Consider the following 121896-nt stretch of genomic DNA (forward strand, 5'->3'; position numbering starts at 1 on the left):
TTTACAATTCGAGTACCTGAAATGGTCGTGAAAGCCTGTGTTAAACAGACTCTAGATTATCCGCGCTAATGATGGGGAGGACGTCTGCGGATAATTTAAAATCGCGGATGATCCAAAAATATCCATTGTATACAGATCTCTATGCCAAAAACCACGTATCTCCATATATATAAAAGGCGAATTTGCGATTGTGTGTCTGTTCAAAATGTTTAGCGTACTTCCCGACATGCAACAAACTTGAAATTCATGTGGGTACTTTCCAGACTGTACACCATGCAAACACTATAAAAATACACTTTTTGGGGGGAGGGGGGGAGCTCAATAATGCATATATTTTTTGCACGGCAAGTGAGCTGTGACGTCAAATCTGTCACGTGACCCGCGCATGTGGAAGCGTAACGCATTGTAGTGTAGAGGTTAGCGCGCTGCGCTACGAACCCGGCGACCCGAGTTCGATTCCCGCTCACGGCCACCACCGGTGACGATTATTTGAACTGGTTCTGGGCCTCCCCTAGGTCGACTCAGCCTCAAACGAGTAAGTGGTGTGGTGTGTGAACATCGCCACTGGGGAGACAAAGGCTGCTGGGCGTGGTGAATCCAAGTCCCGGGAGAAGCAGGGTAGTAAAGCTAGTATAGGTATAAATCAAGAACAAATACCAACCATTGATCGAGCGATGATGTTCGTGGTCAGTGATAATAACACTTCCCTGCCCGCGCTCAGGAGAAGACTCGGCTCGCTAAGTGGACAGCAGAGTCACGCTAATCAACATCAATCAAACTCCGCCCACTGTTGTAAATATATGCAGCTACTGTACTGTAGAGGCAATCATGTGCATTTTTGATTAATCGCGTAACATATTTTTTCGGTTTAAGCACGTGACTTGCAATTAACATTTCCAAGAATAAAAATGTATCACTGTTTTTAGATGATTAATTTGGGCTTAAGTGAAAATCAATGAGATATTAATTCATGCAAAAAACTCAGGTGCGCAGTTAGTCCGCAAATTTTATTTTTATTTTACCTGGTAAGGCCCAATGAGCTACGTAGCTCTTTTTCAGAAGTGACCGAGCTATCACAAATGATAGCTCAACTAAAGCGGCTGATATCATCGTTACGTGGACATTTAAAGCAGCAGCCAAATAATCTAAACGCGTGACGTCGATTCTACATGTGGAGGACCCTGATGAAAATCTAAGCGACCACCGCGGTGGGAGATAGACATGCAAACCCACAACCTCCTGCATATACCAGGCAAGGGAGTTAACATCTCCTAGCCCACCGTGGGCATACTCACCATGTTGAAGACGTCGATGGAGCCAAAATTTTTGACGGCGATTGTGATTTTCACGTCTGTTGCATCACCTGCGAATCGCCAGAACCACGCGCAAAAACAAACATCACACACGCGGACGGCTCGGTGGACCTTAGGGGATGACGCGGTGGCTAGGAAATGTCAACTACCTCACCTGGTATCCAGGAGGTCGTGGGCTTTATCCTGTCACCCTGACTATTATATATTTGGAGTCAGCGTGTTCCCTCTGTCTCTCACCATGACAGGATGGTGGCGAGATGCTAACTACCTCGCCTGGTATACAGGAGGTCGTGGATGTGATCCCCATCCTGACACCTGCTCTATATTTAGAGTTTGCATCTCTCCTCGTGGTCGTTGTCGATTTTACTCCATGCCCTTTCGTTTGTTCCCCTCGACATTTCGAATAAACATGCCTGTTAGAGTATTTGCGTGATAAGCCACTTCATTGGGCTATCATTTGTGGCCAACTCGCTTCTGAAAAAAAGCTACATAGCTCATTGGGCTTTACCTGGTGAAATAAATAAATGTTGAGTTTATAGAGACGAAAGAGAAATGACAACGCATTTGGTTTTTTTATGAAAAAGGTTTTAACCTTTCTGGCAATAATTAATCATCATCACGATCCATGCGCAGGTAGCCCCTCGGTGTCCACTGCACATTGCCTGGTGTCATATTCTTGGTTCTTTCGGTAAAGTCACGTAGAAGGGAAACAATAAAATAATAAAAATAGAAAACAATAAAATTATCACGACGGTTTGACTGCAACGCAAGCAATCATCATCAGGTGTGAATTTTATCGTTTTATATTTTTATTTTATTTTTTCCCTTCTACGTGACTTTACCGAAAGAACCAAGAATATGAATCCCTGCAGTCACGAAAGCTTTAAATAAATAAATAAATTCCCTGGTTTGTTTCCACTTTCCGCGATATCCAATTTGCGATCGAGCAAACGTAACTACATCGCAGTGCAAGTAGGAATAAGCGGTGGTCGAACGGCTGCCTTGGCGTCGTGTCATCATCATCATCATACAAGGAGTCATTGGAATGCTTCCGGATGCTTCTAATGCAGTGCTTCTTAAATTGGGGTGCACGCACGCCCTCTGGGTGCGAGATGTCCTTTTTGGGGGTGCGAGACATTTTCCATATTTTTGTAGGTAAATAATCGAAACACAAATTGAGCACGGGGCCACGTAAGTACAACTAGTTTTGATTTAAAGCTTTCGTGACTGCAGTAATTCATATTCTTAGTTTTTTCGGTAAAGTCACGTTGAAGAGAAACAACAAAATAATATAATAATATATTATATTATTTTGTTATATTATTTTGTTGTTTCTCTTCAACGTGACTTTACCGAAAAAACTAAGAATACAACTACTTTGTTTCATCGAACACTATGTATTGACATGGTAGATGTTTTAACGATTGAGGACCACAGGGGTGCAAGGGTGCAGTAAAGGTTAAGAACCACTGGTGTAGACGCTACCCAACCACGCACCTCACTCTTTGTTCAGGCCCTGTGTTACGCATCATCTCTCGCGTTATCGTGGAACTTTGTGCTGTACACCCATTACATGAAAATAGTCACTTTATTACTAAGCGATTTTTTTCCCCCCATCACGCGGTGTTGTTCAGGAACGAGACTTCCGCCACTTCCACGTTATTGGAGAACAAGGCCGGAGGGTGGGGGCTGTATTCTCATCATGCGACCCCTCCCCCACCATCCCTACCGACCTGTGGGGTTTGGCCGGATCATCTTGTCATAGTCGGGCGAGTTGCAAACGTAGTTGTGCAGTTCCTTAGACATGTTGCGCTTCCGTAAGTCGTACTCTTCGTTTCTGAGTTTCACGCGATAATCGCAGCTGTACCATAGCCCCTGGCTGGCAGATGGAAGGGGAGCGGGGGGAGACAAAGGTGGCCGAGCAGGCGTGCGTGGTACTGGCTACCCACCTCCACTCCACCTCGTGTGCCAGCCACAGAGGCGGCCTTCAACACACACATGCTGTTTGCTGCTACTCGCAAACAGCATGTGTGTGTGTGGGTATGTATGCACCTTACATAGCCAACCGTGCTTATCAGAGGTGCGGGGGGACGGACAAACTAAACATAAATAAGTTCTGAAGAAATTAATTTTCAATCTAGATGATGTCAAAGTGCATAGCTCTCAGTCGCTTCCACGCAGCCAAATAATCGACAATCTCAACGATCCAAACGTGTGATGTTGATTCTAAATGTGGAGGTAATAGATGTAGGACCCGGAGACAGAGAGAGATGCAGACAGAGAGAGATGCAGAGTCCAAACATACAGCAGCAGCAGGCATCGTCAGGATCCGGGCTCGAACCAGCGGGCTCTGGCATACCAGGGGAAGGAAAACAATATCTCCTGGAAAACATGGCGCCCATTAAGAGAATAATAGGAATATATATTGACTCCGAGGTCAAGCCTCTGTTCCTTCCGATATTAGGAAGCAACTGGAGCTATACATGCTGAGTGAGTGGGTGAGTGGTTTACCCTGTTGCTGAGTGAGAGGGTGGGCAAGTGATGTAAACTGGTGCTGACTGAGTGGTTTACCCTGGTGCTGAGTGACTGAGTGAGTGGATGAGTGGTTTACCTTGGTGCTGAGTGAGTGGGTGAGTGGTTTAGCCTAGTGTTGAGTGAGTGGATGAGTGTTTTACCCTGGTGCTGAGTGGATGAGTGGTTTACCCTGGTGGCTGAGTGAGTGAGTGGGAGAGTGATTTAACCTGGTGCTGAGTGAGTGAGTGGTTTACCGTGCTGAGTGAGTGAGTAGGTGAGTTGTTTACCCTGATGCTGAGTGAGTGGGTGAGTTGTTTACCCTGGTGCTGAGTGATTAAGTGGGTGAGTGGTTTACCCTGGTTCCGAGTGAGTGGGGGGAGTGGTTTACCATTGTGCTGAGTGAGTGTATGAGTGGTTTACCCTGGTGCTGAGTGAGTGGGTGAGTGCCTTACCCTGGTGCTGATTGAGTGGTTTACTCTGCTGCTGAGTGGGTGATTGCGGGAGTGTTTTACCTTGATGCTGAGTGAGTGGGTGAGTTGTTTACCCTGGTGCCTGAGTGAGTGAGTGGGTCGGTGAGTGGTTTACCCTGGTGCCGAATGAGTGGGGGAGTGGTTTACCCTGGTGCTGAGTGAATGAGTGAGTGATTAGTTTACCCTGGTGCTGAGTGAATGAGTGGGTGAGTGGTTTACCCTGTGCTGAGTGAATGATTGGGTGAGTGGTTTACCCTGGTGCTGAGTGAGTATATGAGTGGTTTACCCTGGTGCTGAGTGAGTGGTTTACCCTGGTGCCAAGTGAGTGGGTGAGTGGTTTAGCCTGGTGCTGAGTGAGTAGATGAGTGTTTTACCTTGGTGCTGATTGAGTCTATGAGTGGTTTACCCTGGTGCTGAGTGAGTGGGTGAGTGTCTTACCCTGGTGCTGAGTGAGTGATTTACTCTGCTGCTGAGTGGGTGATTGGGGGAGTTGTTTACCCTGGTGCTGAGTGAGTGGGTGAGTGGTTTACCCTGGTTCCGAGTGAGTGGGGGAGTGGTTTACCCTGGTGCTGAGTGAGTGGATGAGTAGTTTAACTTCGTGATGAGTGAGTGGGTGAGTGGTTTACCCTGGTTCCGAGTGAGTGGGGGAGTGGTTTACCCTGGTGCTGAGTGAGTGGATGAGTTGTTTACCCTGGTGCTGAGTGAGTGGGTGAGTGGTTTACCCTGGTTCCGAGTGAGTGGGTGAGTGGTTTACCCTGGTGCTGAGTGAGTGGATGAGTGGTTTTCCCCCGTGCTGAGTGAGTGGGTGAGTGGTTTACCCTGGTTCCGAGTGAGTGGGTGAGTGGTTTACCCTGGTGCCGAATGAGTGGGGGAGTGGTTTACCCTCGTGCTGAGTGAATGAGTGAGTGATTAGTTTACCCTGGTGCTGAGTGAGTGGGTGAGTGGTTTACCCTGGTGCCAAGTGAGTGGGTGAGTGGTTTAGCCTGGTGCTGAGTGAGTAGATGAGTGTTTTACCTTGGTGCTGAGTGGGTCTATGAGTGGTTTACCCTGGTGCTGAGTGAGTGGATGAGTGGTTTACCCTGATGCTGAGTGAGTGGGTGAGTGCCTTACCCTGGTGCTGAGTGAGTGATTTACTCTGCTGCTGAGTGGGTGATTGGGGGAGTGGTTTAACCTGGTGCTGAGTGAGTGGGTGAGTGGTTTACCCTGGTTCCGAGTGAGTGGGGGAGTGGTTTCCCCCCGTGCTGAGTGAGTGGGTGAGTGGTTTAGCCTGGTGCTGAGTGAGTAGATGAGTGTTTTACCCTGGTGCTGAGTGAGTGTATGAGTGGTTTACCCTGGTGCTGAGTGAGTGGTTGAGTGCCTTACCTTGGTGCTGATTGAGTGGTTTACTCTGCTGCTGAATGGGTGCCTGGAGAGTGTTTTACCCTGGTGCTGAGTGAGTGTATGAGTGGTTTACCCTGGTGCTGAGTGAATGAGTGAGTGATTATAATCTTAACTCTTTCGGTAAAGTCACGTTGAAGGGAAACAATAAAATAATAAAATATATATATAAAATATATTTTATTGTTTCCCTTCAACGTGACTTTACCGAAAGAGCTAAGAATATGAATTACTGCAGTCACGAAAGCTTTAAATCAAAATTTGAGTGAGTGATTTGTTTACCCTGGTGCTGAGTGAATGAGTGGGTGAGTGGTTTACCCTGTGCTGAGTGAATGAGTGGGTGAGTGGTTTACCCTGGTGCTGAGTGAATGAGTGGGTCAGTGGTTTATCCTGGTGCTGATTGAGTGGTTTACCCTGGTAATGAGTGAGTGGGCGAGTGAGTCGGTGATTGGTGTACCCTGGTGCTGAGTGAGTGGGTGGGTAAGTGGTTTACCCTGGTGCTGAGTGAATGAGTGGGTCAGTGGTTTATCCTGGTGCTGATTGAGTGGTTTACCCTGGTGATGAGTGAGTGGGCGAGTGAGTCGGTGATTGGTGTATCCTGGTGCTGAGTGAGTGGGTGGGTAAGTGGTTTACGCTGGAGCCTAGTGAGTGAGTGGGTGAGTGGTTTGAACTGGTGCTTACTGCGTGATTTACCCTGGTGTCGAGTGAGTGGGTGGCGATTGATTTACCCTGGTGCTGAGTGGATGAGTTGTTTACCATAGTGCTGAGTGAGTGGGTGGGTGAGTGATTTCACCTGGTGCTGAGTGAGTGATTTACCCTGGTATTGAGTGAGTGGGTGATGATTGATTTACGTTGGTGCTGAGTGAGTGGGTGAGTGGTTTACGCTGGTGCTGAGTGAATGAGTGGGTGAGTGGTTTACCCTGGTGCTGAGTGAATGAGTGGGTGAGTGGTGAACCCTTGTGCTGAGTAGGTGATAGAGTGGTTTACCCTGGTGCTGAGTGAGTGGGTGAATTGGTTACCATGGTGCTAAGTGCGTGGGTGGGTGAGCAATTTTAACTGGTGCTGAGTGAGTGGGTGAGTGGTTGACCCTGGTACTGAGTGAGTTGGTGAGTTGTTTACCTTGGTGCTGAGTGAGTTGGTGAGTGGTATACCCTGATGCTGAGTGACTGGGTGGGTGGTTTACCCTGGTGCTGAGTGAGTGAGTGGGTGAGTGGTTTACCCTGTTGCTGAGTGAGTGAGTGGGTGTTTTACTCTGGTGCCGATTGGGTGATTCAGAGGTTTACCCTGGTTATGAGTGAATGTTTTACCCTGGTTATGAGTAAGTGGTTGAGTGGTTTACCCTGGTGCTGAGTGAGTGGATGAATGGTTTACCCTGGTGCTGAGTGAGTGGATGAGTGGTTTAGTCTGGTGCTGAGTGAGTGGGTGAGTGGTTTAGCCTGGTGCTGAGTGAGTAGATGAGTGTTTTACCCTTTTGCTGAGTGAGTGTATGAGTGGTTTACCCTGGTGCTGAGTGAGTGGATGAGTGGTTTACCCTGGTGCTGAGTGAGTAGATGAGTGTTTTACCCTTTTGCTGAGTGAGTGTATGAGTGGTTTACCCTGGTGCTGAGTGATTGGATGAGTGGTTTACCCTGGTGCTGAGTGAGTGGGTGAGTGGTTTACCCTGGTGCTGAGTGAATGAGTGAGTGAGTGGTTTACCCTAGTGCTGAGTGAGTTGGTGATTGGTTTACCCTGGTGCTGAGTGAGTGGGTGAGTGGTTTACCCTGTTGCTGATTGAGTGAGTGGGTCTTTTACTCTGGTGCCGAGTGGGTGATTGAGAGGTTTACCCTGGTTATGAGTGAGTGGGTGAGTGTTTTACCCTGGTTATGAGTAAGTGGGTGAGTGGTTTACCCTGGTGCTGAGTGAGTGAGTAGGTGAGTTGTTTACCCTGGTGCTGAATGAGTGGGTGAGTGGTTTACCCTAGTGCTGAGTGAGTGGGTGAGTGGTTTACCCTGCTTCTGAGTGAAGGAGTGAGTGAGTAGTTTACCCTGGTGCTGAGTGAATGAGTGGGTGAGTGGTTTACCCTGGTGCTGAGTGAATGAGTGGGTCAGTGGTTTACCCTGGTGCTGATTGAGTGGTTTACCCTGGTAATGAGTGAGTGGGTGAGTGGTTTATCCTGGTGCCGAGTGAGTGGGCGAGTGAGTCGGTGATTGGTATACCCTAGTGCTGAGTGAGTGGGTGGGTAAGTGGTTTACCCTGGAGCCGAGTGAGTTAGTGGGTGAGTGGTTTAAACTGGTGCTTACTGCGTGATTTAGCCTGGTGTCGAGTGAGTGGGTGGCGATTGATTTATCCTGGTGCTGAGTGGATGAGTTGTTTACCATAGTGCTGAGTGAGTGGGTGGGTGAGTGATTTCACCTGGTGCTGAGTGAGTGATTTACCCTGGTGTTGAGTGAGTGGTTGATGATTGATTTACTTTGGTGCTGAGTGAGTTTGTGAGTGGTTTACCCTGGTGCTGAGTGAATGAGTGGGTGAGTGGTTTACCCTGGTGCTGAGTGAATGAGTAGGTGAGTGGTGTACCGTTGTGCTGAGTAGGTGAGTGGGTGAATGGTTTACCCTGGTGCCGAGTGAGTGTGGGAGTGGTTCACCCAGGTGCTGAGTGAATGAGTGGGTGAGTGATTTACTCTGATGCTGAGTGAATTAGTGAGTGAGTAGTTTACCCTGGTGCTGAGTGAATGAGTGGGTGAGTGGTTTACCCTGGTGCTGAGTGAGTGGTTTACCCTGTTGATGAGTGCGTGGGTGAGTGGTTTACCCTGGTGCTGAGTGAGTGGGTTAGTGGTTTAACCTGGTACCGAGTGAGTGGGTGAGTGGTTTACCCTGGTGCTGAGTGAGTTGGTGAGTGGTATACCCTGGTGCTGAGTGAGTGAGTGGGTGAGTGGTTTACCCTGTTGCTGAGTGGTGGGTGTTTTACTCTGGTACCGAGTGGGTGATTCAGTGTTTTACCCTGGTTATGAGTAAGTGGGTGAGTGGTTTATCCTGGTGCCGAGTGAGTGAGTGGGTGAGCGGTTTACCCTGGTTATGAGTAAGTGGGTGAGTGGTTTACCCTGGTGCTGAGTGAGTAGGTTAGTTGTTTACCCTGGTGCTTTGTGAGTCGGTGAGTTGTTTACCCTGGTGCTGAGTGAGTGGGTGAGTGGTTTACCCTGGTGCTGAGTGAGTGGATGAGTGGTTTACCCTGGTGCTGAGTGAGTGGGTGAGTGGTTTAGCCTGGTGCTGAGTGAGTAAATGAGTGTTTTACCCTGGTGCTGAGTGAGTGTATGAGTGGTTTACCCTGGTGCTGAGTGATTGGATGAGTGGTTTACCCTGGTGCTGAGTGAGTGGGTGAGTGCCTTACCCTGGTGCTGAGTGAGTGATTTACTCTGCTGCTGCGTGGGTGGGTGAGTGGTTTACCCTGGTTATGAGTAAGTGGGTGAGTGGTTTACCCTGGTGCTGAGTGAGTAGGTTAGTTGTTTACCCTGGTGCTTTGTGAGTCGGTGAGTTGTTTACCCTGGTGCTGAGTGAGTGGGTGAGTGGTTTACCCTGGTGCTGAGTGAGTGGATGAGTGGTTTACCCTGGTGCTGAGTGAGTGGGTGAGTGGTTTAGCCTGGTGCTGAGTGAGTAAATGAGTGTTTTACCCTGGTGCTGAGTGAGTGTATGAGTGGTTTACCCTGGTGCTGAGTGATTGGATGAGTGGTTTACCCTGGTGCTGAGTGAGTGGGTGAGTGCCTTACCCTGGTGCTGAGTGAGTGATTTACTCTGCTGCTGCGTGGGTGGGTGAGTGGTTTACCCTGGTGCTGAGTGAGTGGGTGCGTGGTTTAATCTGGTACCGAGTGAGTGGGTAAGTGGTTTACCCTGGTGCTGAGTGAATGAGTGAGTGAGTGGTTTACCCTAGTGCTGAGTGAGTTGATTGGTTTACCCTGGTGCTGAGTGAGTGGGTAAGTGGTTTACCCTGTTGCTGATTGAGTGAGTGGGTGTTTTACTCTGGTACCGAGTGGGTGATTGAGAGGTTTACCCTGGTTATGAGTGAGTGGGTGAGTGTTTTACCCTGGTTATGAGTAAGTGGGTGAGTGGTTTACCCTGGTGCTGAGTGAGTGAGTAGGTGAGTTGTTTACCCTGGTGCTGAGTGAGTGGGTGAGTGGTTTAGTCTGGTGCTGAGTGAGTAGATGCGTGTTTTACCCTGGTGCTGAGTGAGTGTATGAGTGGTTCACCCTGGTGCTGAGTGAGTGGGTGGGTGAGTGAGTGGTTTTATCCTGGTGCTAAATGAGTGGATGGTGGGTGAGCGATTGAACGGGCCTGCCAGTGGGTGAGAGAACACGTGAGTTGGTGGGTGAGTAGGTAAATTGGCCTTTATCCCCTATTTCTGTCCTTGTTACCCTGCAGGTTATGTTTATTTCCTGGCTTCCAATACATGGTGGCGTTTTGATGGCTTTTCCGGATGAAACGTGCCACTTTACAAATGTACATAATCATAATTGTTATTCTTCATAAACCAAAACTCGTTTAGCTAAATTCATACACCTGCCATAAGTCAGACGTCAATGTGCGTTTTATCACCTTATAGGCGGCAGCATCATTAGCAGCATCAGCAGCAGCATCGTCGTCGAGATGGGATCAAGCGAACCACGGCCACCCACGTTGTCAAGTCGCTCGCTCGCTCAGCTCAGCTGTATCACTTAAGTAACAAAGCATCCGGCGTACTTGTTTTACTTAGTTGTTTAAACGATAAGCAGTCTTGTCGCAAGGCACCCAGCGAACCATAAACCAGTGCCGACGCGATCCCAACAGAAACTTTATTCCGTCGGATGAGTGAGTGGATTGGTTGGGTGGGTGGGTGGGTGAGTGGGTGGCTTGTCAGGTGAGGAAGTGGACTTTGATTTTGGGGATGTGGAGGTTTTCGTGGTGGCAGGCGGTGTTATTACAAAACAAAGAAGGGGGACTGAAATAGATTAACAAAGCTGCACGTGTATCGGAATGTGTAGAGTTTTGAACTTTTTTGGCCACGTACATAGTCGACCATGCTGATCAGAGGTGCGGGGGAAAAACAAACTAGACAACACCCGCAGTTCTAAAGAGAATACGTTTTCCAATCGAGATTATTTAAACGTGCATAGCTCCCAGTGGCTTCCTAATATCGGAAGAGGATCCCAGATGGCCACGGAAGAGCATTCCAGATGGCCACGGAAGAGCATTCCAGATGGCCACGGAAGAGCATCCCAGATGGCCACAGAAGCGCATCTCAAAGCGCCGCGCGATAATGCGGTGACCACCGTCTTCGTTCGATGGTTAGAGAAAAGCCGCTGCTGCTGCGAAGATGAGCGGAGTTCGCGTGATGGTGATTTATACTACTTGATGAGACTGGTAAAGTATTGTGGTCCATCTGTGGCACGCGCTTTGTGTGTAATGAGTGGGTCAGTTTACCATTCCTGTATTTTGCACTCCTATCGTGTTTCTGTATTGTTTTTGGTGTTGTTTTTGTTGTAACGTTCTGACCCCTTGCCCCTGCTGGACATCTGTGAAAACGAGCTTTATAGCTCATCGGATTCCTCGTCCTGCAGTATATAACAAATATGCTTATTCTGATCATGCGTTTGTTCAGCAACCTGTAAGACAGCCAAACGCCGCTGCTGAGAGGATGGACTATACCTAATGCAGCCATCGTGCAAGAATGCAAAAAGTGGGTTCGCGATCGAATATCGCTGGAGACAAACGCCTTGAAGTCTCCTGCCATGGGAACGTTTCCGCGTACATTTCCCAAGATCAGTTGACGCGAAGTGTGGTTTCCGTTTTGGGGATTTTTTTTGGTGTGAAATGTGTTTCGAGAAAACTCAAGATGCAAAATATGACACTTCCTCCTCACTCTCCACACAGCCTAATATGACAATTCTCTCCCAGTAAAATATCACACGTGGCCGATTTATAACTGCTGGATGCCACGGTGGTTTAGGAGATGTTAACTACCTCGGCCGGTATACAGGAGTTCGTGGGTTCGAGTCTGGTGACTGCTGTATATTTGGAGTTTCCATGTCTCTATCTCTCCCCGTAGTCGTGTGTATTTTTTCTCCGGGTCCTCCGATTTTTTTCCTCCACATTTAGCATCAACATCACGCATTTAGACTATTTGGCTGCGATAAATGTCCACATGATCATAAGCCACTTAGTTGAGCTATCAGTTGTGGCTAGATCGCTTCTGAAAAAGAGCTGTATTGCTCAGTGGGTCTTACCTGGTAAAAGAAGAAAAGTTAAATTTTAACTACCTAGCCTGGGATACAGGAGGTCGTGTGTTCGATGGCTTGCCAAAAGCCGCCACTGCTGCGAGGATGACCTCCGGAGTTCGCGTGATGATGATTTCTGCTCCTTGACGAGATCAGCAGCGGGGTGATTGTGATTCAATTTGTGTCAAGAGGCAATTTGTGTGTGTATGTAATGAGGGCGACCTTATAATGAATTCGTTCAGCAACTGGACTCATTCATTGTTTTATTTGTTTGTTTATGAACTGTGTAAGACTCCGACAACTGAGTGCTTCAGTTGTAATAAATCCGTCAATTTTTTTTAATAATCACTCAATCCGCCTCTTCAGTAAACCCTAACAAATGAATCCTGTTCGTGCGAATTTAACACTTAACTAAATTCATAACGACTATCCGACTCTTTCCCTTTAGGCCTATCAATCGATCCTTTATTATGTACAATAACGTAACAATGTTAAAACAACAAACAGCAATCTACCTGCGTCACTAATAACCAACGATAATTTTGTCCCTAAATTAACTCATTAACGAGAATCACACGCGCATAGGCTTTCCACCTTCATGAACAACGCAATCATACTCATGTACATAATTGAGGGTGAACCTATTCACACCGATCGCTAAATATATTATTCCTAGTTATACTAACCTGCCAGTCATAGCCAAGCATCTATCAATCCGATTAAGAAGCCATTGGGTGCTTTGCAATTTTAAATCTAGAGTGAAAACTCATTTCTTTATTACTGATTTTTGTCTTTTGTTTGTAGTCCTTCCCCCGCATCCTCAATTAGCACAGTTGGCGACGTACGGTGCGAAAGAATTTCAAAATACATACTAAACTATTAAACGAAACAATTTTTTTTTATTTTACCAGGTAAGGCCCCACTAAGCTATGTGGCTCTTTTTCAGAAGTGACCTGGCCACAAATAATAGCCCAACGCAGTGGCTTATGATTACGTGGACATTTATAGCAGCCAAATACTCTAAACACATGTTTCTAAACGTGGAGGGAAAAACTGGAGGACCTGGAGAAGAATACACACGACCACGGGAAGAGGAGAGAGACACGCAAGACTCAAAATCTACAGGCGTCAGAGTCGGGATCACACCCACGACCTCTTGCATACCAGGCGAGGTAGCCAACATCTTGCCACCATGGCTTCTGTGTGCCTTTATATGGGGAGCGGTGGTGCAACGGTGGTGTGATGTTATCTTCCTTGCCTGGTATGCAGGAGATCAGGGGTTCGATCCCGACCCTGGCGATGCCTGCAGTATATTCGGGGTCTGGGTCCTCCGGTTTTTCACTCCCCATTCAGCAATATGCATTTAGATTATTTTGCAGATATACATTTCCATGTAATAAGCCACTTCGTTGAGTTATCATTTGTAGCCAGGTCGCTTCTGAAAAAGAAGCTAATGGCTCAGTGTGGTTTACCTGGTAAGATATAACATTTGTATATGTTTTAAGTGATTTGTTTACCTTTCCTATACTTTGCACTGCTGTCGAATTGTTCGTATTTTGTGCTTTTACACCGTTCTGACCCCGTGTTCCTACTGGACATCTGTGATAAAGAGTTTTATAGCTCATCGGATTCCTCCTCCAGTATTTTTTTTTCTAATTCTGATTCTGAATGGTTAGCACACTGCGTTTTGTAACTGCCGACCTGAGTTCGATTCCCGTTCACAGTCGCCACCACCACCGGTGACAATTATCTGAACTGTTCCTGGGCCTTCCCTTAGTTGACTTAGTTTCAAATGAGTACCTGGTGCGGTGCATAGTAAACATCGCCACTGGGGGATGCAAAGGCGGCTGGACGTGGTGCTGGCCACCCACCCCCCCATAAACCATCATTACACTAACCCCGATCATGCTATCAGCGGCATTTGGCTGGCTATTGAACAAAGACGGTCACCGCATCGTGCGCTTTCAAATGTGCTTCTGCGGCTGTCTGGAATGCTCTTCCAATATTAGGACGCCACTGGAGGTATGCACTGTGTGTGAGTCGATGGGTCTTCATGTGGTGAGTCTGTGGATATCTGTGTGGTGAGTGGATCTCTGGTGAGTCTACGGGTCTCTGTGTGGTCAGTCTATGGATCTCTGTTTGAGTCTATGGGTCTCTGTGTAGTGAGTCTATTGGTCTCTATTTCGATTTAAAGCTTTCGTAACTGCAAGGATTCATCTTCTTTGATGACATTGAGGTAATTTATATTTTAGTTTTTTATTGGTTTACTATATAGTATTCATTATATAGTGTAATGTATACCCAGTTACTGTTAATAGCTCAGCTTATTGAAGAATATATTGAGTACATTTATTATATTGATGTAATTTAGACTTAGGTTTTTTCACATCGGTTTACTATATGATAGTCGAGTTGTTGCAGCCCATTTGGCGTCCATGTACTAGGTGCCTCTGTAGATGTGTAGGCTTTGACTTTAACATTCCTATTTCTACGACCAGTCACAAGCTAATCCCTCAGTTACTTCAATGCTAAATTCTCCTGTTTGATTTGTACTAGGTGCCTCTGTGGATGTGTATGCTTTGACTTTAACATAGCCATTTCTGTGACCAGTCACAAGCTAATCACTCAGCTATTTCAATGCTAAATTCTATGCTAATTCCTTTGTCAAGGGGTGCCTCTGTGGATGTGTATGCTTTAACTTTAACATAGCCATTTCTTTGACCAGTCACAAGCTAATCACTCAGCCATTTCAATGCTAAATTCTATGCTAATTCCTTTGTCAAGGCGCTCTGTTTCTTCTCACACAGCTTAAAGGTCGTGGTCTGAGCTTGGCTGTGTTCGCTCCAGCGCTGTCCTCCAGACAGTCTCGTCCCTTCACCTGATGAAGGCCGCTTGTGTTGTGGCCGAAACGTCGTGACAATTTTATTGTGTTATTTTATTTTATCAATTTATTATTTTATTCTCATTCTACGTGACTTTACCGAAAGAACCAAAGAAGACTATTGGTCTCTGTTGGTGAGTCTATAGGTCTCCTCTACCCTTTCATAACCCATAAGTACCCTTTATCGTTTCTCACAATACCTTGCTGATCTCATCAAAGAGCATAGGCCAATAATCACGCAAACTCTCCGCTCATCTTAGTGGGTTAGCGGCTTTTGGCTCGCCATCGAACAAAACCAGTCACTGCATCGCGCACTTTCAGATGTGCTCCTGCGGCCATGTGCAACGCTCTTCCTTCTGATATTCGGAAGCCACTGAAGCTATGCACTTTTTTTTTTAGAACTGCTTGTAGTTTGTTATCCTTCCCCTACACACCTCCAATTAGTGTGGTTAGCTATGCACGGTGGTGCGAAAGACGTTCAACATACACACACATACAAACACACACACAAAGACAAAGAACCCCCGTATTGTTTTAACAGATTGATGGGACAAGTGCTGTTAGTGAGCACCTACGAAGGCCGGCACGGTACGCGAGGGGGTGGGTGGCCAGTGGTTGGGTGGGTAGCCAGTGGTTGGGTGGGTGGATGAGTGGGTGGGTGGGTGAGTGGGTGAGTCGGTCGGTGGGTGAGTGGGAGGGAGGGTGGGTGAGTGGGAGGGTGGGTGAGTGGGAGGGTGGGTGAGTGGGAGGGTGGGTGGGTGAGTAGGAGGTTGGGTGGGTGAGTGGGTGGGAGTGTGGGTGAGTGGGAGGGTGGGTGAGTGGCTGGGAGGGTGGGCGAGTGAGTGGGTGGGAGGGTGGGTGGGTGAGTGAGTGGGTGGGTGAGTGGGTGATTGGGTGGTGTTTCATTGGTGTATCTGAAATCCTCTGCGACTCCCCCGCCCCACCCCCGTGCACCCCCCGCCTCCCCCCGGTGCCCCCCCCCCGTGCCCCCCCTCGTGCCCCCCCCCGCGCGTCCACCGTGCCCCCTTCCCCCCGTGCATCATCGTCAGCAGCAACATCATCGTCATCACCATCCTCGTCACCATCATCAGCAGAATTGGTATCATAATGATCAGAATCGGCATCAGTAGCAGCAACATCATCAGCAGCAACAATCATCAGCAACAATCATCATCAACAACATCAGCAGCAACATCAGCAGCAGCCAACAGTTAAAGGCTACAAGGCGGATGGATCGCGGTCTGCAGTGACCAACGAGGTGAAGTATGGTCAAACAACCCCTCCCCCCCATAGTGCAATGCACTCCACTTCTGAATGAGGGCCTCCCTCCCCACACACCGTACAATCGAGTAGTGGGGGGGGGGGGCGACCTGACCATACTTCACCACGCTGGTCAGCGCGAGTTCAAGGCGGGAATTGTGGGGCCCATAGAAAGTTAATTCCAACATTGGATTTAGCTGCTATAGAGAGACGACTGACTGACGTTATATAACATTACTATGACATTTTTAAAGTTACATTTAAATGGTTATAATCACCAACTAATTAACTATCCACCAGTCAATCACCAACTAATTGACTATCCACCACTCAATCACCAAATAATTAACTATCACTAACTACCCCCCCCACTCAATCACCCAACTAATTATACATCCACCCCCCACTACTGAATCACCAACTAATTACCGATCGACCCCCACCACTCAAGCAACAACTAATTAGCTATCCACAGGATGGTACAAGAACTAAATTCAAGACGGTTGAAGATAAAACAAAGAGTATGATTGTTTAGAATTGAATAGGGCACATTCTGAAATGAAATTTACGTTATTTTAAGATTTTCTCAAATATATTGATGAGGGGGGAGAGGATTGAGATAGGGTGGTAATCTTTTGGGCCCTTTGCAGTTCTACCTTTAAAATGAAGGCGCCCAAAAGCAGGTTTCCATTTAAGAGAGATATATGCCTCGAGAATGGAAAAGTTGAATAAATTGGCTATCGAATTTGTAATGAAGTTCCCGACAAGGTGGAGGACAATGCCGGGCAGGCCATCGGCACCATAACCAGAGGAAGTTTTAGCATGGAGAGCAAGGTTAGGACTTGAATTTCGAGATTAATTTGACATTGAATTGTTACAGTACAATAATCACCCTATATCTATACTCTTTGGTTCTATTCGGTAAAGTTGTTTTATTATTTACCTACGTGACTTTACCGAATAGAACCAAAGAGTATGGATCCTTGCAGTCACGAAAGCTTTAAATCTAGAACACCCTATATCTGTTGAATGTTTATATAATGTGTTTGTGCAATGATCAGTTGAATAACATCTGCATGAGCCATATTACATAATATGGAGCTTATTATTTAACAATTATTTATATCTGCAATATTTTCGAATTTTGATGAGAGTTTTTGCTATTCTTTCTTTTTAGTTTATAGCTGCGATTTATTTTATTTGCTTTTGCTGTTGTCATTTGGTGACTCAGGTCACACTTGTAAATGAACAAATAAATGTGAAATTTTACATGTCTCTGTCTTTGTGTATACATACTTATATAAATTCCATTGTACGTATGTGCCACATTGAATAAACCTTAAATACAACCAATATTTTCAAGCCACGTGTGCAAATTTGGTACCAATCGAAATCCTATCATCAAAACTAATGAAAGGCATGCTTACGTGGAAGACAACACTTGACACTCTGTAATGCTAACGTGCTTATGTGCATTGCAAAATCAAATGTTTTGCTACCTTTTTTCCAGACCACAGCATGAGGTGCAAGTACAAATTTAAATGAGAGAAGAGAGTAAGAGGATGAAGTGAGTCAATAGGAGAAATTAGTCAATGCATGAGGGAGGAATTGGTAAAGAGAATGATGAAAAAATGCGTGAGAAAATGAGGGAGTAAATGTCACCACCAACTCCTCCCTCTTCCAGCGTCTGCACGAAACTGACACAATGAACTTTAATGCAGTACGCTTTAGGAAAATATCCCTTCGTCTTACGTCCCACACCGATCTTGCTTGTCTCACGATCTGACGTCTCACGCCTCTCACTGCTCATCATTATGACATGTTCTGTCATCTCAGAAAGATGGTGACTAAAAACTAACATTGGTCCACAAGAGGAATAATTTTGGCTGTCCTTGCTGCATGGCCGTGTACGAGATTTTTTTTTGGCATTTGTCACGATATTATCATCCATCGTGCTCATGGCGTTACGAGACAAATAATTCGTTCAAGGAGTGTTGGATCTATCATAAATAATTATTTGACAGCTATTTTTCAATAGTAATAATATCTCTTCATCTGTAATCAAATAAATTGGTCGCGATCATGCCTGAATAGGCCTCATATTGTAGCAAGTGCAAAACTGAGTGTGCATCTCTTCTTAAAACCAGATTTCATGGCATTAATAATGCATTCACGTAGTCTGTATCAAAAACAACATTGATTACTTACAAGTGTTGTGTCTTCAGGGCTGCATATAGGCTCGTCATGTGACCAGGGGCCCTCAATCTGGATGAAACCTAAAAATAACCTGTCCATCTATGTTTTGGGGGACATATGCAGCTACGTCCTCGTCGTGCCTTGTGCAAGTTCCCAGGGATGTTAACCATGTCTGGAGAAACCAAAGCTGCAGCTAGCTGGCAGAATCGTCATGATCGCGGCCGACACGTGACTATAGTCACACCAGTCACACCTCTCGCCCAGGCCTAAGGCTGCAAGGCTGTGGGGCCAGCACTCCGTGTTCTTCAGCTTAATGTGAAATGACTATCCGCGGCTAAACATGATGTGATTTATAAATAGCCACTTCTCACAATATCGACGTCGTCTGCTTATTGGAGACACATGTTTCTGACGACCAAGCAGGGTGTTTCCAGATAGCTGGATATGTATGACCTTGTCTGTTACTCACTCCACCCAAATATGGCGTGCAATGTATGTAAATTGTGAACCGGTTGAAGTCGAGCTGCTGCCACTCTATGTTGTCTGCAATGCTGTGAGCATTGGTGCTTATGCTGTCTGCAATGTATACAAACCAGCAAATGACTCATGGGATATACCAGTCAGTCTCACGAGAATTGGGAATCCTGCAATATACGTTGGAGATTTTAACAGCCACCATACAGATTTGGGATATGCATTGTCTAATGACAATGGCGAGGTGATTGCGGATTGGGCATCACAGTGCGATTTTCACTCTGTTCACGATGATAAACAGCGTGGTACCTTGCACTCAGCCAGGTGTAAGCAGGACTATTCACCGGACCTCTTCTGGGTTAGTGCAGCTCACGGCCATCAAATAACAACTTCCCCAGGAGTCAGCACCGCCCATCATTAATCCACATCGGACTTCAGCTACCAAGCATCAAGAGCACCTTAAAACCAGGCTGGAACTTCTGCAAGCCACAGTTGCGAGACTACATTGCAGCAGTTGATCGCAGCATCGTTTGCATCCCGAGCACCATCTCAATAGATTACGCATACTTGCGCTTCATGGGGGCACTGACATAGCAGCCACAAATACCATACCACATGGTGTTTTAAGCATCTATACCCCATGTCTTTGATACTGGGTGTGTTGTGTTATTTCGACAATATGAGTAGTTCAGCAACCTGGAGGTAGCGACTCATCTTATTGATAGCCTCGACATTGCGACATGTTGTATAGGTAGGTTATGAAAATTTGATGAAATAATGAAAATTAAATGAAATTTGAAATTTGCATAATTTATCCAAAATTATGTTAGTTTGTGTAATTATGCATATAAATTATGCTAATTCGAGAGATAATCGTATTAATGTATGCGAGTGTGTGTGATTATGATAATGCAGGTCGTTATGATAATCGGGCCCAGCGTCGGTGACGAAGGTTGGGTTATCAATTGGAACAATGCAATTAATCATATGCATATCCAGGTATTGTGAGCGTGAATGAGGGAGTCAACTCGGCTCCGTATTAACAATAAGGATACGATTATTCTCGATTTAATATTTATGGATTATGTGTGTTAGTGTGCTTATGATAGGTCTCCCAAGATTCAGATCTCAATCGCAGAACAATTCTTATGCAGAATCACGGAAAGAATCACACACAACCCTTATGCTTAAATCAATTTTATTTTCTAGCTAAACTTTAATTTTTGGATAATATGAGAACTCTCTATCTCGGAAATTCAACACAGCATTAACATGGTAACCATCACGATAGCGTTGTTTCACTTTGATAACGGCACCTGTGGTTAATTCCCGACGTGTAACGCGATATCGGTTGTTGAGAGAGAGATTAAAACAAGCATAAACGATTCTACCAAAACCTTAACTCTGTCAGATGCAAATTCGTATACTTGAATTGTTACACAACATGGCACTCGGTCATTGATCATATGCGACCCTTAATGCAAATTCTTATCACGTTGTTAACAAGTAGGACGATTGATTATTATGCAACGCTGTTCATATGAAAAGACACTCAAACCATTATTATTCCTAAAGGCACAAATATGAGTTCATGGATTCGTCATGTTCATTCATGGATACCAGCAAAATTATGCAATTAAAAACGAACGACTCAAATACTCGCAAGTGACCGTATTCACGTAACTCGATGGCAATGTTTTCCGTTATCAGCTAATATTTGACGCACTTATCATGAATCTTCTTGTATGTGTTAATGTGCGAGGGTTGTTGATCTTTTTGCGTTAAGCAAACGCCTAGGTTGGCATTCCTTATCAAAAACGTGTTTGTTCCTTGCGGAGCGGTGGGGTTGTGAGGGGGAGAGTGTGGGGGAGGGGGTGGGGCATACGAACAGGCTGCCGCAGTTTCTGTCCACCGCTGGCTGGAAGAGTCGGCGCGACGCTCGCCGTCGTCGCGCGATGATGAGTGTTGAGTGCGGGCCCACTGCCCTCTCCTGGTGCTGCTTGAATGCTCTCAGCGCTGGTGGCACGCGGTGGCGCGAAGTGGCGCTGGTGGTGCTGGTGGCGCGCTATAGCGCGCGCTGGCGCTGGTGACGCGCTCTGAAGTGGCACGCAGTGGTGGCGCTGATGGCGCGCGCTCCCTCTCCTTGAAGATGCGCGAACGCGCCCGTGTTGGTTCGCTGACAGCAGTTTCTTCACTGCTGGATGACTGCTGCACGCCCTTTGCTTGGCGTTACTGGCCACGCTCTTTCTCCTTGAAGATGCCACGTCGCACGCGCTCTCTCTATGGAGATGCTGACACTTTGTTGGCGGCTGGCCAAGCCTTTTCCGCTGCTGGATGGCTGGCACTTGATGTAGGAATAAAGTTTCGAGTGATACTTTGTTCCCTGCCCTGGACTCACTTTCGTTGATACATCGCGACTCAGCGATCCTCGCTACTCAGCGAGGGTCGCGCTCCTCGGAGCCAGCCGTTAGCTGCGACTGCTCGTGTCTGTCGAACTCCTTGATCTGTTGATCCGTCTTGACTAAACTTTTGAAAGATGCTCAGCCGTTCTATTCAAAAATAATTCTCCGCTCCGCGCAGTGAAGGGGGGGGGGGCGTGGTCTGTGTGTGTGTGTGTGCGTTCGTGTGTGTGTGTTCGTCTGTGTGTGTTCGTCAAGCCATCTGCGTTATATGATTCTGGGGGGAGGGGGGGGGCGACCCTCTTCCCTTGACTGGTTTTATGGTTGTTTATTACTCATCTCCTGGATTTTCTGGTTTAATGGCCCTGTTACGATGGGCATCTGGTTTCCCTGTGTGGCTGGCTTACGTGTTATATTAATTATTTTTTGTCACTTAAAAAATATATATAACGACAAATATTCTTCTTCTTTAGTTCTTTCGGTAAAGTCACATAGAATAATAATAAAATAATAAAATAAAACAATAAAATTCTCACGACGTTTCGGCCACAACACAAGTGGCCTTCTTCATGTGAAAGGAACAAACTTGTCGGGACGACAGAGCTACATTGTAGCGAAAGAACCAAAGAAGATTAATCCTTGCAGTCACGAAAGCTTTAAATCGAAATAAAAGCAAATATTCTTGTTAATATCAATTTTGGAAAAGCCTTATATATCCAACAGACATACTCGCTGGAATAATTGGTAACCAGTCCAGACTCCTCTAAGTAAAGCAGAATGGCCTGGACATTTGTCTGCAAGCTCGATGCTGCCCAGCAACCTCCTGCATGCAAGCACCAACTGGTTATACCTAATCAAGTTGCAAGCCACCTGGCGCAGGTCGTCGAGACCATTCGGGTCGTGGCGTATGAGCATCATCTACGCATTGAGTGGCGGTAAATACCTGCCAAGTGAAACAAAACACCAAGATCTTCACTACAGCCGAAAGGCATTCAGCACTTCAACAACTGGAACCTGGCAATGCTCCTGGTCTAAGACAACATATTCCCTGAACTACTGAGGACAGGCTAGAAGGTGTCATCACTCGAATCAGAACACCAGTTGGCCTAAATCTGGAGTTTGGCCAAAGCCATCGCACTCCCAAAGCCAGGGAATAATCCAAATATCCCTGCTAGCAATCGGCCAATCTCCCTTCTGAGTGTGTGCTTAAAGCTCTTGGAGTGGTTGGTGCTGGAACGCATCTCAACTGTTGTCAACAACATCATGAGCATATTCTAGATTTGAAAATTTCGTGACTGCAAGGGTTCATAATCTTTGGTTTTATTCGGTAAAGTCACGTAGGTAGAATACAATAAAAAGACGAACAAACAATTAAATCGCGACGTTTCGGCCACAACACAAGTTGCCTTCATCAAGTGAAGAGTCCGGACTGTCCGGAAGACAGCGCTTGAGTGAACATTGCTAAGCATGGACAGAGTCTTTTAAGCTGTGGGAGGAAGAGAGCACCTTGACAAAGGAGTTTACATATAACTTAGCATGTAACTGGGGGATTAACATGATGTCGGCGTGGGAACGGAGGAGGGGGGAGAATAGTTTGCATATAAAATTAGCATGTAAATGAGGGATTAGCGTGATGTTAGTGTGGGAACGGAAGAAGGAGGGAGGGATTAGCAGCAGTTTACATCTCAACATGTTAGTATGCGTGATTAACACCACGGGGATGTTGGCGTGGGAACGGAGGAGGGGGGAGAATAGTTTGCATGTAACTGGGGGGTAGCATGATGTTAGTGTGGGAACGGAAGAAGGAGGGAGAGGAGTTTACATATGTTTGAGGGATTAGCAGCAGTTTACATCTCAACATGTTAGTATAAGGGATTAACACCACGAGGAAACGTGAGTGGGTGTGAGTACATTCCATTTTTCGTCATCCCTTGTCGTAGGGGGTTCGGAGGGAGGGGGTGGTGTGCTGTACAACTGTTGTGGTGTAAATGACGACACGGAAGGCAGACGTTGTCGGGGCTGACGCCAACAATTTATTAAGGACTGTCGCCTAGCTTTTGGGGAGGGGCTAACACGGGACTTGGTGGTTAAGCTAAATCTCCCCAGGGGAAAGGTACTGGGAACCCCTACGCCCCCCCAGGCTAACGGGCTCTCCCCACAGCGCTGACCAACTCGGCCAGCCAGGTCAAGTAGCCCCCCTACCCTGGGTCCCCACTTCCCTACCGCTCACGACCCCGGCTCCTCGCGATGACCCCAAACACGTCACGGGTCCTCCCTCAAATACCCCGAAGGGACATGACGTCACTCCTCCCGAGGCGAGTGTGACATTCCATCACCCCTCTACTCCTCAACATCAACTCCCTCCCCCGTAAAAAAAAAAAAACCTCAGCCGACCCGGCTGCAACTACTCTGTGAGCGGTGCCCACCCCCCCCCCCCCCCCCTTTTCGGGAACCGACGATACACAACGAACGTAAGACAACGAATGCAACCCCCCCCGAACATGGAAGCTTGACCGGCTGCTAGAAACAGAACATTAGGGCACGCCAGTACAAGCCAAAGTCCGGGCATAGACGCCACCTGGAACGGCAAGTGGCGATAAGGGCGGGATGGAAGAGGACGGCATCGCCGTCCTTCAGCGTATGCGCCTGCCCCGCGAGCGCGTGCCCGCCGCCGGTCCACTCCCTCGCGCGGCGTCAGCCGCCGGAGCCGGCGTTGCACCATCCCCCCGCGGCCCAGATGGACCCTGGCCAGGACAAGGCGCCGTAGGTGACACCACCAGTGGCGGTGCAGCTGGCGCCTCCACCGTCGGGCCACTGCCCCCCGCGGCAGCCGTTTCCACAACCGGCGGGATCAACGGCTGTAGCTCTGGGGATGCACAGAGGGGCAAGACGACAGTAACATCCCCTCCACCCCCAGGACCCGGCCCGTCGGACGCCTCCACCGCCGGCCGTCCCGGAATTGGAGATGAATCAGGGAAAGCGGTCGGCACCACCCGCTTGAGCCACGATGGGTGCACGGTCCAGTGACGCCGGCCCAACCGGATGCGGACACACTGAGGCCGTCGGACCCCCACTACCTCGACAAGGCCCTGCCATGGCCGATGTAGTTTAGGGGATGTGCCTACTGGCACCTGAGGGCAGTGCAGCCACGTCAACTGGCCCTTCTTCCACGGCAGTCCAAAGGCCTGATATTTAGGCAAGCGCTCCGTGGCCGCCTGCTGACTGGCCGAATTTTCTAAAGCTGCCTGCCGCGGTTCGCACAGCCAATCCAGTGAAATTTTCATCGGAAGGGGAACGGATGACCCCTTCTTGACTGTGCCAAGGTCCAATTGAACGAGCACCGGGGGCACGGGCTCCCTCCCGTACATAAGGAAAAAGGGGGTGAACCCCATCGAGGCATGAGGAGCCAGTCTGTACGCAGCCAACACCCCCGGGATGAACAGGCCCCAGTCCGATTGGGACGAGCTCACGTGATGACACAACATGGACGTGAGCGTGCGGTTTAATCGTTCTACCATCCCGTCGGACTGGGGATGGTAGGGCGAGGTGCGGACTTTCTTTGTCCCTTGAGTAAACGGGAAGAAAAATTCCACCCCTGATCAGTTAAGAGCTGTTCTGGTGCCCCCTTATCGAGAACATACCCCTGAACGAATGCCTCCGTGATGGACGAAGCCGATTGGTCCACCAGGGGCCACGCCATGGGCCAACGTGTGAGGTATTCCACCCCCACCAAGAGGTATTTGTGTCCCCGTTGGGATATAGGGAATGGTCCCAAAATATCAAGTGCCACAAGCTCATTTACACGAGAAACCCGGATGGACTGCAGCGGGGCCCGATCCTGACCCACTGGGGCCTTCCTCCTTGCACAGTCATGGCAACCCTTAAAAATCAGCGCCACATCATTCTCCACGCCTGGCCAGTAGTAGTCCCGTTTAAGGGTCAAGAGGGTCTTGTGGTAGCCGAGGTGCATAAGCTTCTCGTGAATGGCTCGGGTCAATTTACCTCGTAAGCCAATGGGCACCACCACACAATATCGTTCCAATTGAGCATCCCAACGCACGAGGAGTCCGTCATACATGGCGACCACCGGGCCAGCCGACGGAGCCGAGCTCCAGGCCTTAGACCCAACCCGGCGTCGCAGCCACAGCAGAGAGGAATCCTCCATCTGCATCTGAGACCATACCTCCCGGGGGAGTCCAAGACCAAAATCCCCAGGCAACGCCCCACCCGGAGAGGGCTCCGCGTCGGCCGATGCAACCAACTGGGCCGCGGTACCCACTGGGGCCTTACAGCAGCTGGAACCCAGGGCGCAGGCGCACTCGCCCACCGGGGGCTGCCTGGAAAGGCCGCCCGCATTCCCATGCAGAGTCCCCTTCCTGTGGATGGCATCGAAGGGGTACTCCTGGAGAACCTCGAGCCAGCGTGACAGCTGACCCGAGGGCTGGTCAATTCGGAGGGAATATTGCAGGGCTGCATGGTCGGTCCGGACGGTAAACCGGCGACCATACAGATATGGCCTGTACAATTGGACGAAGAAAACAATGGCCAGCAGCTCCCTCCTGGTCACACAGTACCGCTGCTCAATGGGGGACAAAACGCGGCTACCGTAGGCCACCACCCGCTCTACCCCATCGACAACCTGAGCCAGGACGGCCCCAATGCCCGTGTCACTGACGTCGGTGTCGAGGAGGAACGGCCGGGAGAAATCCGGGTACCTCAAGGGCGGCGCATCTGCTAAGGCCGTGCGAAGCGCCGCAAAAGCGGCCTCCTCCTCCTTCCCCCAGCGAAATTTCTGTCCCTTGGTAGAGAGTGCATGTAGTGGCTTCGCAATAGTCGCAAAATCGCGGACAAACTGGCGATAGTACGATGCGTAGCCCACAAAGCTACGCACCTCAGCGACAGATGTAGGAGTCAGCCACGTCCGGACACAAGCAGTTTTTTGTGGATCCGTGGCCACACCTGACGCGCTAACAATGTGGCCCAAATACTTCACCGATGGTTGCAGCAGGTGGCACTTCTGAGGTTTGAATTTTAAGCCCGCAGTGCGCACTTTGGCGACCACCGCCTCCAACCGCTGCAAGTGTTCGTCAAACGTACGTCCAAAAACGATAACGTCGTCCAAGTAAATCAAACAAGACTCCCACTGCAGCCCCGCCAAGACCAATTCCATGAGGCGCTGAAAGGTGGCCGGGGCCGAATGAAGACCAATAGGGAGCCGATTGAATTGGAACAGCCCCTGGGGTGTGCGGAACGTGGTCTTTGGCCTGGAGACCTCATCCAATGGTAACTGCCAAAAGCCCAAAAGCAAATCGAGGGTCGATAAGAACCGCGCACCGGAGAGGGCGTCGAGAGAATCGTCCATACGAGGCAAGGGACATGCATCGGCCACTGAAATCTTGTTTCATTTACGGAAGTCGACGCAGAAGCGGAGACTCCCGTCCCATTTCTTGACTAGCATGATGGGGGCTCCCCAAGGGTTAGTGGAAGGAGAGATAATGTCTGCCGCCAACATGTCATTAACTGCGGAGCAGACATTATCCTTTTCTGCTGGGCTAAAACGGTGTGAATTCAGTCGAATAGGGGCCGAATCGCCCGTGTCGATATGATGTTCCAGGAGAGTGGTACGGCCCAAATCGAATTTGCTCTGGCTGAACACATCAGCGAATCTGACAATGAGATTGCAGAGCTGCTGGCGCTCCTGGGAGGGCAACGAGGCGTTCTCAATCTACAACGCATCAATCCATGATGCGTCGCCCCCCCCCCCCCCCCCCCCCACGGGCAGTACTCTCACCACTTCCCCTCCCGTCGGCTCAAGGATACCAGGAGGAGGGCCTCGGGTGGCATGCGTCAACACAGCACCAACAGGGACAGCGATCGGCGCGGGCCCCGAATTTAGGACCTGCAAAAACAGTTCCTGGCCCGCAGCCACGGCTGTGAAAGCGCCCACCAGCCCGTCGAATCTCGCAAAATAATTGGAAGGAGACACGAGGATGCCTGCCTCCGGGGACTGCAACGTCAACGGCCTGCGCAGCCTGAGGGGAAGCAGGATCTGCGACCCGGGTGGAACCATCACGGATTTTGTGGTCATAGCCCGTACACTGGCGGCCAGGGAAGCTACGACAGAGAGGGACTGCAGGAAATGTAGCCGGTCTCCCGACGGCATCTCCACACACCCCTGGTCGACCAGGATCCGAACGGGCATTCTGGCCACAAAATCGGTGCCTAATAGGCACGGTACGGCCAGAGTCCTAGAGACCAACACAGGTCCCCGCAACACAATCTCCACGATCGCCACAGACGCGACGACATGACCCAAAATACCGAGGCTACTCCCGTTGGCAGCCACGCACGCCCCGCGAACCGGCCGCAATGGCCCCACACTGTGTGGCAGCGACCGGAAAACGGCCTCGGACACAATGGTGGCGGACGCCCCCGTATCCACCAGGATCCTCACGTCGACCGCCTGCACGCGCCCCACCACAGCCGAGGACCCGACAGCGGCGGCCACCACGCGATGCGTGAGGGCCCGCCACTGGCGAGTCCCTCGGGGCCACCCGATCGTCGAGCGCACCCCCGTGTGTCCCGAACCGGACCCCCCAGAGATGGGCCCATGAAGATGGACCCTAACCCTACGAGATGCCTGAGGTGGAGAGCGGCCGTGCGATGGATGCGTCGCGACTTGCCTGTTGCCCGGGAGGCTCCGCTGCTGGAGGGACGCCCGCAGGAGGAGAGGCCTTGGAGAAGGCCCCGGGCTCGTTGTTGCACCCCCTCTCAAAGTGGCCCGCCTGGCCACAACGAAAGCAGGTGGCCCACCCCCGGGCCTGCGAACGGTGAGGTCCTGCCCGCCCCAGCCCCCCTGGCCAGCGAGCATACCTACCGTCCCCGCGGCTGGAGGCCGACGCAATGCAAGATGGGCTTGAATATTTTGCGCGACGGTCAGCGAAGTGGCCTTGGCCCCTGCCCCGATGGACATCACAATCCCCAGCTCCCCTGCGAGGACCAGCAGCCTCTCCAGGACCAGGGAGTCCAGCGCAGTCCCTTCCACGTCGGGATATGCAGCCCAAGCCAATGCAAGGAGGGAGCAGCGGAACACAAGAGGCGATTCCCCCTCCTCCCTGCGGCGCGCGGTGAACTTGACGTTATATATCACGATGCTATATGGCGAAAAAATGGGTGGATTCTTACCCTCCACATCAGCACCACCCGTTCAGATGGACGAGTCTATCATGGTCGGAACAGAGGAGAGAAACAGCTGCGAGGTGCTGTTATAATCATGTTATAAACCATACCATTAACCGTGGTGTGAGAAGTATTAAGAGTCAATGCCAGCGACAGAGCTGCGGTCTGAAGGTCACCATGAAATAATTAATTAAGAACCGAAATGGTTTAAAACATCTTTCCAATGGCTACTAAGCCAGAATCCATCTTCTCGGTTGAAATTGTCTCTGTGCTTGTATATGTGAATGGCCTCATGAACGAATCTCTCATGGTAGCCAGTTGGCTTGCAAAGAACCTCCGTCTTGGAGAAGTCAATGTCATGTGAGCCCACTGAAATATAACAGTGATCTGCCACGGCGGAGGAGTTCGTTCTACCGTGTTTCAAGTCTGCTTTATGTTCGTGGATGGGGTCAGAGATATGTCGTTTGGTTTCTCCAATGTAGCTACTACCACAGAGGCACTTTAGTTTGTAAACGCCCGGGTACTGTATGTCTGGAACAGCATCTTTTACAGATGGAACCAGATCACGGATTTTATGTACTGTGTTGAATCGGACCTGGATCTTGTGTTTATTCAAAATTTTGGAGATCTTTTTAGTGACCCCTGCAATGTAGGGTAAGGTGATGGTTTTGAGTGGCTCCACCAAGAGGATCCTTCTTCATGACTGGAGTGCTGGCTTTGCAGATTGTGTAGTCGGAGTAACCATTAGCCCTGAAAGCCTGGTGTACGTGTTTGAGTTCGCTGGTAATGTGTTCCTGGTCGGAAATGCATTGGGCTCCATGGTATAGAGTCTTGATGAGGGAGTTCTTCTGGGATGGATGGTGGTGGGAATCCGGTTTCAAGTAAGCATCTGTAAGGGTAGCTTTCCTGTAGACAGAGTGGCTCATTGAGCCATCAAGTCTCCTTTTAATTAAGACATCCAACAAGGGTAGCTTGCCATCTTTTCCACCTCCATGGTAAATCTGATGGCTGGGTGTATGTAATTGATGTGGTCCTGGAATTGGTCTAGAGCAGGCTGGCCATGTGGCCAGATGACAAAAGTGTCATCCACGTACCTCTTCCATAAGTTCGGGCGGCGAGTGGCAGTCTGGATGGCGTCAGTTTCAAAATTTTCCATGAATACTTTGGCTACAACTGGATATAGGGGGGAGCCCATTGGGGTGCCATCAGTCTATTTGTAGAAAGTTATATTCCAGGTGAATTATGTGTTGGTTAAGCAATGTCTCACCAGGGGGGGGGTACATCAGTATGCAGTCCTTGATGAACCACGTCTTCAATGATAGCGATGGTCTCAGGTACTGGAACTTTGGTGAACAAGGACACCACATCAAAACTGACAAGCAGGTAGTCTGGGGACAGGGAAATGCCTTTGATTGTCGATACCAGGTGAGTAGAATTTAGTACCGCAGAGGTGTTTTTTGCAGTGAAAGGTCGCAGTATATCAGCAAGAAAACGTGCCAGTTTATAGGTGGGGGAGTTGATAGTAGAGACGATGGGACGAAGGGGTGTATCTTCTTTGTTTATATTTGGAAGGCCATATTATCTTGGTGGTACATCGGGGTCTAGTCCATGTTAGACCAAATCCTCAATTATTTTAATGGTATCAGGTACTGGGACCTTGGTGAACAGAGAGACCACATCAAAGCTGACGAGGATATTGTCAGGGGACAGCACAATGTCTTTGACCATAGATACCAATTGGGTTGAGTTAAGTACTGCTGAGGTGGTCTTGCCAGTGAAAGGAAGTAGAGTGTCTGACAGAAAACGGGCCAGCTTGTAGGTAGGGGAGTTGATCGTGGACACGATGGGTCGTAGTGGGGTACCTTCTTTATGGATCTTGGGAAGACCATAGAATCTAGGAGGTCTTGCAGCCGAGGGTTTTAGGGAGGGACGTTTAGTTGGTTCAATTAGGGAAGTCGAACTTGTGATTATCTTGTTGGTTTTAATCGTTAGGCTGTTAGTAGGGTCATTCCCACCACCACCCGACTCAAAATAATTATCTCATCAAAACGTTATATTATAGGGCTCATTGCATTTCGGACCAACACCACCAGTCCAGTGAATTAAAATATGTAACGGCTGGCCCTCAAGAGGAACGGATACTCTGACCGTACCATCCGCCAAGCAGTTTCTCCCACCATACAGAAACAACCACTTGATACTCCGATCAAAACCATCACACTACCATACATAGCAGGCGTTACTAAAAAGATTTCCAAAATTCTAAACAAACACAAGATCCGGGTCCGGTTCACTACAGTACACAAAATCCGTGATCTGATCCCATCCGTAAAGGATGTTATTCCTGACTTACTTCGGGGAGACGAAACGACATATCTCTGACCGAATTCGCGAGCACAAATCAGATTTAAAGCACGGCAGAACGAATTCTTCTGCTATAGCTGATCACTGTTACAACGCTGTGGGTGATCATGAGATTGTTTTCTCCGATACCAAAGTACTCTGCAAACCTACAGGTTATTACCAGAGATTTGTCCACGAGGCCATTCAGATATGCAAACACAGACACAACTTCAACAGAGAGGATGGTTCAATTTAAGCAACTACTGGAAAGATGTTTTGAATCGAGCCAAACGTTAGCTTTCGTTGTACAGCACACCACCCCCCTCCCTCCTAACCCCCTACGACAAGGGATGACGCTAAATGGAGTGTGCTCACACCCACCCACGTTTTCCCCGTGGTGTTAATCCCTCATACTAACATGTTGAGATGTAAACTGCTGCTAATCCCTCAAACATATGTAAACTCTTCTCCCTCCTTCTTCCGTTCCCACACTAACATCATGCTAATCCCCAAGTTACATGCAAACTATTCTCCCCCCTCCTCCGTTCCCACACCAACATCCTCGTGGTGTTAATCACTCATACTAACATGTTGAGATGTAAACTGCTGCTAATCCCTCCCTCCTTCTTCAGTTCCCACACTAACATCATGCTAATCCCCCATTTACATGCTAATTTATATGCAAACTATTCTCCCCCCTCTTCCTCCTCCGTTCCCACGCCAACATCATGCTAATCCCCCAGTTACATGCTAATTTATATGTAAACTCCTTTGTCAAGGCGCTCTCTTTTCTTCCCTCAGCTTAAAAACTCTGTCCATGCTTAGCAATGTTCACTCAACCGCTGTCTTCCGGACAGTCCGGACTCTTCACCTGATGAAGGCTACTTGTGGCCGAAACGTCGTGATTTAATTGTTTTTTCGTCTTTTTATTTTATTCTACCTACGTGACTTTACCGAATAAAACCAAAGATTATCATGAGCATAGACCAAGCTGATTTCCGCTGGGGCCGAAGTACCTGTGCCCAGGCCATAGCATGGACAATGTATGTTGAAAATGGCCTCCAGCGACGTCTCAAAACAGGTGCTGTGTTCCTGGACCTCACAGCAGCATTAGACGCAGTCTGGCACACTAGAATTCTGCTAAAGCTGCCATGAGTCCTACCACACTCAGAAGTGAACACCATCAAGCTTTTCCTGAAAAATCGCTCCTTCAAAGTGTACATGGACAAGGTCAGCTCCTTGAAGATGCAAAAGAATGAACTGCTACAGGAGTCTGTTCTTACCCTAACATCTTTCAATATTTGCATCAACGACTCATCTACTACAAAGTCACGTCGATTTGTCTACGCGGACGACATTTGCATTGCAACCCATGCCTGTTACTTTGGCAATTCGCAGAACATTATTAACAAGGACCTGGCCATGGTAACAGACTACTGCAGCAGATGGTGTCTCAAGCCAAGCAGAAGCAAAACCTTTGCAGTGTGTTTTACCTTCACATTGCCAGGGCCACCTATGAGCTCAAAGTGTACCTAAATGGCCACTTAATAAGACATGACCCAAAGTCGGTGTTCCTTGGAGTGACATTGGACTGGAGCCTGACGTATCATGCTCACCTTGAGAAGACCACTGAAAAGTTGCACTCGCAGAACTTTCTACCGGCTTGGCTGGCTGGCTCAACGTGGGGTACTCTTGCCCTGTCACTTCGTACGTCGGACCTTTCTCTGTGCTACTCTGCAGCGGAATACTGTGCACCTGTACGGACTCAATCAGCTCACTACATCAGTGGATATTGATCTAAATGTCACCATGATAACCATCTCGTGTGCAATAAGGACAACCCAACTTTGTATATATATAGGCCTTTTTCCAAAAAATTATATTAACAAAAATTCTGCCATTTGTTTAATAATAATAATCGATAAAACAAATAAATAAAACACCTTCAAACCCGCTACCTCCCACAAGCACCAAGCATCTGGAGGTCGTAAAATACCATTAAATAATAAACTCCGGGGTAAAGGGAGGCTAATGACGACGATCTGCAAAATCTCCAGATTGCCGAACGACCGCATGCCATGACCTGCTTGGCGCTTTGGACAGTTCACAAACAAAATATCCAGAATCACAGGCACGGACACAGAGCACAGGGCAAACGGACATTATCACTGATATTTTTTCGTACGGAAAAAGTTGAAGCTTGGCTATAAGAATAAGTCGACATTATAGACTGCAGTATTCCTTATATTATTTCTTATTGTATCTTTATATCTACGTTACTTTACCAAGGTAACCAAAGTACATGCGTTCCTGTAATCACGAAAACTTAATTCCAGACTAAGGTATATCTCTGACCTCGAGAATAAAAAGCACGGATCCCTGGATGCAGACAGGGAGCAAAAAGTAATAAAACCCTTGAAATACCGGAGGTAACATCTAATGACATTACAAATCTTGGTTAAACATAAACCAAATAATAATCACAAGAGATTAGACCTAGGGTAACTCAAAAGAGATACAATAAAATAGGTCAAACAAACAAGACTAGATTATATGTATTCCGTGAAATTAGAGCCTCCCCGGCCACCTTTGTTTTCCAACAATTTGACACAAACACATGGTAGCCATAAAATACGTATGAAGGGAGAGTGCCTCCCCTCCCTAATAGGAGAGACCACGACGAAAGGGGTTGGGAATGCAAACAAACAACATGTGATGGTAAAACAGTCAGTCAAAGGTCAAAAAAGGGGGGGGGCAGCCAGGCCGGTGCTGCCACGGGAGGAGGATGGTGAGAGAGGGCATCTGTTTTTTTTTCTCTCTCGCAAGAGACGCGGATAGAGGGGAGATAATTTCACATTTAAGCTCGGCAAGGGACAGCTCTGCAAGGAAGAGTGCTGCGAACGACCGAAAAGTACAGCCAGCCAAGCTCCGGGGCATGGCCTCGAGATCAACAATGCGTGTGGTGCATCGCAAAGAAGAGGGGCGAGGTGATGCTCTGTGCTGAGTTCGGCATGGACCGACAGAGCATCACTGAAAGTTATTCTCAGCCAAGCATCGACCAAGCCAGCATTGCAAAAAACCAGCTGCACGCGCAATCGGCACCGCCAGAGAGAGACGGAGCAGGAGAGAGCGCGCAGAAGCGCCACCAGTGCCACCAAGAAAGGGTGTCAGCTGCCAGCGGACAAGCGTTGTGCCGACTTGGCTCATCCAGCAGGGTAAAGAGCCTTACCAGCCGCCCGTGAGCAAGAGTGTCAGCACCAGCGGGAGCGCCCTGGGTTCGACCCACACGCACACCGACCAGCACCAGCTGGGAACCAAGACGAGAGTGAGGAACTGCAGCCAGCGGACGAGCTGCGGGCGCTATCTGACGACGGGATCATCACGCACCGACGGCGAGCGTCGTGCCGACTCTTCCCCCCAGCTGTGGATAGAAACTGTGGCCGCCCGTGTGAAAGAGGGAGTGCCACGCTGTCCATATGATACACACACCCTCACACCCTCACCGCTCCGCAGGGAACAAACACTTTTTTCATACAAGGGATGCCCAACCTCGGCGTATGCTTCACGCAAGAAGACCAACAACACTCACACATTAACACATACAAGAAGACTCGTGATAAGTGCGTCAAGTATTAGCTGATAACGAAGAACATTGCGGCCCATTGAGTTATGTGGATACGGTCATTTAAAAGTATTTTAGTGGTTCGTTTTTTTTCTTTTTAATTGCATAATCTTACCAATGAATTAATTGATAACTACTCTTGCCTTCTGGACATGTTTCTTTATTGCCTTCGTATGAATATCGTTGCATGAATTTTTAAGGACTTTTCCTCTCGCCGTGTATGCTCGCGTACTCTGAGAAATAATCGATTGTTCTGTTACCCAGTTAACAAACGTGATTATTGAGGGTTAAATGTATGGATCAATGAGGGGAACATCTCCAGGAGTACTGTGTTGACAATTCTAAGCATAAGAGTTCGCATATTAGAGTGTTAAGGTTTTGATTAGAAATTAAAATTGCTTAACACAGAAGTGTCTGAGTAGTGCCTTCCTAAGTTCATGCGTAATAATCTTAAATATAAGTACTGTATCCTGCAGTGAGATTGGAATTTGGAGACCTGATATAAAAACAAAAAGACATAATCAGTAAATGTTAAAGTGAGAATAATTGTATTATACTTATTGATAATACGAACCTAGACAACGAAGCCAAGCTTAATCTAGCATACTTACAGCACACCTGCATAACTTCATACAATGAATTGTATGATCCCGATTTATAATGCTACCCTCGACAACGTGGCAGGGCTTAATTATCATAACGGTGTGCATTAGCATAACCGCATGCAATTGCATTACTATAAACGATTGCACCTCCCTAATTAGCATAATTTATGCGCATAATTACATCATTTAACATAATTTCGGATGATTACGCATTTTTTCAATTTCATTTGATTTTTATTATTTTCATTAAATTTTCAATACCCAATATATACAACACCACTACCATGGCTGCCTGTGCTGTGCAACATCTTCCCGCCATAAAATCACCACCAAGCTGCAGTAGCCAAAATGTGGGGGGCGCCCCGGTTGTGCGCTGCCGACTTGCGCCGACTTGCTCGGGTGGAGCTGTTATTCAGTTGTTGGTTCGCGGGGAATGCTGCGACTATCATTTTTTTGTGTGATAATGTTCCTCAGTTTTAGGGTTCGGTTTACCTGTTCACCCGGTTGCAGTTGCTGCATGTCAGCTGGGACGACTGTTTTTTTTTTTACGAGGGTGGGGCGTGATATCGTGGAATAGCGCTGGCAGCGGCAACTGCAGTGGACAAACACCACACACGCAGGTAAGTATATACACGGGTGTGTCGGCAGGTGGTGGAACTGGGGCATGGGTCATGGAAGACCCCAGTGTAGCATTAAAGTAGATTAGAGCGGGAGCTCAGCGCTGCAGGTTTTGGGAGTGGACTAGTCTCGTTGTAGCTGTCATCTTACCGCCTTCGTCACTGCCATCTTCACTAGATATTGCACGGTCGGATAGTTGTTGGCTGTCTCAGTCAGCACCATCAGTGTTGCACGGTCAGGGTTGTGTTGAGACTAGGCTAGACGACCCAGGGAGTGTATGGGCGAACCTGTGAAGTGTGAAGGTGTTGAATAAAGATGGTGCCTCCTGGAAACCATTGTCTCCAAACCACTGACACTCCACAATGTTTAGTATGCTGCGCTATGAACCCGGCGACCTGAGTGCAATTCCTGCTCACGGCCAAACTAGTGTGATGATTATCTGAACCGGTCCTGGGCCTCCCCTAGGATGACTCGGACTCAAATTAGTACCTGGTCCATTGTGTAAATGTAGTGACATAGATTGGGTCACAATGGCGCGTAGCCCTAGTTACTGGTAGAGAGCGGGATTATGGGTGTAATAGCCCAGTCTACCAGCAGGGCAGGTGAAGTGTGCCACTGGAGCGTGTGGCGCTGTTTGCTGGCAGTGAAGGGCATTTGAGGATTCAGCAGCCGGTCTGTCAGTAGGGCACATGATATGCACGGATGTAGGGTAAAGGTGACAGAGGGGACACGTGGGGCAGAGCCCAGAACCTTCTGGTAGGTTCCAGAAGGAGGATAAAAAGGGATGCCCTGATGCCTGGTCGGGGCTGCTGCGGTTTGGGAATGGAGCCCGTCGTCTACGAAGTCTTCATCCTCCTCGTCAGTGTTGGGTCAGGCAGTGTGCCGGCTCTCCTGACTCGTATATAGTTATCCCCTGTTGTGGAAAAATGTCGAATATACGTGTATGCCTCCAACTCTTTGGTTCTTTCGGTAAAGTCACGTAGTTAGAAATAAAATAAAACAAATCAATTGCAACACAAGCAATCTTCATCAGGTGTGACAACCACAGCAAGAAACATTGCTGAAGTGGGCGAGAGAGCAGCCGTAGCAAGAGTTTATATAGGTAAGAGAGGGGGGAAGGAGCAAGGGGGGAGAGAGAGAAAGAGGGGGGAGGGGGTGTGGGGTAGGGGGAGGGGGGCGCTGCGTGAGCGCTAGGGGGGGAGAGGACGTGAGACTGGGGGGAGGGGGGGGGGAATTGGGCGGGGCTGGAAGTGGGAGGCTGGGAAAGCTGGGGATGCGGGGGGAAATTAACTCGGAAAAATAGACTAGTACCTGGCAGATATGATGAAACAACCATAAACAGTTAAGGTTTTACCTGGTTAATAACATCCTTCCAATGATTGCTAAATTTGTATCCATCTGCTCGGTTGAAGTTATGTGTATGTTTATATATCTGGATGGGTTCATGAACAAAACTTCGACAGTAACCCTAAGGTTTGCAGAGTATCTTGGTCTCGGATAAAAAACAATATGCGAGCCCACAGCATTATAGCAATGGTCAGATATGGCAGAGGTATTGGATCTGCCATGTGTCAGATCTGCCTTGTGTTCGCGCATACGGTCCGAGACATGTCGTTTCGCTTCCCCAATGTAACTGCTACCGCAGGTACAACTCAGTTTCTACACTCCAGGATATTGCATGTCAGGAATGGCATCCTTCATAGATGGGATTAGATCACAGATTTTGTGTACTGTATTGAATCGGACCTGGATCTTGTGTTTGTTTACAATTTTGGAAATCTTTTTGGCAACACCTGTTATGTATGGTAACGTGATGGCTTTGATTGGCTTCTCAGGGGATTGTTTCTCCATAGTTGGAGAAACAGCTTTGCGAATAATGCGTACCGAGTACCCATTCATCTTGTGGGCTTGGTGTACGTGTTCCAGTTCACTGGCTAGGTGGTGTTGGTCAGAAATCCAGTGGGCCGTATGGTGTAGTGTTTTGACGAGGGAATTCTTTTGTGACGGATGGTGGTGGGAATCAGGTTTCAGATAGGAATCTGTGTGGGTGGCTTTCCTGTAGACGGAGTGTCCCAACGAGCCGTCAAACAAAACATCCAGGAATGGTAGCTTACCATCATTCTCCACTTCCATGGTGAATTTGATGGATGGGTGTATTGAATTGATGTGGTTGAGAAATTGGTTCAATGCTGGCAGGACATGTGGCCAAATGACGAAAATGTCATCGACATATCTCTTCCACAAGGAAGGGCGTAGGGTGGATGTCTGGGTGGCATCTGTTTCAAATTTCTCCATGAAAACATTCTCAATCACTTGTGATAAGGGGGAACCCATTTTTCTTGCAGTGGCTGTCACACCGGATGAAGATTGCTTGTGTTGCAATCGAAACGTCGTGACTTGTTTGATTTTATTTCTACGTGACTTCACCCAAAGAACCAAAGAGTATGGATTCCTGCAGTCTGGCAGCCTGTGCTGCACCGGGCAAAGTGTGTAGTCCGCCGGAGGAGGCGGAACCCACCTGGGCCTTCGCGTCAACCCGGGACAAGGGATGGAGAGCAGACGACCGGCCATGTCAGGATGGCTCCCGACAGTGGGGACAGGCGTCACCGTGATCGGAGTGGGCTCTCGTCACCTGCTACAACTGCGGACTGCCGGAACACCTGTCATTGGGCTGCTGGGCGCCTCGACGTCGTTTCTCCATCCCCTTCCCATCCTCATCTCTGTGGCAACCTGAAGCGAGCCGCGGCACCATACACACTCCGCCCCTGCCTTCACCTCATGCATCTCGTTGTGCCAGCTCGCGCGTTCGTCGTGCATTGAGTGTAGGGGGCCGGAATGCGCTCAATCTGCCTTGCGGCTCTGACCAGTTCAGTGGTCGGAGCTGGCTCCATATAGTTGTTGCCGCGACAGCGGGATCCTCGTTTGTTATTGGTTCTATCAAGGGGGTCGCTTTCCAGATGCTGGCCCATATGGGTGCGTCGGCGACCATAATTTCGGAACTCATTTATAACATCCTACCCAAGAAATGCCGCCCCCTATACCCCGTTGAGGTGCCATTAACGGGCCCGTTAATTTAATATCCCCAATACTCATCTTGGGTAAGATGCCAATCAAAATTTTGATCGACCAGGCATCCATTGAATTGCCGTCCGGTTGTCAGTTGGCATTCTTGCCCTCCCTCACTCGGTCACGTACAGCCTATGTCGCCGTGCAAGCGCTGACGTTCCGGATGGTGCGCATTCCCCCTTGAGCGCAAATGCTTGTTCCCCTTTGCTTGAACAAACCACACGATTCAGTTGCGACGGCGTGGGGATCCTCTTTGGGTCCGTCGAGCATGGCTGTGCGGGGGTTGGAGCTGCTCGGGGCACAAACCATTGTGTCCAATGACAAGGAGCCCTTCATCCAGGTCTTGATTGCCGGATTGCGGACTTCCATCATACCACGGTACTGTGCTCGCTCACGCGACACCGGCATTCCAAGGTGATTCTGTTGTGGAGCATGTTGGGGCCATGCCTCGGCTGCAGCCGCACTCGGATCTGGATGAACAGGTGGTTGAATTGACTTTGCTAGAATCCCAGAGGGAAAAATTGCGGGCGCTCTTGTGGGAATTTACTGACGTTTTTAGCAAGGGAAAATTTGACATTGGCCGCTCTAACTTATTAAGCCATCATATTGACATGGCTGACACTGCTTTCATCTGGCAGTACCCTTATTGGTTGAGTCCGGTGGAAAAAGAGCATGTCCGATTGGCTGTGAATGACATGCTGGCTGCGGACATCATTTCATCATCCACCAGCCCATGGGGGACCCCGATCGTCTTCATTAAAAAACATGATGGTAGCTTGCGATTTTGTGCAGATTTTCGCAAACTGAATACAATTTCGGTTGCGGACACTTATCCCCTTCCTCAGATGGACGAATCTCTGGACGCCCTGGCTGGTGGACATTAATTTCCACACTGGACCTTCTGTCCGGCTTTTGGCAATTGCCTCTGTACGAGGCCTCCAACCCCAAAATGGCCTTCCGTATGCCACGTAGCTCGTGTCTGATATATTTGGACGATGTCAATGTCTTTAGCCGCACATTTGATGAGCACCTCGATCGCTTGAGGGCTGTTTTTGTTAAAATGCGAGCGGCCAATCTCAAATTCAAGCCCCAAAAATGTCACCTCTTGCGGGAATCCGTGTGGTACCTTGGGCACATTGTCAGCCAATCAGGCATTGCCACTGACCCGGAGAAGACGGCTTGCATCAGGACGGGTTATAATTTTATCGTCGGTTTGAGTGGGGTTTGCTTCCATTGCTAAGCTCCTCAACACAAATGCCAGCAACACAGGCATTGGCGGGGTTTTGCCGCAGGTCGTGGACGGGGAAGAATGCGTCATTGCATCTGGCAGCAGAGTGCTGTCCCCGATGGAGAAACACTACTGCGTTATGCGCCAAGAGCTACTAGCCATCGTTTTTGTTGTGCAGCAATACCGGCCATATCTATATGGCAGACAGTTTATGGTGTGGTCTGATCACGCGGCGCTGCAATACACGTTGCGAGTTGACCAACCATACGGTCAACTTTCTCGCTGGCTCAAAGTCCTACAGGACTATTTGTTCACCGTCACCTACCAGAACGGTACCCAGCACTCGAACGCCGATGCTTTGTCGTGGTTACCACCGAGCGACGGGTGCGCGTGCATCTTGGGCTTGGGGGCACTGTAAGCAGCCAGTCGACAGCTCGCCCCCACCCCTCGTGGCGTCGGCCGAAGTAGCTTCCTCAGGGGTGGGTTCCTCCAAGGTGGCTGACGAGCCTGTCGAACGGGATGCTGTTCTCGGCTTCGACCTCGCTGATTGGGGACACATCCAAATGGAGGACGTTTCCCTTCTGAAGTTGTGCCATTGCACTATGCGGCCCGATGGGGATAAGAGCCGTGAGGGATTCGCATCTGTTATCTTGCGCAATGGCCTCTTGATGAAATGGGATGGCACTTGCGCGTCAATACCAGATCGTCGTGTTCACCGCCCTGCCAGGTAAGGCTGTATGGGCGCCTTTTTGTACTTGGGAGTACACAAGACCCTTGCCACACTCCAGCTGGACTTCTTTTGGCCGGGCATGGCAAGGGATGTGGCCAATTTGCTGCAGGGCTGCGTGCGGTGTGCGCAACGGAAACCGCCGGTCAAGCCATCCTGCATTAATGAGCTCATCGCTCTGGACATCCTTGGTCCATTTCCCGCCACCCCCCGGGGCAATAAGTATTTATTTACTTGGTTGGGGTGGAATATTTATCACGCTGGCCTATGGCCTGGCCACTCCCCAACCAGTCGGCGATCACGGACACCTTTCTCCATGGCTACGTCTCAGACAAGAGTGCTCCTTAGCATCTATTGACCGACCAAGGGAAAATGTTTTCTTCCACCTTACTGCGGGAAGTATGCGACCATTTGGGTACGCAGAAAATTCATACGTCGCCATACCACCCCCAGGTCAGCGAGTCGCAACTTGATTGGGATTTTAAAATTCTCGGTGTTCTGGCCACATATTGTATGGCCCCTCATGCAGCAACCAGCTGTTCACCATTATTTTAAAAGTATGTCAGGGACGTCGACCCCCTATTTGAAGTGCGGCTGCGGGTCACATCCAACAACTCCAAATCTATGATCTCGGACCACATGTGCTTCAATATTCAAAAGCTGACGGAAGCGTGGGAGGCGGCAAGGGAAAATTCGAATTAGTGCCAATTGGCCAATGAACGGCTGTGGGGCCTCCGTGCATCCGGACACGTGTGGGTTGCAAGTGACAGGGCCTGGCTCCACTGCCCGCAGATACCATCGGCCACGTCGTCCAAATTGCTGAGACCCTGGAGGGGTCCTGTCGACGTCGTTCGGGTCATCCACCTGCAGTGCGTTAAGGTTCAGTGGGGACGGAGGTGCTGGTATGTTCACCCATCGCGCCTAAAACACTTCATTGCACCACACATTTTCACTCCACAATGCTGGGGCCATGTGTGTGATGTGTCCGACGAGCCAGGTTGTGAGCCCGCGGGGATTAACCCTCAGCAGAGTTCTGTTATTGAATCCCCAGGTGCTGCACGTGAGACGACTCCGCAATCGTCCCTGCCGGCTGCTCCCCCGACTCCAGATGTGGGGTGTTCACCCGCCCAGCCGGATGTCCCCCATGCGGGGCCGAACTCTGCTGGACCATTAACAAATCCCCCTGAAACCTCTGGGGGTCCAGCAACAAGGACCCCCACACACACACGCGTACCACACACTGTCGATTCACTTACACACTCACCAGGCCGCCTCAGTCGTTGGTTGCTCTTTTCCTTTATTTTACCGATGGGTGGTGACACACGACGTGGCTACCGCGGATTGTGGGTGTGCTGGGGGCGCGTGCATCCGGTGTTATTGGTTTGCCCTACTCTGGTTGTTTTTTTTTTCTCTTTGCACGGTTGTACATTTGTATATAGTGTCGGTGGGCTGGGGCACATGTTAAACTGGTATTGATAGTGGTTGGGGTAAGTGTAGTGATAGGAGTGGTGACAGGGGTTGGCGTAGTGATAGGGGTAGTGATAGCGGTAGTGATAGTGGTAATGATAGGTTTAGTGATAGGGATAGTGATTGGGGTTGTGGAAGGCGTAGTGATAGGGGTAGTGGTAGGGGTTGTGATAGTTCTAAATAAATCGCTTGTCATTAAACTGGTGCTTTGCTACATGTTGTTATCTTGAGTAGCTGATGTCGCAATACGGGACTTTATTTATTTCATTGTGTTTTGTGTAACTTCACGGCGTACGGATTGTACGTGTTATAGATTGCAAAGGTGCAACGATCAGAAGACTGATGGCAGGCTCATGTTTAGAGAACTGCTGTTGAAGACATTTTAAAGTCACCTTTATTCATACTGAAAGCAGAGCAAAGAACAAAAACGATAGAACAAATTTGTAAATTACAATAACAAAGTTATTGGAAACTGACATCTCTATATACACAGTCCCCGGGTTATGGAACGATCTGTAACCCGAACTTTCCATACGTCGGAAACTGACCAATTTTCCCCCAAAGTTAAAATAAAATCCCATAGCAGGAAATAGTTGTGAATGACGGATGATTTAATTGCTAGATGAGGAAGGAGAGGAGACGGGCATTACAATCATCGGGGGTCAACATCAGCAGGCATACGTTGTTTTAAAGACAGGGCCGCAGAGAGAGCTGCAGAGGGAGCTGTAGCCCTGCCTCTACGCCTCGCTCCGCGGTATTCATCCGCAACCTCACCGCGCTGTACTACTTGCTCTTACGTAACTAACGCAAACATTACAGCGCATTGATTTTTTTTTCAACATGATTTATGGGAGCATTTCTGCCAGCACGGACTTCCATAAGTCGGGTCTTCCGGATATTTGCACCTGATAGGCACACAGTGACGACATTATATTTACCTCCGTCTATTTAAGATCAAAACAGCAGGAGGATTTCTCCACAACTCTGGGCTGTTACCTGATGACGCTGCTGGTTGTTGTTGTAATTACTGGCGAAACGTCACCAGGTACTCGAATTGTAAATGTTGTAGTGGGTTTACCCTCCAACACACACACACACACCTGTTAGTGCTGAACTAGTGAAAGATTAACTACGTTTTGTTTACTTTACAGACCTTACTAATTGGCTGTGTTGGGTGGTGCTGGCGGCTTTAACGACACATTTACGCGATCTAACCCCCCCCCAAAAAACCTCTATTATGAATGACATCTTGTCACATTGTGAAAGTTAAGATTGCATCATAAAAAATGCTATCAGGGAATCCTCTAATTATGTGCTCTGCTTTATAAGACACAAATTGGGGGGTCTTAATAAATGCAAACAATACAGTATCTTCAGGAAGATATGTTTTAATGATATATTATTTTATTTTTCTACCTACGTGACTTTACCGAAAGAACCAAACAGTATGTTTAATGTAGTTGTTCAGAAAAATATTCCAGGAGATGGTCCTCCATAGCAATGCATTAGCAGCCAAAGGACAGAAAACACCATCACTGGCCATTAAGACATAAAACATGTTCCAGACGGAATCTGTCCACATTTCAAAGCAGCACATTCATAATCATCATCTGGAAGATGTTTCTCCAAGACCCCCGCATCCTACAAGCTCTTTATTACATGCTTACAATGCAGGTTTGAGGATTTTGCAACCATGAATTTGAAATTCCAAAGCAAGCCCGTACCCTTATTCACATTTGATTAAACTCTGCGATATCCTCCACGTTATAAGACACTTGAAAAAGTATGCCCTAAATTCACAATGTCTTTTAATTTTGATAATATGGTATTAATAGATCACGCACTTTCACTTTTGCTGAAAAAACTCCATCATTTTCTTCACGAAGTTACTATTTATGTTGGCTATGTTCTCGTCTGTGTGATTCTCGATCGCCTTCAGCTTCTCGTCAAACAACTCCGTCATGACCTGCGCAAACAGGAGACGTAAACAACAAACAAACAAATAACAACGCTCACTCATCATGACAGTGCCATTTCAAAGTGTAGTCCTCGTTTCGCCCCAATGTTTTGTACCATCCGAGTTAATATTTGAGGTGTTACTGTAATCCAGTGGTTCTTAACCTCGGGTGCACGCATCCGCGGGGGGTGCGAGATGCCCTGCTGTAGTGTCATGCTCGGGGGTCATAGGGTCACCCCATGGCAACAGCTGTCCCAGTGTGGCACAAGGTGTGAACCCAGACTGAAAGTTGCCACAAGCCTGCTAGTGGGAGATGATGTTGCCATTGGTTCTCTAAATGTAAGTAGTTTGTGAGTTACAGTACCAGCCCACATGGCCTGCTCGACCTAAAGATTCCCCAGGAGAAGGACCCTAACGAGAGAACAATCCTGAAAAACGCATGAAGGTGGTAACCACAATGCAGGGTGATCCGTGTATAGATAACATTGATGTGAAGTGGTTTTAAATCGTTCTCAGGTGTTTCGTTTATTGTATTTTGTTTAACTGGGTGAAAGTCAAGAGACCAAGATAGTGATCAGAGTGCCCAAGGTGATTGTTAACAACGAATCGCTTATCGACAGGCCTCCATAGAACCCGATGTGTAGCGTATAGTGTAGTGTATAGTAGTATAGTGTATAGTAGTGTACAGTCTCGCTCTGGCCCCTCCCCCCCTCCAACCATATTTCCTATTTAAGCTTCTGTTCATCCCTCTGCCCCCCCCTCTCTCTCTACCTCCCTGTCCGTCTTTACTCCCTCCTTACCTCTTGGTGGACTTGTATATGTATATCTACTGACCGTGTACCTCGTATTTTTCATTCTATCTATGCTGGTATGTGCAATCCAAAGGTTGAACACGAAATTTAACACTCTTCTGAAATTCGTGGTCCGCCAGGAAGTGTCTGTGTTGTTGGCCTGACTGGATGTGCTTCACATAATGTTTTTTTCAGGTTTGTTGAATTCTCGTCTCTCATCTTTTTGTATTTACCTCCGTGATTTGTTCTTGACACCTGATGAAGATCGCTTGCGTTGTGATCGAAACGTCGTGATTGTTTTTTGTTTAAATATAATTTTATTGTATTTCTACATACGTGACTTTACCGAAAAAAACAATGAGTAATTTTATGCACTTGGGGAGTGATGACGGCGCCTTTGCAATTGCGGCACCTAATCTTTGGAACTCATTGCCCCTTCCAGGTCAGGGGACTTCTGGGACACTTCCAGATCTCCAAATCTCAACTTAAAAACATCTCTGTTTAAAATGGTTTTATCTCTCTTTAGTTATTCTCAAATGTCTTTGCTGATCCTGGGACTGAGACTGAAGTCTGGTCGCTATCTCAGCCCAGGCACTTGCAGTGGTGGCTCAACTCAGCCCTGTCAGCAACCTCAACTTCTTCCTCAAATTCTTCAAGTTCTTCATCAACTTATTCTTCAACTTATTATTCAACTTTTTCTGCTTGGATTGACCGACTTAAATGCGAGTACAGTCCTTCAGCCCTGCAGCAGCATGTCCAGTGTTTGATGAGAGATCTCAGGCCACGTTCTCAGGGGACCCCGGCTCTCATCTATTTACCTGGCAGTTGTATTTCTCTCTCCTTCTCACTATCTCTCTCACGAGTTTTCTCCCTCTCCTGTGCTTTGTGCTCACCTTTCACGCAGCTTTCCCTTCCTTTGCCTTTGTAGAATTGGCATGGTCAACCCATGCCCCTGTAAGATTGTATCCCCCCATATCACACACACACCGCAGTGTCCTTATCATTTTCCTTACCATGTCAGGGCGCTATGCATGAAAAGAGAGAAATGTAACATCAACCAAGGAAAGAAGAAATAAGGGGAAAAACCCTATTATTATACTTTGGTACTGGCAAAGGAGGTCTAATGATGTAGATGCTTACCCCGAGCCCTCATTACTTTGATAGTGCATTGTCTTTGAGCTGTTTGCATTTTGGCGTCCTTTGGTCTAGCACCAATTGAGACGAGGCTCAAAAGAAAGCTGTCTCTGGTGTGGACCAATCAGTTTCAAGGACAATGCATATATTATCAGTGTGTTTTTTGTTTGCATTTTGACCACAAGTATTGCGGTTAATGCACACATGATTCCTTGTAAAAAAAAAGTTTCAGTTTTGTTGCCAGAAAAAAGGGGAAAAACCCTATTGTGCATGGCATCAGGTTTGATTTAACCACACACACTTGTGGAAAAACATGCAAACATGCTCTGATAATATATGCCTTGTTCAATCGGTTTCAACGATAATGCATATATAATTATAAGAACATGTTTGTTTGCATGTTTGCCACGCGTATATGTGGTTAATGCAGACTTGATGCTTTGCCAAAGGTATTTATTTGGTGTTTGAAAATATTATTTTCCATAAAATGCTGCTCGGTTTCCAGATGTTATTTGCAAAAGCACTCCACTGACACTCTTAGAGGACGTCCACAGTTGCTCTTAACCAATCCAGTCACAACGAGTGCTATGGTGTAGCGATGTCAAAACCAGATGGATGGATGGAAAGATGCATGCGAAGATAAAGGATTGGGATTGATTCAAGCAGTGACACTTGGTAAGGAAAGAGAAGCATCACAGACATTAATTTGGCCTCAGTGTCACTTTTGCGTTGACTGAAGGGATGTAATTATGATGAAGGTGGTAGTAGTGGTGACATTATTACCTTTTGCTGATTCTCCAAGTGTGATATGTTTGATTCCCTGTCTTTGTCAACGTTCTTCAGAGCCTCCGAATCCTGCTTTCTTTTCCTTTCCAATGTTCTGCTCTCTGCAAAGACAACTCGTCACTAATACACGCTCGAGCTTGGATATCTGATTATTTAAGAAATCAATTTCCGCCACTGATTATATTATTTGTTCCATTACTTAACTAAGTGTATAGTATAAATATATACTCTCTGGTTATTTCGGTAAAGTGACATAGATAGAAAAAAGAAAAACAAGACGTTTCGGTCACAACACAAGAGTCCGTCTTCAGGTGAGAAAAATGATCTGCTGTTGTGGCTTTATATAGGCACGGGAGGGGGAAGGGGGGGGAAGGAGTTTGGCTGTAGGAGTTCACAGGGGAGAGGGGGGAGGGTTTGTGGCTTGCATGGACGGGTGGGGCTGGAGAAATTAGCAAGTAAATGGACTTGAATTAGTAATCGGACAACAAGACACACGGGTGGGTGAGTAAAAATCAGCAGTTAAAATTTAACATGGTTAATCACATCCTTCCAATGATTGCTCAATCTGAATCCTTCTCGACTAAAGTTTTGTTTGTGTTTGTATATCTGGATGGCTTCATGAACAAATCTCTGATGGTGGTCCGAGTTGTTTGCAGAGCACCTTGGTCTCGGAGAAAACAATGTCACGTGTTATCAATGTCACGTGTGCCCACAGCATTGAAACATTGATCCGCCACCGCCGAGGTGTTGGTTCTGCCATGTTTCAAATTTGCTCTGTGTTCGCGAACCCGGTCTGAGACACGTCACTTCGTTTCACCAATGTAACTGCTGCTGCAGACCGAATTTAATGGGTAATAGATGTTTCACTTACTTTGATTATTATGCCTTAGTTTTTGATGGTTTCCTTATGATTTTAAACATGACAAAAAAATATGGCAACAATAATTGTGCTTGAACAATATTTTTTTGGAAACAAATGATGTCATAATTACGGATCGAACATTATGCAATATATCGCAATATCGCCATATCGTGGAAATCATAGTTACTCAGAAAAATATAATCAAACAAATTCGTGTAGCCAACAACTTAGAAAAGAAAAGCATCCTACTCAGTTCTTCTTGTTGAACTTGGGTCAGTGTCTTGTCCACCATCAGGATACTTTGTCCACGATCCTTATTTTTTTCCATAAAATCTTCATAGGCTTTGTCTTTCTGGAAGGACAGAACAGCAAATACCTCTCTGTGCCATGCAAAAGGATACATATACATCGATATTGAGGGAGATAAGAGTAAAAGGGTAGCGGTGAATGACACCCGCGGTCATTCATGATAATTCTAGTAAGTTTGGTCTTCGCGCCACTTCTGACAGTGAAAGACTATCAGCAAGGTGCTCTGTTTCAAAGACAGCTATAGCCTGAAATTGCCAGGGGAGGTGTTTTACTCCCCCTGGCTCCACCAAATGGGGTTGTGGCCAGGAGAGGTCAATGGACTCCTTTCCTTTCGGTACTCCTGTAACGTGCTCGCTCTGACATTGTCTCTTTAGTCCACTTGGTAATGAGCAAAAATTGCAGAGCTCAGCAGTCCCGACGAACTTGCCCAGTGGCCCCCCGTTTGCCACTGTGGAGGATGAGAGTACACCGCAAAGGTAGTCAGCTCACCGACGTCAGCCAATGACATTGCTCACAACGCAGTTTTGCTGGCAAATACCCGCAAGTTAGGTGAGTGTTGTTTGCCCCCGTCTAGCCTACACAGGCTGTGGGAGCAAGACCAGCTCCTATTGATGTCAGCATAGCACCCAAGATAGTGGTATATATTTATATATGCTTAACATGGAAGCATTGTGGCAGAGAGTGAGAGGCAGGTCTATATATAGGTTGTGTGTAGAGGTGAGCAGTATATGCGGGACTGTGAAGTAACAATTAGATGATGTCCCAGGACAGGAATCCATGGAAAAGAGCAGGAAGAACAACCTCTACAGAATGGAGGAAACGTCAGGAAGAAGATGCACATGGAGGGTGTACGTCACCTCTTCTCCGAGTCCCTCTGTCGCACGATACTCTTCATCCAGCTTCAGCATTGCTGCCTTGTATCTCTGATAGCCCCCAGGCTGCATGAATTCCTTGTCCATCTCATTCACGTGTTGAAATAGTTCACGAAGTCGCTGTTCGGACAACTTGTATGATTGCTCCGTGTTCTTTTTCTCCATTTTCTCAAATGTTTCCAGCGTGAAACGCTGTACAATAGAGGCTTTGTGAGTAAAAAAACGAAAGTCCACCAAAAAAACACAGGGAAAAGTTCATGCAAACATTGTGGCCACTCAGCTAATCCAAGTGGACAAGGCAGACGTAGACAGAACTTTTAAAGAAAAAAATAGAAAAAATGGCATCATCTCGGCCTAGTGAATCTAAAGGTCTCCGACTATTTCCCGCAGACAAAAATGGAAAATGCTCTAAGATGAAAGTCAGGAAAGAGTGTGGCCTGGACGTTAGAGCTCTGGCAACAATGAAAAGATGAGCTGCAAAATTGCCCACTTCCTTTAATTTATGTGTCATCTAGGATCGCAAGAGGATGCCTCAAATATGAAGGAGGTTCAATGTTTTTTGCAATAAAAAAACAGGTGAGAACCCATCCATGCCAACAAGCTACCACCTAAAATTAAACCTCAGCTACACTACAAACCTGAGTGATGAATCTTAAAGAGAATTAGACCCATTGTAGAACAAACCCTAAACTCCGAACATGTAGATTTTTTCCCGAAATAACCACGTGCCACCAAGTACTAGCCCTCACTATTTAGATCAAAAGTGGCTTCTAGCAGAGAAATAAAACCAGAAATGACAAAACGGGGCTTGTATTTCCAAAGCTTTTTTCTAGATGGGCAGTCGTGGCAACAAGATATGCTTCTAAGAAAAATATGCTTCGGAATTACTCTCGGGGAAACGATACATCAGAATCAGAATATGTATTTATACTGCAGCAATCCGATAAGCTATGAAGCTCTTTTTCACAGATGTCCATTAGGGGCACGGGGTAAAAACGTTACAACAAACTATAAACATGATAGGAGTGAAAAGTACAAGAAAGATAAACAAATGACCTAAAATGTTTCAAATAAATCTAAACCATCCCCAACCTATCAGACAGAGCCCACTGAGGTATTCACTTATTGTTCAAAAGCGACCTGGCCACAAATTCTAGCTCAACAAAGTAGCGTATTATTTGGACATTTATAGCAGTAAAATTATCTCAATAGTCTCAACGCATGTTTCTAAATGTGGAGGGAAACCCCACGGGGAGAACATGCAACGTCCAAATATACAGGCATCAGAGTGGGGTTCGAACCCCTGAACTCCTGCATACCAAGCGAGGAAGATAACATATCCTAGCCACCATGACGCCCCTTAAATAAATAAATATAGTATATAGGTTACAATTGCATAATAAATTCCAAAGCTTCGGAAAGGCAGTAAAACAACAGCAAAAACTGTCCCAGACCACACCAAGACAACACACAATCCCTTAATACAAATTGTACATTAAAATCTAACTCTCAATACGTTAAATTTTGATTTAAAGCTTTCGTGACTGCAGAGATTCATATTCTTGGTTCTTTCGGTAAAGTCACGTAGAAGGGGAACAATAGGATAATACAAAGGAGCGATGCCACAGAGTTTATTAAAAACGAGTGAAATGGAGGAGGGGAAGGGGGTGGACCACAGAGACTTTCATCGCCCCTGCACTAGCTTAGGAGATGGTGGATCCCATAGGAGAGCAAGGCTAGTGTAAGTGGGCCCTAGGTTGCATTGTCCCTCTTTTTCGTTTTGTAATGTTATCTCAGTGATGCCCCCCCCTCCCATTCATTCCTTCCCATTTTTCTTTCTAGCCCCCAAACTTTGTTTGCTTGAGATAGAAAATTAACCTAGTACACCTTAACCTGCTCACGTAGGTGATTGCCAACAAGGGTTTTGCCACCAAGTACTAAGTCATGTTTTTCAGAGGGGTCAAATACTTATTTCCCTAATTAAAATGCAAATCAATTCATAAGATTTTTGACATGCGTTTTTTTCTGGATTTTGTTGTTATTCGGTCTCTCACTGTTAAAATAAACCTACCATTAAAATTATAGACTGATCATTTCTTTGTCAGTGGGCAAACTTACAAAATCAGCAGGGGATCAAATACTTGTTTCCCTCACTGTATGGCCATGATCATAGGAGGTCAAGAGAGGCTTTCTCACATGCCATCTACTACTCCTGACCTGACAATAGCTGGGTGACTTATGATCACCACCCATCTCGAGATTCTTGGTGTCCTATTAGATCAGAACCTGAGTTTCGACGTTCATATTTCATCCACTGTCTGTCTACATTTCCAATTGTCATGTCACCTGGCTTTCGTCATACTTGTCCACTCTTGAACATTAATTTGGCAAACACCATTGCCTGTTCTATCATTGAATATAGACTGGACTACTGAAATTATCTCTTCTCCAGCATGTCTACAAACAAGCTCAATCATCTCCAGTGTATGGAAATGTTGCTTTGCTCACACAGTGTTTAGCAATAAACATGACCTATTCATCCATTCAAATCAGATCTTCTAAATCAATTTCACTAGAATTCAACTCAGCAATGCATCATTTACAAAGTCCAAGATTAAATTGTGAGTTCCATCTCACAACCTCTAATCCGCATCAAGTGGCTTCCTTGTCACGCCCACCTCTCGAACCAGACAAGGTGAACGTCACCTCTCTTTCACATCTCCAGTCATCTGTATTTCTCTCCGTGTGCATTTTGGTATTGTTGTCGATCTTTTTTTCACAATCTGAAGACGTTTCTCCTATTCGAAATTATTCTTCCAAACCTCTGAAAAGTCCTTTGAAATGTAACGTTGTGCACGATCTAAATAAAAAGTATGCATTTATGAATGAAAGTATCTGCGGAAGGCGACATGGGAGAGCGCAGCTGCCATGATTAGAAAACGTCCCACATCATCAACAATATGAAGGTGCATCTCCAGGGCTTTACGCAGCCAGATAAACAGGCTAAGGAGTGGTGTGGTGTGATGCAGACAGATAAATTATGGTTTCTCTGGGATAGCCTCACTGTGTGAATGTGGAGAAATGGAGGATGCTGCTCCCCCAGAGGGTCCCCAGGGGGTCTTCCCAGACTTCGTGACATGAGCCGTGATGCTATTTGGTGTTTTAAGAGGAACTGTTGATAAAACTGTGTTTTCAGTAATCCCTGCTTTGTTTTACTTGTTATGGCGTAGATGCATTCAACATATACCAGTTGCCATTTGTGGCCGCATCCCCAGCATACAATTGTTTATGCCAGTTGCAACTTGTTTGAATGTGTCCTTCATTTATTTAAAATCGATAGCAAGAGTCATTGCCGAAGAATTTTATTATATAGACAACAATTTGTATTTAAGTTGATGTCATTTTTTTATTGTTGCGGGTATGCAGTTGTTTTGGGTATGTTTTAATCGTAGGTTGCCTTTTTGGGCTTCCATTTGAAGCCTTATCGCCTTTTTACGCCCTGATTGTTCCTTTTTCGGCCAAGCCCCATTACTGTTTAAGGCCCCGGCACTTCATACATATGCCCTTTCCTCTGTAGGCCCACCCTTCCTACCGAGGCTCCACCTCATCCTGCTTAGGCTCCACCACATCCTGCTTAGGCCCCACCCCATCGTGCTTAGGCCTGAAATTCTCCCATGCTTGTGCCCATCCCTTTCTCTTTTGCATCCTTGCACCTACGTATTTGGATCCCACCCCTTCCTTACTTCAACTGGCACATTTACTTTAGGCCCCACCCCTTCCTGCTTAGGTCTCTCCCGCCTTCATCTTTCGGCAGTGCCCTTTCTGTTATTCTGCCATTCCTTATTCTTTAGGACCCGTTACTTCCTTGTAACACAGGGTTAGGCTTGTTTGGGTGGTGGTGGTGGGGGTTGTGGCTTCATAAGCAAAATCGCTTTCAGAATTATAATAAAATAAAACGTAATAATACCATTTATATAGCGCTTTTCATCAAGGATCTCAAAGTGCTGCACAGGACACAGCAGCAGACACTCAGATACATACACATTTTATATTATAAATAAATTTTAAGAATCAATTTACTTAATGAACTAAACGTTCAATAAGTTGAAGCATAAAATACCACGGTATCTATCTCACACTTAAGCAAACATTATCTTGCTGCGGTTTTCCCACCTGATGATGATTGCTTGTGGTGCGATCGAAACGTCGTGATTTCATTTATTTTATTTTATACCCACGTGACTTCACCGAAAAAACCAAACAGTATAGGTTTAAAGATGCATTTTAAAAATGTCCTCAGACTCAGAGATCCTGATATCTCGTGGAAGAGTGATGCATATCCTCGAGGCTACATGGGGAAAATCTTGGTCACCCATAGACCAAAGCCTCGACCTGGGAACACAGACAGAAGATCTGCATCCCCAGATCTTAGAGACCTTGAGGGGACATATGGGTGTAGCATGTCAATGATTAGGCTGGGGCAAGATGGTTCACTGCTTTGTAAGTTAACTTTAGGATTTAAAACTGTATTCTACGTGAAAATGGAAGCCAGTGCAGGGAGGCCAACACGGGCATAATATGATGTGAATGTATTCTGGTGAATTCTTAAACTGATACATGTTAAAAAGATAAGGAGAAAAAATGCGTTCCAGGTGAACCCTTTCTAAATCGGTGGTATTCTGCCATCGTTTAACATCACCATGAACATCCAATGCAGGCGGCATTCGATCTCCTGGCATAGCAGTTGAAACCATGGGTGCATATGTTAAATCCACCGGTGTCTGTCCACCCATTATTATAAATGGGTACACCACAGTCAATTGTGAGGTTATATATGGGTGTGGTAAATGTGGGTACTCCCACCTCCTCCAAGACATCTGTCCCAGGCATTGAAGAGTAGGCCAAAACTACCTTCTAGAGTGTAGCTCTCCAGATATATCCTCATATTGGAGGCCCCCTCTATCAGCCGCGGTGTGAAAAATACATTTTATGGCTGCACCTTTACGTTTTCAACATCCTCCAAACTCACCAAGAGCATCTTCTCAAACTCGTGATTGCAGTCGAGCACAGAGCGACGGCAGAAGAGAGCCATCGCTTTCTTTGTGCACTCCTCTTGATGTCGTTGCAGTTGTTTGTACTCCACAGGAAGCTTATTCAGCAGCGTCTCCATCTCTCGCTGGTATACCCCTTTGGCGTCCTCCATTGCCTGCTTGTTGGCAAGTAGCACCACCTCTTTCCGTGCACCCTCGATGCAGGCCATGTCGCCCAAACGATGAGCCTGCACATAAAGCTCTGCAACCTGCAGGAAGACTGAAAAAAAACCAGGAGGTGAGCAAGCAATAGGGTCTTCATCATCGTCGTTATGATTTCAAGCATGTCTGACTGTTTTAAAGTATAAATGAATTAGCGCTGTCAATCTGTTTATCTGTCAGTCACAAGGATGCATAATAACTGGCTTATAGACTTTCCAATATGAACACAAATTTAGTATAACTCGAGTATAAATATTTGCATAAAGTGTTGTTCATCAAGACCCTATTGAAAATCGACCCCATTGATCAAATTATAGCTCATATGTTTGGGAATGAAACCCAGGGTGAAATGGATACATCCCTTTGGCCAAAGCAATGACATTACACGCACTTGCATACGTCTCCCACGTGATGTCATGAAGTGTGAAATCATCTCTGATGTCTTTTCTCTGACGTGTTCATGGGTTGTACTGTGTGTTTTTCAACATTGATGTCCAGAGTTTTTGTTCCACGTGCTGGGAGGTTATTCAAGAAGTGAAAAATTTGAAACTGAATGATTCAGTTCCCAAAGAAGCTCCCAGCACCATGGAGTGAAGCGTCAGACATTCATGCTGAACAACGTGGGGTACAACCTGAAAACAAATGGGAGTGCTATAAAAGTAAAACCGTGATAACTGGTTAAGTAGATCAAAATTTCAACATTTTTTTACAAAATGCATTTCACTCTTAACGATGTAGCAGAAACCACAGCAGTGCAGGCTTAATATTTTTTCCAAGTGTTTGCGCTCACGTTGGCCAGTGAGGATGACCCCATCGATGTTCTTGTACTTCATGATCTGGTAGATGTGAGAGGTGAACTCCTCCGCCACTTTCAGAAACGTCTCGCTGAGTTTATTCTCCAGCTGGTCCATGTCGTCCGGGTGTGTGGGCATGGGGAATATGAAGCACTTCCGCTTCTGCAGGAAGACAACAATGACGACAATTCAACAACGACAATGTACTGACAATCCTCAATACCATCAGCTATTGTCAATCCACTGGTGAATGAAGGCCCCACCAAGCCTCCGCACCTGCACATGCTCTAATTTTATTTCTCCATTGCTTTGGTGAAGGTAATTTCAGATGTGCTCCCATTCCTTGGCTGCCACTCCATTATTATTTTTGAACTAAACGGTCATATCTTCATTTTCTCAAATGAAGATATTATTGATCATTTTAAAAATAACAATCATACCACGCTTTGTTTGGCAATAAGAACAAAAATGGAATCAATTTAACACGTAGGCTTTTGCGACCAATATTATCGCGTAAATACGCGATCTAACAAAAAAAAACTCTATTACGGAAAAATGGAATCTCTGTCCGCAACTAGCCATGCAATGGTGCAGCATCAACATATCATTTGCCTAACAAAATACATACATGTCAGTTAAATTCCTTCTGTTGAAATGTCTGATTGAGAACAAATAATGCACTCATAGGAGGGGGTTGTGTCTTGTTTGTCGTCACAAGAACAATGGCATGTGCCAGCAAACATTTAATGATCTTACTTTTAACATCGATTCGTTAATTTCGTAATGCTTTTAATTGTTGAAAGGTTAGTCTGGCACTGAATAGCTACGATCCGTTATCTATTCACATGCCTATTTTTAAAACACTAGTCACTGGCAAAAACATTATACAGTAAAACCTTGGATTGCGAGTAACTTGGTCTGCGGGAGTTTTGCAAGACGAGCAAAATTTTTAAATAAATATTAATTTGATAAACGAGCGAGGTCTTGCAATACGAGTAGTACGTATACGCTTTGTCTGCCGAGCGTCACGTGATCACAATTGATATACAAGTGTTTTTATATACGAGTGCTTTGGATTACAAACACGTTTCCGAAACGAATTATGCTCCAATCCAAGGTTTTACTGTAAATGTAGTTCTCACCAAGCCCCACGGTGTTAAGTGTTGTCTCTAATCCTCAATGACTCTGTCTCTCTGGTCTCTGTTTTTGTGCTATGAATAGGGAAGGACATTTGCTCAAAACATTGCTGATTTTAGACTTTAACATAGCTATTTCTATGACCAGTCACAAGCTAATCCCTCAGTTATTTCAATGCTAAATTCTCTTGTTTGATTTTACTAGGTGCCTCTGTGGATGTGTAGGCTTTGATTTTAACATAGCCATTTCTGTGACCAGTCACAAGCTAATCCCTCAGCTATTTCAATGCTAAATTCTCCTGTTTGATTTGTAAACCCCTTTGTCATGGTGCCTCACTTCTCTAAACCAGCTTAAAAGACGCTACGAATCTTAATAACGTTCATTGAAGCTTTGTCGTCCCGACAGGTTTGTTCCTTTCACCTGAAGAAGGCCACTTGTGTTGTGGCCAAAACGTCGTGAGAATTTTATTGTGTTATTTTGTTTTATTATTTTATTCTCATTCTACGTGACTTTACCCAAATTAATAGTCTTAAAATAGTTGAAATTGTTATTCTTGGAAATGTTTATTACAAGTCACATGCTTAAACCGAACAAATATGTGCTCCAGTTAATCAGAAATCCACGTGATCACCTCTATATTATGGTCACGCAGCTCATCACGCTCATGAGCGTGACTACGGTGGGGACAGGAGCGGCGGGATCGGCCACACGGACCTCGCCGGAGAGAGTGGGAAGAGCACCGGCGGCCGACATTCCCACGGAGAAGTCCACGTGCACGGCGGCCACCATTACGAGTGACGCAGAAGAAACGCGGCTCGGGGACGCCATTTTACAAGAGCGAGAATCGGCGGAGGCGAGGGCGGCTCCAGCAGCACGTGGAAAAAGGGCCAATCGGCCCCGACGATTGCCACCTGTCTGCGAATTTGTTGCAGCAGGGGGTGACTGGAGCGCCTTCTCTCAGCACTTCGAGGCGGCATACCGGTCGGTGGACTGGACCAAGGAGGAGGCTTTGAGGGCCCTGCCGATGGCGCTGGATGGCAACGCCCTAGTGGCGTTCCGGGCCATACCGAGTGAAATGCAGGCCATCCTTCAGCAAGCTTACAGTGAGATGGCGACCGTGTACGATCCGCCTTCCAACACGCGCAGGAAATTCCTGCAGTGGAGGCGAGGCCGAGATGCCTCTCGCCTGGGCATTGGGACAGGCGGCGTACCCAGCGATGGACTGGACAGCCCTCGACTCTCTCGTCATGGAAAGGATGTTGGGGTTGGCACAAGAGATGGGGGTTGTCTTGCTGGTCGTCGACGAGGACACGCAGATGTCCCGTTGGGCCGCCAGATGCCTGCAGGTCCACTAAAACCTGCACCGGTGGTCCCAGATGGCGGCATGGATGGGGGAACCCAGACAGAAGTGCAATCTGGCTGAGTGGTCGCCACGGCGCGTTGGGGTACCGCCAGCCTTGGACAGGCTGCCGGACAGGGATGTTGCGTAGAGATATCGTTGGGGCATTGACTGGTTTTTTTTGCTCTCCACATTAACGTGCAGTAGAGAATGTTACAGCCAAAGCTCTGGCGAGGGATTCTGTAGAGATTCCGCCAGGCACGCAAATGTTGGTGCCATTACGCTATCGCAAAGGGTTTCAAATTGCGAACCCTGTGGTAGAAGTTCTCTTGACTCCGTCCAATACGGCAACCCATGGCCTGGTGCTGGTCGGCACACAGACGGTCCTTCGACTGAAACAAGAGCCATTTTTACAAGTCCTAAATGCAGGACCGGGAACAGATGTGGTCCAGGCAGGGACGGTGTTGGCTCATGAGACGGCCGTGTGTTGTGAGGGTGTCCAGCCTGCGCTGGGCGAGTTCGTGGGCGTTGTAATTCAGGGGACTGAGTCAGACGGGACGTGGGCAGAGTCGTTGTGATATCGGCCGTACTTGCTTGCTGCAACACTGCATTGATACGGGCGAGGCCACCCCGATTAATCAGAACTCCTATCGGTTGAGCCCACGGGAGAAGGATCATGTGCAGTAGGTGGTGGAGGAAATGTTAGCTGCGGATATCATTTCTCCTTCTACCATCCCTTGGGGAGCACCTGTGGTGCTAGTTAAGAAGCACGATGGCTTCTTAAGGTTCTTCGTGGATTTTTTATGAACTGAATAAGGTTTCGGTGGTAGATGCGTATCCACTCCCACAAATTAGATGACCCCCTGGATGCGTTATCCGGTGCACGTTTGTTTTCAATGCTGGACTTGTTGTCGGGGTTTTGGCAACTCCCCCTCGATGAGTCACCTAAGCCAAAAACCATGTTCTGGACGCCCCAGGGACTTTTCCGGTTTAACTGCCTCCCGATGGGATTGCATTAAGCGCCAGCCACTTTCTAGTGGATTATGGAATTGGTCCTGGCAGGAATGCAGTGGGACTCCTGCTTCATCTACTTAGATGATATTATTGTGTTTAGTAGCACTTTCGAGGAGCATTTGTAGCAGTTGCGATCTGTGTTCTCCAAGATGCAATCGGCTAATCTCAAATTGAAGCCCACTAAATGTAATTTTCTGCAAACCTCTGTGCGATACTTGGGTAACATCATGAGTTCAGACGGAATGGCGTGCATGCACGAGTGGCCAACCCCCAAGTCTGTGGGTGAGGTGCATAGTTTTTTTGGGTTTGCGTCGTATTAACGACTTGACTATCCGGATTTCTCCCTGCCATTTATTCTGGACACGGACGCTAGTGACACAGACATAGGGGCTGTCCTGTCCCAGGTTAAAAACGGAGTTGAGAGGGTGGTCGCGTATGGTAGGGATTTTGTTGTTCACACGGATCTTTCAACCCATCAGTACATTCTGTGAGTAGACCAACCTTCTGGCCAGCTCTCACGCTGGCTGGAAATTCTTCAGGAGTACTTGTTCCGAGTTATATATCGGCAAGGGGTGCGACATTGTAATGCGGATGTGTTGTCCCGCTTGCCCCTGGTGGAGCGTTGTGCATGTTCATCAGGCGTGGGCCATGGTAAACTACCTGTGACTGTGTCACCAAATGTCGTGGAGATGCTCGGTGAGGGGGAGCCCACCAAGGTGGTCGCAACGGAAAACAGCACTTTGGCTCTCACGAGAGCTCTCACGAGAGCCAAGTGGGGGCGACTGTAGATGGAGGATGTGTCCCTCATGGCCTTGCGGCGTCATGCTGAGTTGCAGCGCAAAGGATCTGCTCCCACGGGAGGTCCACAAGTTGTTTTTCACAAAGGACTATTGATGAGGTGGGATAAGGGGCTGCACCATCACTGAATTGTGGTTCCCACTGCCCTGTGGGGCAGGTTGACACGGGTGGTGCATGAAGATAAGTTGTTGCCCTTTGGGATGTGAAAGATGTTGACTTTGCAGCGTGACTTTTATTGGCTGGGAATGTCGAGTGATGTTAACCATCTAGTAAAAGGTTGCATGGATTGCGCGCACCAGAAACCACCACTGAGGAAGTCCCAGCCTCCGTTGCAGTCCATTTCGATGTCTCAGATTTACGAGTTGGTCGCACTCCATATTCTGCGACCCTTCCCAGCCATGCAGACGGGGAATACATTTCTCCTAGTAGGGGTTGAATATTTTTCTCGGTGTCCAATGGCCTGGGCATTGCCCAACCAACCGGCTGCATCTATTGCCGATGCATTTTTTCATGGCTACCTAATGGATAAGGGAACCCCCTAGCAGCTTTTCATGGATCAGGGCGGATTTTCTCATCGAAGCTGCTGCGCGAGGTGTGCGACACGCTAGGCACGTTAGAATTTTAGAATGTCACCAAACTATCCACAAATGGACGGTATGGTGGAACGCCTGCACAGAACTTTGACATCTATGCTTTGTCAGGCGGTCAGCGTGGCACAAACCAATTGGGATTTGCACGTTCCAGGGGTCTTGGTGGCGTACAGGATGGCCCCACACGCTTCCACGGGATTTTCGACATTTTTCCTCATCTACGGGAGAGAGAATGAACCCAACGGAGGTCCAATTGGGCATGTCGGGGGCAAGGGAAAAACGGCCTTGCCCATGCCCCTGCAAGTTACGCTGAGTCGCATGTTGGCAGCACACAGCGCGGCTAGGGTAAATACCGCCAGAGCGCAGGTGGCCAATGAAAAGAACGCAGGGCGGCGTGGGCGTGTGCTTCAATGGACCATAGGGGACAGGGCATGGTTGCACTGCCCGCGGGTGCCCCTGGGAATGTCCCCTAAACTGCATCGGCCATGACAAGGTCCCGTGGAAGTGGTGGAGATTAAACGGCCACAGTGTGTGCGTATACAGATGGGCCGTCGCCATTGGTTTGTCCATCCATCATGGTTGAAACAATATGTTTCTCTCCAAACTGACAGCTCATCTCCAAGCACTGCATGGCTGGTGTCTGATGTGTCCAACGAGCCAGGGGAATCCGCCACAGAGAGCATGCATCAGAAGGATTGTGTTGTGCTGCACACAGTTTCCGAGCCCCTGAAGGCCGCGGAGTCACGGGATCCTGCTGGGTGCGATAGACCGCCGGCTACAGCCCGGACCACGTCTTCGAAGGAATCAGGGGAGCAGCCGACCCCTTAAAGGCTTGTATTCAAGTCCCCATCGCCTGGAGAGAAGACAAAGTTCGCCTCCAAGGATGGACTGGCGTCAAGGACTCAGTCGTTGGGGTTGGGTTGCGGGCAATGCGCGTCGGGGTGTATTTTTTCTCTCTCTCCCTTACCGTTATTATGGATGTTAGGATTTTTTTGTTTGTTCTTATTTTCGATTGCGGATTTGTTCTGCCCTAAAATGTGTTATTATTGTTACTGGGATTTTATGGGGTTCTCGTTTGCGGAATTGTTCTACCTAAATTGTATAATTGTTGTTGGTATTAGCTGGGATGGCTATCTATTAAACATGGGGGGGGGGGTGATGTAGTGACAGGGTGCCATCTGCTGAACCATTGGGGCTAATTACGGGTATGGGTGCGTTATAGATAAGCACACGTAAGCAACCAAAAGCGGAGTGTAACTGGGCCAAGGGTCAAAGAGGGGATCGATCTGGAAGCTCCTGGAACCAGCGAGAGAGTTCCTTAAGTGGGGCGTGGCCAGGGGAGTTCATAGTTCATAGTTCCATTTATTTGGTATAGCCCTGTGAGCCATTCAGCTCTTGAATCAGGTGCAACTGCAACAAACAAAAAACAAAAACATGAACAAGAAAACATCTTAAAGTGACTATGTGACTGTGCAACCAGAAAATCCAGGAAAAAAAAACATCAAAATATTCCTGAAATAGCACTGTACACCAACGCTGTGTGCAAAAATCCCAGTGGGATGCAAGTCAAACAACAAAAAACAACCACAAGACAACTTAGATTAAGACCATCAGTCTAACTCCGTACTACAATAAACAAAAACATGGCCAAACCAAAACACTTGTCGAAATCACCAAAATAAAGCAATAAATGCAATGTAACAGTGATCATAGGGACTGTGACCGAATTTTAAACAATAAACTACATAAATAACATGTAACACCAAACCCTGGGAGGGGCTTGACCACGCTAAAGGGATATAATGGAGAGGCAAACGGGGGTTCGGGGCTGTCATGGGGATTCGGGTCCTGGCTGTCGTCGCTGTCATCGCTGCCATCTTTTCGTCATCGTCGTCGCTGCATCGTTAGCTGGCTACAGTCTTCATCGTTGTTGTTGCTATCTAGACAGTTAGCTATATAGTGTACGACGCCGATGTGGCTGTATGGGTGGCTCAGCTAGAAGTAACTCAGCGCTTATGTTATTCCGTGACCCTGTCTTAAAATATTGAGAAATAAACAAGCAACCTTCTACAAGTTGTGTCTCAGAAGTCCTCTCATTACACATGTGTAGTGATTCAATCACAACCGGAAATACTCATCCGACATTATGGACACAGTGTGCGTGACAATCAGGAAGTTAAACAAGCCATCTCTAATTTACTTAACGGGGCTGAAAGGGGATTAGTTAGAGGCAGGGAATTAAAGGGATTTGAGGTAGAAATACAAAATGGACGGTTGGAATCCATTAGGGAAAGTGGAAGGTGATTGGTTGAAGGCAAAGCAGAAGGTCAAGGACTATTTTGGAAAGGGACTTGAGGGATATATAAAGGGGAAATGAGAGAGTTCTAGAAACTTTGAGGGAGGGAAATTCTTGAAGAAATAAGAACGATTAATGAAGACTACTGTGTTGGGTGTTACTAGACATGTATCCTAGCGTCATGATTCGCATTTGGCAAATTATCCACAAATTATTGAATTGTAAAAATACACAGAGCAACATCACTCCCTGGTGGCAGAATAATGCTAATTTTCAAGGACCACCTTATGTGCACCTTGTAACAACACAGGATACAAGCTACTGTTGGCATCCTCCCTGGTGATAACTGCTACAGATATTTAATTGTTGAGATCAGATGCAATGTAAGTGATTTGGAATGACTCTTTGGTTCTTTCGGTAAAGTCACGTAGAAATAAAATAAATAAAATAATAGAGTACGACGTTTCGATTGCAACACAGACACGGAGACACACAGACAGACACACAAGCAAAGAGAGACAACACAGACACACACATAGAGACACACAACATAGGCACACAGAGACCCAATGCCTCTGTTTGGAGGCCTTAAATAGAGAGGGAGGGTGGGGGGGGGGTTAGGCAGAGAGAGAAGTGGGTCTGCTGGGCAGCTGCTGGAGCAGAGAAATTAGCATGTCAATGAATCCACCCTGAAGCGACCGAGGGAAAAAAGATCGAATGGCCCTATCATAGCCTGGTAAATTTTAGAGAGATAAATAGTTTGAGAAAACAAAATTTAGCAAATCTTTTGGAAATGTAATGTAATGCAACACAGAGAGTCGGCTAACACAGTTAACGCACAGCCTGGTTGATTACGATCTCCAAAAAATGCTAAAATTAGAATTTAAGTGTGAAATTTGACAGAGACACACAGAGAGATGGTTGGAAATTCACCCCGAAGCGGCCGGGGGAGAAAAAGAGCGAATTGACCTATGAGAGCCAGGTAAATGTTAGAGAGAGAAATAGACCGTTTGAGAAAACAAACTTAGAACATTTCTCTCTCTAAATTTTACCAGGCTATCATAGGGACATTCGATCTTCTTTCCCTTGGTCGCATCGGTCGCATCCGTGTCTATGTTTTGTGTCTCTCTCAAATTTAGTTCTACCTGATGACGGTTGTCTGTGTTGCAATCGAAACGTCGTGCTCTATTATTGCATTTCTCTGTGACTTTACCGAAAGAATCAAAGAGTAATTCCTGCATTCACGAAAGCTTCAAATCAAGTTTGATTGGAATTGCGGAGTCAAGCACCATATACGTGAACATCCACATTCTTATACACATGACTCACTTTAAAATATGAGCACATGAGGTCGCGTTCCCTGTTGAATTCTTCATTTTTCGGGGAATTGCTCCTGCGGACCTGGAAGCACTTCTCCATGTACTCGTCGGGAGTGAACGACTTCCCGTCCCATTCCAGCTTCAGTGCGCAGTCCCGCACACACACAACCAGGGATGGCAAGTGGCTTTCCATGACACTTGATTTTTCGTCTTCAGGAGAAATCTGGGATCGAACGTGCTCTGACATGTTCTTCACGTAGCTGGAGGAGAAGCAGAGTTAAGGGCTCTGCGTTCAATGCCTCCCTCAAATATATTGAGAGATTAATCTCACAATACTCTCCTACCTCTCCCTCTGTCATCACTCTACTCTACTCAATGCACTCTCCTACCTCTCGCCTCTCATATCACTCCACTACCCTCCACCCACTCTCCTACCTCTCCCAGCTCGTCTCACTCTACTCCCCTCCACGCCTCCACACACTCTGCTCAAGCAATGAAGACTTTCTGTCGATTGCCTGAAGTTAGTATTCATGGAGTACAAGATTTCTCATTCTCCTCTGCTGCCCCCAGTCTGAAGCTCCCCATCTATCGACTCCCTGCCTCTACTCAAATCTAGCCTCATGATATTTATTTTTTCCTCTGCCTATGTCTGACTCTCTCTCACCACGTAAAGTTTATTCATCCACGCTGCTGCCGTAACATTGTCTCAACTCCCCCTCTCGCCTATCGCATGCCCATGCCAATCAATCTATATTTATATACTGCCTCTTCCATTACAATCACTTAAAAGATATTGCACGAAACAGATATGACATTGTTCGTGTGCAAAACTACTTAAACATCATATTCAATATCACCTAAATAATTATGAAAAAACACTGATAGGTTTAGAAACAGTAATAGCAACATTGTAAAGCATAGTATGATAAGATGCAACTAATACAGCACAGACAATCAATGGAAGTGTGTAAAAATACTTAAAATAAATAGTAACATAATAATTAGGAATTATCATGAGGTCCAAACCATGTTCTGGTATTCATTTCTCCCACAGCATCAGTGTTACACTCAACAGCTACCATCACATCATGAGGAGAGCGTGCAACGATCACCTCAAGTCCTTCCGTAATGTATGTCTCCTAGTCACCACCAAAATGTCTAACACTCTCGCCTGCAGCACAGTTGAGTCTCGCCTCGACTATTTGCAACTCCATTCTTGGATTGAGGGTCATCAAGTAACCTCAATAAATTCCAACGGTCGCGCCCCACGTCATCCTCAGCTAGATCCCTTTGCCGCCATGAAGTTATCTCCACTGGCTTCTGATTTGCTAGCGAGGGTAGCCTCTGCAACCATGAGTATACTTTCCACTTCAACTGTTCCCCCGTATCTCTCTCCACTCCTATCACCCTTGCACTGCAGCGTATTGTGGAACCCTCCACGGTGCAACGCACAGCCTCCTCCCTATATCAAGGATCAGGATCGTCGACCATACGGTAAGGCCTCGCTTAAGGCGTTCTCGTGCACTACCGTTGTCACTCTAACACTATTCTTCTCTTTGGGAACATTTCTTATTTGCACAACGCGGAACGGAGTTGTTATAACGCGGTCTCGGCACAGTCGAGTATGAGGAACGATAGAGTAGGCAGTGTACTCTCGTCTCAGTTCTATGTCTTACCCTGGGGATAACTGCAGGCCGAGATATTTTGTTATCATTACCCTCATCCTTCGAAGTTTTGTTCTTTGGAGGACAACGTTTCTTCTCTACAATTCAACAGTTTTCTAATACGCTCGGCTCTTTGGTGCCGCTTAAATCACGTCTTGTTTCCCACAAGTGGCAATATCATTTGGTTGGCTGGCCATCTGCGCTGCTTAAAACAAACCTGGGAGAAAGCTTGATGGATATAGGTCCAGAAATTCATTTTTCAGACCTCCTCAACATCAGCATTATAATACATAGGGATGGATTAATTTCCAGAAGGTCGGCCTTCTGCTCTACGCTCAATAAAGATGTATATAGAAACCCAAGGGCACTTTTTTTTCTGCAATCGATCCAAATGTAAAAAAAAAAATCTTATCCGGTTCCATCATCCAATGGAATACATTTCTTGATTATGATTATTTTTCATTACAAATTTTTTTATTCCATTAAGAAAATAACATTAACTGCCCCTCCATTCCTGAGTCACGTACAAACAATGCTCTGATATGTTCTGGTTTTCCTCTGACCGTGCCGCCTCCATCAGAATTCTCTGACCTTGCCTCCAAATTTAAACCTACAACTTGTTTCTTCGATGCCAGTCCCACTTATTTGGCTGAATCAGATTATTTTCCATCTCATCTGTCCCCTGGTCATACTATGTGATTGTACTTAAATTGTCATGAGACAGAGATTATGTCATTGGTCTATCCACATTAGGTGCATACATTGCATGGTTCTAGTATAACCATAGAGGGGACTAATTAGGTCTTCCTCTGAGGTCAGAAACGTTGGTGTTATCTTAGACCCCAGTTTGACATTTGAGGCACACGTATGTAATATTACTAAAATATTGTTTTTCCACACTTGCAACATAGCTCGACTAAGGCCTATGCTATCCCATCATGATACTGAGAGGATGGTGCATAGCATTATTTCATCAAGTCTGGATTACTGCAATGCCTTGCTCACTGGCGGTTAAAAAGGTGTTTTAAATAAACTACAATCAGGGCTGGAAGTGGGAATACATTACTGGGGGAACTCATTTATTATTCCTCTCATGCTAGATCGGAACTGCACACTAGATCTGCAGAGCGGGAAGGGGGAAGAGGAGGAGCCTCGCTCTTTGTGTGGGTCTCTGCGTGTGTGTGGGTCTCTGCGTGTGTGTGGCTCTCTGCGTGTGTGTGGGTCTCTGTGCGTGCCCGTCAGTCTTTGTGCTCATTTGTGGGTCTCTGTGTATGTATGTGAGTCTCTGTGCGTATCTGTCAGTCTATGTGTGTGTATGTCTGTGGGTACCTCTGCGCATCTATCAGTCTCTCTGTACATGTCTGTGCATATCTGTGCGCGTCTGTCAGTCTCTTTGGGTATCTGTGCGCATCTGTCAGTCTATGTGCGTGTCTGTGAATATCTGCGCGTGTCTGTCAGTCTCTGTGGGTATCTGGGCTGGTCTCTCAGTCTCGCTGTGTGTCTGTGAGTATCTTTGTACATCTCTCAGCTTCTGCGTGTGTCTGTCAATTGCTGTGTGCGTCTGTCCGTCTGTGTGTGTGTGTCTGTGTGTGTGTCCGGCAAAACAACCTCCTACCTCCTCGCGGTGCCGGACGGGCAACTCTGTCGTGGACAGTGCTGTAGGGGGAGGTCGAATTCCGATTGGCCCCTCCCCTCATGGCGTCTGTGACCACCACAGTGGCTAAACGGGGGCTCTGGACGGGTGCAAGGGGCTGGTAACCCCTCCACCTTCAAAAATTTACCACGAAACCACGAATTACAAATGTAACTAATAAGCTTGTGCCAGAGGCCCTGGGGGGAAAGGCGTCTATGACATCTCCTGGCCAAATCCCTATTGGCGGAGCCAGGAGATTGAATCTCTACCCTCGGGGCTCCTCTAGAAACAATAAAAAGCCACTTCGTGTGGCCACGTGGAATGTTCGAACGCTCACTGCGGAGGAGAGGCTGCCACTCCTCTGTCGGGAGCTGGACGGGTACCGACTGGATCTCTGTGGCATTCAGGAGCTCCGGTGGACCGGTTCTGGCTCCTGCCACCATGAGGGGTGGACAGTCCTCTACTCGGGGCAGCAGACTGCCAAACAACAGGGTGTGGCTATTCTTTTGAACAAAAGAATGAAAGGGGCGTGGGAGCGTGGTGGTGAGGTGTGGGAAGCTGTAAGCCCCAGGCTACTTTGGGCTCGCCTTCCTATCAACCGGAGGCGAGGAGTGGCGGTCGTGGTCACTTATGCCCCCACCGAAGACGAACATCCGTGGAGGGATGCAGGCAAAGCCGATGAGTCAGATGCCTTCAATGACCTCCTGTCACAGGTGCTGGCTAAAGTGGCCCCTCGGGATAGAGTCATCTTATTGGGTGACTTCAATGCCCGAGTTGGTCATGATGCTCGCACCTGGTCTGGAGTGATTGGAGGGCATGGGCCAGATCAGCTCAATAACAACATCAGGAGGCTGCTATATTTTTGTGCAACCCATGGGCTTGTAATTACCAACACGCTGTTCCGGCATCGGCACATCTACACAACATCATGGATGCATGCCGGGTCCAAGCAAGAACATCTGCTGGACTACATAGTGACGGACTAGCGGATGCGAGCCCATGTCCTTGACACCAGGACCTACCGTGGAGCTGATCTGTCCTCTGACCATCGACTAGTCATCTGTAAGATGCGCCTGCCATTCTTCCACTCCGGTGGTAGGTGTACACCCAGGACCCCATTCCAACCTAAAGTGGCCTGGTCTCAGCTATCTGATGAAAGTTGCAAGTGAGAATTTCATCATCGCTTGCGGCTGGGGTTGGCATTGTCCCCCACTCCTCCTGATGTCGAGGGTAAATGGGCGACGTTTAGGACTGTGACTCATGCAGCTGCAATGGCTGCTTTGGGTACACGGTCCAGACCTCCCCAGAGACACTGGCTGACAGAGGAGGTGTGCAGGATAGTTGAGAAAAAGCGACAGGCCCACTGTCATCGGATACAGAATCCCACGTCAGAGAATGAGGAGGCTTACCACAGCCTTCGCTCGGAGGTTCGGAGAGCCATGAGGTGCTGCAAGGATGGGTGGTGGTCGCGGGTTGCTGAGGAGATGGAGTCTGCCTCAGTGGCCCACGATAACAAATCTCTATTTAACTCCATCAAAAAAGTTACCTGCAGTGCCATACCTATTACCATCATTAGGGGAAAAACACGGTGATCCAATCTCCGACCCCAAGGAACAGGTTTGCAGATTTGCTGAGCATTTCTGTGAGGTCCTGGGGGAGGGGATATCCCTCAGCCAGGAAAACATCGTGGCACAAAGTGGGGATGAACCTGCTGAGGCTGCGGTGCCTCAAATATTGGAAGAAGTCACCCCCTGTGAGTGGCTGGCTGAGGTGCCATCTGTTGAGGAAATACTGAAGGCGATCCGGAGTCTGAGTCCAGGAAAGGCACCGGGCAGAGATGATCTCCCAAGCGATATGCTGAGAGAGGGTGGCGTTTGTGCACAGACTGCCCTATATGACATAACAACAGTCTGGACCACTGGACGGGTTCCGCAGGATTGGAAGGATGCCCTGGTGGGCCCCCTCTTTAAGAAGGGGGACCGCACAGACTAACAACTACAGGGGCATCTCACTCCTCAGTGTGCTGGGAAAGGTCCTGACAAGGATTATTCAACATCGCCTTGCCAGGCACACTGAGGAGAGGATTGCAGAGCCCCAATGCAGTTTCAGGAAAGGGCGGTCCTGCACAGATGCCTTTTTTTCTGTCCGTCTGCTACATCAGAGGTGTAGCGAATTCCAGCAAGACCTACATCTTTGCTTTATTGACCTGGTCAAGACCTATGATACCATCAGTAGGCATGGGTTCTGGGTTGTTCTTCATGCTTTTGGAGTCCCTGACCCTCTGCTCATGATCATTAAGGACCTACATGATGGTGAGCGGGCCCGGGTAAAACAACGTGGCCCGGAGTCAGAGCCATTCCCTGTACACCTTGGGGTGCGACGGGGATGTCCTCTGGCTCCCCACATTATTTAACATCTATTTTGACCACGTAGTTCATGAAGCCTTCAATAGCTGTACCGGGGGAATCTCCATTTGGTACAGATATAATGGGAGGCTGATCGATGCCCGGGTGCGGTCAAGGGATGGCTCCCTATTTATCAACCACGTTATGTATGCCGATGATTTGGTAATAGCTGCTCATTCAGAGGAGGAGTTGGAGACGCTGCTGCTGAGACTGGCGCGTGCCACTAAGAGATGGGGCCTTATCATCAGCCCCACCAAAACTAAGCACCTGCCTGGGTATTTTGTACCATTGGACACTCCACCCCCACAACTCCCAATCGGTTATGGGGCAGTTGTTGAGAGAGTGGAGAGTTTCCCATACCTGAGCAGTGTGCTTATGACCCGGCTCCAGTTTAACAGCAGAGGTCTCACTCCGAATCAGTCGAGCGGCAAAATCTTTTAATTGGTTGCGTAACGCTGTGTGGAAGCTACCTGGTCTGTCGCTCCACACTAAGCTTCATGTCTTCTCGGCCATGGTCATTCCCTCCCTTCTCTACGCTTGTGAAACGTGGACCCCCCTAATGGAACACCTTCGGCGGTTAAAAACATTCAGGCTAGCCTGCCTACGATCCATCCTGGGTTTAACCAGGCTGGATTGTGTGAGGAGCTCACAAATCCTTGAAAGATCTGGGCAAGGTCTCATCGGTGAGCTCCTCCGGCAGGCAAGGCTGCATTGGCTGGGTCATGTAGCCCGCATGCCCAGCCACCACATGCCGAAACAGCTTTTGTTCGACCAGATCGAGGGGGCTAAACGGGCGTGGCACGGGCTAGAGATGAGATTGAGTGATGTGGTACAAAAGGATGTGGAGCTGAGTAGATTTGCCGATGACTGGCATCAGCGGTGTCAAGATCAGCCTCTGTGGCGGAGGCTCGTGAAAGACGCTACTGGGCAATTGGAGGCAGTCGCCCTCCAACAACAACGGAGGGCGGATGAGCGACGCTCACAACAACGAGCGGAGCGCCGGGTGGCTAAAGCACAGCAGGTTGGCACAGTAGGGGGCACAGGTGGTGCATCAGCCAGTCATCTTAGTCAGTCAACCCGTGGCACTTGGGTCTGCCCCGTGACCGCCTGCCAGCGGGCATTCCACACTTCACGTGGCCTCAAGGTGCACATAGCCTGGCACAAGCGTCGTGGTGACGTCACCGCCACTTAGTGGCGAATGGCGGTTGTTGTTGTGGGTATCTGTGCGCCTATGTCGGTCTCTGTGCATGTCTGTGGGTACCTGTATGGCTGTGGGTCTCTGTGTGTGTCTTTATGTCTCTATGTGTGTCTGTGGTTCTCTGTGCGCGTCTGTCAGTATATGTGTGTCTGTGCGCCTCTGACGGTCTGTGTGTATGTCTGTGGGTATCTTTGCCTATGTCGGTCTTTTTTTGTGTGTCTGTGAGAATCTGTGCACCTCTGTTGGTCTCTGTGCATGTCTGTGGGTCTCAGTGCGTGTTTGTCGGTCTCTGTATGTGTCTGTGGGTCTCTGTGTGTCTGTCAGCCTCAGTGTGTGTGTCTGAATGTATCTTTGCGCGTCTGACCGTCTCTGTGTGTGTTTGTCAGTCTCTCTGCATTTCTGTGTTTCTCTGTGTGCATCTGCCAGTCTTTGTGTGCATCTTTGGGTCTCTGTGTGTGTATTTAGGTCTCAATGCTAGTTTATGGGTCTATCTGTGAGTCTAATTAAAAAAAGATTAATCTTTGATTCCTTCCGGAATGCAGCTGGGTTCATTTTCACTCCCACCAAGGCGTTCTGGGGCGTTCAGCTGATAAGCTGATTCTGGTCTACTCATTATTAGAAAGACCAGACTATGCAGCAAGGCTCCACGATTGTGGAATATCCCTTCCTTGGTCCATTAGAGAATCTGAGTCTATAACACTTTTTAGATCAAATTTTTACAAACTCACCTGTTTTTTTTTTTACAACAGATTATATCAAAAACGTAAGCTTTATGCAAATGCACTTTTAGGCCTTGCATGACTTGCACTGAGAGACAACCGCAAGCAGTATTATTGTTAAATGTTATTCATGAGAGTAATTCCTCCCTTAAGGTGGTGTTTGCCTTAATGCGGAACTTTTGAGGAATGCATCTACATCATTAAATGAGGCGTTCGCGTACTTTGCTTCATATACAATACAATTATTGTTGACTATAATATCAGACGACGCATGGTAGAAATCGAAATATCAGAGCAAACTGCTTTAAATCCCCCCAGCCATTCAGGTCACCCAAAAGTGCGTTGGAAACGTCAACCCCAAAGTGTCACGCAGAGGTCAGCATGGGCATGGTGAAGGATACCGCAGCTGCTCCAGGCTCGTGTTATCCAGAGTCTTCTCGGTGTTGTAGACAAGCACATTGCACAGCAGCACGGCCATGATGAACAGCCAGATGTCGTGTTCCTCATTGGCCTGCGCGTGAGAGATAGGAGCTGTTGAAATCTGACACCCGTCCAGCTTATGAAGCCTATTGGGTTTTTGTTTAAAATCAAACAATACAATTGTATCGATATTGCTTTTAAAACTAAGTTTGAATTCATTTATGCATCTGCTCTGCCTTTCTGTCCATCTACTTTGTCCGTATGTCTTCGAAGCTGGCATGATAACCTTCATAAAGCAGTTGCTTTGCTATAAGGGATTTATCTGATAGACAACTGGGACCATTATCAAAAAGGTACAAAAGATGTGCTGAGATTAAATAAAAACGGTTAGTCTTGTAATCCCATGCAGATAATGTAACACACCGTGCATGCATGTCACAACATCACGTATTATATGGCATTGACTTAATCCAGCTCAAAACGCTGTTATGTACTAACATTAACCGTGGTAAATCCCACTGCTGGATGAAGACCCAACGTTGCTATCATATCTCACACGATTGCAAAAGTAACAATCCATCTAGCACCTTTCATGTTATCTGATTACATTGCTCTATTTCCTCAGTGCAAGTCCTTTCAGATGCATTTGTTGGCCGTCACGCAATCGCTATTCTAGCCGGGATATATCCTGCCCAATTACTATTGTTAACAGTGTTAATGATGAAATTAACCTGCATTTTTTATACTTCTGAGGACAAATGCATATTAGGAACTGTTACAAAATCCATTAATTCAATGTGTTGATATGTTTCCACAATGTTATACTTAAAAACTAACCTATAAAATGGTATTACTATTTTACCAGGTAAGGCCCATTGAGCTAGACAGCTATTTTTCAGAAGCGACCTGGCCACAAATGATTGCTCGATTAAGTGAATTATCATGTGGAAATGTATAGCAGCCACATACTTTAATTTCAGGTTCTAAATTGTGTATGGAAAACTGGAGACCCAAGAGAAAAATCCACGTGACCACGGAGAGAGAGACATGCAATCTAAACATATACAGCAGGCATCATGGTCGGGATCGAACACACGATCTCCTGTATACCAGGCGAGGTGGTTAACATCTCGCCACCGTGGTCCCCTAATGCTACACGTGGTCCTGCACTGGCTGTTTTCCAAGCCGAGCTAGACCCGCGATATACTGGCCTCAGTAGAAATGTAAATATGACGCAGGGGCGGGGCAAATGACACTTTACTAGCATGTGATGTCAGCCAGTACACTGGGAGAACAGTGCCACTCCCACGTCATCTAAATGTGAATCAACTCATTAATTGAATGTGATGTGTGTCGCTACGTCAACTACACGTCTCAACGTTTTCAGTGTGTGATATCCGTGAATACACTAAGGACAGAACGCACTATGTTAGCTACATGCATCTCGACTCGGTCACTGCGTGTGGCGTACGTCGGCTTACTGTGAGGTTACATCATCACCACGTCATCTACACACGTCTCCACTAGTTAATTGCTTTGACATTAGTAGCACAGCTTCTGTAGTGGAAAAACCCAGACTGGTGCCTCTTAAACAGCACACGTAATCCACCATAACAGAGTAGTTGATAACAATTTGTATTCAACCAATTGACTCAAAGTGACTCATCTTCCAAAGCTCTAGAATCGTGCGAACCAATGACATAAAAATTCAAAGATATTGGCTCTAACACACGTTCATTCGAGTTGTGTGCGGTGCCCTTAAAAAAAACCTCATATTAATCGATGAATTCTGGCCATTGTTACAACATAAAGTTTTAGGTTTATTTTCTTCCTGATGAGCCATTTGCTCCACATTCCCTCACCTTCTCCGGGTCTCCCAGCCCCTCCGTGTCCAACAGTAGTAGACAATTCTCCTTGTTCGCTGGGTGAGGAATTGGCCAGGCCCAGATGCCCTTAGTCTTCGATTGCACTGCGTGCCCTACAGCAAAGCCACCTGGTTCCCACCGGGTGGAAGGGAACAAAACATAAACATGGGGACAGGTCTCCAATGTGTTTTTGGATTGCAACCACATTGTTGTTTTGTGTGATTCTGAAACTGTTTTTTGTACGTCAGTTCATGGGGTCTCTTTATGAATCTGTGAGTTTTTTTTTTACGTGAGTCTATAAGGACCTCTGTGCGAGCCTACATGAGTCTGCGAGTTTTTATCTGAGTCTACGGATATCTCATGTGATCCTATGGTTATATATGTGTGTATTTATTTGGTCTCATGTGAACTTATGGGTATGTGTGTTTGAGGGTCTACGGGTCTCTGTGTGAGAGTATGGATCACTTCATTAAGTTAATTGAGCAGCTCACATTCTCCCACAATTACATCGTTGAAGTGATTAAATCACACCCGAAAATACTCACCCAACGCTAAGGACACGGTGTGCATGACACCGACAGTCCAGAAGTAAAACAAGCCGCTCTGATTGACACTTAACTTGCCTGAAAGGGGATTGGTTAGAGGCAAGTAATTGAAGAGATTGATGGAGAAATACAAATGGAAAGAGTGAGAACTGAGGATGATTGACAGGGATGACTGTTGGTATCTGTTAGGGAAAGTGGGAGGTGATTAGCTGGAGGCAAAGCAGGTCAAGGAACCTACGGGAAAGGGGCTTGAGTGATGTATAAAGAGGAAGCAAAATTATTTTGGAGTCCGATTTTTGAAGACTACTGTGTCGGATGCCACTAGATCGTGTTGCCTGCTGCTGTTGGTGTTGCAAATTCTTAATGCCTGAACATGTGAGAGCTATACAACTGCTAAAAAATCTATACAGTCATATACACATGTGACAACTATCTCTCTGTTTCCCACTCTTTCCATTTTGTATTTCGACCTCCAATCCCTTCAATGTCCCTGCCTCTAACCAATTAACCAATCCCCTTTCGGGCCCTTTAAGTAACCAATCAGAGTGCTTGTTTTTACTTCCTGATTATCCGTGTCACGTGGTGTCCACCAGGTGAGTATCGTTTGTAGTGATACAATCTCTACCACACGCATAGAACTGAATTAACCATCCGCCGAATACCTGCACATTTTTAGAATACTATGGGAGGTTCAGTTTAACACGTAGGCTTTCACGACCAATATCATCCAAAAGAGTTTTTTTTGGGTTCGATCGCGTAAATATATAAATGTGTCATTAAAACCTGCCACCACACGACACAGCCAACGAGTAGGGGTTGTCATGTAAACAGATATGTGGATGACCCATTGGTGGTCTGGCCAAACGGCAAAGACACACTGAACGCATTTCTAAATCATCTCAACTCGCAAACCCATCCATCCAGTGCACCATGGAAGTGGAAGCTGACAGAACTCTACCATTTCTGGATATTCTGCTCGGACGGGGTCGAACGGGTAAAATTGCACACGGTGTTTATGAAAGAAAACGCATACTGACGCCTATCTGAATGCAGTCACACCATCACCCCGCACAGAAATCTGCTCTTAAGAAGACGCTCATTCATCGAGCTAAGAAAGTGTCAAATGGTGACAATCTGAGAAGTTAAATTCAACACGTTAAAGAAGCGCTGCAAATGAATGGTTACATTGATGCACAAATCAACAGAGCATTGGATGCCAAAACCAAATTAAATAACACGAGCATTGAAACTGCCCAAGTAATTAAAACAATCAAAATACCGTACATTGTGGGAGTAACTGATAAACTAGCCAGATGTTTCTAGATTTGAAGCTTTCGTGACTGCAAGGATTCATACTCTTTGGTTTTATTTGGTAAAGTCACGTAGATAAAATAAAAACAAAATAAAAGAAAACAAATTAAGTCACGACGTTTCGGAGGCAACACAAGCTTCTGTCTTCAGGTGGAATAGTCAACACAGAATATCTGTGTCAGGAGCACAGTTCAGAGACGACCGGGATTATATACAAGTTAAGGGGGGGGGGGAAGAGTCAGTAAGGGGGGCGTGGCTGGGAGGGCTGGGTTAAGCAGCCTTTTGATGGGCTGCTGCGGGCAACAGCCACTTCGCACTGCACGAGAGTGGGTAAAACCCACCTTTTGTTATGCTGCGTGGGGGGTCGGGGGGAGGATTTTGAAAGCGGCGGCAAACGGCTGTTCAATTATAAGGCAGCTAAAGTTTGACATACAACCACTGAAAAAAGGAAATGGCTGTACAAAAAATTTGAAAGGCAGTTAACGTTTGATTTTTATCTACAACATCCTTCCAGTGATTGCTAAACCTGAAACCATCCTCTCGGTTGAAGTTGTGTCTGTATTTGTAAATCTGGATGGCCTCCAATGGCAAGCTACCATTCTTGGATGTCCTGTTGGAGAGAAGGCCTGATGGCTCTTTGGGACATTCTTTTTACAGGAAGCCCACCCACACAGACTCCTACTTGAAACCTGATTCCCACCACCACCCTACTCAGAAGAATTATCTCATCAAAACGTTAATACATAGGGCTCATTGCATTTCTGACAAACACCACCTGACTAGTGAATGAAAACATGTCCATACTCTTTGGTTCTATTCGGTAAAGTCACGTAGGTAAAAGATAAAACAAAAATCACGACGTTTCGGCCACAACACAAGTGGCCTTCATCAGGTGAAGGGACCGTGCTGTCACAAGGACAGCGTTGGAAAGAAGAAAGTCAAGTCAGGTCGCGTCCTTTTAAGCTGTGTGGGAGGAAACAAAACGCTTTGACAAAGGAATTAGCATAAATGCTCATATAGTAACAACACGGGGGGGGGAGGGGGAGGGGAATATACAAATGTACAAATGATGGTGTGCGAGGGAATGACCGTGCAGCAACGTGATGGACCAGCACGGGGGGGGGGGGGGGAGTTTACAAACGTTGTTTCGAAGGGAAATAAGCTGCTGTGAAAGTTTGGTATATCACTACTTGGATAAATATACTGTATCATTGAAAATTAGTTTAATGTTTGATATATTTAGGGAGGGACGCTTGGTTAGACACTGCCTCACCAATACCTACTTTACTTGGAATGGCACCTTCTACAAACAAAATGAGGGTACCCCCATGGGTTCTCCCTTATCACCAGTGATAGTCAATGTTTTCATGGAGAAATTTGAATCAGATGCCATCCAGACTTCCACCCTCAGACCTTCCCTGTGGAAAAGATATGTGGATGACACGTTCGTAATTTGGCCACATGGCCTCCCAGCTTTGAACCGTTTCATACACCACATCAATTCCAGACATCCCGCCATCAAATTCACCATGGAAGTGGAGAAAGAGGGCAAGTTACCATTCTTAGATGTTGTGTTTGAGAGGAGACCTGATGGCTCATTGGGACATTTTGTATACAGTAAACCCACCCACACAGATTCCTACTTGAAACCTGATTCCCACCACCACCCAGCTCAAAAGAATGATCTCATCAAAACGTTATACCACAGGGCTCATTGCATTTTGGACCAACACCACCTGACCAGTGAATTAAAACATGTACACCTGGCCCTCAAGAGAAACGGATACTCTGACCGTACCATCCGCCAAGCTGTTTCTCCCTCCATACAGAAACAACCACTTGATACTCCGGTCAAAACCATCATGTTACCATACATAGCAGGCGTTACTAAAAGGATTTCCAAAATTCTAAAGAAACAAAAGATCCAGGTGCGGTTCAACACAGTGCACAAAATCCGTGATCTGATCCCGTCAGTAAAGGATGTCATTCTTGACTTACAGTACCCCGGTGTTTACAAATTGAGCTGCACTTGTGGGGACTGCTATATCGGGGAGACGAAGCGACATATCTCTGATCGAATTCGCGAGCACAAATCAGATTTGAAACACGGCAGAACGAATTCTTCTGCCGTGGCTGATCATTGTTACAACGCTGTGGGTGATCATGATATTGTTTTCTCCGATACCAAGGTGGTCTGCAAACCTACCGGTTTTATCAGAGATTTGTCCACGAGGCCATCCAGATTTACAGACACAGACACAACTTCAACTGAGAGGACGGTTTCAGGTTGAGCAATCACTGGAAGGATGTTGTAGATCAAGTCAAACTTTAACTGCCTTTCAATTTTTTTGTACAGCCATTTCCTTTTTTCATTGGTTGAATGTCAAACTTTAGCTGCCTTATAATTGAGCAGCCGTTTGCCGCCGCTTTCAAAATCCTCCCTCCTACCCCCCACGCAGCATAACAAAAGGTGGATTTTACCTACTCTCGTGCAGTGCGAAGTAGCTGTTGTCCGCAGCAGCCCATCAAAAGGCTGCTTAACCCAGCCCTCCCACCCACCCACACCCCCCTTACTGACTCCTCCCCCCCCCCCCCCCTTAACCTGTATATCATCCCGGTCGTCTCTGAACTGTGCTCCTGACACAGTTATTCTGTGTTGACTATTCCACCTGAAGACGAAAGCTTGTGTTGCCTCCGAAACGTCGTGATTTAATTGTTTTAGTTTATTTTGTTTTTATTTTAGCCAGATGTTTGCAAAAACAAAACATCTGAGTCAGATTTGGCATGGTACATAAAATACAGAAATTAATATCTGGCACAAAATATGTATTACGGAAGCTATCAACAGAAGGTGTGTACAGGATTAACTGCACGTGTGGTGAATGTTACGTTGGGCAAACAGGACGAATGATCAGCACGAGACTAAAAGAACATCAGATAAATATTAAATTCTCCCAAATGCAACTGTCAGTAGTAGCAGAACCGCGTGCCATCAAGGACACTCAACGTGACTTTATCGAAAGAACTAAGAATATGAATTACTGCAGTCACGAAAGCTTTAAATCAAAATTTTGATTTTGATAATGTTGAAGTTCTGTTCAAAACTAGCTACTACTGGCCAAGGCTAATTAGATAATCCATCTAAATTGAAATTAATAAAAATAACTTTAACCATTCGGATTAGTGCTGCATGGTAGCGAATCATCAAATAATACATTATTTAAATGCATGCCTACAAAGGGCAGCATACTTCAATAGGGATTACCGTTGGTACGGCTATTCTCATACACAGTTGACAGAAAGGACAAGTTCAAAGGGCTCGCATAATACATAATGTACGTTACCTCAGTCATGCCCCCCACACTTTGTGAAAGAGCACAGAAGCGTGGTCACCACATCTACGCTTCTATATAAGAAACAAAATAGTTAGACTTCTCCACAAATCTGGCTGTCGCCTGATGGAGCTAGTTGTAATTACTGGCCAAACGTCATACTCAGATTGTAAATGTTGTGGCTTGGCTCTCCAACACATCGGTTTGCTATACTCGTGACGAATTGGCATGTTATGTTATTGTGACAACCCTTACTCGTTGGCTGTGTTGGGTGGTGGCGGGTTGTAACGGCACATTTATATATTTACGCAATCTAACCCAAAAAAAACTCTATTATGTATGAGAGGCTCACTAACGTCCTCAAATCCGCAGCCAAAAAAAACATCCTGAGAGAACACAGAAAATAACACAACCCCTGCTGGTTCCTAGATTGTGGGATGGACAGGAAACTGGTGACAATCCAGACCCAATGCAGATGATCCCTCCCTGTGTTTGCTCTTCCATGAAGCTCATGGTCCACCTTAAACCGCATCCAACTGTACAAATTATGGTTGCAGATGCAGATACTTGATGCACAAATGGAAAAGTGAAAACTCTCCAGTGTGCGAATGTGGTCATCCAGAACAGACCGTACAACATATCAAGACGCAATGCCCAATCCACAAATACAAAGGAGATATCACGGCGATACGCTAAATTCCCTTTCATGAAGGAGATGTGTGAATTGGCCTGTCGATATTCTGATGTGGTTGATGGTACACTCAAGTGTCTTTGAGGAATACCAATTCCAGGGAGGTGCAATTTTGAATCTGGAACGAGGTGATTATTTTGGACATCTACGTTATTTCACTCTGTTCACCAAATTAAGTTACAAGCCTCCACCATCAGAGCTCAGTGACACACGCAACAGGGGTCTGACTTTCTGCGAGGGCATCTGCAGATGATGCACAGCACAAGGTTAATTAAGGGGAAAGCATTGTCTGCAAACGTGCTGGTACAAGCCTGGGGGAGAAACCACTGTAGTTCTAATGGACAGCAAGTCTCTCCTCGTTTGCTCTGTAGGTGACACATTGGCATGCCAGTGTTGGAGTCTGTTGTATATATATAGGCCTTTTTCCAAAATGTATATTAATAATGATTTTGCCGATATTTTTGTTTCAATCAATCGTGGTGTCACTTGGGGCAAAGGGGGGTGATACAGCCCCCCCTCCCCTCACACACAACAGGCCGCCGGAGATAGCAATAAAAAGTTATAAACACAAAACAAAGAGAAGGGGGGGGGGAATTCCTAATGAGAGACTAAAAAAAATTCTGACACGGCTTCAAAAGCCTCGCAGCTTCCAGGGTGGCGAAAACCGGACAGACAGGTTTCGGTTATTTTTTTATTATCAGAAGTCCAAGAAAAACTCAGCAACAAGAATAAGCTGACATTATAGGAATCTACACACTCATTACGATAAAAAAGATTACAATCTACATAGCGGGTTATTACTTCTCATTCAGAAAATTAATACTAACATAAACCAAAATAATAATTATGCAGTGTTAAACCGAGGGTTGTCCAGAAGAGACGAGGCTAAATAGGTCAAACTTACACAACCAAGAACAACTGTATCCCATAGGGAAGGAGCCTCCCAACCATCTTTGTCTTTCTGCAGCACGGGATAACAAGGAATGTAACACCCAGAGCGAGGGAAATGACTCGTTTATTGCAGGGGAGGCATCTGTGTCCACGGATGAAAAGATGGCTTAATAAATGACACACACACGGACACAGGTACACCCCCCCCCCCCCCACAACGCCGAGCAAGGTAAATGACTCGTTTATTGCAGGGGGGGCATCTGTGTGCACGGATGAAAAGATGGCTAAATAAATTACACACACACACACACGGACACGTACAGCCCCCCCACAACACACAGCGAGATCAAAGGAAGTTCCGGTCCTTTGTGAGAAGGCGAGCCAGAGGAAGAAAATTTGGCATAAAAAGAGAGACACGGGCCATGATTTGATCACAGCTACCAGCGGCAGAAGACGGCGACCAACTATCGAAGATGCTCAACCCCCGAAGATAACAGCCAGCCACCGACGCAGGAGATCACCACCGACGCAGAAGAAGACTCCGCAACTCATGCAGGATGGCGAGGCTCGCTGAGTAGCGACATGCTACGCCGTGCGAATTAAGCGCCATCAGACGAAGTATCGCTCGAAAATCATTCCGCTCCGGGCATCGACTCACAAGAGCCACTGCAGTTCGAGCTGAGCTGACGAGAATTCTAGCATCATCCACGAGAGAGGGCAGAAAGCGCCAGACGTCGACCAAACCTGCCATCAACGAACGAAAGCATCGTTCATCGCCAGAGAGCCGGAGCCGGAGAGGGCGCACAGTCGCGCCGCCAGCGCCGCCGAGCACGGGTGTCAGCTGCCAGCGCACGAGCGACCGAGCATCTCCAGGACGGGCATCGTGCCGACGCAGCTCATCATCCAGCAGCGGAGAGAACCGTCAGCTAACATCAGACACCGAGCGATAGAGGGAACCAGCCATCGTTCGTATACCCTCCCCCACTCACAAACCCACGACGCTCCCGGCGTCTGCTCTCACAAGAATTTACCAAAGAGACAATCCAACGTACCCACACACTAAGACTAATTATAAAGTGCATGAAACATCAGCTGGCTGTGAAGGCATTGCGGCTCATCGGGTGATAAGAATACGTCGTTTATAAGTACATTAACTTTTTTTCTTATTGTTTTGTTTTATGTGATTTTACTTCCAATCACATAAATTACCAATAGATTAATCGATAAAAACAAAACTTTTGAAACCTACACGCTCACAGAGAGAATATCGTGTTAAACCTGTTTCTTTATCATGTAATATTGTCCACGAATTAATTAAAACTTAGCCAAAGATAAGAATCTCCCATAGGAGGGCACGCACCCCGTCGCACACCCTTATTCCAAGACATTTAGTTAATTATATAATTTTGCCGATGAATCTATTGATGTATACTTTTGCCTTTGGGATATAATAATTTGCTTTTATCGCCTTTCGTATGAATGTCGTTGCATGCATTTTTAAGGACTTTTATTCATATTTGCCGTATATGCTCGTGTTACTCTGATGAAGTAATCGTTTGTTCTGTTACCCAATTAACAAACGTGATCATTGAGGGTTAAAGGTATGAATCCATGAAGCCTTCGCCAATTGATGGGTATTTGCTGAAGCAGGCGTACTGCCACACACCCTTGCTCCAAGACATTTCGCAATTACGTAATCTTGCTCATGAATTTATTACTGTATACCTTGCCTTCAGGACATGTTTCTTTATTGCCTTCATATGAATATCGTGGCATGAAATTTTAAGGACTTTTGGTTCCTATCGCCGTATATGATCGTGTTACTCTGAGGAAGTAATCAATTGTTCTGGTACCCAGTTAACAAACGTGATTATTGAGGGTTAGATGTATGAATCAATGAGGGGAACATCTTCTGGAGTACTGTGACAATTTCAAGCATGAGAATTCGCATATTAGAGTGTTAAGTTTTTGTTTAGAAAATAAAATTGCTTAAAACAGAAGTGTTTGAGTGTTTCTCTCCTGAGTTCATGCGTAATAATCTTAATTATAAGAACTGTATCCTGCGGTGAGATTTGAATATGGAGACCTGACATAACACACTAATACATAATCAGTAAATGTTAAAGCGAGAATAATTATATTATACCGATCGATAAAACGAACCTAGACAATGAAGCCGAGCTTAATCTGGCATACTTACAGCACACCTGCATAACTTCATATGATTAATTGTCTTATCCCGATTGATGATACGACCCTGGGCAACGAAGCTAAGCCAAATTATCATAACTGCCCTCATTGGCATAATCGCATACATTCGCATAAATTAATACGATTATCTTTCAAATTAGCATTATTTTGCGCATAATTACATCTATTAACATAATTTCGGATTATTACGCATATTTCCAAATTTTATTTAATTTTTATTATTTTCATAAAATTTTCAAGACGCGGCATATACAACAGGTCCCAGCACACGGACAAAATGAAGAGCAAAACCCGCACCATAACCTATCTACTGAAATCAACGCCAAAACAGTGGTTCCTCGTTCTGTAAAATCCATAATGATCATCACTGGTAGCTGATACTAACGATTCGAATGCAAGATCTCAACAGTGCAAGCCCAGGCACGATAAGCAAGGACAAAAGCTTAGAAAGAGTGAGAGAAAGAAGCGGCGTCGAAAATGTGGCTTGAGAACACATTCAGTAATGGTACTGACAAGAGCAGTCCCTTTGAGTTAGAATGATTCAAACCTCTGGGCATGGGTACTGGCGTGGGTGAGTCGCCACTGCACCAAACAGGAAAGAAAAAAAATGCACATTCATAGTTAATATATTTTCTATTTTGTAGAGTGAGATATTACGATTTTGTCTATGTTGCCAGCATTTATGTATTTCATAGGTTTTTCTCTAAGATAGGTTTCCCAATAGCAACACAAATTGACTATAAAGTTAATTCACGACGGGGTCATCCCTTGCGAACATTTAACGTGGGCTCGTGTGTTACAGACAGATTGGAGGCACCAGCAGAAACACGGCGTTCACACTGAAAGTCAGCTTGAAAGCGATAAATTGCTATCAGCATCCAACAAATAACCACTATACTTACATGCTTTCTGAACTTTGCGGTTTGGGGGTAATGTTACGTCGAACTGCAGAACACAGAGAGCACGTGTTAGCATTGACACAATGTATCAGTTGAAATTGCATATACAGTGTTTAATACGATTAACGAATTGACTTTGTGAGGCATCTCGATGTAGGAGAGTAGAGTGAGATGGGAAGGGAGAGGTAGTAGAGTGTGTGGAGGGTAGTGGAGTGAGATGAGAGGGGAGTGGTAGGATAGTGTGTGGAGGAAATCAGTGTGACAATGGACATTTCATGAACAGATCGTCGATGACGAAAGCTCATTATCTTTGCACTATAATACAAGATGCTAATAACTTATTTCCATAAGCTATTTCTACATATTCTCTTTGATTTGCTCTAACATGCTAAATAACCTCTTTCCCTAAGCTATTTTTACATATTCTCTTTGACTTGCTAATCCCTCTAAAACGTCTATAAACCCTTGCTTGTGGATCCTTCTCAAACGTATATAAACCCTTGCTTGAGGCAGCTGTCTCACCATTTGTCGCTTGATGACAGATGCTTGTGTTGCCTCCGAAAAGTCGTGATTTATTTTATTTTATTTCTATCTACGGGACTTTACCGAAAGAACCAAAGAGTATAATATATTTTACCCACCAAATTTGTGCTTTGTATAAAGGATCTGCAATCATTGACATCGTGGCAGTGATGTGACTCAATCCTTGTGGCCATTCGTTGAATCATTTACCAGATTATTCGGTAACTGATAGCACGTGCCTCATATTACATTTGATGCATAGCCCCGACAAATTTAGCAAGATTCTCAGTCTCCCACCACCACTTCTGAGCAAATTTACATTGAAAAAAAATGTTACGTAATTTTCAACAGCAAAACAAATATCTAAAGAACCAGGGTTACGCATCTACAAAATGGCCGGTGTGCACGTGCATAGCCATAACTAATTCCTGGCTGTGATGTGTGGAGCAAGGACAAAAGCTTAGAAAGAGTGAGAGAAAGAAGCGGCGTAGAAAATGTGGCTTGAGAACACATTTGGCAATGGTACTGACAAGAGCAGTCCCTTTGAGTTAGAATGATTCAAACCTCTGGGCATGGGTACTGGCGTGGGTGAGTCGCCACTGCACCAAACAGGAAAGAAAGATAATTCACATTCATAGTTAATATATTTTCTATTTTGTAGAGTGAGATATTACGTTTTTTATGTTGCCAGCATTTATGCATTTCATAGATTTTCTCTAAGATTGGTTTCCCAATAGCAACACAAATTGACTATAAAGTTAATTCACGACGGGGTCATCCCTTGCGAACATTTAACGTGGGCTTGTGTGTTACAGACAGATTGGAGGCACCAGCAGAAACACGGCGTTCACACTTAAAGTCAGCTTGAAGGCGATAAATTGCTATCAGCATCCAACAAATAACCACTATACTTACACGCTTTCTGAACTTTGCGGATTGAGGGTAATGTTACGTCGAACTGCAGAACACAGAGAGCACGTGTTAGCATTGACACAATGTTTCAGTTGAAATTGCATATACAATGTTTAATACGATTAACGAATTGACTTTGTGAGGCATCTCGATGTAGGAGAGTAGAGTAAGATGGGAAGGGAGAGGTAGTAGAGTGTGTGGAGGAGATTTGAGTGAAATGAGAGGGGAGAGGTAGGTGAGTTTGTGGAGGGGAGTAGAGTGAGATGAGAGGGGAAAGGTATGAAAGTGAGATGAGAGGTAGGTGAGTTTGTGGAGGTTAGTGGAGCTAGACGAGAGGAGGTAGGCGAGTGTGTAGAGGGTAGTGGAGTGAGATGGGAGAGGAGAAGTAGGCGAGTGTGTGGAGGGAATTATAGTACGTCAAGTAGACTGCAGAAAGGGATGGTGACTGTGATTTTGAAATTAATCTGAGATTCACGTTTATGTATACATGCGTAACCTCTTTCGCACCATATGTAGCCAACTGTGCTAATCAGAGGTGCGATGTGCCGACACTGTGATATGTTGTTTTATGTCGTCTATTATTCCTAAAATCTGTTTCAACAAATATAACCTCACGGTTAATATCATGATTTGTCTACTTTAAAAAAATAGATTTACTTCATTACATATCGTTATAGATGTTAAGAACTAAAGTTTGCAATCATAATAGTATTCTAAATTTATATATTTTACCCATTGAATTTGTGCTTTGTAGAAACGATCTGCAATCATTGGCATGGTGCCAGTGATGTGACTCAATTCGTTGATCATTTAACAGATTATTCTGTAAGTGACGGCATGTGCCCTTGTATGAAATTAGATGCATAGCACAAACAAATACAGAAAGACTTTGAGTCTCCCACCACCACTTCTAAGCAAATGCCCGTTAAAAAAATCAACAGCAACACAAAGATCTAAACAACCAGGGATATGCATCTTTAAAATGCCCAACATGCACGTGCGTATCCATAAGTAATCCCCGGCAGTGATGTGTGGAGCAAGGAAAGAAGCTTAGAAAGAGTGAGAGAAAGAAGTAGCGTCGAAAATGTAGCACGTGAACACATTGGGCAATGGTACTTTCAAGAGCAGTGCGTTTAATGAATTAGAATGATTCAAACCTCTGGGCACGGGCACTGGTGTGGGTAAGCCGCGACTGCACCAAACAGGAAAGATCAAAAAAATGCACATTCATAGTTAATATCTCTTCTAATTTGTGTTTGTCCTTAAATATAAGGGTGGCACTGATTTCATGTTTTTGTTTAATACGTTTTGGCACACACGCTGTGGATTCTTTCTTGTTGTTGAATGTTGCATAATCTCGACATTATAGATTCTTCAGAGGATATTTTAGCAATTGCTGATGAGTACTCAGGTTTCAGTCTATGACTTTGAAATTGGACACTCAGTGAATGTAGGGGGGGTTTCTAGATCGTTTTGGAAAAAAAATTGTAATGCTCCGGAAACTCCTGAAATAAGTCATAGCCTTCTCGAAAAAATATGGACACTTCTGGAAGAGCAGGAAATCCCTTGAATGAGATGTATTAATCTGTACATTTTTGGAATTTTACGTAAACACAGTGAACATTCCTCCAGGAGATTTCATCCACATCGTTTCAGAACATCCCAGATCGTTAAAAGTAGCTGCTGATAGGGTATAAAAAAGCTTTAAATTCCCCCCTAGGGAAAGCCACTACTCAGATATCCTTTGCGTTGAACAAGTGACCGAGTGACCGTGAATTGATGGCGAAACCTTTTATTATTATTGACTTCGACGGCTGAGAGTTTGTGAATAGATCATTCACAAAAGCGTACAGAGAAGAGCTTCTCAACCTTAACACGAAGTCGGAGGAAGTCTTTAGATTTTTGGGGGGTTAACTCGCCGAGGCCTACTATATAACCTCGTGCAATGGCAGATCTCTCGCCTACTTCAGCAGTTTTTTTCTTGCTGTGGTCGTCCCACCTGATGGCGATTGCTTGTGTTGCGATCGAAACGTCTTGATCTATTATTTTTCTACCTACGTGACTTTACCGAAAGAACCAAAGAGTACGGATTCTTGCAGTCACGAAAGCTTCAAATCAAGATTAGTTATACTCTTGCATAATGTAAATAGTTATAAAAAAAATTAGAATAGGTTTTACCCCTTCTGGAAATAAAATGTTCAAACAACAAATAGATACCTTTTGTTACTAATTATGTCTGCATTAACCACAATACTTGTGGTCGAAATGCAAACAAAAAACACTGATAATGAATGCATTGTCCTTGAAACTGATTTGTTCACACCAGAGACAGCTTTCTTTTGAGGCTCGTCTCAATTGGTGTTAGACCAGATGATGCCAAAAGGCGTACAGCTCAAAGACAATGCACTATCAAAGTAATGAGGGCTCGGGGTAAGCATCTATATATCATTAAACCTCTTTTGCCCGGTCAATTGCTTGTGTTGCTATCGAAACGTCGTGATATATTGACTGACCGAAGCGCATTCCAATGTTTTAGTATTACATTAATGGGGAAACCCATTCCGATTTTCCTCATAATAAGTTTTCCAAGTGTGTTTTAAAGAACAAATTACTCTTCGAAAATCGGGGGATACCTGTGTATGTATTATTAGTTTATTTGTATTCATTTAAAAAAAATAGTTTACACTCGTATGAAAAATAATAGTCGCCATAAATACGGTATGTGGGGGAAAAAATATATATTAATCTTTACCAGGTAAGGCGAAATGAGCTACATAGCTCATTTTCAGAAGCGACCTGGCTATCACAAATAGCAGGCAAATATTCTAAACTCATGATGTTGACTAAATATGGAGGGAAAACCCGGAGGACCCAGAGAAATATCCACCCGACCACCAGGAGAGAGAGACACGCAATCTCCAAATTTACAGGCTTCAGGGTCAGAATCGAACCCATAACCGCCTGTATTCCAGGCAAGGTAGTTAACATCTTGCCACCACAACACCCTATGATTCCATATCCCTATGGCATTATTAACATCTCACTACCGTGGTGCCCAATTGAACGTGTACGGGTCTCTATGCGAGTCTATAGGTTTCTATGCAAGTCCTTGGTGAATGAGTTGTGACCATCGACTCACTACACCTGTGAACTTGGTTTTATCAGAGGCAGCCAAAACCCCATTTGTAACTAAGCATCTCACCATTGCCAACTCAGTATCCCTGGCCTCTGAGCCACTCGACCTCCTGATATTGAGTCAAGAGCCATTAACATGACTCCAGACCACTGCAGAAGAATAGATTGCATGCATATGACTCACTCTTTATTTTTCCAGTCCCTTATTAATTCGCTTGTTTTCTTGTACGCATCTTCGTCTGTGAAAAACACAATGAAGTAAAAATTCAGATTTATAACGCATGTCATATTTTATGAGATCTCAGTACCTTGCAAGTGGTAAATTGAATATACATTTGATCATCAATTATCCGGTAGGCGATGATCCGGCTACCAACCTGATCCGACAGTCCCGGTATGATCTAGCGAAACTAGAAAAACCGTTTCAAAGGTTGTAACCAGTCCAGCGATCGGCACCGTGTGCGTGAAAAAAAAGTTGCTATGCTTGATTTAATTGCCAAATGTTATATACACGACATCATACACGAGATACAACAACTGAATCAATGAAAGTACTGCACGTATATACATTTTTCATGAAGTCTACAGAAAATACAACAGAACATATACAATGCGATCCGATTAAAAGTGTGCATGTAATTCGACATTTGCCAGAACGCCAGTCTAAAGGCTGCATCAGTCCAGCGGTCATCAAACAAATCGTGTTGTTAAAACAACAGCGTAGTGGTACGGACATCACCCCATGCAGAGTCTTAACTTTTTACAATAAGATATTTATTTACGCTAATTTCCCATAGTAAACAGATTTTAAACAGTCACAAAACATATACACAACACTCAAAAATATGTATTTAAGAATGTGCAAAAATAAGCTATTTAAAATCATAATGCTCAGTGATTATACGGCTTTTTTGAAAATTCGGCGCTCTTCCCTCCAAATTCGCCAGATAATCGATGATCTACTGTACATATGTAACGTTTTTATGGGTGTAGTGGAATTTTTTGCATTATTATTATGAAGAAACGGTTATATAGCAATGCAATACCAATGAGCTTCCAAACCGTGCACACTGCTAAAACAGTATGTAAGAGATAGACACCCACACTCCTTGAAGGACTAGGGGCTCTGTCACAGCTCGTGGTGGAGAGATGTTAACTACCTCGCCTGGTATACAAGGGGAATTTGCTGTGTCTCTTTACGTGGTCGTGTGTATTATTTTCCCTCCAGATTTCGAATCAAAGTGCGTTTAGAGTAATTGGCTGCTATACATTTCCACATGATAAGCCACTTCGCTAAGCTATCATTTGTGGCCAGGATCACTTCTGAATAAGACCGACATAGTTCAGTGCGTCTTACCTGGTAAAATATATACTCCTGATGATGCTGGTTATAATAACCTGTGAAACATCGTACTCGAATTGTATATGTTATAGGTTTAGTCTCGAACACAACGCTGTGGTGAACTAGTAATAAATGGGCATGTTTTGGTTAGGTTACAAACCTTATTTAAATGGCTGTGTCGGGTGGTGTCAGATTTAACGAGACGGACGCTTGTGTTGCGCCCGAAACGTCGTGATTTATTTTACTTTATACCAACGTAACTTTGCCGAAATTATCCAAGAGTATGGATTCTTGCAGTCATGAAAGCTTCAAATCAAGATTGGGGCATTTTTATTGACGCGATCTAACCTAGAAAACCCTCTATTAAGGGTAATATGGGTCTCGAAAGCCTACGTATTAAACAATATAATTTGTTTTAATAGTTAAACAAATAGGATGCAGGAACATATTTTCTAATTTCGTTGATTTGCTCTTGATTTCGGGTAGTGCAGGTTCTTGCGACACAGGTTTGGCCAGATCATCACTTGGCCTCACCCAAAAATCAATGGTATTATTAGTAATAATTTGGGCTGCGTAAACTTCCGTATTCATTTATTGCAAGAGCAATATTTGTATATTTATTTTCTACAACAATTTAATTGTAATAAATGTCACGTGATTAGTGCAATATTCCATGAGAGGTTGAGCTATCATCATCAATCATCACTACAATGATCACCACAACTATCCTCATGAACCCTGTAATCATGATCATCATCTGGTAAAAATAAAGTACACATTGATAAGTCAAAATCCAAGAATAACGCCTGATATTTTTGCCCAGACTTTTTATGAATCCATTTCTGGACAAGAGCCCCTCATGCCATATTGGCATTTGGGATTATTTTAATTTACTTGAACACACTGGTCACTGGAGGTTTGGGGCGCCGCAATGATGATATATTATCTCCCTCGCCTGGTATGCAGGAGATCATGGGATTCGACCCCAAAGCTGATGCCTGTATATTTGTAGATTGCATGTTCTCTCTACCGTGGTCCCGTAGATTTTTCTCCAGGTCCTCCAGTATTTCTCTCCACATTTAAAATCAACATGGGTTTAGATTATATGGCTGCTATAAATATCCACACGATGATACGCCCACTTCGTTAAGATATCATTTTTAATAGACAGGTCGCTCCTGAAAAGTATCGACAAAGCTCAGTGGGCTTTACTTGATAAATACAATGAATGGTGAAGGCAGGGAGCATGAACTTCAGGGCATAGTAAAATACAATTGATTTTACTGCAGTGTCCACATGCCACCTATGATAACCAGTTGGTGCTTGGTGGTCTCCCATCCAAAGCACGATCCGGGCTCTTAATCTACTCAGCTTCCGATATCTAATGAGATTGGGCGCAATCTTGGTGGAGGATGTCTCCAAAAATCTGGTTGTTGCCTGATGTTCCAAGTTGTAATTACAGTACTCGAATTGCAAATGTTGTGGGTTTACTCTCCAACATACCGGTGTGCTGTGCGCATAACAAATTTGCATGTTTTGTTTACGTACCAAACTTTACTAATTAGCTGTGTTTGGTGGTGGTGAGTTGAAGGACACATTATATTCATACGATCTCACCCAAAAAAACATGAATTATGAACCTTGGGTGATTTGTTCATAAGTAAGGCTATGATTTTGTCATGGTGGTCATGAAAATCGTGAAATTGAATGGAGAGAAGTTATTAGAGAAGCCCAATATTTCAGCTATGTCCTTTATTTGCTATTCAAACATTCTGAATGTCAGAGGTTGAAACATAAATTAAGTGTTTGATTTTTTAAGTGCAATGACGTGGACCGGAAGAGAAGACATCTGGTATGGGCATCGTACTGTCCCTATGCAAACTGTGAAAGGATTCAGCTCGCGCCGTCTTCAGCAAAGGTGTAATATATTAGATGACTCACAGGTAACCAACCCCGGTCATATGGCCAGGCACTTTGCATTGAGAACTACCCTCTCCTCTCTCGCTCTCCATTTTCAATCCCCTGCTCCACATTCCTTGCCAGTCAATAATTGCCCAAAGGGCTTTGTACCTGAAGATGACCCACTGAACAAGCATGTCTAAAACTCACATATTCCCAGGGGCTGTGTCCTAGGTTATGATTAACTGGCCAGGTGGCACTGAGTATCCAACACATGCTTAGAAGCTATATCACTACTGACGATACTAACCTGACGTGGTGGATGCTGATTTGTGCTTAACGGACTTGAATGGGGATTAGTTTAAGGCAGAGAAATTGAAAGGATTGGAGGTAGGAATACAAATTGGAAAGAGTGGGAAATGGATTATTGACAGGAATGTCAGCTGGGGATCCATTTGAGAAAGTGGAAGTTGATTAGTTGGAGGGAAAGTGGGTCAAGGAATCTCTAAAGGGGTTTGAGGGATTTATAAGTAGGGGGAAGCGAGAGCGTTCAGGACACTTGGATAAAATATCATTCTTGAAGACCTGCATGTGTCTCGTGCCTGAAGAATAAAAGATTCCTACTGTTGAAGACTGCTGTGTCAAGTGTCACGACACGTGTCGAGGAATTATTGTGAATTATTCCTTAAATCCAAATTAATAATCTAAAACCGGTGATACATTGTCATTATTTAAAATGTTTAGCACAAGTCACATGCTTAAAACTGATCAAATATGTGCTCCGGTTAACCTGAAATCCCTGTGATCACCTCTACAATATAGTGGTTGCATATCTTCACAACAGTGGGTGGAGTTGGATTGATTTTAATTGGCGTCGCTCTGCTATCCACTTCGTGGAGTCTTCTGTGCTGGAGCAGGAAAGTGATATCACTGAGCATGCATCATCGATAAGTCGATCGTTAGTATAAATTATAAATCGAAATAGTAACAATCAAAATCGTCAATTGTGCTTCATTTTGAGCAATTTATGCAATCGCTTATTTCGTGGGTTTTCATTTACGAAATTGTTCATTGACAAACTCAATTTTCTTAACTTACACGTATTTCATACCTGCAACAGTGATTTTTAACATATAAATACAAGGAAAATTTATATTTTTGGATTATTCGCGAATTTGAATTATCCGCAGCAGTCCTCCTCGTCATTAGAGCAGAGAACTGAAAGTCGATTGTACATTTGTAAAATCCAATCTTGATTTAAAGCTTTCGTGACTGCAGGAATCCTTACTCTTTGTTTTTTTCGGTAAAGTCACGTAGGTAGAAAAATAATATATCACAACGTTTCGATCGCAACACAAGCAATCATCCTCAGGCGAAAAAAATTCAGCAGTAGAACTGCTGAACCAGGAAAAACACAGCGGGAGAGCTGCTACAACAAAAAGGCTATATAGGTTTGAGGTGGATGCAATCCAAGGGCAAGCAGACGGGGTCTGACACACATCAGCTGTGTTAATGGGAGAGATTAGGGAGAGATCAGCATGTCAAGATTAGCACTGTGTTAATAGGAGAGATTAGAGCGAGATTTGAGGGAGATTAGCAAGTTAATGTCGGCAGTGTTGTTTTATGTTAACCAGGAGCCATATTTTGACCAGGGCCTGCTGTTTTTTTTCAGATGTCGCACCAGGAAGCGATTGGCACGCAGTGTTTCATAGTTATTACAATCGCATAATTGAACCACATGGTGGGACCACGGGGTCCTGAATAAACAGAAATCAAAATCGTAATTAATTATTTTTTTTGGCGACTCCATCCCACCACGCACATAATCGCCAACTGGCACGGATCATTCTGTTGTCATGTCGTCCAAGCGCAGCGAGGACGAATGCCATAGTCATAAACAAAACTTTGAAACTTTGATTAATAAATCGTATAGAGAGCTCGTCGAGAGGAATAGATTTCCGTATAGTTTGCCTTCCACAGATATAATGACGTCACAACGCAGTTTATACGAGAGCCGGTGGCTTATGGGACCCCGGGGTCCCGCCATGAGGTTCAATTTACAAAGAGGTGACTGCTGGGCGCAGATCATGAACCTCTGCAGAAAAAAACATCAAAATCTGCTGACGCTTAGCCAGGTCAGACGCTAGTTTGCTCTGCTGTGAGAGTGCAAAGGGGAAGTGACCATACCTTTATTGGCTTGATCGCCCGGTTCGCTGCAAGAAAAAATAAACAGTGTATTAGAATCATGCACTTGCATTGCTCATGATATAAGGTAGACAATAAACGTATCTAACATTTTTACTAAATATGATCATTATTATTCATTGCATTTTTTCTAAAATACGTTAGGTGAATATATAATATAAAAAAATGTGTTCGCTTAAATAATACATGGCTGTGCAGGTGAATGGATGTAAGAGACGGTGGGATGTAGAAGTGAGTGTTAGTGTGTGGAGATACGTCGTGATTTGTGGAGGTGAGTGGTGTGGTGTGTGAGGGTGTTGGTAGTGTGTTTGAAGTCGGCGGTGTTGTGTTAGGTATTGGTGGTGTACTGGAGGTGAGTTGTGGTGTGCGAGTTTTTTTGGTGGTGTGTCGAGGGTGATTCTAGAGGTAAGGAGGTTTGTAGACGTGTAGTGGGTAATCATGGAGAGCGAGACTCACTGTAGGCAACACGTTTATTTATGACCTTAACAGAGCTTACACAAAAGGGTAACGGCCCCTTCCACCGGATACACTAGGGAGGCATCTCCTCCAGACTATTATGCCCTCATACTGGTTAAGCTTCATCCCTACACTGGTTAAGCTTCAGCCCGACCCTAGCCAGGCGTTCGGGCTCTGCACTCTGGGCTATCGTGCCCAGACACTGGGTACTCGGCCCGACCCTAGCCAGCGGTTTGGGTCCGATCCTCGGGGTCTTCTCAGGGCGAGTCTTCGGATTTTCAGATGGCAGCTCCAGGTCTTCAAATGTTCAACAACAGCTGGACCTATTCAGGGGTCCGGCTTTTATAGTCAGCCCCATCTCTCTCCGCCCCTGGCCACAACCACCTTCTAGAACCTTCGAAAAGTTCCTGGGCTGTCATTAAATCATCCCTCAGCCCCTCTCCCCGGGGTCCTGGGGTCCGTTCCTCTGGCAAAGAGGCCCCTCGGTTACAACCGGAGTGCTTCGGCCCAGCCTGCTCCAGGCACTTTTCCACACCCTGTTTACTGGGGCTGGCATTACACTAAGGGAGCAGTGGCATGACACCGTAATGCCACTACAGACGTGAGTAGTTGTGTAACGAGGTGAGTGAATGGATGTCGGGTGAATGGTGGTGTTGAGGAAATACCGAAGGTGAGCCTGAGACCAGGAAAGGCACCGGGCAAAGATGATCTCCCAAGCGAAACGCTGAGGGAAGGTGGCGTTTGTGCACAGACTGCCCTACATGACATTGGAAGGATGCTCTGGTGGTCCCCCACTTTAAAAAGGGGGACTGCACATACTGTAACAACTACAGGTGCATCTCTCCTTAATTTGCCAGGAAAGGTCCAGGCAAGAATTATTCAACATCACTGCCAGACACGCTGAGGAGAGGCTTGCGCAGCCCTAATGTGGTTTCAGAGCGGTCCTGCACAAAAAGTATATTTTTTGTCCGTCTGCTACAGCAGAGGTATAGGAAATTCCAACAAGACTAAGCATCATCGGACACTCCACCCCCACAACTCCCAATTGGTGATAGGGCAGTTGTGGAGAGAGTGGAGAGTTCCCAATACCTGGGCAGTGTGCTCATGACCGGCTCTGGTTTGACAGCAGAGGTCTCACTCCGAATCAGTTGAGCGGCATTATCTTTTCATCAGTTGCGTAACACTGTGTGGAAGCTACCTGGTTTGTCGCTCCACACAAAGCTTCAGGTCTACTCGGCCAAAGTCACTCCCTCCCTTCTCGACGCTTGCGAAACTTGCACCCCCTTAATGTAATATGTAACATCTTCGCCGGTTATAAACGTTTAGGCTGGCCTACCTACGACCGATCCTGGGTTTATCCGGGCTGGATTATGTGAGGAGCTCACAAATCCTTGAAAGATCTGGACAAAGTCCCATCCGTGAGCTCCTCTGGCAGGCAATGCTGCGTTGGCTGGGCCATGTAGCCCACATGCCCAGTCACCGCATGCCCAAACAGCTTTTGTTTGGCCAGTCGAGGGGGCTAAACGGGCACGGTATGGGATAGAGAAGATATGGAGTGATGTGGTACAGGAGAATGTGGAGTTTAGTGGACTTGCTGATGACTGGTACCAGCGGTGTCACAATCGGCCTCTGTGGAGGAGGCTCGTGAAGGACGCGGAGCGCTGGGTGGCTAAAGTAGAGCAAGTTGGCACAGCAGGGGGCACAGGTGGTGCATCAGCCAGTTATCTCAGTCAGTCGACCTATTTGCACCTGCGGGGTCTGCCCCATGGCCTCCTGCCAGCGGGCATTTGACTCTTCACATGGCCTCGACGTACACATAGCCTGGCACAAGCGTCATGGTGACGTCACCGCCGCTTAGTGGTGAATGGCGGTTGTTGCTGTTGTTTGGCTTCTTTCGCAACTTTGCCAACTGTGTATATCAGAATTATGTGGTGGATAGTAGCAGTAGTATATGAAAGTGAGTGGTGGTGCGATTTTTGGTCGTGTGTTGGAGGTGAGTGGTGATGTGTGGAGGTAGCGTAGCGGTTATCGCTCTGCGCTATAAACCCAACGACCAGAGTTCGATTGCTGCTCATGGCCAACACCAGGGATTGTGGTTATTTGCACCGGCCCTGGGCCTCTCCTAGGTCGACTCAGCCTTAAATAAGTAACCTGGTGCGGTGTGTAAAAATATTGCCACTGGGGAGTCATGGTGCTGGCCAACCTCCCACTCGGGTGTCGTGCTGGCCAGCAAAAGTGCTCGCTTACAGCACTTGCCCCAACAGCCTGTTAAAGGCCATTACGGGGGGATCGTTGTATTTTTGTTCAGGCATACCCCGGTTTATTCCCAGGATGCGTTTTTGAAAACCAGAAAGTAAATCGAAAGAACTTGAACCAAAGCAGAGATATGGACAAGTGGATCGTAACGTGGTACACTACCAAGACGGAGGATGCTGAGTAACCCATTGTTATTATATACTGGCAAATCGGTGTGAAAAGTAAGTGCATATTACTGATATGTTAAGGTATATTACCTCGTCTACTAGACGATGTATTATTAGTAATCTATCATTTGAACATAGTTTACTCTTGTAAAACAACAAAAGTTGCTATAAATATGGTACGTGGAAAAAAAAAGTAAGAGTAAGTGGGATTCTGCTCGCCTCAGTCGTGCGGTGTTGGCTGAACTGAAATACCCAAGAATATATCTACCATAGGTTTGTTTATTCACAGTTAATTAACATGCATAATGTACAGCCATTAAGATCATGCCTGTACATTATATGTGTGCGTTGCGTACGCGAATTCTGTCTTTTTTTGGGGGGGGGTGAAAAAATCACAATAGCTGTTATTGGTGAAGAGTAGAGGTACCGTAAACTTTATGACGCTTTGGCGCCATCTGGCGTATGAATGTTACCGTGCAACGTAACAAAAATGTTGGTCTTATGTGGTCAAGTTCGTAAATATGGAAAATGTTATGGCGAGGTACCACAGTACGTAAAAGGGGAAGGTACAAATCGGGGTATGTGGAGGTGTGGTGGTGAGTGGAGGTGTGTGTGCAGGTGAGTAGTCACGTGTGTGAATGAGTGGAGGTGTGGTGGCGAGTGGTCATGGGTGTGGGGTGAGAGGTCATGTGTGTGGGGTGAGTGGTGGTGTGTAGGTGTCCGGCAAAACAACCCCCTACCTCCTCGCGGTGCCGGACGGGCAACTCTGTCGTGGACAGTGCTGTGGGGGGAGATCCAATTTTGATTGGCTCCTCCCCTCATGGCATATGTGTCCACCACAGGGGCTAAACGGGGGCTCTGGACGGGTGCGAGGGGCTGGTAACCCCTCCACCTTCAATTAATTACCACGAAACTACGAATTAAACTGAAATATGTAACAACTAAGCTTGTGCCGGAGGCCCCGGGGGGCCAGGCGTCTATGACGTCTCCTGGCCAAACCCCAATTGGCGGAGCCAGGAGATTGAATACCTACCCTCGGGGCTACTCCAGAAACAACGAAAAGCCACTACGGTTGGCCACGTGGAATGTTCGAACGCTCACTGCAGAGGAGAGGCTGCCACTCCTCTGTCGGGAGCTGGACCGGTACCGCCTGGATCTATGCGGCATTCAGGAGGTCCGGTGGACCGGCTCTGGCTCCTGCCACCATGAGGGGTGGACAGTCCTCTACTCGGGGCAGCAGACTGCCAAACAACAGGGTGTGGGTCTTCTTTTGCACAAAAGAATGACGGGGGCGTGGGAGCGTGGCGGTGAGGTGTGGGAAGCTGTAAGCCCCAGGCTCATTTGGGCTCGCCTTCCCATCAACCGGAGGCGAGGAATGGTGGTCGTGGTTACTTATGCCCCCACCGAAGATGAACATCCGTGGAGGGATGCAGGCAAAGCCGATGAGTCAGATGCCTTCTATGACCTCCTGTCACAGGTGCTGGCTAAAGTGGCCCCTCGGGATAGAGTCATCATGTTGGGTGACTTCAATGCCCGAGTTGGTCATGATACTGGCATCTGGTCTGGAGTGATTGGAGGGCATGGGCCAGATCAGCTCAATAACAACGGTAGGAGGCTGCTAGATTTTTGTGCAGCCCATGGGCTTGTAATTACCAACACGCTGTTCCGGCATCGGCGCATCCACACAACATCATGGATGCATGCCGGGTCCAAGCAAGAACATCTGCTGGACTACATAGTGACGGACCAGCGAATGCGAGCCCATGTCCTTGACACCAGGACCTACCGTGGAGCTGATCTGCCCTCTGACCATCGACTAGTCATCTGTAAGATGCGCCTGCCATTCTTCCACTCCGGTGGTGGGTGTACACCCAGGACCCCATTCCAACCTAAAGTGGCCTGGTCTCAGTTATCTGATGAAAGTTGCAAGCTAGAATTTCATCATCGCTTGCGGCTGGGATTGGCATCGTCCCCGACTCCTCCTGATGTCGAGGGTAAATGGGCGAGGTTTAGGACTGTGACTCATGCAGCTGCAATGGCTGCTTTGGGTACGCGGTCCAGACCTCCCCAGACACCCTGGATGACAGAGGAGTTGTTCAGGATGGTTGAGAAAAAGCGACAGGCCCACTGTCATCGGCTACAGAATCCCATGTCAGAGAATGAGGAGGCTTACCGCAGCCTTCGCTCGGAGGTTCGGAGAGCCGTGAGGCGCTGCAAGGATGGGTGGTGGTCGCGGGTTGCTGAGGAGATGGAGTCTGCCTCAGTGGCCCGTGATCACAAATCTCTATTTAACTCCATCAAAAAAGTAACCTGCAGCGCCACACCTATTACCATCATTAGGGGAAAAAACGGTGATCCAATTTCCGACCCCCAAGAACAGGTTCGCAGATTTGCTGAGCATTTTTGTGAGGTCCTGGGGGAGGGAAAATCCCTCAGCCAGGAAAACATCGTGGCACAAAGTGAGGATGACCCTGCTGAGGCTGCGGTGCCTCAAATATTGGATGAAGTCACCCCCTGTGAGTGGCTGGCTGAGGTGCCAGCTGCTGATGAAGTATTGAAGGCGATCCGGAGTCTGAGACCAGGAAAGGCAGCGGGCAGAGATGATCTCCCAAGCGAAATGCTGAGGGAGGGTGGCGTTTGTGCACAGACTGCCCTATATGACATCATAACAACAGTCTGGACCACTGGACGGGTTCCGCAGGATTGGAAGGATGCCCTGGTGGTCCCCCTTTTTAAGAAGGGGGACCGCACAGACTGTAACAACTACAGGGGCATCTCACTCCTCAGTGTGCCGGGAAAGGTCCTGGCAAGGATTATTCAGCATCGCCTTGCCAGGCACGCTGAGGAGAGGCTTGCGGAGCCCCAATGCGGTTTCAGGAAAGGGCGGTCCTGCACAGATGCCATATTTTCTGTCCGTCTGCTACAGCAGAGGTGTAGGGAATTCCAACAAGACCTACATCTCTGCTTTATTGACCTGGTCAAGGCCTATGATACCATCAGTAGGCCTGGGCTCTGGGTCGTTCTTCGTGCTTTTGGAGTACCTGACCCTCTGCTCACGATCATTAAGGACCTTCATGATGGTGAGCGGGCCCGGGTAAAACTACGTGGCCGGGAGTCAGAGCCATTCCCTGTATACCTTGGGGTGCGACAGGGATGTCCTCTGGCTCCCACATTATTTAACATCTATTTTGACCACGTAGTTCGTGAAGCCTTCAATAGCTGTACCGGGGGAATCTCCATATGGTACAGATATAATGGGAGGCTAATCGATGCCCGGGTGCGGTCAAGGGATGGCTCCCTATTGCTCAACCACGTTATGTATGCTGATGACTTGGTAATAGCTGCTCAGTCAGAGGAGGAGTTGGAGACGCTGCTGCTGAGACTGGAGCGTGCCACTAAGAGGTGGGGCCTTACCATCAGCCCCACCAAAACTAAGCACCTGCCTGGGTATTTTGTACCATCGGACACTCCACCCCCACAACTCCCAATCGGTGATGGGGCAGTTGTGGAGAGAGTGGAGAGTTTCCCATACCTGGGCAGTGTGCTTATGACTGGCTCCAGTTTAACAGCAGAGGTCTCACTCCGAATCAGTCGAGCGGCAATATCTTTTCATCGGTTGTGTAACGCTGTGTGGAAGCTACCTGGTCTGTCGCTCCGCACTAAGCTTCAGGTCTTCTCGGCCACGGTCATTTCCTCCCTTCTCTACGCTTGCGAAACGTGGACCCCCCTAATGGAACATCTTCGCCGGTTAGAAACATTTAGGCTGGCCTGCCTACGATCCATCCTGGGTTTAACCAGACTGGATTGTGTGAGGAGCTCACAAATCCTTGAAAGATCTGGGCAGGGTCCCATCGGTGAGCTCCTCCGGCAGGCAAGGCTGCGATGGCTGGGTCATGTAGCCCGCATGCCCAGCCACTGCATGCCGAAACAGCTTTTGTTTGGCCGGATTGAGGGGGCTAAGCGGGCGCGGCACGGGCTAGAGAAGAGATGGAGTGATGTGGTACAGGAGGACGTGGAGCTGAGTGGACTTGCCGATGACTGGTACCAGCGGTGTCAAGATCGGCCTCTGTGGAGGAGGCTCGTGAAGGATGCTACTGGGCAGTTGGAGGCAGTCGCCCTCCAACAACAACGGAGGGCGGAGGAGCGACGCTCACAACAGCGAGCGGAGCGCCGGGTGGCTAAAGCACAGCAGGTTGGCACAGTAGGGGGCACAGGTGGTGCATCAGCCAGTCATCTCAGTCAGTCGACCCGTGGCACCTGGGTCTGCCCCGTGACCTCCTGCCAGCGGGCGTTCGACACTTCACGTGGCCTCAGGGTGCACATAGCCTGGCACAAGCGTCGTGGTGACGTCACCGCCACTTAGTGGCGAATGGCGGTTGTTGTTGTTGTTGTTGGTGTGTAGGTGAGTCCCGGGCCGATCTGGCGAAACCGGCAAAACCGCGCCAAAGGCTGTATGTAACCATACTCTTTGGTTCTTTCGGTAAAGTCACGTAGGTGGAAGAAAATCACGACGTTTCCAATGCAACACAAGCAATCATCATCAGGTGTGAACAACCACAGCAAGAAATATTTTTGTTACTGAAGTGGAAGAGAAGCCAGAGTTCGGGCAGTTAAATAACTCAGAGAGGGGGGAAGGGCGAATGGGGAGACGGAAGACGAGCGCTGCAGACACGCTGAGAGCGAAAAAGCGACATGATTGTTGCCAAGATAGATAATTGTGTCCACAGCAAAATAGCCGTACTGCTTAATGCTAAGGATACAATTAACTCAGTAAAATAGATTAGTAGCCGGTAAATAAGATGGAAATAACTATGAACAGTTACATTATACTTGGTTAATACCATATTTCCAGTGATTGCTCAATTTGTATCCATCATCTCGGTTGAAGTTATGTCTATGTTTATATATCTGGATGGCTTCATGAACAAACCTTTGATGGTAGCCAGACGGCTTTAAAGCACCTTGGTCTCGGACAAAACAATATCACGAGAGCCCACAGCGTTATAGCAATGATCAGCAACGGCAGAGGAATTAATTCTGTCATGTTTCAGATCTGACTTATGCTCGCGGACACGGTCAGAGACATGACGTTTCGTTTCCCCAATGTAACAATCACCACAGATGCAACTTAGTTTGTAGACACCAGGGTATTGCAAGTCAGGAATGACATCCTTCACAAATGGGATTAGATCACGGATTTTGTGTACTGTACGGAATCGAACCTGGATCTTGTGTTTGTTTAAAAGTTTTGCAATCTATTTGGTAATGCCTGCTATGTATGGTAACGTGATGGTTTTGATCGGCGTCTTAGGGGGGTTGTTTCTCCATGGTTGGAGAAACAGCTTTGCGGAAAGTACGGTCCGAGTATCCATTCATTTTGAGGACCTGGTGTACGTATTCCAGTTCACTTAGGCGGTGTTGGTCAGAAATACAGTGGGCTCTATGGTGTAGGGTTTTGATGAGGGAATTCTTCTGTGCCGGATGGTGGTGGGATTCAGGTTTCAAATAGGAATATGTGTGGGTGGCTTTCCTGTAGACAGAATGTCCAAAAGAGCCATCAAGCTTCTTCTCAAACAAAGCATCCAGGAATGGTAGCTTACCATGCCTCTCCACTTCCATGGTGAATTTGATGGTTTGGTGCATGGAATTGATGTGGTTGAGGAATTGCTTCAATGCTGGCAGGCCATGTGGCCAAATGACGAAGGTATCATCACCATCTCTTCCACAAGGAAAGACGTAGGGTGGATGTCTGGATGGCATCAATTTCAAATTTCTCCATAAAGACACTGGCTATCACTGGTGATAAGGGGGAACCCATGGGTGTACCTTCATTTTGTTTGTAGAAAATACCATTCCAGGTGAAGTAAGTGTTGGTAAGGCAGTGTCTAACCAGAGTAGGGACATCAGAGTTCAGTCCATGTTGGACTAAATCTTCAATTATTGCTAAGATGTCAGGCACTGTAACCTTGGTGAACAGAGAAACTACATAAAAGCTGACGAGAAGATCATCTGGGGACAATGAAATGCCCTTGATTAGAGAGACAAGGTGAGCTGAGTTAAGCACTGCTGAGGTGGTCTTGCCAGTGAATGGAAGCAAGGTATCAGACAGAAAACGGGCCAGCTTGTAGGTAGGTGAGTTGATAGTGGAAACGATGGGTCAGAGTGGTGTGCCTTCTTTATGGATCTTAGGATGACCATAGAATCTGGGTGGTCTGGCAGCAGAAGGCTTTAGGGAGAGTCGTTCAGCTGGTTCGATTAGAGAGGTCGAACTAGAAATGATATTGCTAGTTTTTGTGGTCAGGCTGTTAGTGGGATCTTTGTTAATTTTGGAGTAGCTACCATCAATAAGGAGGTCCTGGATTTTGTTGTTGTATGTGGTTTTATCCATGATGACAGTGGCATTGCCCTTGTCGGCTGAAAGAATGACTATGCCACCCCTCTTTTTCAATTTTGCGAGTTCCAAGCACTCGTCTTTGCTGATGTTATTAACGGGTTTCTTAGCATTTATAAGGATGGTAGCAATTCCTTAAGATGAATAGATACACAGACAGCATTATCCGCAAAGCGGTCTCTCCAACCATGGAGAAACAACCCCCTGACACGCCGATCAAAACCATCACGTTACCATACATAGCAGGCTTTACCAAAAAGATTGCCAAAATCTTAAACAAACACAAGATCCAGGTCCGATTCAGTACAGTACACAAAATCCGTATCTAATCCCTTTCTGTGAAGGATGTCATTCCTGACTTGCAATACCCTGGTATCTACAAACTAAGTTGCATCTGTGGTGATTGTTACATTGGGGAAACGAAACGTCATGTCTCTGACCGTATCCGCGAGCATAAGTCAGATCTAAAACATGGCAGAATGAATTACTCTGCCGTTGCTGATCATTGCTATAATGCTGTGGGCTCTCATGATGTTAAATTTCGATTTAAAGCTTTCGTGACTGCAAGGATTTATCTTCTTTGGTTCTTTCGGTAAAGTCACGTAGAATGAGAATAAAATAATAAATTTATAAAATAAAATAACACAATAATATTCTCACGACGTTTCAGCCACAACACAAGCGGCCTTCATCAGGTGAAGGGACGAGACTGTCTGGAGGACAGCGCTGTCCTTTCACCTGATGAAGGCCGCTTGTGTTGTGGCCGAAACGTCGTGAGAATATTATTGTGTTATTTTATTTTATCAATTTATTATTTTATTCTCATTCTCATGATGTTGTTTTCTCCGAGACCAAGGTGCTCTGCAAGCCGTCTGGCTACCATCAAAGGTTTGTTCATGAAGCCATCCAGATATATAAACATAGACATAACTTCAACCGAGAGGATGGATACAAATTGAGCAATCACTGGAAAGATGTTATTAACCAAGTAAAGTTTAACTGTTCATAGTTGTTTCCATCCTATTTACCGAGTACTAATCTATTTTACCGAGGTGATTGCATTCTTAGCGTTTAGCAGTATGGCTATTTTGCTGTGGACACGATTATCTATGTTGGCAGCAATTATGTCGATTTTTCGCTCTCAGCGTGTCTGCAGCGCTCGTCCTCCCTCTCCCCATTCGCCCCCCCCCCCTCTTCGCTCTCTGCGTATCTGCATCTCTCGTCCTCCCTCTCCCCATTCGCCCCCTCCCTTCCCCCCTTCTCTTCGCTCTCTGCGTGCCCGTAGCTCTCGTCCTCCCTCTCCCCATTCGCCCCTCCCTTTTCCCCACCTCTCCCCCCTTTCTTCGCTCTTTTTTTTGCCCCTAGCTCTCGTCCTCCCTCTCCCCATTCACCCCTCCCTTCCCCCCCCCCCAACCCCCCCCCCCCCCCCCCGTCTCTGAGTTATTTAACTGCCCGAACTCTGGCTTCTCTCCCAATTCAGTAAAAAAAATATGTATTGCTGTGGTTGTTCACACCTGATGATGATTGCTTGTGTTGCAATCGAAACGTCGTGATTTTTTTTCCACCTACGTGACTTTACCGAAATAACCAAAGAGTATGGATCCTTGCAGTCACAAAAACTTTTAATCTAGAATGTATGTAACCAGTCTGGCGATCGGCAGTTTTCCTTAACAAAAAACGTAGCTATGGTTGATTTCAGTGTCGAATATTATCTACGCAGTACATTATACACTACATAGAACTGAAAAAATGAAAATACTAAACGTATATACATCACCCCATGCAGATAACTAAGTACGGTATAGTAAATGCAGCAACTTTTTAAAGTTGGATATTTATTTTTGCCTAACTGTATGTTTAGTTATGCTAATTTCAGATAATAAATAAAGTTTAAACACAAAAATATGAAAACCCTAAAAACTTGTCATGCATGAATGTGCAAAAAAAAAATCAATTTTAAATCATGGAGATAATGACATTATCTGGCGTATTTGAAAATCCGGCGCCTCCTTCCCCCTGAAACCACCGGGTATTTGATGATCTAACGTATACAGAAGGGAAAAGCTGTATACGAGAATTGTTTTGAAGCCAGCAAATAAAGTCAGGTGCGCACGCACAGTCACGATTGAGAGTGGGTGGTGAGAGAGACCTTATGTTTAGAGATCAGGGATTGGGGTGAAATCCAACTATAACTAGGATTTATCTTTTTCACCAGGTAAGGCCCCAATGAGCTATGCTGCCCTTTTTCAGAAGCGACCTAGTTATCACAAATTATATGAGCCAAGAATGTGTCCCGCACGTGACGTCACTCCACATGAGGCCCACCCCCACGCGTGACGAAACTCCACCTGAGGCCCACCCCCATCATTAATATACATGAGTGGGTGAATTTTTACACGAACGCAGAGGAAGGTCGAGCTGAATTAAATATATTTTTTTATGCAAAGTCGCTTCAAAAATGACGTTTTTTGTTACAGAAAGTGACGGTGAAAAATAAATCTACGCAGCACAGCGCTACATCCGTACGTGACGTGATTGCAAAAGAGCCCCCCCCCCCCCCCCTTCATTAATATTTATGCCCTCGTGTAAATTTAAACTAACGCACAAGGTCGCACACACCACATGCTGCACCCCTCCCCTCATTAATAATCATGAGCGGGTGACGTCACTCCACATGCCGCACCACTCAATAACCATTAACGAGTGACGTCACTCTACATGGGGCAACCCCCCCCTCATTAATAATCAGGAGATGAACAATATTTCTATTGAATATTTCATATTTACTACAATATACACCCGTCCTTGCACGAGCAAAAAAGCTAGTCGCAAATAATAGCTCAACGAAGTGGCTTATCATCATGTGGAAATGTATAGCAGCAGCCAAATACTCTAAACGCATGTTTGTAAATGTGGAGGGGAAAAAAACCGGAGGTAACCCAAGAAAAATCTACGCGACCACCACGGTGAGAAAGAGAGCGACGCAGACTCCAAATATACAGCAGCAGACATCAGGGTCCGGATTGAACCCACGACCTCTTGTATATCAGGCGAGGGAGTTAACATCTAGCCACCGAAGCACAAATCACTGTGCTTGAGGTTGGTAGAAGCACTGGGAGCAATGAAGTGCTGCACAGGTGGTGCAAGGCTGATGAGAGACGCATAAGGAGCCGTCCATAAATGACGTCACGCACCTAGGGGTGGGGTCATACATTTGTGACGATGTGTGACGAGGGGGGGGGGGGTTGAGAAATGTGACGTCACATCAAAATGCGCAACTTTAAATACATATAGAATTGTTATAACAACACTAATTGTTATAACAACACTCCTACAACTTTAGAGTGCAGCGCCATATTAAAGACGCACAACAATGACAATAGTTTAAAGAGATTTGAAGCATGTTTTATTTTCAAAATGGAAATATGGTTGGGGGGGGGGGGGTGCAGAGCTTTGTGACGTCATATTTGAGGGGGGTCTGACTTTTTGTGACGCCATGTGACGAGGGGGGGGGGGAGGGGGTCAAAAATCGTCCAAAATCGCGTGACGTCATTTATGGACGGCCCATAAGAACTTTGCCCATTGTGCATTTTTAAGTTGTACGCTATTGTGACTACGAAGACAAATAGCACCCATATAGCCTGAACAGACTGTTGGGGCAAGTGTTTTAGCAAAGTAGCACCTATGAAGGCCGGCACTGTGGCACACAGGCGGGTGGGTGGCTAGCACCATAACCGGTTGCCTTTACCCACCGCACCAGTTACTCATTTGAGGCTGAGTCGACCTAGTGGAGGCCCAGAACCAATTCAGATAATCGCCGTTGGTGGTCGCGAGCAGGAATAATACTCTGGCTGCCGGGTTTGTAGCGCAGCACGCTAACCGCTACACCACACATACACAGCGAAGTATGTTGACTATTTTGTTTTTGCTACAGTCTTTGATACGCTATGAGCAAAATACCCTGTCTTGTAGTGGAATAATTGTTTTAATTGTGGACCTGAAGGAAATTGATAAGATTTTGATACGATACAAAATGACAAAACACTTCCGGGTCACATTTGCAGATTTAACGTCGGCTATCGCGACCAATATTATCCATAATAGAGGTTTTTGCGTTAGATCGCGTAAATATCAATGCGTTGAATGGTAAATGTAGTGAATTCACACTCCAACACACAACTGGTTAGTGCTGAACTGGGAACGAATTAGCTAAGTTGTATTTACGTGACAAACCTTACTGATTCGCCGTGTCGGGTGGTGGCGGGTTTAACGACACATTTATATTTACACGATCTAACCCCAAAACAAACCTCTATTGTGGATAACATTTACAGTATATTAAATTATGACAGTTAATCTCTGACCTCTTAGTCACCACCTTGGTCGTCCTCTCTTCTTTCGGTGTTACAACTCCTGTGGGGGTCACACACAGAAGCCGTGAAAAGCACATCGACTGAGTTTTCATTTGATCTCTGTGCACGTGTGTGCGAGTGGATTCGATAACTTGTAAATATCAAAGACGTTAAAAAACACCTGAGCATCAAGTTGTTTTCCGTGCTGTAAGGGTCTTACCATAACGAGATCATTCCACGTGAATTCAAGGGTTGGCCAAAATTTGGCAGTTCAATCAAATTGTATAATAATTCACTATTACATTTGCCCAAAAATGGCTGAGCTGCACGCCTCCCCATTCTTCCTGTTGACCGACCGACATAATTCCAATGTACAACTCCTGACATCATGTTATTATCTCCCTGTGTCCAAGGCACGCAACCCCCGATGTGCGTTTGATCAGAGCTGGAACGTGCGCTTGTAGCTCACAGCTATGGTCACATCAAGTCTCTACCGCGAGCCGAACACTCCCAAGGATTGAGCCAGCTCCTCTCCGCCCAAAAACCTGGAACTATTAGTTCTGTGCCTTTGTCTCAACACGCCTGGGATTATAGGTGTAAGAGCCATAAGACAGAAAGTGAATGTATTATTTCTGCGTAAACATTTGAAGTATATCTGTCATACATTTGTTGACAGACTGGGCATATTTGATTTAGAATATTCCAACTGTTTAGAACCCCCCTTTGTATTCTTAGTTCTTTCGGTAAAGTCACGTTGAAGGGAAACAATAAAATAATAAAATATATATAAAACAATAAAAATTCTCACGACGTTTCGACCATAACACAAACGGTCGTCTTCAAACCGACACACCTGAAGACGACCGTTTGTGTTATGGTCGAAACGTCGTGAGAATTTCTATTGTTTTATATATATTTTATTATTAGGTTGTTTGCCTTCAATGTGACTTTACCGAAAGAACTAAGAATATGAATTGCTGCAGTCACGAAAGCTTTAAATCAAAATTTAACCCCCCTTTGGTTAGATGCTCCGTTGGTTGAAACCATGACGTCACTTCCGGTTTGACAGTATAAACGGAAAATTACTAGAAGAGCTGCGCGGGGAGCGAGTGGACACAGTCTTTGACCATGCGGCAACGTGATGCAGTACGTGAACAGGCGAAGATATAACTTTAGGAATCGCTCGTTTTTGTGCAAATAAGAAAGAAAGAAACAGTTTGATTTAAGACACCTCAAACACGTGTCAGACTTATTGCCCCCACAAGTTAAGGCCTAGCTTATTTTATGGTACAAGAAAGCTGCGCCTACAATGGGAACGCCCTCTTCTACGCACACAGAGATACCCATTTGGATTGGCGCGGAGGCTCCAGTCAGTGCCAGATTACAGCTGCCCGGATGATCCAGTAGGGTTATCCATTTCTAACACATTATCGCCCACCCTCCACAGCTTGCGCTGGCTACCAGTCCGCTTCAATATCCAATTCAAGGTTGCTGCTTTCCTAACCTACAGAGGCACTGGGATGGCTTAGCTCCTATCTACCTGCACATCCGCATCTCCCTCCAATCCGCACGAATATTCTGTACACTCCGTTTGTCCATGGAAATGAAGCGAGACTTTACCCAGCTTATGGATTTTTCACCCGACGACACTGGCGGGGACGAAGCCTCCTTGAGCGAAGCCCCAAAAATCTGGAACACTTCTGCCACAATACGTCCGACTTTGCGCCGATTGTACCTCAATTCCGTGGTGTGTCCAAAACAAAGATCCTCCGTATAGCCTTTACAGACTGTTAGCGAGCACCTATGAAGGCTGGCAATAGCACACGAGGGGATGGGTGGCCAGCACCATGCCCTACTGCCTTTGTCATCCTAGTGGTGATGTTTAAACACGGCACCAGGTACTCATTTGAGGCTGAGTCGACCTAGGGGGGGCCCAGGACCAGTTCGAAAATCGTCACTGGTGTTGGCCGTGAGCGAGAACCAAACTCGGGTTGCCAGTTTTGTAGCGCAGCGCGCTAACCGCGACACTACCGTTCCCCCCACAGACACCTATTAACACTCGCCTTCCCATAAAAATAAAAAATGTCAAATAAAAAAATGGTTTCTTTACTTATTATTCACTCTACTCACTAGCTACTTATGCTATTCGTTGCGAGCATCAATGCAATTTAACTTTGCTCCGTCGATCATAGCCACCGAGGTGGTGACGGGTTTCTTTCCTATTGTTCCATGCCCCCTGTTCCAGTCTCGTTCGGCTGCAATGTGCACTGATCAGGGCCACAGGAGGCATTGTCCCTAGGGCCTACGAAAACTACAAGGGCCAACAAAAACAAAATTACCAAGTTTTTTGGTATGACAAAAAATTACACCAAGAGATCTTCTTGAATAAATATATTTATATATCAAGGATAGGCAACAGTGTACATACAAAGTGGGAGAGTCATGTCAATCGTTTTTTTTCCTTTCAGTGAAAGAGAAATTAATGCCGTAAATAAACTGATCGTGATATTTTCATTGCAAATTTGTTTTTGCAATATTTTCAAATCAATATAATTGAACCTCCCTTGCTAGCATGAAAATATAAGAAAATTTGTATAATTTCTGGCAATGAAACATGTGTTAAGATTTTGATTTAAAGCTTTCGTGACTGCAGGGATTCATATTCTTGGTTCTTTCGGTAAAGTCAAGTAGAACCAAGAATAGGTGTTAAGACATTCTTAGCTCTTTCGGTACAGTCACGTTGAAGGCAAACAATAAAATAATAAAATATAAAACAATAAAAATTCTCACGATGTTTCGACCATAACACAAACGGTCGTCATCAGGTGTGAATAAACCAACGGCAAGAAACATTTGAAAGAAGTGTCGGTTTGCATTAATTTATTTATTTTAAAATGCTTATTTATTTATAAAAAACGTTAGCGCCACGCGCAGCGATTTGGCAATTTAGAAGGACTAGTCCATCTATGTTCTGAAAAGAGGAGGGGGGATACGAAAAATGTATGTATGCTGTCTGAAAGCCACCGTAAGCGTGAACAATCAATTAAGACCTGAAATGGTTTATCAAATCCTTCCAATGATTGCTAAGCCAGAATCCATCTTCTCGGTTGAAATTGTCTCTGTGCGTGTATATGTGGATAGCCTCATGAACGAATCTCTCATGGTAGCCAGATGGCTTACAAAGAACCTGTCTTCGAAAAGTCAATGTCATGTGAGCCTACTGAATTATAACAATGATCTGCCACGGCCGAGGTGATGGTCCTACCGTGTTTAAGGTCTGCTTTGTGTTCACGAATGTGGTCCGAGACATGGCGTTTGGTTTCTCCAATGTAACTACTACCACAGAGGCAACTTAGTTTGTAGACATCAGGGTACTGTATGTCCGGAATCACATCTTTTACAGACGAAACCAGATCACGGATTTTATGTAATGTGTTGAAATGGACCTGGATCTAGTGTTTATTCAAGATTTTGGAGATCTTTTTTGTGATCCCCGCAATGTAGGGTAAAGTGATGGTTTTGAAAGGCTCCTCAAGAGGGTCCTTCTTCATGGTTTGAGTGATAGCTTTGCGGATTGTATAGTCAGAGTAACCATTAGCCTTAAGAGCTTGGTGTACGTGCTTGAGTTCACTGCCTATGTGTTCCTGGTCGGATATGCATTGGGCTCTATGGTACAGTTTCTTGATGAGAGAATTCTTCTGTGATGGATGGTGGTGGGAATCCGGTTTCAGATAAGCATCCGTATGGGTAGCTTTCCTGTAGACAGAGTGGCTCATTGAACCATCAGGTCTCTTTTTTATTATGACATCCAAAAAAGGTAGCTTGCCAGACGACATACATTAATTTTTCGTCTCCCCCCTCCTCTTTTCAGAACATAGATGGACTAGTCCTTCTAAATTGTCAATTCGCTGCGCATGGCGCTGACGTTTTTATAAATAAATACACCTTTAAAATAAATAAATTAATGCGAACCGACATTTATTTCAAATGTTTCTTGCCGTTGGTTTTTTCACACCTGATGACGACCGTTTGTGTTATGGTCGAAACGTCGTGAGAATTTTTATTGTGTTTTATATTTTATTATTTTATTGTTTCCCTTCAACGTGACTTTACCGAAAGAGCTAAGAATATGAATTACTGCAGTCACGAAAGCTTTAAATCAACATTTAGGTGTTAAGATGTTAAACACCAAACTGAAACCTTTTGCAAGGAATCATGTCTGCATTAACCACATATACTTGTGGTGAACATGCAAACAAAAAAATGATATGATAATAAATGCATTGTCTTTTAACCTGCTTGGTCCACACCAGACAGTTTTCTTTAGAGCCTCGTCTCAAACAGTGTTAGACCAGAGGATGCTAAAAGGTGAACAGCACAAAGACAATGCACTATCAGGACATTGAGAGCTCGGGGTGAGCAGCTACATCATGGGACTTCCCTTGCCTATCAACATTTAAGAATAGGTTTTGCCCTTTCTGGTAATACTTTCAGAGCGTGTTTTTGTTTGCATGTTCACCACAAGTATATGTGGATAATGCGGACATGATTCCTTGCAAAAGGTTTCAGTTTGGTGTTTTAACATCTTAACGCCTTTTTTGCCAGAAAGGGTAAAACCTATTCTTATATGTCAAATGAAATCTACTTATCTATGGCATACAGCGTGCTCCCGTGGAATGAGGGCACAGACTAAACAATGAACCTATCAACAGTAACGACATCTGTCCAGCAGCTGGAAGAAGAACCAACGCGTGAAACAAGCGGAGTAACAGTGGCGATAGTAATAACATGGGGCAGAAGAACCTACTGAAGGCCTAACGAAACAGAAGTGCTGAGGGCCTACACAAACCTTAATCCGGACCTGGCGTTGATGCGTACTCTATTGAGGGCGATATTGGCGCACACACAAAACAAAGATTCATAATAAAGGTTTTTGGGTTAGATCGCGTTATTTATAAATGTGTCGTAACCCTCCACCACCCGACACGGCCAATCAGCAAAAAAAGTGTCACGTTGACAAAAGACAAATAGTTCACTACTTTAGCCCACCGGTGTGTTGAAGAGTGAATCCACAACATTTACAGTTTGAATACGACGTTTCGCTGGTAATTACATCCAGCATCATCGGGCGAATTGCCCGCTGGTAATTACATCCAGCATCATCGGACGAAATGCCCGGGCGAAATGCCCGATGATGCTGGATGTAATTACCAGCGAAACGTCGTATTCAAACTGTAAATGTTGTGGATTCACTCTTCAACACACCGGTGAGCTAAAGTAGTTAATTATTTTCTCTTTTGTCAACGTGACACTTTTTTTGCTGATTGGCCATGTCGGGTGGTGGAGGGTTACGACACATTTATAAATAACGCGATCTAACCCCAAAACCTTTATTATGAATAATATTGGTCGCGAAAGCCTACGTGTTAAACTAAAAATAAAGATTGATTGATTGACTCGATTAAACACTTTGTTTTTGCACGTAAAGTGGCACTCGGGTATGAGATTTGGATGCATATAACTCGCCCAATAACCCCCTCGCTTACTCAGCTCACTAATTCACTCTGAACACTCACTCACCCACACACTCACCCACATACACTCACTCACACACTAACTTACCCACTCCAATCGCTCACCCACTCATTTACACACACCATACAAACCACACACACCACTTACTCACTCACCCACTCATTCACACACCCACTCATTCACACACCCACTCATTCACACACACCACTCACCCACAAAAACACACGACTCACACCACTCACGTATTCACCCACACACACACTCACACCACTCACTCAACTCACTCATTCACCTACACCACACACCACTCACACCACTCACTCACCTGTCGTTGTGCTGGCCAGTCGATTCATGAGGAAGGATTTTCCAGTTCTGTATTTTCCAACTATTGCCACCACCACCACCGGTTTGTCGATTCTACCCAGAAGCTGAGCTGTTTCCTTGTTGACGTAGAACTTTGAGTACTCGTCGGTCATGATGAACGGCATAGGCCTTGGTGGATATGGAGATGACATGGTGATACGTCTCTGTGCGTTTGTGTCTGTATCTAAGTGTGTTTATTTGTGCCTATAAGTGTGCACTCCTGTACGTGTCTATGTGTATCTCTGTTTGTCTAAGTGGTGTTCTCTGGGGTGTTTGTTTCTATGTTTGTTTCTGTAAGTGTGTATGTATGTTTGTTACTACATTTCTGTGTATATGTACGTGTCTATGTTTTTTTGTGTTTCTGTTTATGTGTGTGTCTAAGTGAGTTTTTCTGTGTATGTCTGTATCTTTCAGTCTGTTGTGCCTCTGTGTCCACGAGTGTCTATCTATAAGTATATCTGTGATTTGTTAAGTTGGTCGGTGTCTATATTTCTCTGTGTCTCGGTATCTCTAAGAGTGTCAGTCTCTGTGTATGTGTTTTTGTATGTGTGCCTGGGTTCGTGTCTACGTGTCGGTATCTCTAAGAGTGTCAGTCTCTGTGTATGTGTTTTTGTATGTGTACCTGGGTTCGTGTATACGTGTCGGTATCTCTAAGAGTGTCAATCTCTGTGTATGTGTTTTTGTATGTGTACCTGGGTTCGTGTCTACGTGTCGGTATCTCTAAGAGTGTCAGTCTCTGTGTATGTGTTTTTGTATGTGTACCTGGGTTCGTGTCTACGTGTTCTTCTCTATATCTAAGTATATGTCTCTGTGACTGTGCGTGTCTGTCTCTTGCCACGTTAATCTGCGCAATGAAGGGCAGAGCATTTTACCTTTCAATTCCTTCTTTGTGTGTGAGTGGGGTTTAAACAGGATGTGCTGGTTTAGACTTGGTTAAGCAAATCTTCTTTTTTTCGATTTAAAGCTTTCGTGACTGCAATGATTCATCTTCTTTGGTTCTTTCGGTAAAGTCACGTAGAATGATAATAAAATAATAAATTGATCAAATAAAATAACACAATAATATTCTCACGACGTTTCGGCCACAACACCGCTTGAAGGCCGCTTGTGTTGTGGCCGAAACGTCGTGAGAATATTATTGTGTTATTTTATTTTATAAATTTATTATTTTATTATCATTCTACGTGACTTTACCGAAAGAACCAAAGAAGACAAATATTCTTTTTTGGAATGAGAAAACATTAACAACACACACACACACACACCTTTACACACGTAATGATGATTATAACATCATTAGACCTCCTTTGCAAGTACCAAAATATAAGAATAAGGGTTTTCCCCTTTTTTTATGGCAACACAACTGAAACCTTTTTACAAGGAATCATGTGTGCATTAACCACACCACTTGTGGTCACAGTGCAAATAAAAAAAACATACTGATAATATGCATTGTCCTTGAAACTGATTGGCCCTCGCCAGAAATGGATTTCTTTTGAGCTTCGTCTCAATTGGTGCGAGACCAGATGACACCAAAAGGCGTACAGCTGAAAGACAATACAATATCAAAGTAATGAGGGCTTGGGGTAAGCATCTACATCATTAGACGTCCTTTACCAGTACAAAAATATAACAATAATAGGGTTTCCCCCCTTTTTTCTGGCAACAAAACTGAAACTTTGTTACGATGAATCACGTCTGCATTCCTCACGATACTTGTGGTCAAAATGCAAACACAAGTATTGTGGTTAATGCAGACATGAAAAAAAATTCAGTTTTGTTGCCAGAAAAAAAGGGGAAAAAACCTATTCTAATGATTATAACAATGCTCGTTGTTTTTTTTTATATAGCGCTCTATATGTCAGGGCAACTCAAAGTATTTTTTAATCCACCACATCTAAAATATTTAACAAGAGAACCCATGGCAGTTGTTCCTGGGGGTAAAACGTGACAGCACCTTGCCTGCAAACCGTCACGAGTCTAATTTAACTCGCAGGTTCTCACAACCGGTATCACGATGCGTATTTTGTGTTTGTATTAACATGGTTGGCTACGTACGGTGCGAAAGAAGTTCAACATATATAGAAACATGCATTAATACAAATGGTGTCCGACATCACAACCTCAATCAACTGACAGCCAAACAATACAAGTTGTCACATGAACAAGAAGATGTCGTGCCACAGACTTAAACCGTTTAACACCTAGGCTTTCGCGACCAATATTATCCACAATGGATACTTTTGGGTAAGATCGCGTGAAAATAGATTTGTCGTTAAACCCGCCACCACCCGACACAGCAAATCAGTAAGGGTTTGTCACGTAAACAAAACGTAGCCAATGTGTTACTAGTACAGCACGAACCGGTCGTACAGCACATATTGAATTCTTCGAAAATTTGGAAATATTTAAGTGTCTGGGTTGAAGATCAAAAATCAGCATAGCTCGTCAACCGTCTGTGGCACGTTTTATCTAATTACGTGTATTTATTATGAATAAAAAATTATGTAGACTTCATGATGTTTAGTCAAACATTTTTTTCCAGAAATGTAGGCTAGGATCGAGACCCCCTCATGTTATCATGATGTATAATTTGAGTGCACTTTGAGTAATTACGAGTTTTTGTAGCATTTCCCAATAATATTTCCCTTTATTATAGTAGAAGATTAATGTGCTTTTATAATGTTTTTGTACCCGTCTCTTCCCCTCCGACGAGGCATCGCAGAAAGCTCTGCAAAAATAGCAGACCATTTACTGGGGTTTGGAGATCGTACCACCATTCTTTCCCTTTAGGACAGTAAAAGGATGTGGTGCTGGAAGCTAATTTTTCGATGGAATTGGAGAGGAAAGTGATTTGTGATCGCGGGCAAACGAGGCAGATTAAATCTCCTCAACAAGCCGCGACCACCACTCATCCTGCGATAAGCCTCCTCATGCTGCAATGTTGTATATGGTGGGAGTGGGCCTATAGCTTTATTTCAGCCAGCTGGAACACCTCCTCTGTCAGCCATGGTCTCCGTGGGGTCTGGACTGTAAACTTAATGTAGCCATTACAGCTACATGAGCCACAGTCTTGAACCTCACCCATTTCTGCTTGGCATCAAGATGAGGGAGGGGGGGGGGAGGGATTATGGGACCACCACCTGCAAGAGATGATACAATTAAATTATCACTTGCAACGATCAGGCTATTGTGAACTTGAATGGGGTTCTCCACTACCGCAGTGGAAGAATGGCAGGCGCATCTTACAGATGGCAAGTCGATGGTCAGTAGGCAGATCGGCTCCACGGTAGGTCCTGGTGTCAAGGACATGGGCCTACATCCGCCGGTCATGTACGTGAACAGGCAGATCTTGCTTGACACAACCACATAGAATGTTGATTTGTCATTAACGCTCTTTGTCCTGGAGAATTTTTTATATACAATATAACTCCTCTTAACGACCTCCATAGAGCCCAAAATGTAGTGTATAGTGTAGTGTATAGTAGTGTAGTGTGTATTAGTGTATAGTAGTGTAGTGTGTATTAGTGTATAGTGTAGTGTATAGTTGTGTATAGTGTAGTGTATAGTAGTGTAGTGTGTATTAGTGTATAGTGTAGTGTATAGTAGTGTAGTGTATAGTGTAGTGTATAGTGGAGTGTATAGCAGTGTAGTGTGTATTAGTGTATAGTGTAGTGTATAGTTGTGTAGTGTATAGTAGTGTATAGTGTAGTGTATAGTAGTGTAGTGTGTATTCGTGTATAGTGTAGTGTACAGTAGAGTACAGTAATCTAGTGTGTATTAGTGTAAAGTGTAGTGTATAGTAGTGTAGTGTGTATTCGTGTATAGTGTAGTGTACAGTAGTGTACAGTATTAGTGTATCGTAGTGCAGTGCCTCCATAGAGCCCAATGTGTTTGCTTACCGACCCTCGTAAATATTGATTCATGCATTGATTAACCATGTTGTTTTTTATACTATGTGTCTATAATGTTGTTAATATCTATATGGATTAATATGCATTGTTAAAATGATATTAAAGTACGTTTTTTTGGGTGAAAAAGGGTAACTTTCGATGCTATCGGAACAAATGAAGTCTTTAACGTATGTTTAACACGTAGGCTTTCGCGACCAATATTATTCATAATAAAGGTTTTTGGGTTAGATCGCGTTATTTATAAATGTGTCGTAACTCTCCACCACCCGACACGGTCAATCAGCAAAAAAGTGTTACGTTGACAAAAGACAAATAATTCACTACTTTAGCCCACCGGTGTGTTGAAGAGTGAATCCACAACATTTACAGTTTGAGTACGACGTTTCGCTGGTAACGTATATTTGCCTATACTCACTTAACGACAAAAAATCACTTAACGACCAAATCACTTAATGGCCGGTTTCATGGAACCAATTACTGTCTTAAGAGGAGTTCTACTGCATATGACAAAATGTAAGCATCAAAACAATCTAACAAATCGCTTTTGAGTGAGAACAGCCAAGCATCACTGGGCAAGGGAACGTAGCCCACCCCCCATCATTCACTCAGCCAATGAGAGCAACGGACGCTGCGATTCGATTGTCCACGATATATATTTATAAAAAGTAAAAACATCTATTTGTTTAGCCAGCGTGAGAACTCACGATACCAGGATAGAATCTCAGGCTCCACCTAAAAAAAGAACACTCACTGCAGAAATGGAGAATTGAGGGCATCGCTCAGATTACAGAGCGCTTGTACTGAAAATGACTCGGATTGGGAGTCCAACAACTCCCCCAATGTTGCCTTGTAGGAGTGCAGCAGAATGTACTTGTGAGGACAGGACATAACACTAATGTTAAAATAATAAATTATGATAAGTTTTAATAAAGTATTAAAGCTTTCGTGACTGCATAAAATTACTCATTGTTTTTTTCGGTAAAGTCACGTATGTAGAAATACAATAAAATGATATTCGTGGTCCGCTAGGAAGTGTCTAACTGTGTTGTTGGCCTGACTGGCTGTGCTTCACGTAATGTTTTTTCAGGTTTGTTGAATTCTCGTCTCTCATCTTTTTGTTGTATTTACCTCCGTGATTTATTCTTGACACCTGATGAAGATCGCTTGCGTTGTGATCGAAACGTCGTGATTGTTTTTTGTTTTAATATAATTTTATTGTATTTCTACATACGTGACTTTACCGGAAAAAAACAATGAGTAATATTATGCAGTCACGAAAGCTTTAATACTTTATTATCACACTTCTACAGGGAAGTTACCGTTGTAATTATGTGTAAGATGTGCCCTTTTTTGAGCTGCAGTTTTGTATTTACAAGAGGTGGTCATTTTTTGAGCTGCCGTTTTGTATTTACAAGAGGTGGTCCTTTTTTGAGCTGCCGTTTTGTATGTGTAAGATGTGCGTGTTTGAGCTGCCGCTCTCGCTCTGGCCCCTCCCCCCCTCTAACCGTATTTCCTATTTAAGCTTCTGTTCATCCCTCCGCCCCCCCCTCTCTCTGCCTCCCTGTCCATCTTTCCTCCCTCCTTACCTCTTGGTGGACTTGTATATGTATTCCTACTGACCGTGTACCTCGTAATTTTCATTCTATCTATGCTGGTATGTGCAATCCAAAGGTTGAACACGAAATTTAACACTCTTCTGAAATTCGTGGTCCGCCAGGAAGTGTCTAACTGTGTTGTTGGCCTGACTGGATGTGCTTCACATAATGTTTTTTCAGGTTTGTTGAATTCTCGTCTCTCATCTTTTTGTTGTATTTACCTCCGTGATTTGTTCTTGACACCTGATGAAGATCGCTTGCGTTGTGATCGAAACGTCGTTACTTGCCACTAAGTGGCCGTGACGTCACCACGGCACCTGTGCCAGGTGCGGTATATATAGGCCTTTTTCCACAAATTGCTATTAAAAATAATTCTGCCATTTTTATTAAATAATAATCGATAAAATACATAAATAAAACACCCTCAAACCCGCTACCTCCCACAAGCATCTGGAGGTCGTAAAAGGCCATTAAATAATAAACTCCGGGGCAAAGGGAGAGTGCCTCCCCTCCGTAATAGGAGAAACCACGAAGAGAGGGGTTGGTAATGCAAACAAACAACATGTGATGGTAAAACAGTCAGTCAAAGGTCAAAAAGGGGGGGGGGCAGCCAGGCCGCTGCTGCCACGGGAGGAGGACGGTGAGAGAGGGCATCTGTTTTTCTTTTCTCTCGCAAGAGACGCGGAGAGAGGAGAGAGAATTTCACATTTAAGCTCGGCAAGCGATAGCGAGACAGCAGCTCAGAAGAGGACAACAAGCCAGCTCCGGGGCATGGCCTCGAGACATTAGCAATGGGTGCTGTGTCTCGTAGAGAAGAGGGGCGAGGTGATGTTAGGTGCTGAGTTCGGCATGGACCGACAGAGTATCGCTGAAAGTTTGTTCTACATTCATCCTGATGTTTTGAGTCGCTTGCGGAATCCTGGATTGCGATAAGCTGTATCGTACTAAGCTATCAGTTGTGTAAGAGGTGCGCAAATATAATTTTCAAGTTTTGAGGTTGAGTGATCCAGCCAGCGACGAGTAGCTCACAGCAAGAACCCTCCTGGAAGAAGGGTGAAGAGCTGCACGCACAATCGAGCATCGCCAGAGAGAGAGGGAGACGGAGCAAGCGAGAGTTTTCAGCTGCCCCACCAGTGCCACCAAGCAAGGGTGTCAGCTGCCAGCGGAAAAGCGTTGTGCTGACTCGGCTCATCCAGCAGGGTAAAGAGCCTGACCAGCCGCCCGTGAGCAAGAGTGTCGGCGCCAGCGAGCGCGCCGTGGGTTCGACCCACAACACACACCGACCAGCACCAGCTGGGAACCAAGACGAGAGTGAGGAACTGCAGCCAGCGGACGAGCTGCGGGCGCTATCTGACGACGGGATCATCGCGCACCGACGGCGGGTGTCGTGCCGACTCTTCCACCCAGCTGTGGATAGAAACTGTGGCCGCCCCGAGCAAGAAAGAGATCGAAGGCGTTTGTATGCCCCTCCCCCACACTCACAGCCTCACGACGCATCGCCCGGTGTCTGCTTTACGCAAATAATTGAACAAGTGGCAAAGAAGACACACAACACGCATATTGGGACAAATAATATTGTTCCAAAAAGTTATATTTGTGTTTCAAGAAGGGTTGCCATTCCAAGGTGGTGCATTACATATCAACTGATCGTGAAGAACATTGCTGCCCATTGAGTTACGTGGAAAATGTCATTTAGAAGTATTTTAGTCGTTCGTTTTTTTAAAATTGCGTAATCTTACCAATGAATTAATTGATAACTACTCTTGCCTTCGGAACATGCTTATTTATTGTCCTTCGTATGAATATCGTGCATTAATTTTTAAGGACTTTTTCCTCTCGCCGTGTATGCTCGCGTACTCTGAGGAAGTCATCAATTGTTCTGTTACCCAGTTAACAAACGTGATCATTGAGGGTTAAATGTATGGATCAATGAGGGGAACATCTCCTGGAGTACTGTGTTGACAATTTCAAGCATAAGAATTCGCATATTAGAGTATTAAGGTTTTTGTTTTGAAATTAAAATTGCTTAACACAGAAGTGTTTCAGTGTTTATTTCCTTAGTTCATGCGTAATAATCTTATTTATAAGAACTCTATCCTGCGTTGAGATTTGAATTTGGAGACCTGACATAAACACACTAATACATAATCCGTAAACGTTAAAGCAAGAACAATTGTATTATACCGATTGATAATACAACCCTAGACGACAAAGCTGAGCTTAATCTAGCATACTTACAGCACACCTGCATAACCTCATACAATTAATTGTATGATCCCGATTGGTAATACTACCCTCGACAGCGAGGCAGGACCTAATTATCATAACGGCTAGCATTAGAATAATCGCACACATTCGCATAAATTAATACGATTATCTCTCTAATTAGCATAATCTACGTGCATAATTACATCAAATAACATAATTTCGGATAATTACGCAGATTCCCAAAATGCATTTAATTTTTATTATATTCATCTAATTTTCAATATACAACACAGGCCAGATGCAATTTGAGGCCACTTAAAGTGTCGAAGGCTCGCTGGCAGGAGGTTAAGGGACAACCCCAGGTGCCATGGCTTGACTGACTTAGATTTTAGGCAGATGCACCACCTATGCTCCATACACATGTATACACACAACTCACATCTACAAATATACATTTGAGGATCTCTGTAGAATAAATCAGAATTAGAATATTCTTTTTATACAGCAGGAGAATTCCGATAAGCTATTTTTCTCAGATGTCTAGTTGGGGCCATAGGGTAAGAACGTTACAACAACACACAATACAAAACTACGATAATAGTGCAAAATACAGGAAAGGTAAACAAATCACCCAAACACGTACAAATTAACTAAACCTTCGCCATCCTACCAGGCAAAGCCCACTGAGGCATTAATCTGTTTTTCAGAAGCTACCTGGCCACCACGAATGTTAGCTCAACAAAATGCTGTTGAGCATGCACCTATAAACCAGCATAGGCACACGAGACGGTGGTGAAGCGAGCACCTCCGCGAAGCCACGTTTGTATCTCCAATGCTGATATTTACACACTACAGCAATGGTTCTTCTTAACCTGGGGTGCACACACCCCCTGGGCATGCGAGATGCCCTTTCTGATGGTGTGAGACATGCCATATATTTATTAGAAAGACAAATTTAGTTCGATCAAGGAAATACAACTACTTTGTTTAATAAAACACTATGTATGGTTTAACATTATACATTGTTTAACTATTGAAAACCAAAGGGGTGCAAGGCTGCAGTCAAGGTTAAGAACCACTGCACTACAGAGAGTCCTCGTTTGACACTGAGTCAATTTCGTGGCGTCTGTGGACCAGTTCATATATTTCGAGAGCCGCCATCGATATTGTTAGTATCAACTTTCTGTTTCTCTTAGAATTGTATCCATATTACTAAGTGTAGTTTTAATTTTACTCTCAGCGCTTTAAGATATTTCAATATGGAAGGCGCTTCATAAAATAGAGGTTGTTATTATTACAATAAATCCTTCCTGAGCCCATCGAGTCAATGCCGGATGAAGCTCGTGCAGGGCCTGCAACACATGTTATAAAGGGGCCCTAAATCAAAAAAATATATATATATTAAAAACAGATGTTTTTAGTTGCACAGTAAAGTAATTGTATATTTTTATTGCTATACAGCCAGATAATACGACAAATCGCTAACCTTAAACATCCAATCGTTCATAAAAGTTGAAGGCAGCATAGTACCAGTAATAGAGCAAGTGCACTGTACCGGAATTGAAAGCTTGAACGCATTTAGTACGGGGCCCTTGAAAATGCAGGGCCCGTAGCATATGTTACTTTTGCTAATACGATAATCCGGCACTG

General features: G+C 45.8%; 1 protein-coding gene across 1 annotated transcript; it reads right to left on the bottom strand.

Moving 5' to 3' along the window:
• Positions 1–42336: 42336 nt before the first annotated feature.
• On the bottom strand, positions 42337–113735 carry LOC116957581 (guanylate-binding protein 1-like). The gene is made up of 18 exons (XM_032979821.2): positions 112492–113735; positions 106644–106692; positions 92992–93017; positions 87748–87802; positions 85586–85620; positions 84432–84474; positions 84081–84115; positions 82998–83040; positions 82643–82677; positions 73112–73242; positions 71231–71340; positions 63221–63470; positions 54714–54879; positions 53701–53981; positions 48657–48863; positions 47740–47842; positions 46626–46729; positions 42337–43926 (listed from the first exon to the last, which is right to left on the bottom strand). Exons 1-18 carry the CDS (start codon positions 112679–112681, stop codon positions 43807–43809), a joined length of 1983 nt encoding a protein of 660 aa, XP_032835712.2. The 5' UTR covers positions 112682–113735; the 3' UTR covers positions 42337–43806.
• Positions 113736–121896: the final 8161 nt, after the last annotated feature.

The sequence above is a fragment of the Petromyzon marinus genome, chromosome 77, assembly GCF_048934315.1.
Source record: "Petromyzon marinus isolate PM22_M1 ecotype Great Lakes invasive population chromosome 77, UKy_Petmar_22M1.pri1.0, whole genome shotgun sequence".
NCBI lineage: Eukaryota > Metazoa > Chordata > Hyperoartia > Petromyzontiformes > Petromyzontidae > Petromyzon > Petromyzon marinus.

Bases quoted from the DNA above. Each gene is read 5' to 3' on its own strand.
- LOC116957581 (XM_032979821.2), bottom strand. From the start codon at position 112,681: ATGTCATCTCCATATCCACCAAGGCCTATGCCGTTCATCATGACCGAC. The intron at 73,243-82,642 runs GTTTGAATCATT...GGTGGGAACCAG, and splicing joins GCCAGTACCCATGCCCAGAG to GTGGCTTTGCTGTAGGGCAC. The intron at 63,471-71,230 runs GTATCCTTCACC...CTTCTCCTCCAG, and splicing joins ACGAGCCTGGAGCAGCTGCG to CTACGTGAAGAACATGTCAG.